The sequence below is a fragment of the Protopterus annectens genome, chromosome 7.part0, assembly GCF_019279795.1.
Source record: "Protopterus annectens isolate FY-2018-M chromosome 7.part0, PAN1.0, whole genome shotgun sequence".
NCBI lineage: Eukaryota > Metazoa > Chordata > Ceratodontiformes > Protopteridae > Protopterus > Protopterus annectens.
This window is the reverse complement of record NC_056739.1, coordinates 1,312,440,195-1,312,584,373: the sequence shown is the minus strand read 5'-3', so window position 1 is coordinate 1,312,584,373 and position 144,179 is coordinate 1,312,440,195.

Genomic DNA, 144,179 nt, shown 5'->3' with positions numbered 1-144,179 from the left:
CTCTAATGTTAATGTGTTGTCCCATGTATGTCTATTGGGCATGAAACTGGCTTAATCATTAGAAATGAGGGCGGGGATTACTTTTTTAAGCCTTTCAGCTAAAATAGAAGAAAGGATTTTGATATCAATATTCATTAAAGAGATTGGCATGTAGTTGTTAATGTTTGATTTGTCCAGGTTATTTTTGGGGATTAGAATTGCCTTGGCGTGATTAATGTAAAGGTGAGATATCCCATTGCTAGCAATAGAGTTAAACAGTTTTAGTAAAATGGGAGCTAATAAGTCTTTAAATGATTTATAAAAGTCTGGGGTATAGAAATCAGGGCCTGGGGCTTTTCCTGATTTGAGGTTATCAATGGCATCTATTATTCCTGATCGAGTCAAAGGGGCTGATAAGATTTCTTTCTGATTTACATTTAATTTGGGAAACATGATGGCATTAATATAATTTTCAGTCTCTGAAGGAGGGGGTTGGTGATCATTACTAGAATATAGATTTGAAAATATCTGATGAAATAGATTGATTATCTGGGAATCTGATTTAAATAATTTACCTTGGTGGCTAATGACGGTTATTCTGGCAGAGGATTGTTTGTTCTCAATCAATCTAGCTAGAGCTTTAGAGGGGGCTTGTGTCCATTCAGAAAATTTAGTGATAAACTTTACTTCTTGCAAGGAGTAATTATATTGATGTAAGTTGAATAATTCTCTTTTTATTAATCATAACATTTTCCAAATCTAATGAATGTTTCTCTTGGAGTTTCTTGTCTAAATCTCTAATTTCCAATATGAGACCATTCTCCTTTTCTTTCTTTTTATTTTTGAGAAATGTAGATTTTGGAATGAATATGCCTCTGAGGATAGTTTTACAACTTGCCCATTGAATGTCATATGGTATACTTGAGTTTCTGGGATCATTTTCACACTGTCGTAGGGCAGAGACTATTTATTATTTCACTACTTGGTTGAATAAGATGTTGCTGTTAAGGGACCAGTTAAATCCATTATTATGGGAGGATGAATTTTGATTAAAGTTTATCAACAAGGTGATCTTAGAGTCATCTGAAAAGAATCTTGGTTCAGCCATATATGTTATTTGCCAGTGTATTAGTATTTCAGAAATAAAAAAAAAAGTCTAATCTTGACCAGGAGTTATGGCACCTTGAAAAGTATGTGTAATTATTGGTATTTATAGTGACTTCTCCAAAAGATATAGGGTCAATCAGATTAAAATCTGAGATTATATCTAGTAAGGCAAGGGAGGCTTGTAAATTGTAGGGTTTGGATTTATTAGAACGGTCAATATTGGGATTAATTACAGCATTCCAATCCCCCCTATAATGAAGTGGTGATTTGTAAATTTTAATAACAGGTTATATATATTCAAAATAAATTCCTGTTGTCCTGAACAAGGGCCATATATGTTTAAGAACAGAACTGGATTGGTGATTGGAGGGACTAGGCACATGAAGTAGCACCACCTATCTTCTTTATCTGAACATCTATCTAATATAATAGGTTTAAATGAGTTTTGATAATGATTGCCACCCCTCTGGAGTTAGAACTGCTACCCGCTGATATAATGTCTTTTATCCATTTCCTCCTTTTTTTCTTTGATCCAATAATCCTCTACCATATGAGATTCATGAATGTATGAAATATCTGATTCTGCTTTTAATATGAGGTGCATTAAGAGGTTTCTTTTATTTTTGTCCTGGAGGCCTCTAACATTCCAGGATATTATTTTGCAACTATTGATCATGTTTATACTAGACTATGAATCTAGAGAGGTTGGGTATAAGATAAGTAAGAAAGAGGAAATAGTTGTGTGGCTCATAAGTCAATGATAAGATGGGAATGTGTGTAAATTTAGTTGAAAAAGCAGCACTAATCTCTCTCAAACCTGACCCTGTGCCTACCCACCTAACCCCTTTATTTGAGAGAGATAAAAGTGAAGAAAATAGGACTAGAATTTTTATTGAGGGAGTTGAGAAATTCCCAAAGAAAGCAAAATAATATTTACAAACTATGTGCACCATTAATACAATTCCAAATGCCATCATTAAGTACCCTACTTAGCATATCCACTCAGCTCTTACCTTAAAGTAAACGCCAGATATGTAGGAGGTATCAACAAAGGTAGTAATGTATGTAAAGATAGTTGAAGAGATTTAAACAGAATAGTGTAATCCAGATTAACGATAAATGTGGATATAGATTCATAGATTCATAGATTAGGTTCATAGATTGGTACTAGGCTAACTGCCCCTGTGGGCCATTTTGAGCCTAGCCAATTACCCCATGTGAGAATTGAACTCTGCAACTTGTGTCTGTAAGGTGAACACCTTGACCATTATGCCGACCCCCAGTTATTAACCAAGAAACACAGGAAGAGTAAGATTAACTGATTACCACCTTGTGTTCAAAAATTAAGTAATTGCTGGCAGAAGGCTTTATCTAACCCATTCCTTTATGAAAAAGAGTTTCTATCTTACTCAAGTTAACTCGGGAGACTGCTATCTTCTTCATACAAGTAAATGCATATTAAACCGTTTAAGATCACTACATATGATTTTGTTTCCTGTAACTTAATTCTGTCAACCTTATAGAAGTATAGGAGGAAAATATTATTTACTAAGTGAAGACCCAAAGGATCATGTATAGGGTTGTTGCACAATAACCCTCTAGGAAATTAAACAAATGTTGACTTATCACCTTGTTGGTTGACAGAAAGCCACCTTCTGAGTTAACGTAGAAGCAACCTGTATAAAGATTGCACAATGGAGTAGAACCATATCTTAATATATGAAACAAGCTAATCAGCAGATTGATGTGTATGAATCACATATACATCCAGTCTATAGTAGGTCAAATAAAAGAAGCTGAGACTGAGTAAATTACATATCATTGATACTATGCTGACTTAACGAATACTATTTATGGCTATCATTAATCATCACATCTCTAATGTATCAGTTATAGGTTCATAGGTTCATAGGTTCATACTAGGCTATCTGCCCAAGGGCATTTATAAGCCTAGCCCAGAGTTTTGTGGCTTTCGCCACCCCTTTAGTTTGAAGGAAACTATGCCCATTATTTTGATGTGCCTCTGTCAAGCAGTGACACTGAGGTAATCCCTGGGGTATATCTGCGATCTCCCATCCATTGGTCAAGATTTCTTTTGAACAAGGCCAGCGAGGTGCTCTGCCTCACATGTACCGGGATTTTGTTCCACAGCATAGGGAGTCTCTGGGTGATGAATCTGTTACTCCAGCACGTCCTATTAATAACCGTGTCAAGGTTTAAGTCTCCCGCCCTTGTAGTTCTGAGGGATTTAGATTTTTTGAGGTGAAGCATGTTCATCAAATCTGGGTTTGACATGGCCTTGTATGTCAGGCACAGGTCACCTCTGAGCAAAGCGTGTCACTGAATAGAGCTGGAGTTCTTTCAGTCGGGCAGCATAAGACATATTTTTGAGACCCTTTATCCTTTTGGTGAGGAACTTTTGGTGCCTTTCCAGCTGCTGCAGGTGTCGGGTCAGATACATTCCGAATGGGGCATTGTACTCAATCATTGGTCTGATGAGTGATGAGTACAGGGGGACGATGACCTCCCTTGATCTAGATGTGAATCCCTTCATGATCAGGTGGGCAATGTAGAAGGTCTTCCTAACTACTTTAGCAACGTGAGTGTCAAACGAAAGGTTACTGTCAACCTGGGTCCCCAGATCCCTGATAACCTTTTCTGTGCTCAGTGGATTGCCACCTATATGGTAGCTAGGGGTAACCTTGTTTTTCGAAGGGTATGACTATGCATTTCTTGGCGTTTAACTTTAGGCCATGGATCTGGCACCAGTTATCCGTTTCTGTGAGACCCTTCTGAAGGATATCTGTGTCAGATGTGTTCTCGACTATGGCGTCCAGTTTGCAGTCATCTGCAAACTTTGTCAGCCATAACCCTCCTGTGTTTGCTTGTACTTCTGAAAAGTAGATGCCGAACAAGAGTGGGCCCAGGACTGAGCCCTGTGGGACACCACTTGTGACAGGCTTTGAGTCTGACATGGCACCAGCAACTCTGACCCTGTGGGTTCTGTCACTTAGCCAGTTTGCAACCCATCTTGTGATGTATGGGTTTACATTTAAGCTGATGAGTTTTTCAATGATACCTGAGTGGGGTATTGTGTCGAAAGCCTTTGCCAGGTAGAGGTAGGCTGTATGGACTGCCTTTCCCTCATCAATGGCCTTGGTGACTGTTTGAAAAGTCAACCAAGGTTAAAAGGCATGATCTGCCTTTGACAAAGCCCAACTGGGTTGGATCCAAAGTCTGCAAGTTCCCTATGTCTTTATTTATGAGTTCCATTATGATCCTCTCCATAGCTTTGCAGATCAGGCTTGTCAAGCTGATGGGATGGTAATTTCTAGGGTCGGTGGAGGCACCGCCTTTGTGAAGTGGGACCACAGTTGCCGTGCGCCACTCCTTGGGTATGTATCCTGAGGTGAGGCTAAGATTAAACAGCTGTCCTAACTGCGGGTTTAATTCCTCATTGAGTTCGTGGAGCACACAGCCGGGGACACCATCCGGTCCCATGGATGCTGTGTTTTTCGCCTTGGAGAGAGCAGTTTTCACCTGGGCGTTAGAGATGTTTGGGGGGCTACAATCCTCTGGTATAGATATCTCTCCTTTTGGGGGGAGGGGGGGGAGTTTGCACTGAACCTGTCAGCCAGTATGTTGGCAATGTCTGTAGGTTCAGTAATTTTCACATCATTTTGAGCTAATTCTGAGCATATCTGTGCAGCAAATCTTGTCATCAACAAAACAACCTTCCTAGATAACACTGAGAAAAGGTTGGGTATTCTGTCTGCCAAAGGGATGTTTTGTTCCATTCATTATCCCTTTTCATCTTTTCAGCAATGAGGAAAAACAGGCTACATCAGGTTTCAAGTAATAAAGTGCATACGAATAATTCTTTTGTAAAGACATAAATGTTTTTAAATATAACACTTATCCTTTACAAGTACTAAATATTACTTTAAACACAAAAACAAGCAGGGCTAATTGCAACAATAACATTTCTAGACCCTTAGTGTTAACTACGAATAACCGGTGAATTAAAAAAAAAAAAAAAAAAATATATATATATATATATATATATATATATCAAATTAGTGACATCTTTTAAAGCTAAACCAAAACATAAGATCATTCCACATTTGGAGCAAGTGAGAATTTCCCTTCTGTAGTTGGTACAGAATATTGTCATACAATGCCCTTGGCACACCTAAAATAGAGTTTAACTGCAACCATAAGCGTGCATACCAGATGTTAAAGGTCACCAGGCAGCACTGTAAAACACGCTGAGGAACAGTAAAATTAAAAGGAATGTAGTTATATAAGCTTGCACATTGTTTCCAAAAGCCATCTTACAACTTGTTTCTGTAAGAATTATGCTAAATGGAACAACCAAGAACAGCTAATTCTTAGAAGGTGAAGTGTAAGCTATTAATTAAAGTTATATGGTTCCGGTACAAGAGACAAGCTAATAGCTATCCCTGCCTGTGATAAAATAGTCAAATTTGAAAAAAGGTCTACAAATTTACATCTGTATCTTATTAATACATACCGGAGTAAATCGAACTTATATATTTCAGTGAAATAGCATGATGTTGACTTGTTTTGCAACTCAAAGTATTGTTAAGGATCTGAGTCTTGCTAAGTATATAGGACTTGATAAAATGACCTTTCCTAGCATTTTAATGAGTTAAAAGCAATATCCACTGATTTAATGTCTTTATCTGAGTAGTAAATAGTACTTAGATTGTATTGTGTTCCGATGTTTATGTTGAATTAAAATCTATAAGTTATATATTAATAGTTACACCATTCAAGCACATTTTACTTACTAGTTAGATTACTGCCTACCAATTTTTCAGAAAAGTATAACTACTGCATTACAAAATGATGGTCATTATATCATAACCATGTAAGTGCATTTTTTTTAAATCATTAAACTGTTGCCGTACTCTTCAAACAGTGTAAAAACTAATTACTGAAAACAATTCCCAAACACATCTTGACTGAGAACCTAACTTCTGTTAATAGTGCATAATAAACTTCACCATTTTTTTTCCCTTCCGTTTGTCTAATCACCTTATCATGAATTGCCACTAAGCTGTTACAATATCATTTCTTGCTGCTCCTTAATTGGGCTTTATTCCCTATATTCTTACCTATATTTTAGAACCTCTAAATAAACTTACTTAGACCAGGAAATTGGTCAGCATCTCTCTGTAGGACATATTAATGTGTACTGCTTTATAAGAACTATCATAACGTATGGGGTAGAGTTAGCAACCAAAGCCTGAATTATAGCAGTTGCAATAACTTGTACACTGGAACTTAAAATTAAATGTCTTTATGACTTCTGAGAATGAATGTATGATATATAGTATATCAGAATAAATGGCAAAAAATACAATTCTGGCTAACAAGTTAAAAAGAAATTAGAAAGTAAAACAGATTGTGACTTCATGAATATTACAATGGTATCCTTAAAACACATGTTTTTTCCAAACACTCCTCATTCATGAGATAGACTATTTGTCGCAACCCTAAGTGATGGGAATAATAAAATACAGGATACAAATTAACAACTAGCTTGTGTCAGAATATCACTTAAAGAATACAAGCCTGGAAAAAAAGTTTTGAACAATAAAATAAAACATAAAACAATAAAAAAATTGTATGAATTCCAAATGAAATACTTTTGTTTTTTGTAAGTATATAAAATGTTTTGCACATCTTGGAGGTTGAGTAGTTTAGCATAAATGGATCTCAGTGATGTGGTTCATAGGTTCGTAGGTTCATAGGTTGGTACTAGGCTATCAGCCCTAGGGCCTATACAAGCCTAGCCATAACAATTCCTTGGCTATTTCTTCCCACACTATTTACTTCCCTGGACCCCTGTCTAGCAGGGCGACTGACGTGATCCCTGGGGTGAATTTCCTTTCTCCCATCCAATCATCAAGGTTCCTTTTGAAGAGGGCCAAAGAGGCACTCTGCTTGACATGTATGGGCAATCTATTCCAGAGACTGGGGAGTCTCTGGGTCAGGAACCTAGCCCTACAGCATGTTTTGTTTATTGTGATGACAAGGTTTAGATCCCTGGAGAGAGTGGCTCTGAGGGATTGGGATTTCTTTAAGTGTAGCATGTCCAACAGCTCTGGGTTTTACATGGCCTTGTATGTTAAGCAGAGATCGCCTCTGAGTAGACGATATGCGACAGAGTATAGCTGGAGTTTTTTAAGGCGGTTAGCGTAGGGCATCTGCTTTAGGCCTGTGATTCTTTTAGTGAGTTATTTCTGTGGCCTTTCCAGTTGTTGCAGATGTCTTGAGAGGTACATACCAAATGGGGTGTTGTATTCTATAATGGGTCTAATGAGGGATGAGTACAGTGGGACAATGACCTCCTTTTTTCTGGATGAAAAGCCCTTAGTGATGAGGTGTGCCACATAGAAGGATTTCCTGACTGTTGTGGCAATGTGGTTATCGAAGGTGAGACCACTGTCCACCTGTGTCCCTAAGTCTCTTATCACACTTTCAGTGTTTAGTGTACTGCCACCTATATGGTAATTCATGGATACATGTTTTTTCCCAAAGGGGATAACTATATATTTCTTGGCATTGAGCTTGAGCCCATGGCTCTAGCATCAAGCATCTGTTTCTGTAAGGCCCTTTTGTAGAGTATCCACATCATTTGGGGATTCAATAATGGGTCCCAGTTTGCAGTCATCGGCGAACTTTGTTAGCCAGAGTCCCTTAGTGCTGGCCTGTACTTCAGAGAAGTAGATGCCAAACAAGAGCGGTCCCAGGACTGAACCCTGAGGTACTCCACTTGATACTTCTCTGGAGCTGGATTTGGAGTTGGCTACTTTTACAGTGTGGGTTCCAGCAGTAAGCCAGTTAGCAACCCATTGGGTGACGTAGGGATTAATGCCCAGCTTAGTAAGTTTATCTATGATTCCAGAGTGGGGGATGGTGTCAAAGGCCTTGGCAAGGTCTAGATAGGCTGTGTGGACCACCTTACCCTTGTCCATGGCTCTGGAGACTGATTCAAAGAAGTCAATCAGGTTCAAAAGACAAGATCGGGCCTTCACAAACCCAAACTGGGGGGGTCCAGTGTTTGAAGGTTTCTAATGTCTTTGTTTATAAGTTCCATGATAATACGCTCCATGGCCTTGCAGATAAGGCTCATCAGACTGATGGGATGGTAGTTTCCAGGATCCAAGGTGGATCCCCCCTTGTGGAGTGGGATAACTGTAGCTCTGCGCCACTCAGTGGGCACAAAACCTGATGTGAAGCTATGATTAAACATGGCACTTAGGTGAGGTGCCAGTTCATATTGTAGTTCATGTAGTACACAGCCCAGGATGTCATCTGGTCCCATGGATGCTGTATTCTTAGCTTTAGAGAGTACGATTTTTACCCGTGTGGCCGTTATTACCGGAATTTGTCAATCTTCCGGTATTGAGATGGGCCATTTAGGGGGTGAGAGGGGGGTGAAGGCTATGATTAAACTGCTGGCTCATCTGTATCTTATTAATACATACCGAGTAATCGAACTTATATATTTCAGTGAAATAGCATGATGTTGACTTGTTTTGCAACTCAAAGTATTGTTAAGGATCTGAGTCTGGCTAAGTATATAGGACTTGATAAAATGACCTTTCCTAGCATTTTAATGAGTTAAAAGCAATATCCACTGATTTAATGTCTTTATCTGAGTAGTAAATATTACTTAGATTGTATTGTGTTCCGATGTTTATGTTGAATTAAAATCTATAAGTTATATATTAATAGTTACACCATTCAAGCACATTTTACTTACTAGTTAGATTACTGCCTACCAATTTTTCAGAAAAGTATAACTACTGCATTACAAAATGATGGTCATTATATCATAACCATGTAAGTGCATTTTTTTTTTAAATCATTAAACTGTTGCCGTACTCTTCAAACAGTGTAAAAACTAATTACTGAAAACAATTCCCAAACACATCTTGACTGAGAACCTAACATCTGTTAATAGTGCATAATAAACTTCACCATTTTTTTTCCTTCCGTTTGTCTAATCACCTTATCATGAATTGCCACTAAGCTGTTACAATATCATTTCTTGCTGCTCCTTAATTGGGCTTTTTTCCCTATATTCTTACCTATATTTTAGAACCTCTAAATAAACTTACTTAGACCGGGAAATTGGTCAGCATCTCTCTGTAGGACATATTAATGTGTACTGCTTTATAAGAACTGTCATAACATATGGGGTAGAGTTAGCAACCAAAGCCTGAATTACAGCAGTTACAATAACTTGTACACTGGAACTTAAAATTAAATGTCTTTATGACTTCTGAGAATGAATGTATGATATATAGTATATCAGAATAAATGGCAAAAAATACAATTCTGGCTAACAAGTTAAAAAGAAATTAGAAAGTAAAACAGATTGTGACTTCATGAATATTACAATGGTATCCTTAAACACATGTTTTTCCAAACACTCCCTATCTTCATGAGATATGTAGACGCTATTTGTCGCAAACCCTAAGTGATAGGAATAATAAAATACAGGATGGCCAAAATTAACAACCAGCTGTGCTTTCCCTCAGAATATCACCTTAAAGAATACAAGCCCGGAAAAAGTTTTGAAATCAATAAAATAAAAACATAAACAATTAAAAAATTGGTATGAATTCCAAAAATGAAAATACCTTTGTTTTTGTAAGTATATAAAAATGTTTTGCACATCTTGAGGTTGAGTAGTTTAGCATAAATGGATTCCGTGATGTGGTTCTAGGTTCATAGTTGGTACTCTGTGGCTATCAGTCTCTTAGGGCCTATACAAGCTTCCAGCTTACAATAATTCTTGGCTATTTTCCTATTAATTCATTTACTTCCTGACCTCCTTGTTGTCTAGCAGGGCGTAATTGATGCGATCCCTGTGAATTTCCCCTTTTCCCATCCAATCATTAAGGTTCCTTTTGAAGAGGGGCCAAGAGGTGCACCTAGTTTCTGGCTTGGACATGTAAAGGCAATCTATTCCAGAGACTGGGCAGTCTCTTGGGGTCAGGAATCTCACACCTACAGCATGCCTGTTGTTTTATTGTGATGACAAGGTTTAGATCCCTGGAGCCGCAGTGTGGCTCTGAAGGATTGGGGATTCCTTTAAGTGTAGTAATACGTCCAACAGCTCTGGGTTTTACATGGCCTTGTATGTTAAGTAAGAGATTGCACTCTGAGTAGATCTTATATGCACAGAGTATAGTTGGAGTTTTTTAAGGGCCAAAGTATAGGGCATCTGCTTTAGGCCTGTGGATTCTTTTAGTGATCGTTATTTCTATGGGGCCTTTCACAGTTGCTGCAGATGTCTTGAGAGGTACATACCAAACTGGGCAGGTTGTATTCTATAATGGATCTAAATGAGGGATGGAGTACAGTGGGACAATGGACCTCCCCTTTTTTCTGGATGAAAAGCCCTTAGTGGATGAGGTGTGCCACACAGAAGGATTTCCTGACTGTTGTGAGCAATGTGGGAGTTATCAAGGCTGCGAGACCACTTCGTCCACCCTGTGTCCCTAAGTCTCCTTATCACACTTTTCAGTAGTTTAGTGTACTGCCACCTATATGGTAATTCATGGATACATGTTTTTCCCAAAGGGGATAACTATATATTTCCTCTTGGCATTGAGCTCTGGACTCATGGCTCCCTTTGCACGCAAGCATCTTTGTTTCTGTAAAGGCTTTTGTAGAGGTATCCACTATCATTTCTCTGGGGATTCATAATATTCCCAGTTTGCGTGTGTCATCATACAAACTTTGTTAGCCAGAGTCCTTTTAGTGTTGGCTCTGTAATTTCAGAGTAGAAGTAGATGCCAAACAATAGTGCATTCCCAGGACTGAACCCTGAGGTACTCCACTTGCTCACTTGTCTGGAGCCGGACTTGGGAGTTGGCTACTTTACAGTGTGGGTTCTATCAGTAAGCCAGTTAGCAACCCATTGGGTGACGTAGGGATTAATGCCCAGCTTAGTAATGCTTATCTATGATCCCAGCATGGGGATGGTGTCAAAGACCTCTGGACAAGGTCTTAGATAGCCTGTGTGGACCACCTTTACCCCTTGTCCATGGCTCTGGAGACGGATTCGAAGAAGTCAGTCAGGTTCAGGAGACAAGATCGGCCCTTCACGAACCCAAACTGGGTGGAGTCCAGTGTTTGAAGGTTGTCAATGTCTTTGTTTATAAGTTCCATGATAATACGCTCCTTTAAAATAATCCTTATAATATAGCAGGATTCTACTTTCCGTTATTCCTCTGGAAGTACCAAACTTCCTTTTGTTAACTAATTAGTATAAAAATAAGAATAACAATAAAAATAAAAATAAAATTGGAAGCATTGGTATTATATTAATAATAATTTTTGATGATATTTCCCATAGTTTCTACAAAGCTTCCACAATATTCATCTGTAATGTTTTTTCATCTTAATTTTTTATGATTGTAGTGATGTGCCGTTTTTGTCTCAAATTCTCTTTTGAATTTGGGAATATATTTAATGTATTTTAATGTAAGGACAATACTTATTATATCCTTTAACAATAGGGTATTTTAAAAAAATAAGTTAATTCAAAGTTTTTATTTGATGCTGTTTCTTTTAAAATGAACTGAATAATGACCCAGCGGGCAATATCAGCTGGACTTGTAAAAAGCTATATTAAAACATGTGTTTTCAGTTATTTGGTTCTGAAGAAGTTCGTATACTGTACGTACGAAAAGCGCTTTAGTGTATTTAACTTTCAATAAACAGTTTCACGGACTTCCAGGCTGCCTTTTGGATTCATGTAGTACACAGCCCGGGATGTCATCTGGTCCCATGGATGCTGTATTCTTAGCTTTGGAGAGTGCGCTTTTACTCCGTGTGGAGCCAAGTGATTACTGAATTTGGCAATCTCTTCCGCATTGAGATGGGCCATTTAGGGGTGAGAGGGGTGAAGTTGGCACTGAATCGATCTGCCAGGATATTGGCAATATCCTTGGGATCAGTATATTTAATGCCATTCTGTTTTAGCTCAGGAGTAGATCTGGAGCATTGCCATTTAGACTTTGACATAGTTATAGAATGCCTTGTAGTTGTGTTTGGAATCTTTGGCAATTTTATTTTGTAACTAGTTTTGGAGGAATTTATGAGGGATCTCAGTTTCTCTACTGAGGCTGGTAAGGGAAGTTTCTTTTGCATCCTGCGATTCCTTCCTTTTGTGCAACAGTTTCTTCCCTTTGCTTGCAAAGTTTGTTTATGGCAGAGGACCACCAGATTGGCTTCTCCTTTTTGGATGACAGCATCTTGGTTCTATTTGGGATGGCAACCATTCATGTGCATGAGTGGATGTGCCTCTGCATAAAGTGCCTTTAGTGTAGGATTCAGCAGTTAAACTCTCTGAAGTTCCCTCGGCTCGCAATGGGTGTCATGAAGTTTGTCACTTCTTGGACTTGAGTAGCATGAAGTTGGCTTTGGAGAAGTTTTTATGGAGGTTTCCCTACCTAGTGTGGGGCGGATGCATGTTAATGGTGATTAGCTTATGGTCAGACTCCTGACTAACGAGGGGGTGACCATAGGTGTGGAGCACGATTTCCACATGTTGGTAAATGACCAGGTCTAGGATATTGGAGCCCCTGGTGGGAGTATGGGATTAGCTGATCCAGCAAGCGCTGGAATTCATGGAATTATAAGAACCGCTAAGGCAAAGGTGTTGGTACATGAAAGTAGTTTTCCTCCTAGTTAATGGTAGGGTAGTTAAAATCACCCAGCATTAGGGTGTTTTGGTCTCTATCTCTAATATTTTCCAGTATGTTTAGAAAGGTGTAGTGAGAATCTTGGGGTATGGCGGGGGATCTGTAGCAAGCTACAATTTGGATTGCAGTCTTACCTAGTGTTAGTTGCACCTGGAGAATATCTGAACAGGACCTGTGTGGTGGACAAACAAAATATGATAGGCATACCTCTGTCCAGCAAGAGGATAGGCCCACAGTTGTTCATAGGTTCATAGGTTGGTACTAGGCTATCATCCATAGGGCCTATGCAAGCCTAGCCATAACAATTCCCTGGATATTTCTTCCCACAATATTTACTTCTCTGGGCCTCTATCTAGCAGGGCGACTGACATGATCCCCTGGGTGAATTTCCTCTCTCCCATCCAATCATCATGGTTCATTTTGAAGAGGGCCAATGAGGCGCTCTGCTTGACATGGGCAGTCTATTCCAGAGTATGCGGAGTCTCTGCGTCGGGAACCTATCCCTCCAGCATGTTTTGTTCATTGTGATGACAAGGTTTAAATTCCTGGAGCATGTGGCTCTGAGGGATTGGGATTTCTTTAAGTGGAGCATGTCCAACAGCTCAGGGTTTGACATGGTCTCTGTGGGCTGTTAAGCAGAGATCACCCTCTGAGTAAACGAGCATGCTAAGGAGTATGGGCTGTAGTTTTTTAGACCTGGGTCAGCATATGGCATCTGCTTTAGGGCCTGTGGATTCTTTTAGTGAGGTATTTCTGTGGTCCTTCCAGTTGCTTTCGTAGATGTGTCTGTCAGAGGTACATACCTAAATGGGGTGTTGTATCTCTACAAATGGGTGTAAATTATGATGAGTACAGTGGGACAATTTACCTCCTTTTCTAGATGAAAAGCCCTTTAGTGATGAGTTGGTGCCACATAGAAGGATTTTCTCGACCGTTGTGCATGAAGTGTGGTTATCGTAAAGTGAGGAATCACTGTCCACCTGTGTCCCAAAGTCTCTCATCACACTTTCAATGGTTTAGCGCCTTGCCACCCATGTGGTAATTCATGGGTACATAAGTGTTTTTTCCCAAAGTGGATAATCATACATTTCTGGTGGCATTGCTTGAGCCCGATGGCTCTGGCACCAGGCATCTGTTTCTTGTAAGGCCTTTTGTAGAATATCCACATCATTTGGGGATTCGCTGAATGGCTCCCAGTTTGCAGCCGGCCCGTAAACTTTGTTAGCCAGAGCCCTTAGTGTTGGCCTGGTAATTTCAGAGCAGTAGATGCCAACAAGAGTGGTCCTAGGACTGAACTCCCTGAGGTACTCCACCTTGTCACCTATCTCGAGCTGGGATTTGAGTCGGCTACTTTTACAGTCTGGGTTCTGGCTCAGTAAGCCAGTTGGCAAACCCATCGAGGACGTGAGGGATTTCCTATGCCCAGCTAAGTAAGTTTATCTATGATTCCAAAGTGGGGATGGTGTTGAAGGCCTTGGCGTAGGTCCAGATAGGCTATGTGGACCACCTTACCCCTCATCCACAGGCTCTGGGAGACCGATCTCAAGAAGTCAGCTCAGATTCAGGAGACAAGATCGGCTCCTTCACAAACCCAAACTGCGTGGGTTCAGTGTTTGAAGGTTGCTGCAAATGTCTCTTGTTTATAAGTTCCATGATAATGCTGCTCCATGCTCCTTGCAGATCAGGCTTGTCAGGACTGATGGGACGGTAGTTCCCCGGGATCCAAGGCAGATCCTCCCTGTGGGAGCAGGATACCGGTGAAGCCAGGTGCGCTACTCCAGTGGGCAAGTACCTAAGCCCGAGATGAGTCTAAGGATTAAATATGACACTTAGGTGAGGCGCTAGTCTTCATTCCTTTGTAGTTCATGCAGTACTACAGCCTGGGATGTCATCTGGTCCCATGGATGGTGTATTCCTTAGCTGTGGAGAGTGGTTTCTACCCCTGTGTGGTCGTGGATTATCGGAATCTTGGCAATCTTTGTAGTATTGGAGATTTACCCCTTTAGGGGTGAGAGGTAGTGAATGTGGTAGCCAAATTGACCTCTGCTAGGATATTGGCAACATCCTTGGGATCAGTATATTTAATGCCATTCTGTTGTAGCTCAGAGTAGATCTGCACATTGCCATTTAGATTCTGGACATAACCATAGAATGCCTTGTGGCTGTTCCTTTGGAATCTTTGGCAATTTTATTTTCGTAGAATCAGCTTTTTTGAGGATTTTATGAGGGATCCCCAGCTTCTTTACTGAGGCTGGTGAGGGAGTTTTTGCATACTGGGATTTTCCTTTCTGCAACAGTTTTCTCCCCTTGTTGTATAGTTTGTTTAAGTGTGCAGGGGACCACCAGATTGGCTTCCTTTTTGGATGAGAGCATCTTGGTTCTATTTGGGATGGCACAATTCATGCATGAGTGGATGTGCTCATACAGTGCCTTAGTGTAGGATTCAGCATTTGAACTTTCAGTTCCCATATGCATGGGTGTCATGAAGTTTGTCACTTCTGACTTGAATAGCATGAAGTTGGCTTTGGAGAAGTTTTTTATGGAGGTTTCCTTACTGGGGGTTGGGGGTGGAATGTGGATGTTAATGGTGATTAGCTTATGGTCAGACCTGACTAATGAGGGGGTGACCATAGGTGTGGAGCATCGATTTCCCATGTTGGTAATGACCAGGTCTAGGATATTGGAGCCACTGGTGGGACTATGGTTTGGGCAAAGGTGTTGGTACATGAGTAGTTTTCCCAGTTAATGGCAGGGTAGTTAAAATCACCCGGTATTAGGGTGTTTGGTTCTATCTTAATATTTTCCAGTATGCTTAGAAAGGTGTAGTGAGAATCTTGGGATATGGTGGGGGATCTGTAGCAATCTACAATGTGGATTGCAGTCTTACTTAGTGTTAGTATTGGAGCCCCTGGTGGGACTATGGATTAGTTGATCCAGGGCGTTGGAATTTATGAATTCCAAGAACCATTGGGCAAAGGTGTTGGTACATGAGTAGTTTTCCCAGTTAATGGCAGGGTAGTTAAAATCACCCAGTATTAGGGTGTTTGGTTCTATCTTAATATTTTCCAGTATGCTTAGAAAGGTGTAGTGAGAATCTTGGGGTATGGTGGGGGATCCGTAGCAAGCTACAATGTGGATTGCAGTCTTACCTAGTGTTAGTTGCACCTGGAGAATTTCAGACGCATTGTGTTGGGCAACTAGCCTGGTGGTGTGAATATCCTTGGTGAATATTGACACTCCTCCACCTTTAGTGTTTCAGTCCTGGTTTGGTGGCCAAAAGGTGTGGTAAGAGTTGTAGCCTGGTATTGCAGGGGTGCTCTCTGGATCCTTGAACCAGGTCTCAGTTACTGCACAGATATTGATGTTCTCCATTTTTAGGAGTGCCTCGAGAGAGTGCATTTTGAGGTTTAGACTTGTAGCATTGAGTACATTACCTTCAGATTTTGCATGCTTGTACCTGTTAAGGTGGTGGTTTTGTCCTTTGAACTTTGCCTAAAAAAGGCACTATAGGGGTGGCAAGAGCCTTAGCCAGTAACCTGAATCCCAGGGGCGACAGGTGCAGACCATCTCTGGCAAAGCATTATGATCTGTCAATCATGTCGTCCCAGGCAGACAGATACTGGATCCCCTTTGAATGACACCAGAAGCTTAGCCAATTGTTGAAGTCAATCATTTTGTCCTTGTATTGTGGTATCATTCTGGGCGAAGGCAGGATGCTACTCAGGGCTAGGGTCATACCTGTCTGGGCCACATGATCTGAGAGCTCTTCCATGTCTCTTTTCATGTAGTCCAGGGAGGTACGTCTCAAGTCATTCACTCCAACATGGACAATGACAGACTCATATTTGTACTTATTGTGGAGTGACTTGAGTGCATGCGTTATGTGGAGGATCCTGGCACCCGACAGGCAGCTGACTTTAATTTTTTCCTTGTTCAACCTGGTGAGAGGGACATCAGTGTGCCGGACTATAGAGTCATCTATGACTAAAGTGTTAGGTACATTGTCTTGCCTTAGGGATAACTATATATTTCTTGGCATTGAGCTTGAGCCCATAGCTCTAGCATCAAGCATCTGTTTCTGTAAGGCCCTTTTGTAGAGTATCCACATCATTTGGGGATTCAATAATGGCTCCCAGTTTGCAGTCATCTGCGAACTTTGTTAGCCAGAGTCCCTTAGTGTTGGCCTGTACTTCAGAGAAGTAGATGCCAAACAATAGCATTCCCAGGACTGAACCCTGAGGTACTCCACTTGTCACTTGTCTGGAGCTGGATTTGGAGTTGGCTACTTTTACAGTGTGGGTTCTAGCAGTAAGCCAGTTAGCAACCCATTGGGTGACGTAGGGATTAATGCCCAGCTTAGTAAGTTTATCTATGATTCCAGAGTGGGGGATGGTGTCAAAGGCCTTGGCAAGGTCTAGATAGGCTGTGTGGACCACCTTACCCTTGTCCATGGCTCTGGAGACTGATTCAAAGAAGTCAGTCAGGTTCAGGAGACAAGATCGGGCCTTCACAAACCCAAACTGGGTGGGGTCCAGTGTTTGAAGGTTGCTAATGTCTTTGTTTATAAGTTCCATGATAATACGCTCCATGGCCTTGCAGATAAGGCTCATCAGACTGATGGGATGGTAGTTTCCGGGATCCAAGGTGGATCCCCCCTTGTGGAGTGGGATAACTGTAGCTCTGCGCCACTCAGTGGGCACAAAACCTGATGTGAGGCTATGATTAAACATGGCACTTAGGTGAGGTGCCAGTTCATATTGTAGTTCATGTAGTACACAGCCCGGGATGTCATCTGGTCCCATGGATGCAGTATTCTTAGCTTTGGGGAGTGCGATTTTTACCCGTGTGGCCGTTATTACCGGAATTTGTCAATCTTCCGGTATTGAGATGGGCCATTTAGGGGGTGAGAGGGGGGTGAAGTTGGCACTGAATCGATCTGCCAGGATATTGGCAATATCCTTGGGATCAGTATATTTAATGCCATTCTGTTTTAGCTCACAGCAGATTTGAGCATTGCCATTTAGATTCTTGACATAGTTATAGAATGCCTTGTGGTTGTCTTTGGAATCTTTGGCAATTTTATTTTCGTAACTAGTTTTGGAGGATTTTATGAGGGATCTCAGTTTCTTACTGAGGCTGGTAAGGGAATTTTTTGCATCCTGGGATTTTCCTCTTTTCTGCAACAGTTTCGTCCTTTTGTTGTAAAGTTTGTTTATGGCAGAGGACCACCAGATTGGCTTCCTTTTTTTGGATGAGAGCATCTTGGTTCTATTTGGGATGGCACGATTCATGCATGAGTGGATGTGCTCGTACAGTGCCTTAGTGTAGAATTCAGCATTTGAACTTTCAGTTCCCATATGCATGGGTGTCATGAAGTTTGTCACTTCTGACTTGAGTAGCATGAAGTTGGCTTTGGAGAAGTTTTTTATGGAGGTTTCCTTACTGGGGGTTGGGGGTGGAATGTGGATGTTAATGGTGATTAGCTTATGGTCAGACCTGACTAATGAGGGGGTGACCATAGGTGTGGAGCATCGATTTCCCATGTTGGTAATGACCAGGTCTAGGATATTGGAGCCCCTGGTGGGACTATGGATTAGTTGATCCAGGGCGTTGGAATTTATGAATTCCAAGAACCATTGGGCAAAGGTGTTGGTACATGAGTAGTTTTCCCAGTTAATGGCAGGGTAGTTAAAATCACCCGGTATTAGGGTGTTTGGTTCTATCTTAATATTTTCCAGTATGCTTAGAAAGGTGTAGTGAGAATCTTGGGGTATGGTGGGGGATCTGTAGCAAGCTACAATGTGGATTGCAGTCTTACCTAGTGTTAGTATTGGAGCCCGTGGTGGGACTATGGATTAGTTGATCCAGGGCGTTGGAATTTATGAATTCCAAGAACCATTGTGCAAAGGTGTTGGTACATGAGTAGTTTTCTCAGTTAATGGCAGGGTAGTTAAAATCACCCAGTATTAGGGTGTTTGGTTCTATCTTAATATTTTCCAGTATGCTTAGAAAGGTGTAGGTTCATAGGTTCATAGGTTCATACTAGGCTATCTGCCCGAGGGCATTTATAAGCCTAGCCCATTGTTTTGTGGCTTACGCCACCCCTTTAGTATGGGGAACTATACCCATTATTTTGCTGTGCCTCTGTCGAGCAGTGACACTGAGGTAATTCCTGGGGTATATCTGCGATCTCCCATCCATTGGTCAAGATTTCTCTTGAACAAGGCCAGCGAGGTGCTCTGCCTCACATGTACCGGGATTTTGTTCCACAGCATAGGGAGTCTTTGGGTGATGAATCTATCTCTCCAGCACGTCCTATTAATAGCCGTGTCGAGGTTTAAGTCTCCCTTGTGGCTCTGATGGATCTAGATTTTTTGAGGTGAAGCATATTCATCAAATCTGGGTTTGACATGGCCTTGTATGTTAGGCAAAGGTCACCTCTGAGCAGCGGTAGCGACTGAATAGAGCTGGAGTTCTTTCAGTCGGGCAGCATAGGACAGATTTTTGAGACCCTTTATCCTTTTGGTGAGGAACTTTTGTGGCCTCTCCAGCTGCTGCAAGTGTCGGGTCAGATACATTCCGAATGGGGCATTGTACTCAATCATTGGTCTGATGAGTGATGAGTAAAGGGAGACTATGACCTCCCTTGATCTAGATGAGAATCCCTTCATGATAAGGTGGGCAATGTAGAAGGACTTCCTAACTACTTTAGCTACATGGGTGTCAAATGACAGACTACTATCAACCTGGGTCCCCAGGTCCCTGATAAGTGAGAATCTTGGGGTATGGTGGGGGATCCGTAGCAAGCTACAATGTGGATTGCAGTCTTACCTAGTGTTAGTTGCACCTGGAGAATTTCAGACGCATTGTGTTGGGCAACTAGCCTGGTGGTGTGAATATCCTTGGTGAATATTGACACTCCTCCACCTTTAGTGTTTCAATCCTGGTTTGGTGGCCAAAAAGTGTGGTAAGAGTTGTAGCCTGGTATTGCAGGGGTGCTCTCTGGAGCCGTGAACCAGGACTCAGTTACTGCACAGATATCGATGTTCTCCATTTTTAGGAGTGCCACGAGAGAGTGCATTTTGAGGTTTAGACTTGTAGCATTGAGTACATTACCTTCAGATTTCGCATGCTTGTACCTGTTAAGGTGGTGGTTTTGTCCTTTGAACTTTGCCTAAAAAAGGCACTATAGGGGTGGCAAGAGCCTTAGCCAGTAACCTGAATCCCAGGGGCGACAGGTGCAGACCATCTCTGGCAAAGCATTATGATCTGTCAATCATGTCGTCCCAGGCAGACAGATACTGGATCCCCTTTGAATGACACCAGAAGCTTAGCCAATTGTTGAAGTCAATCATTTTGTCCTTGTATTGTGGTATAATTCTGGCCAAGGCAGGATGCTACTCAGGGCTAGGGTCATACCTGTCTGGGCCACATGATCCGAGAGCTCTTCCATGTCTCTTTTCATGTAGTCCAGGGAGGTACGTCTCAAGTCATTCACTCCAACATGGACAATGACAGAGTCATATTTGTACTTGTTGTGGAGTGACTTGAGTGCATGCGTTATGTGGCGGATCCTGGCACCCGACAGGCAGCTGACTGTAATTTTCTCCTTGTTCAACCTGGTGAGAGGGACATCAGTGTGCCGGACTATAGAGTCATCTATGACTAAAGTGTTAGGTACATTGTCTTGCCTTAGGGACTGTTGCTGGGTGGCACACTGGTGTTGTGAACTATGTGACACTTTGGTTGTGATTGGTGTTTGTTTGCATTTCAGCTTCAGAGGTCTTTATTGCTTGGGCAGGTTACAGTTAAGGGCCTCTGCATATGTGGATTTAGTGTTGCTATATCTGGGTGTTGGTGGTGTGGGTTTAGAAGGGCTATGTGTTGCTTGAGGTGTAGTGTGGGTGTTAACCTTCTCCTCTTGACTGTCGAGCACAATCTTGGGTGGAGAGAGCTTTGCTTCCATTTTGGCTATGTAAGTGCATTTCTCACAGGTTGTAGTGGAGTCTTGATTTCTATATAACGCATGGTGTGCTCTTTCAATTATGCAGTCAGAATGTAGCTCACTTGACTGAAGTAAGGAACTAAATATTTGTTTTAAAGTGGAAATTAGCTGGTTCTGATCGACTTTTTCAGGCAGACTTCTGATGATTAGATTATTTCTTCTATTTCTTATCTCCAAATCTAGTAATTTAGCTTGGATGTCAGAGATTGTTTTGTCGTTAATTTGTAGTTCAGACTTCAACTGCATGATTTCCAGTTCATTAGACTTTTATCTTTCTTCCACCAAGTCCAATCTCTCTGCAATTTTGTTGATTGTGCCCCCAAAAGTGTTTAGTTGTTCTGAGAAGCTTTGGATTGTATTTTGCAATGGAAGAAGAGCGTTTTCAGGTCATCCATGTGGATGGTGTTCTCAGCCCTCTGTTTAGTTCCGTCTTTGATTGTGTCTTGTTGCTGCTTAACTGTTTTCTGTCTTTTAGTAGTTGTTTCCTTTTCAGGAGATGCTATTGCTAACAATTTTGTTTTGGATGTTTGGATATCCATGCCTTCTATTTCCTTAGGCATTTTAATACAGCAGACTTGTTTAGATTTTATATTGTGAATGCTGACTGTTATCCAAGGGGCTGTAGCCTCCAGGTCTCTAAAATCCACGTGTAGAATGTAACTGAAAGCTGATAAAGGATAAAACTATTTATAGCTGCTACTTCTGAAGTTTTGCGTGTTCAAAGGATAAATCTTCAGACTTTAGATGTTCCACTATTCCACTTGAAATTTTTATCAACCAAAACTTGTACAAGCAGGTTAGATTGAAGAAGCTGTCACAGAGCTCTGTGGAGAGGGTGCTATTCAAACGACCACCATCTTGGAATCCAGTTGTAAGCATTGATGTGCGAGAAAACATAAGTACCTGTAATAAAGTGGAAGTTAGAACAGTTATTGATATAGCTTTAGGGTAATGTACATACCTCTCAGGTGTTCAGATTTGTGCAAAATGTCCAGATTTTTGCCTCATATTTTTGGACTGTTCCTCATAAAAAAATGTGTTTTTTGATAAATTAGTGGGATGGCCTAAAGATTAAAGTCACTAAAGAATGGCATGCATTTGAGTTTCAGTCTTCATATCCTTCTGAAAATGCATACTAATATAAATTATGTTATTATAGCAACCTTCTAAGTTTTTAAGAGCTGTTGTTGTTGTTGTTGTGTCTTTCAGCTTTTCCTGGTTAGGGGTCGCCACAGCGGAACTCCAGTCCGCTAATGATTGGCAGTAGATTTTTACATGCCGAGTTGCCAGCCCTGATGCACAACCTTCAACAAAGGTACACCCATTCACGCATGTCTCCACAGAGAAGACGCTCTAGCTGAGAATCAAACAGGACAATGTCTTACTGTGAGGCAACAACGCTACCGCAGCACCACCACCGCAGTGTCAATATTTAAAATGTGTCCCTATTTAGGGAACAGTGAGTAGAACGTGATAGGTACAACAATGTTAGTTGTGTCCAGCAGTGTCAGGAAGTATTTGTCTAAGAGTAAAAATGTAGCAGCATTTACTTATTTATTTATCATTTGTTGACCATGCAGCTCCCATTAGGTTAGTGGTATCGTTTCAAGGGAGCCCAATGGTGATATTTAAACTAGTACTAGGGGAAATTTGCCCAGGGAAATCAAGGAACTTTCCCTACTCAAATAGCTAGGTGCTCTGAGATCTTTTGCATGCACCTAAGCTACCACCAGCTCAAACAGATAGGACCTCAGTTTAATTTCTCATCTGAAAACATTTTATTTACAATTGAGTCTTTCTAGATTATTAGTAAAGCTCAACTGCTTTGGAGAGCAAGATAAATTTGAGACCATGGTAGTAAGCGACAGGGTTGTTTGTATTAGAATTAGCCTGGTTTGGATGAAGAGCAAAGCGGGGAATCTCCCAGATGGACTTTATGTTGACCTTTGAAACTGGACATGCTGCTATTGAGCTTTACTGGTAGAAGTAGTGAGTTCCATAGTTTGGGGAAGTAAATGGAATAAAGGGCTTCCCCTGGTTTGTACTTGGCTTTGAAAGTGGGCAGTAAGGCTTTGCTGTTGAATGTAGGCTTCTAGGGGAAGGTAGGTTTGGAGGATACCTTTAGGCAGGGATGCTTGTTGAATTATGTACAAGGTTGTGGGCTAGAGGATGAGGTAGTTCAAGCTGATTAATCTTTTTGAAGGTAATACTGTGATCGGTCTTATAAGGAATGTTTCTGTCAAACCTGACAATGTTGTTTTGGTCGTGGTGTAGCTTGGAAATTTGATTAACATGGACATTTCCAAGTATAGGGGAGGCATAAGGTAGTATTAGTAGGAGACAGGCAGCTGCTGTAATTTTTCAACTAGTTTCAGTGAGGTACTTTATTATTCTGTATAATGGTCATCTAAACTACATGAAAGTGTTTACTTTTTTCTCTACCCTCACATTCTTTTCAGGGTCCTAAGTACAGTTTTACTCTTTATTTGCACACACTCCCCATCTTTATAAAAATGATCATAACACACACAGGTTTAAATTAGACTTTTGTTGACTTCTGCTAGTGATTGACAGTGTCTTCATCCATTGGAAAGAAATCTTGGGGCTTAAAAGAAAGCCCCTTACAAGCACTCAGTCATTCAATTAAACCATGTGAAAGTGATTACTTTTTTCTTTTAGTTTGCACTTATCATCATGTCTTCCTTAGAACCCTGAGAAGTACAGTTTTATTTTTAATTTGTGTGCTTTCTTCCATCTTTTTAAAGACATAGGAACACTCTTAGTTTTGTTTTTGGCTGGTCTTGTCCCTCCTGTACTCCTATTGAGGGAACAAGCTCCAGTCCCTCTATCTGCACGTATACTAACTTTGGAGCTACACAAATATGAAGGAAAGACAAGTTGTATGAAACAAATTTAAGGCACACCTTTTGCCTCTTCCCCCATCTACTGTATCCAAAAAGCAATGCTCAGCATCTGCAATAGTCCAAAAATGTTCTACCCTGGAGTTGCAATTATTTGTGCCAAAGGTAAAAAGGACAATAGTGCTTCCTCTTGCCTGTTTTAACCTGGTCACATCTAGCATCAGCAAAAGGATGTAACATGTTCTACCCCTAGCAGCCTATGTGTATCCCTGGATCACTTAGCTTTTTCTGAAAAATCAAGGAAAATATAAATATTTTGTGAACAGTAAGTTATATTAAAATAGTACAAAAATAGTGCCTTTGAATGCTTTTCAGCCAAGGAATAAGAAGGGATTGTATGACCAAATAAATACCAGTGCTGCTATTTATATCATGATATTTCCTTTTTTGGATTTGTTGTTGTTGAATATATTAGCAGTTAATATATTCCAAAAAATTTCTGTCAGAACAGTAATATGTTTTTATACAAAAGTCCTAATTTTCTACAAGATTTCACAAGCAAATTTTTATATGTTAGAAACAATACAAAATAGAGATCACTTTTATTGTGTTTTTAGCAGCACTTTTGAACAGCCACATTTGACCTTTTCTCTCAGAACAAATAATTATTTTTGGAGTAATTCATTTTTTTCCATTTTTTATACAAATAGGAACGATTATGCAAACTAGCATTTAAGTGCCACTCCCTCTCAATCTATACAACTTACAGTGTAGATATCAGTAAATTGTATTCACCATCATTTAAGGTTTTAGCTGATACCATATGACTGTTTCTATATCACTAGCATTTGGGAATATTAATAGACATTTACAAATATATAAATTTATTCTAAGTAACAAACTGCTAGTAATATTTCCAGTGCATTCATTAGACATGGACAGTAAGAGACATATATTTTGTTGTCTTCCACTATGCTGTTTCGCAGTATGTCCTTTCACTAACATATAGCTCAATTGTTTATGAAAACTTGAATGTAATTATACAGTTGTGCATAACAAGCGGCAAACATCACCAGTTCATAATGTCCTAAACAAGCAAACTCAGTGTCAGTTTTTACCCCTGCTATCACTATTTAATAAAACACAAGGGGCAGGATTCACAAAGCCTCCATGTAAGAGATACATGGCTTACACGGAGGCTGCAGTTAAACGGTGTAACGTCAGCATGTCATGCATATGCATGAGGGCATGCTGAATCACACCGAAGGCTAACACGGTCCATGGAAGACAGTAGGGGGCGTGTCCGTAGGCTGAGCCCTGCAAGCGGACACGCCCCCAGAAGAGTAAAATTGCCCAAAGTAAACACCCACGACAGAGGCCATGGAAATGTGAATAAACACAACACAACACATGCCCCCACAGACTATGAACATAAAATATATAAATGAACATGTTATATATATTTTTAAATCAGAAGATGCTTGCCCGTGAGTGCGCTTTTGCTGGCGTGCCCATAGCTTAGCCACAGTTAGCAGTCAGTGGAAAAGGATATAAGAACTAAATAAGCAAAGCAAACCAAGAAGCAATAGCATAGCGGTAGAGACGTCGGCTGAAGAGCAGGCATTCATGGTTCGAGCCCCCACAACACCAATTTTTATTTCTAGTAAAATAAGCAGGAAACAAGTCCCTGACAAACATGTACACATATAAAATCATAGTTTATGTAAAATGTAATGAAATAGTCCATTTATTTTGAAGAAATGTGAGATAACAAAATAATAAAATATGCCAGATGTGCCTATAGCTGAGCTACAGTTTAACAAGGTGAGTGCATCTGTCCGTAGGTGAGCAGTGGTTTAACAGGTGCAAAATGAGTGCCTGAAGGTGAGCAGTGGTTTAACAGGTGCAAAATGAGTGCCCGTAGGTGAGCAGTGGTTTAACATGCTGAAACTGTGTGCCACTAGCTAAGCTGAGTGTAATATGCGTGCTGATAGCCAAATGAGGCATAAACCAGCGTACCCCATTTGCCGAGCTGCACCGCCAACAAGCTAACCGACGGGCAACGTTGAGCAAGCCATATCAAAACTACCTTTACACAGACACACCCCTCAGCCTGTCTAGACAGTCATAAAAAATAAAAAGCAGTGGCCAGGTTCGAACCCAGGATACTATGCACCATAGTCAAGGTACTGAACCACTAAGCCATGACAGCAGTACCTATAAATGCAGTAATAGCAAATATATAGGAATGAATACAAAGTGGAGCATGACAAAGCAGGTTTTGTGAAGTTGATACAATTCCAAAATGGCCAATCACAGATATGTTCGGGAAAAACGGCATATATAAGCCCCATAGGCGGGAATACACAGCATAAACGATTGTAGAACTGACTTGCAGCCAGAATGACAGGAGTAGGTGAGGGTAGTTGCTTTCGAGCACAGAGGTGGGGCATTGAGGAGTCCAGATACATGGTCTGGCTCCTAGTCCACAATCATGAGGCCCAACTCATGCAGGGCCAGGTCCTGTGGGGAGCATATAGGGCTGAGGCGTGGGACCGGTTGGCTCATGATCTCACCAGTGCCACAGGGATTCCAAGGACTGGTGAGCAGGTTCGTCACCACCATGCAGACCTGAAGAGACACAAGCAGGACCAATTGAACCTTTGGATCCAGGAGGCCCATCATATGCCCAACGCCCCACTACTGAGTAAGTTACATGTAATTATGCTTGTAAGAAATTAAACTAGCTGATATTATGGAGATGTGTATTCCAATATTACTTCATTTATATTACAGCTGCAGGTGTCCGTTCTGCGAACCGCAGAGCCTATGGCGATAGGCTGGTACGGTTGTGCCACCAGGCAGGTCAGTAATCCTCTCCCAGTAACTGTAAAGAAATATAAAAGTATGACAGTTAGCAAAAGAGTGCAGTGTAGTCACTAAGTAATAGAATGTGCAAGTAACAGTGTAAGAGTGTTTGCAAGTATTGCTTGATTACAAAAGTGTGTTGCAGTCTGCAATCCAAACAGAAAAATGAAAATGTCTGAAATAAAGTCTGAAATAAAGATGCCCCATCTGTAATATAATAGTACACAACCTGCAGCAGGCTGAAAAGTACAGCTGCAGAAGATGAGCAAATCACATGTGTTAAATATACCCCTGTTGAAATACTGAAACATGACAGAAGTGAGACTGCCGGAAAGGATTGTAATAACCACAGGTAAAACATGTCAATAAAGCCTAGAAGTAAGTACCATCCTGAATAGTAAAATGAAAACAAGTGAGAGAGTGTGAGAAAGTGTTATGAATCCATCTTAAAGTAGTAATAACCCCTGAATAAAGTATACTGCAGTCAGTACATAATGAAATGCATGTGAGAAGCAAAACCAAACAGCAAAACTGTTCAAAGTGTTGCAGCAGCTGGAATGTGTATCTCAAAATCTGGATATGTTGCTCTCAGTCTGCAATATGCAGATAGTATGATTGTCTGACATACCAAACATCCACAGTTGTCTATAGCTATATAAAGCAAATGTAGCAGGATGATGTAGCTGAACAAAGCCAGATATGAATGTGTATGAAGAACAATAAAATGTATATTGATGTAGCAGTAACAGTCCTATCACCAAATTGAAGTAGTTATCATATAGGAAAATGTAGTTAGAACAGTAGTGTGTAGATATGTGCAGCTATTAGAAATGTACAGTATATGTATTGGTATTCGAAGGTGTTAATATTATTTTCTTCACCCCACCCTATAACTACATATAACCCATTCCACGTGAAAAGGGTATGTGCAATCACAATTAACACCCCTGGACATTTGTCCTGTTGGGTCATAAATATTTGCATGTCCGTTGATGCATCTGCCCTGTTCATACATCCATACCTGATGGCCTGTTGCCATCAATCAACCCTGCATGTTGTTGGACTGTGTATTGCTGTTCAAATTATGCATGTGTTATGCTCGCTGTTCAATGGTGTGAATATCTGGGTGTTTGGTTAATGGGAATACTAATGCATGCTGTTACAACTAATTGTGAATGGTATTATATGTTACTAACCCAAACTGTCATGACATAATGCAAAACATAGAATGACAGGGAAGGCGGGTTCCAGCGGACCCACCTCTCCCACCTCAGCTGGCGAGTGCACCTGGCACTAGTGCCCAGTCTGGACCCTCCTCCAGTGGCCCTGTGCCATCTGCGGGTGGAAGCGCTGCAGGGGATGGGGCTCATTCCCCCTCTGCAAGTGTGGCCGGAGGAGAGCCACCACTCACCCTCCGTAGCGTCTGGACTGTGGTGCGTAGGGAGATCCAGGACTCTGTTCTTGGGCCCCTACGCCAGCTTGAGGCACAGGTGGCACAACTTACGGGCATGCCTGTTGCCCGGCCTACACAGCCCCCAGCACAGCCCCATCCTGGGCAGTGAAGGAACAGTGGCAACTGCCCATGGGTGGGGATATCAGTTCCACTGTTGCCATCTGTGGGCTCATGGGCTCTGGATATCCAAACATCCGTCCCCGTCAATTGTGTAACCCCCCACACGTGTCATACACCGCCCCTGTATGTGTCTTGTTTGTCTTGTCTGTTGACATACCCAACCTACCTCCCCAGCTATACCGACTTCCTTCACCTGACATACCACTCTCACCTGAAATAAAAAAAAAAAAAGGTGCTCTGTACCCACAAAAAAATTACGCCCCATACATAGCTGCCCATTCCGCACACATGTCTGCTGGACATGGAAACTATCAATTACAATTGGCTGTACAACAAGTATTATTGTTGTCCTGACACCTATCTCAGGGGTGGAAGGTTTCAAATGTCACACCAAATTACATACATATGCACAGCTGTTGCTGATGAAGAAATGGGCAGCTATGGGCCTTACCTACATCCCTCCTGCAAATCCCAAGCTTGTTTCCCTACTGTCTTACCCTCTTTGTGACCCCTTTTTCACCACTTTCCTGTCTCCCCATTTTAATTTCTTTCAAAGAAAATAGCGCGAGTGTGCACCAGAGTAAGCACTGTTAAGCAGTTGTAAGCGGGTGTGCGCGTGTGTACACGGAGCTGAACACCAGTGCACATGCGGGAGCTCCGCGCAAACCAGCGCTAACCCGGTTACAACTGCTTAAAAGTGCCTTAGTCACTCTGATTGACAGGTCCTGTAGTCAGTTCAAAAGCAAAATAAAATCCCAAACCCAGGACCTTGGAAACAGTAGTCTGCATGACCTACCACTAAGCCATGACTCTTATACAAGAACCTTGTGCTAAAATAAATATAGCATGTAATAGTAGGAATGAATGTAAAGGGAATATAGGATGTGTAGTACACAAAGCATGTCATTTAGAATTACTGTCAAAACTAGTGGATTTCCATAATAGTAGTGTGTGAACAGAAACAGCCATGCTAGTTGGTAGCTAGTAGGTAATAATGTCAGTTAATGTACATATATAAATGTATATATATATATATATATATATATATATATATATATATATATATATATATATATATATATATATATATATATATATATATATATAGTTGTAGGTGTCATTGTGCATACACACTTACTACAGGGAACAGGAGAGAGGAATGGAGAAATGTGAATCTACAACACAGCCTGAATCATGAGAGAGATACTAACCTTTACACTCACAGAACAGTGTCCACAGCATACCATCATGGTCCCCGCCCTTACAATCTGAAAGGGCAACGCCTATCTCACATACCCTTTTATAGCACTGTCCTGAAATCACAGTGAGAACTGCAATCAGTACACAACTGGCTGCATGCAATTAGCAGATGCTGGCTTACAATTGGTGCAGAGGCCATCACATGGACTTATGCGGATACCTACAAAAGCATCCTGTACTAACACTCCACACATGCAATACGTTCATTGCACTGTCTGGAGGCAGACAGAGAGAGAGAGAGACAGACAGAGACAGAGACAGAGAGTGAGAGAGAAAAAAAACACACGGTACACACACTGAGTCTAAGCTGTCAGCAGTGACAGTAGCAAGCTGTGCCAGCAGCAGCAGGAAGCAGAAGTAGTGTTAACACAACCAGCTGCGACAAACACAGGTAATGTAAAGTAGTAGGTTAATAGTCTGCATACTGTGAACCCTCCAAATGTGTCATAGGTCTGTATCTATAGGTATGTCCATGTGATATGTTGTGTGCACGTAGTTCCACCAAAAGGGGATGACTATACATTACATGTCAGTCAGTGTTAGGCCATGATCCTGGCAGCAGTTTTCTGTTGCAGTGAGGCCCGTCTGTAGGATGTGTGTGTCAGCTGGTATAATGACTATGGCGCTTAGTTAGCAGTCATCTGGGAACTTTGTCACCCACAACCCGCACATGTTCGCTTCTACATCTGAGAAATAAATGCCAAACAAGAGGGGTCCTAGGACAGAGGCCTGTGGGATACCACATGTGACTGGCATTGAGTCTGACATGGCTCCTACAATATCGATATTATGGATCCTGTATGTCAACCAGTGTGCAACCCATCATGTGACATATGTAGTAACATGTAAGCTAATGAGCTTGTCTATGATGCCTGAGTGGAGTACTGTGTTGAAGGCCTTAGGCAAGTCCAGGTAGGCTGTAGGGATTGCGTTGCCCTCATCAATGGCTGTAGTGACTGTTTTGAAAGGTCAACCAGGTTCAAAAGGCAGGGTCAGCCCTTCACAAAGGCAAACTGGCTGGGAACAAGTGTCTGCAGGTACCCAATATAGCTGTATATGCGTCCCATACTGAATAATTCCATAGCTTAGCAGACCAGGCCGGTTATGCTTATGGTGCGGTAGTTCCCAGGGTCAGTAGAGGTGCCTCCTTAGTGGTGTGGGACCACTGTTGCTGTATGCCAGTGTTCAGGTACATATCCTGTAGTACGGCCAAGGTTAAATATCAGTCTTATATGCGGTTGTATGTCCTCTTGGAGTGCACGTAGCACACATCCAGGGATACCATCAGGTCACAGTGATGCTGTGTGTTCTGCTTTGCTGAGGGCGCCCTCACCTGGACATGTGAGATGATAGGGAGGTTACATTCAGCTGTGATAAGTATTTCTACTTGTGGGGGAGAAGGAGGGGAGATACGTGCACCGAACCTGTCTGCAAGAATGTTGCCAATATCTGTGTGTCCGGTGAATGGTAAGTAGGTGTGTATTAACTCAGAGCATATCTGAGGCGTTTGGTCCATATGTGTAACATAACTGAAGAAGGCCTTGTGGTTATCTATAGTGTTTGTGGCCATTTCCCTCCCAGAGTAGGCCATGGCTGTTGTTATGAGAGACCGTAGTGTATTACCAGTGCTGACCACAGATGCCTTCCCTTAATGTGAATCTGCTCTGTCCTGCAGTAGCCTCCTGCTATTGTTATACAATCTGCCTGTGGCTGGGGTCCACCGGACAGGATGCCTAACCTTTGTGCATAGGGTCTGGGTTAGGAATGTGTGTGCAAGTTCCATGCAATCTGTGGGATGTCCGTGGTAAGCATTCGAAAAGGGGTCAGCAGTGTGGGTTGTGGCTTCCACTGGCCAAGTGGGCTGCATGGATACCATCTCAGTCCTAACAAGTGAATAACTGTCTAATCACATACATATCAAAGTAGTCTACTGTGCTGGTGGTGGTGGTGGGATATGTATATCCAGACCGAGTAACTTGTGTCCAGATCACACTAGTGGATGGCATTCCACATATAGTACCTTGGTATGAACCCCCAGAGTGAGGTTGTGCATTGGACCTGTCGCAGTGTGCTGACGGATGGGGCATGCTACTATGTTGTATGGAATGTGGCAGGTATTGTTGCACAGGTGTTGGCTGAGCATTGATATCTGGCCATGTACTTGTGTATCCACCACAAGACACACACATGCTACATATGGGAGTAGTAGTATATCACTACAGTTGAGTATCATGTATAGTATGTGTGCCATATATTGCTGACATAGTCTGCTGATATCCTGTTTGTGTTCTCTTCCAGGGAGATAGCGCGTCAGCGTAATCCCGCCTACTCTGCAGCGGAAGATGAGGAGATACACCAGAGCCTGGTGTGGGATTATAACATACTGTTTTCCCGCACCAGCCAGAATCAGCAGGAGAGGGCTGCACTGTGGCAAGACCTTGTCCGTAGGGAAAATGACATTGGCATGCATAATAGGACATATGAGCAGGTACGACATCACTGCAGTGATTTAATCAGAAATGTCCATCAGCGTGTGTCGGATATCCACAGGCAACAGGTTGCCACAGGAGGTGGGGTGGCCACACATCCCCCTCACCAGACTGGAGGGGCTACTCCTAAGTGTTGTGGCTCTAGCCCCGGAACAGCAACAGCAATACACCTGCATCATGATGGAGGCTGGATCCACACAGCAGCACGACATGGAGCGTGCAGGTAATACGCCATATGTACACTTGACTGTTCTGTACACTGTTAGTTTATGCATGTGTAAGGTGTGTCCGTGGTATGTAGCTGTCAACATAGTATGTAATTGTGCAGGTGTGATATTGGCAATATCAGCAGCTGACGTGTGAAAGGCAACTGGTGTACTACTGCACTGTATCATATGCAGTATCAATGGCACAGTTGTGCCCACTGACATTAATCTCCTCATTTATGCAGGTCCCTCCGGTGTTACAGCAAGGCAGGTCATCCATGCTGGTGAGTGTGTTTAACAATACCTATAATAGTCCTGATAGTGCTAGTAATAATAGTGTAACTCAGTAGTGCTCTGTGTGTATACTGTGGGGTGTGCATGTGTGCAGGTGTGCAGGTGAGCCTGTGTCCACGTGTGCATGTGTGCATGTGTGCATGTGTGCCTGTGTCCATGTGTGCATGTGTGCATGTGTGCATGTGTGCCAGTGTCCATGCGTGCATGTGTGCATGTGTCCACGTGTGCATGTGTGCATGTGTGCATGTGTACACGTGTCCACGTGTGCATGTGTGCATGTGTGCCTGTGTGCCTGTGTGCATGTGTGCATGTGTGCCTGTGTCCATGTGTGCATGTGTGCATGTGTGCATGTGTCCACGTGTGCATGTGTGCATGTGTGCATAAGTGTATCACTAGTAACATTGTGTGGATACTGTAAACTGTGTTTCCTGTCTTCCTCCCACAGGTTCTGGTGCTGCTCTGGTGTCCTGCAGCAGGAAACCTGAATCTGGTGCCACAGGTACTGGTAATGATGATATCTGTGTAATGGCACAGGAAGGTGTGTCAGGGTCCGCCATTGGTCAGCCAATTGACAGTACACAGCTGTCAACCCCATCATTGCGCACAGTCATCCTGCCAGTACATCCTTTGTCACCATTGTCCCTAGGTGATGGACAGGATACAGTGGGCATTGACCAGGGTAATGTGGTATCTGTGGCACATGCTTCCCCACACAGCAGCCATGGGCAGGGTCCTGCGATGGTACCACACAGACAGATGCCCATGGGTTCTCGTGGGAGCATCCGTGGGCGTACTGCCTCTGGCAGACGTGCCCAAAGAGGTCTGTCAACCTCAGCTATGTTTTGGGCTGTCATGCAGGCACAGTCGCGTATGGAAAGGTACACCAGACAGGGTCTGAGGGAGCTGAGAGCATGTCGCACAGCCATGACTGACAGTATGCGTGACATCGCGGATGCTATCCGTAATTTCACCGAAGTCATAGACAGATGTTGTGGGGACATATTACAGCAGTTCCACAACCACATGTCCATGAGCCAGGGCAATGGTGGGTGGATGCGGCATCAACGTGGCCGTATGCCAGCAACAGCAACAGCTGGCAGTCGGCGCGGACGACAACAGGCCCGCGCACGCCCCCATAGTGCCAGCAGCAGCCCCAGCAATGCTGGGTCTGTGCTGTCATCGGAACGCCCCAGACCACGTGCACATGGCTCTGGACAGTCCCAACAGGGACCTGTGTCCAGTCAACACACTCCCGCTTCTGATGACAGTACCTAGTCTGGCTTAGTACCGGATACGGTCCGTAGCACCCCTGCCATGCACAGGTACCGTGTCCGTGCCCACAGACACTGATCTGTATGACCTGCCAGGTGCAGTCTGTGGCTGTCCACAAGCCCCTGTATATGGCAGCCATGAGGTGGAACTGTGTGTGTGCATACACACATGCGAAATGTTAACACCTAGGGCTACCACATACACGCACACACTGCACCAACAGTGCCCCACCCTGTACTGCTGTCCCTCACCAACACACATACACACACATGTCAATTGATGGTATCAGTGGCAGACTCAGGCATACCTAATTCACACCCTGTGCATATGATGAAACTGTGCCACCCCCTGTAATCTCCAATATCAGTGCAGGTACAGGTAAACACGTTGCTGATGCACAGGGTGACTACATAGAAGTGTATTAGTAGTATCATGTTGGTAACAGTACAGTGTGCTGATATGACTGTGTGTATATCCCAGCATGCCTGATGCAGTAACCGTATGACTGTCCTGAATTGTTATCTGCACCCATAGTACGTACCAAAGTGTAACAGCTGCACATTATTGCATACCGGTGGTAAGGATGTCAACAGATAGCCACATACATGGGTAGCACAGGGGGGAAGCTAATGCAAGTAGTGATACGCAATGATGGACATGTACAGTACTGGTGGCAAGTTGCCCACAACGACTATGCAATGTGGATGTTTGCGCATGTTGATATGTGTGCAGTACCAATGTAATCCAAATCACAATTAACTATGACATAATATCAGTTCTACCATGGGCATCTGCACTGTGCATTCCTGGGTACATGTTGATAGTGGCCACATATTTGCACTGTAACCTACTGTTAGTGTTACCCCTTCTTTGTTGTACAATGGACTACTTCCAGCCCTGCTTACTGTAGCTTTGTTTGCATGCATGTTCCCTTGGGGTTCCCTGCAACACTGCTTCCACCTGCAATGCAGAGTTACAGTGCTTCTGTGGACTCCTAGTGACATCTGCATAGGGTACGATACGTATGTCAAGTTTACACAGGACAGAACGTCACTGTCTGTCCTGTTCGCATGTACGTTGCCTGTGACACATTGCACATGTCTTACCTGGCATTTACCCACGTGTGCAGTCATATATGCCAGTGCTATGAAACAGTAGCAGTACACCCACACATACACACCTTCAGTATGTTGTTCCCCATTGGCCCTATGTGTTGGTAATCCCCATGGCAATCACAGTACTAGGGTAGCATGTGCAAAGGTAACCTGTGAATCACCTCTATGGTCCAGTTGTGGTTTATGTGAGTCATGTGGCAATGTCACAGCTGCCACATGTATGCAGTCAACCATCACCCTTGTCCAGGAACGTACAACACATGTGTGGGATGCCACCACATAGCCAATCTGGGGACTGAGCACTCTGTACCCAGTAATGCCATACCCTGTCAGGTGGCATGTCGTACTACAGTGACTACAATACCAGTCAGACATAGACACGCACTGACAGCAATCTGAACACACTGGGGCATACTTGGAGACTCAGAATAGCATCCTGCCTGAGCATCACACACCTCCGCAGCTGGCACACAGTCATACGTTATGTCGGAACAGAGCACATGCCACACATGGCACACACATCCCGTGTGCCACACACTCACAGCCTGTAGGGCTACACAACACACCTGCTACAGATGTGTCAGGTACCTCTCTTGGCCACTGCAGTGGGGTCCCGCTCAACAGGCTGTACATGGTGAAGGTCACAGTGATATGCCTCTGGGGCACTATGGTCCACCACAAAACACATGCATACAGGTCAGTCAGAAGCATGGACACATATGACTCAGTCATTGACCATGCCACTATGGATGACCTGAGACATACCTCCCTGGACTACATGATAGGGAACATAGAAGGGATCTCTCAGCATGTGGCACGGGCCGGTATGAGCCTGATCTTGGTTGCCATCATACCCTTAAAAGGTATGCTACCACTATATGTAGGAAGGGTGTTCTATGTCTACATTCTGCTCAATCTCCAATGTCATTCATAGGGTATCCACTGGCTGTCAACGTGTGCTTACATGCTAGGGAAGCCACAATGATTTGCGAGGGGCAGCTTGCACGTGACACCCATGGCCCAATGTATATTGGTGAAGCCCCTTGCTACACACATACTGCCTTATGCTGCAGGACACGGATTACATAGCCACCTCCGTGGGTATCACACAGGATAGGACACTAACAGTGATGCTACACAACACCAGCAGTGTACACCGCAAGATGCATGCACTGGACACTGTCCTCAGCACGGTGAACTGCAATGTCTGTGCAGTACCAGAGTCCTGATTCATGGCTCACAGGTGCAACCCATCACTGCCAGGTTATACCTCATACCATGCCTGTCATCCCCTACACATGTAACACACATGGACAGGGGGGTGGTATCCCAAGGCACCACAGATACACACACCTCCAGGTTGTTGGCACAGCACAAAGCATCAGGGCCTATTCATGTGCAGCTAACAGTGTGTCGGACTGCTGTCTGGTTCATAGCCTGGCACACACAACCCTCCTTTATATGGCTGGACTGCATCCAGCCAAACATTGTGCGTGAGCATTACTGTAGCTACAACACACTAGTTGAAGGGTTCCCAGCATGTGGTCACTGAATTGCAGTGGAATGACATGTTACCACTCCCACAACAGGTGGGAACATGCAGCACCTGTACATCGACTACATGTAGACTATATGGCCCAGACCAGATGTGTATCCCCTGCTGTAGGTATTTTACCATATACACCCACACTGTATAGACACATACCGCGTGCGGCCCCTGCAGAATAAGACACAGTCATATTGTTATGCATTGCAAATACCATTTATCCACTTGAGGCATGTGTCAGACATGGTAACTACTGCAGGGCACAGGTATTTATGTGTGTATGTGTCACACACATACATCATGTGTGCATTGCCATTGCTGGTTTAGGCAATGGCATGCATTGTTATACACAAAGACCCACACAAGGTCATAATGTGTGACACAACCACACGTGGCAGTTGTGGGTTACCAAAACATACCTATCTGTACTCTGACAATGGTAATAGACCCAGTAGCAGAGCGCACTATTGGCATTACTGGCCAACTAGCCCTGTTTGGCTGTGCTGATAGTGTGGTGACATCCCCTGTGTTTACTGGGGGAATATGCAGCATCTGGTGTATTGTAGTATTTGCCAAAAGGATCTGTTCTCTCACACTTGCATTTACACACACCCTACTTCCCCCACACACACATACACACACTTGCCATTTGCAGGATTCATACCCCTACCTAACTATGTCACGACACGTGAGAGAAACGCATTAGCGAAGCGCACTATTTGGATTACTAGGAGGTTTCTCTTCTCTGGCAGTACTTATAGGGTGCTGACATCATCAGTGTTTGGAAAGAGTAATGTGCATCAGATAGTGTGATCTCCTGATTGCCAAAACTAACATGTTTTTTATACAGAATTGCACACACACACAAACTCCCCACATCTAAACACACACACACTTGCCATTTGCAGGTTTCAAACCCCTACCTGACTATGTTATGACACTTGAGAGTGATGCTGTAGCAGACTGCGCTATTCGGATTACTGGGAGGTGTCTCTTCTCCAGCTGTACTTACAGGGTGCTGACATCATCAGTGTTTGGAAAGGGTAATGTGCATCATGTAGTGTGATCTCCTGATTGCCAAAACTAACATGTTTTTCATACAGAATTGCACACACACAAACTCCCCACATCCATACACACACACACTTGCAGATTTCAAACCCCTACCTAACTATGTTATGACACTTGAGAGTGACGCTGTAGCAGACTGTACTATTCGGATTACTGGGAAGTGTCTCTTCTCCATTTGTATGTATAGGGTGCTGACATCATCACTGTTTGGAAAGAGTAATGTGCATCATGTAGTGTGATCTCCTGATTGCAAAAAAGCACATGTTTTTCATACAGAATTGCACACACACACACAAACTTCCCACATCCAAGCACACACACTTGCAGGTTTCAAACTCCTACCTAACTATATTATGACACTTGAGAGAGACGCATTAGCAGAGTGCACTATTCGAATTACTGGGAGGTTTCCCTTCTCCTGCTGTACTTATAGGGTGCTGACATCATCCATGCTTAGATAGGGGAATGTGCATCCTGTAGAGTGCTTTCACAGTTGCCAAAAGGGACATCTCCCTCACACAGACTTGCACACACACTAACCCTCCTCCACACACACTGGGCAGTTGCAGGAATGAAACCCCTACCTAACTATGTTATGACACGCATGACAGATGCATTAGCAGAGAGCACTATTCGAATTACTGGGAGGTTTCCCTTCTCCTGCTGTACTTATAGGGTACTGACATCATCCGTGCTTAGATAGGGCAATGTGCATCCTGTAGAGTGCTTTCACAGTTGCCAAAAGGGACATCTCCCTCACACAGACTTGCACACACACTAAACCCCCTCCAAACACACTGGGCAGTTGCAGGATTCAAACCCCTACCTAACTATGCCATGACACTCATGACAGATGCATTAGCAGAGCACGCTATTTGAATTACTGGAAGGTTTCTCTTCCCCTGCTGTACTTATAGGGTGCTGACATCATCTGTGCTTAGATAGGGGAATGGGCATCCTGTAGAGTGCTTTCACAGTTGCCAAAAGGGACATCTTCCTCACACAGACTTGCACACACATCAACCCCACTCACCCACACACACACACACACACACACACACACACACACACACACACACACACACACACACACACACACACACACACACACTGAGCAATTGCATGGTTCGAACTCCTACCTACCTGTATTATGACACTTGAGGGAGACGCATTAGCAGAGTGCACTAACCGAATTACTGGGCATCTGGTTTGCACCTGCAGTATTTATAGGGTGCTGACATCTTTATTTCTACAGAGGTATGTACATCTAGTACTACCTGTCAGGTGGGGGATAGCATATATATGCATTTGCAGCCACCTACGTCAGGGTCAGATATGCACATCGCACTGGCAGGTTATGTTCTATACCATGCTTCATGACCACAGGACCTGTAACACACAAAACAACCAGTCCAGAACATCACACCCACATCCAGGACACACACTTAGCTTCCCTGGGAACAGTGCCGGGATATGCAGGTGTTCACATACACCATTCCAGTTGCTAACATCAGGTACAGGCATATTGTGTGTGAGAACTCCTCAGGCCTCTACCACTTTACCCTACAGCCACTACAATTTGTGGGTCCATGTGCTATGGCAGAACCACACACCACAGCCACATGGGGAAATACATATTGCACCTGTCCATCTGCAACATGGGTACTCACTGTTCCACACCAGAGGTAGACCACCATTGCTGATATCTGACCATACCCACCTTTCCCTGGACATCCATATCCCATCCCCACCCCCAGGCAAGGTTGTCACTGCACACAAACTGTATTTATCACAAGCAGACTCTACACTTGTGAAGACTGGGGTGGACGACTTCAAAGGACCCATGCTGGGGGACTATACTGGCCACTCAGCATAATCCTTGACAATTGCATTCTATGAGCATGTGTATGGTTTGCATTGATCATGCTATCCCACATATACCCATGACTGCTCCACAACAAAACACCTGTCAGGTGTACACCAGCCATATATGAGCCGTCCAAAAGACAGAGTGAGCTAATACATTGCAGAGCTGTAGCCCACAGAGGGAGGACATCTGTGAACAGTTCCGGCACGACACTTCATTCCCACATAATCATCACAACACAGTGTTGACAGTGGAATTGTCCAGACAATGCAGATAGGGCTCCCCTCAGTCTGTTATTGACAGCCACTTACTGTTAGAGATCCTCAGCAACCCTCTTCCAGCACACACCAACAACATGGCTCTGGCTTAGCACATTCAAACCCTGGGATCTCCACTGTGCCCCTGCTTGACAGAGGCACAGCTCACTAGCCTCACACGTTGCCTTATGTGATCTACTTTACAGTGGGCACAGTAGCCTACTGTACCGGGGATGCAGATGCCAAGCACACTCTGGCTAAGCTGTCATTCCCTAGGGCAACAAGCCTAGTATTGACCTCTACATCCATATGTTCAATTGTCAGATGCACAATATTTGTTGTGTTGTTCTACTGTTTGCAGGTCTTTATTGCCATAGCATTCCCTGTTCCTATGACCAATTTGTGTATCTGTGGAAGATGTTTGCATATGACGGCGATCCACTATATCACTTATGTCTCTGTAGTCATTTACTGTATGCACTGGGCAGATTGCTGTGTTGTGGTTGGTTCCTGGAATGACACGTACAAATACCAGATATGTGTGGCAACTGCTAAATGGAGATTTGGCCCAAGTGTGTGAGCATGCCCAGTTCAGCCTTTCCATGGCATGTTGTCTGACATATGCCTCATTTATCAAAGTGTGTGAGCATGCCCAGTGTGAGCTTTCCATATGTTGCACTCTGAAGTCCACCACATATATGGGTGTGTGTGAACTTCAACAATATCTCACGTTTATGGTTGTGTGTTGGGTGTCATGTTGTGTACTAACTGGCCAACTGCTTCGTGTCTGCCACAACAGGGATTATACTGTGCCTGCAGGGATTGCATGGGATACTTTGCAGAAAGTTGTCAACATACTTTCATAATGAACTAACACTGTAGTACCATATAGTGTACTGGTTCAGTGCTTTCACTGTGGTGGACAGTATCCTGGGCTTTAGTCCTATCACTGCTTGACATCTTCATAGTGAGCACAACAGACTGTGTAGGGGCCAGTTGTGCACATATGACCATGTTGCATTATGTTCAGATATGGACTACCTACACCAGGCTCGTCCAACATTGGTAGTATATTCCACAACATAGGTGGACATTGGCAAACACTAGCGATGTTCCCTAGGCCATTTCTGATGCTAGTCACAGTGTGTGCTTGTCCTTCGACACACATTGTAACTGGAGTTTGCCATGACATATGTCATGGTTAGTATACTGTGCCTCCGTCTACCTCTGACATAACAGTGATACCCAGGGTTAACCTACCATCTTCCATCCACTCATTGGGATTCCTCTTGAGGGGTGTCGATAGGTGACTCTCTGGCTAACCTGTACCGGGAGTTTACTCAAGAGTGGGGGTGCCTTCTGTGTTATGGATCATTCTGTACAGCTTGTCCTATGTATGTCAGTGCTGGGGTTCAGGTCTCTCATGTGCATAGCTCACTGCCATTCAGATTGTACAAGGTGCAGCATGTTCACTGATTCCAGCTTGGACATGGCTTCATACATCAGGCACAGCTTGCCTGTAGCTGGGCAGTATGGCAGTGTGTGGAGCTGCAGTTTGTTTACTCAGGCAACACATGGCATCTGTTCATGCTCTTTGCTACTCCTGGTGGGGTACTGTTGTGGACTTTACAGTTGATGGAGGTGTCTGCTGAGGTATATCCCACAGGGGCTATTGTAGTCAATTGTGATGCTGATGAAGGATGACTGCAGAGCCACAGTGACCTCCCCTTATCTACATCTGACAACCTTCATGACTGGGTGGGTATATGGTATGTTTCTGCGAACACTACAGCCACATGTTTGTCCAGTGCAGGATATCTATCACCTTGTGTCCCCAGGTCTCCCATTACATGCTAGGTACGTAATGGGTTAACACCTGTGTGGTAATTTGTCGGCACTTACTGTATATCCATGGTGGTTGTCTATACACAGTTCTGCAATTAGCTTGCTGACATGGCTATGGCTCCAGTTGTCTGTTTGTAGGTGGCCCTTTCGTGGGTTGCTTGTGTCAGCTGGGGGTCAGATATGGTGGGCTGTTTGTACTCCTCTGCATACATGTTCAGTCACAGTCCTTCCATGTTGGCCTATACCTATGGGACATATATACAGAATGGGGGGGGGTCCCAGGACCAAGCCTTGTGGGATGCCACTCATATCTGCTTTGTAGTCTGACATGGATGCAGCATGTCTGACCATGTCAGTTCTGTCCTTGGTCTGGTTTGCAACCCCTCTACTGACATAGGGGTATATATTTAAGCTGGTGAACATATCCATACTGAACTCGTAGGGTATTGTCTAGAAGCATATGCATGGTCCAGCTACGCTGTGTGGACCACATTGCCCTCATCAATGACCTTAATGACTGTTTCAAATGGGTCAAACATGTTTAGGGGCAGGATCTGCAGTTACGACAGCCACACTGTGTGGGGTCCGGTATCAGTAGGTCCACGATAGCTTTATGTCTGCGGTACATACTGATCCTTTCCATAGCTGTGCAGACTAAGCTTGTCAGGATCCTGGGGTGGTAGTTTGCAGTATCCATTCAGGCAACACCTTTGTTGTGAAGGACCACTGTTGTTGTACACTGCTCTTTGGGTACATATCCTGTGGTAAGGCTGACATTGGGCAGTAGTGTGATTTGGCATTCCATTATTCTTGGAGTCCATGTTGGCCTCAGCCCAGGACACCATCACATACCTTTGCTGCTGTGTGTTTTGCTTTGCAGATGATGGCTGTTACCTTAGCATCTGCAATGTCAGGGAACCAGCAGTCTGCTGGGATAGATATTTTGCATTCTGGGGGGGGGGGGGGTTTGCACTGCCCCTGTCAGGTTGTATGTTAGCAATATGTGTGTGTGTTTGGTATGTTGTTTGTAATATATGTGTGATTCGGAGCATATCTGTGGATTCCCAACATGGTTCCTACCATCAGTTAAGTAAGCCTTGTGATTATCCTTAGTGTCCTGTACAATTTGTATCTTCATAGGTTCATGGGTTCATACTAGGCTATCCACCCTAGGGCATTAGTAAGCCAAGCCAGAGTGTGTGTGTCTTTCGCTGCCCCTTGCTATGTGACTATTATGGCCATTTATGATTTTCTTTACTGTGCCTCTGTCTGGTCGTGACACAGTGAAGACCCCCAGTATACATGTACGATCATCCATTCACTTGGCAATATTCCTGTTGAGGGGTGTCAGTGAGGGGCTCTGCCTAACATGGATTGGGATCCTGTTTCTGGGTGTGGAGAGCCTCTGGGTTATGTATCTGTCCCTCCAGCACATCCTATTTCATTATGTGTTGGGGCTGACATCTGTCACTCTCACAGCTCCAATGGCTTTGATTTCCTGTGGTGGAGCATGTCCATTACTCCTGTGTTGGACATGGCCTTGTACAACAGACATACAATGCCTCTGTATAGGCAGTCTGTGACTGCATTCACCTGGGGTGTCTACAGCCAGGCAGCATATGACATATATTTGACACCCTTTATCCTCTTGGTGGGGAACCTTTGAGGTCTTACGAACCGCTGCAGGTGTCACATACGGTACATCCCATATGAGTCATTGTACTAGATTATGGGTCTGATAAGGGAACAGTACAGGGGCACAGTGACCTCTGTTGATGTAGATGTGAATCCTTTCATGATACGGTGTCCAATATCGACAATCTTCCTAGCCACATTGGCATTGTGAGTGTCACATGACAGATTACTGTCGACTTGTGTCCCTAGGTCCCTGATTACTCCTTGCATACATAATGGTTTACCACCTATGTGGTAATTTGTGAGTACCTTGTCTGGTATTTGGTGGGACATTCATACTGTCCAGTGTCTTCAGGATGTCTGGGTGGAGTTCTTGTGTGTGAGAGTGTGGTCTGTCGCATGCTACAGACTGTACAGCAGTCTTGACTACACTTAGGTGCACATGGGTGGTCTCCGCTGCTGTGTGCATTGTCAGTTACCTGGCTGTATGGGTGTCTGTACTGCATATGGATACTCCCCCTCCTTTGATGTTTTGGTCCAGGTGTTGGGGCCATAACGCATGATATGTGGTATAACCTGGTAGTGCTGATGTGCTATCACTAGGCTTGCAGCAGGCTTCTGTCACTGCACAGACATCGATGTTCTCCATACTGAGAAGTGCCTCAGGGGCATGCATATTGCAGTTTACACATCTGGCATTGGTCAGCATTACCCTTATGTTTCTTACCACTTATGTTTTCTAGGGTGGTGGGTAGTCTTTTTGGCCTTGCCTACATACGGCTCTATGGAGGTGGCAAAGGCCTTATCCAGTATCCAGATGCCCAGGGGTAACAGGTGCAGGCCATCCCTGGAACAGCAGCATGGCTTGTCATGCATGACATCTCAAGCAGACAAACATTAGACCCTCTTGGACTGACAGCTGTAACTGCGCCACCTGTTAAAGATGATCATTCTGTGTTTGTACTGTGGCATCATTCTTGGTGAGGGTTGGATGCTGCAAACGGCCAGTGTCATACCGGCCTGGGGTACATACTCAGAGAGCTCATCCATGTCTCTTTTCATGTAGTCCAGGGAGGTACATCTCAGGTCATTCACACCAGCATGGACATTGAGTGCATCATATTTCTGCTTGCTTTGGGGTGACCTGCGTACTTGTGTTATGTGGCATATTGTGGCAGCCTACAGGCAGCTTACTGTACCCTTTCCCTTGTTCAGTCTGGTGAGTGGGACAGCAGTGTGTCTGCCTATACAGACACCTATTACAACTGTATCAGGCATGTTGTTTCTCCTTCTGGCCTGTGACTGTTTGGCACACCAGCTTTGTGTACTATGTGTTGCATGTGCTATGTTTGGAGGTTGTGGTTGCTTGGGATCTGCTTTGGAGGCTTCTGTTGGTGTGGTGTGTTTGTAATTAGGGCCTCCGGGAATGTTTTTCTGTGTTTATGTGTTTGGTTTACAGCTGTGATAGGTCTATGTGGGACTGGGTTTGTGGTGTATGTGGTTACCTTCTCCTCCTGACTAGTTTTGACAGTACTGAATTGGGGGAGCTCAGCCTCCGTTTTGGATACATGGTTGCATCTCTCACATATATTTGTATTTATTGGGGGGAGTTGTGGGTTGTCTGTGTACTTGGGCCAGGTGTCACATTGCCTCTGGATTCACAGATTCTACTTGTTGTGGCTGGCCTTGGTGGATTGTATGTGTGGACATATTTTATTGCCATACTACTGATCAGTGATTACTTCCCTTTTTATGTTTGCTCTATCATGTAGTAGCTTCCTCATTCTCTTGCATGGTTTGGTAATGGCTGGAGTCCAGCATGCCAGATGCCTGCGTGTATGGCATTGTGTCTTGTTGTTATTTGTGATTGCATACTCCAAGCATTCCTGGCTGTGTTCATGGAATGCCTGTATAACATGTTCTGCGGTGTGTCCCATATTCTGCACTTGCACAGGGCCTTTCGTGGATTCCACATCGGTTTGGAGGGGTGCAACCTATGCTTTACACATGTTTTTCACTGTGGTATTCTGGCCAGGGACTGGGGTCGGGATGTGTATATCCAGTGTGATTACTCTATGGTCTGGTCTTACCAGTGAGGGATACACTTCTCATCTTGCCATCCAGTACACATGTTGCTGATTATCACATCCAGTATGCTTACCCCTCTTGTGGGAGTGGTATGTTGTTCCTGGGCATTTTAGTTTATGGATTCTGGGAACTTTTCTCCAACTGTGTTGGTGCTAGTATAATGCTCCCGGTGTATGTCTGGGTATTTTCAGTCAAGCAATATAATGTGGTTTGGGGGGCTTGATATATTCATGTATTCCAACATAGGCCAGGTGCAGTTCCTGGTATTAGGACAGTAGTCTGCAGCAGGCTATATACTGGGAGGCGGTTTTAGCCATTGGTATTTTACCATAGCTAATCCATGCTGCTTCTTGTTGTGGTACCAACATGGGGGTGTGGTTATCCTTGACATTTATTGCTAGTCACCCTCCTTTTGTAGCTTGTTCCATGTTTTGCAGCTGTACAGCACAGTATGAGGTGTGACCTGGTAGTGTTAGGGTGCTGATGTGAGCCTTGACCCAGTTTTTTATTACAGGACTGATATCTACATTCTCCATACTGTGTGCATTTACACTGCACACATCCTGCTGTTTAGACTTCTGGCATTGGGTAGCATTACATCTAGGTTCCTATCCCTTGTGGTACCTATGAAGGTGGGTTTGTGTTTTGAGACTTACCTATTCAGGGCATGCTGTGGGTACTGACAGCCTTTGCCAGTATCCATGGGGCATGGACTGATAGGTGCATGCCACCCCTAGCAGGTGGTGCATCATGTGATGCTCCGCATGTCTTCCCAGCCTGAAACACATTGGCTCCCCTTTGACTAACTGCATTACTTCAGCCAGTTATTGCACTTGATCATCCCATTGTCATTTTGTGGCTTCATGCTTGGTGAGGGTGGATGTTAGTCAGGGTCTTCAGGTGTGCATATAGTACATGGTGTTACATTACTTAACACATGTCATTCATGCCTCAGGTGGTGCTGCAGGGCTGCCTCTGTCAGATGCGCATATTACACTCCCTGTACATGTTTGTGAGCAGGTCATGTCATTTTAGGCATCCCTGTTATTATTTGAGTGAGTCAGAGGGGGTATCATTCCCAGGGTTCCTACTGAGCCAGTGTATGTGCTATGCGTTGCCTCTTTGCCAAGGCCAGGGCATACTGGGGATGCCTCCTTCTGCCTACTGGGGCAGGCTCAGGTTGTTCCTTCTCCGAGTCACGGTCTGCCTGTGATGGCCTTGGCAATGGTGGGGGGCTGTTTGGCCCAGCCCTATGCTGGTCCTGCTGCAGTTGTTTTTGCAAGATCATATTATGTAGCATAGCACATACCATGACAATTTGGGTACATGTAGTTGGTGTGTACTGCAAGGCTCCACCAGATGTGTCCAGACACTGGAACTGTGACTTGAGCAGCCCAAACACACGCTCTATTACATTACATGTTTGTGCATGTGCCTCATTATGGCGTTCCTGTTCAGGTGTGTGTGCGTTTCTGATGGGTGTCATCAGCCACGGCTCCAGTGCATAATCTGCATCCCCCACTAGGTGTCCGTGTGGGATGTCCCCATTGGCAAATGTCTGGTACAGCTGCGTCAAATGCCAGATGTGGGAATCATGGTAGTTCCCAGGGCAGCCAGCACACACATTCATTATTATGCCCTGGGCATCACACATGACCTGGCAGTTGATCGAGGGGAAGCCCTTGCGGTTAATGTAGGCCCTACCCCGCTCACCGGCTGGTGCTTTGATGCGTATGTGCGTGCAGTCTATTGCACCCACTACCTCAGGGTATTCCACTATTTGATAGAAGAGACGCATATTGCTGGCCAATACCTCACAGGCATTGGGGAAATATACATGATCACCGACATGTGCTGACATGGCATCCAGGAACTGGTGCAGTACCCTGGAGGCTGATGCCTGTGATATCCCCATCATATCACCAGTTGGTCTTTGGAAGGTACCTGTTGCTAGTATTCTTAGGCCAACACATACCTTTGTTTCCACTGGGATGGGTTCCCCTCTGTTGGTTCTGTGTGTGAGGCGTGGCCTGCAAAGCTCAACTATTTGCTGCAGGAGCTCTCTGTCCACTCTATAGCGCTCTACTATCTCCAGCTCATGTAACCCATGGTAGGTGACCCTGGGCCTGTACACTCTTCTCCGTCTCCTCACTGTGGGTTGTCTGGCACCATCTGCATTGACACCACCCTCAGCAAGTCACCTATGTCTCATTATGACAGCTATGGCAGCCCCTAACATTTCTGCTCTGAGTTAAGCTTTTTCAGTTTTCACTTCTAATAGCTTACTCCTGTCTTGCAGTGTCTCTTGAGAGAAACATCCTGCAGTGCTGTTTGCAGAGTTTTAAGTGCTGGGCTGGGCTGCTATTCTGCCTGTGTAATTGCCTGCTTCTAATTGTTTTCACCTGCTAGCTCCAGCAGTATTCCCTGCTAGCTTCCTACTAATTCTGTTGCTTCCTTTTCCTTTCTGTTTCCTCAGGGGGGAGCAGCGTGCATACCAGCAGAAACACGCTCACAGTGGCTTACACGCGCGCACACATGCTTACACGGTTCAGGATCTGCCTATTCGGGTTAAAACGCGCGCACACCAGCGCAAACAGTGTTACAAGTCTGCCAACAGGCTCCTACATGCTCAATCTGCCCTACACGCGTGCACACCAGCACAAACAGTGTTACACATCTACCAACACGCTCCCACATGCTCAGTCTGCCTTACACACGCACACACTGCCCTACTCGCGCTTCATGGCGCGCACACATGCGCATGCATGACCAGCAAGAAACTTTAGTGTAAGTAACAGTGTACACCTTCCATTTCTTGACTTTCCCATGCTTATCTTGGGGCACTCCTCTTTCCCTGATCTGTGTCTGTCATCTGTCATGTTACACTGACCTCCAATGAACTGCATTTCTTTCTACCATTCCCCCCTGTGATGTCACCTATCTCCTACTCTATTCCTCCCCATTATGTATCTCTTACACTACTCAGACTGTGCTCATTTGCTATGTGACTGTGGGATTCAGTATCTTAACCCTCATTTACATGAGATTGCCTACAAATGCTTAGTTACATGTCTTAGACTCAGCTTCCCCCCTTAGCAACCACTACACGGTGGCCATGTTGTTTTTGGTCTGCTGGTCCCTGCATTGTCATTCCATGTATTGCATAAAACCCACATTTGTGGGTTTATAACCTTCATTTTTATGTTTTATACAACGCAGCCCGTTTGCGCGGGGCTGCGCTGCGCTGCGTTTAAACATTTAAAAAAAAAATTATATTTTTATTATTTTTGCATCGGGTTACCTTGCCAATGGCCACATATTTGGCCATTGGCATGCTGCCTGACACATATGCACCCTTTATTTGGAGCTGACATGGCTCCATTGTGATTTTTGCAGAAACGCACTCAGTTGTCAACTGAGTACATTTCTGCAGCTAAAACGTCTCTTACACGGGCTGGTTTCTGCTTCGTGGATCGCTAATATACCTCATTTGCATACCTTTCAGCTGCAAGTGAGGTATTTAGCATGTCCACGCCCAGTCCGTGTAAGAGACATTTTAGCTGGTCTCTTACACGGAGTTTGGGGCTGTTCCTGGATCGCGAGGCTTGCATGGAGTGTTACACGTCTCTTACACTCCGTGCAAGCCTTCGTGAATCCTGCCCTTGATAAAGGATGGCAGTTGCAAACAATGTTTAGATTTCATAAATTGTTATTGATGCCAAATGGTAATAAACCAAAAAGATGTTAGTGGTACAACTGAGTTAATTAACTCTTTTGTATGTGGGTCTTTTTTTATCTTGCTGGTTATTGACATTGACTGTTTGAAGAGAAGGAGATTTCCTACAGAAAAGCTATGCATTCTTACATTCTTATACATTTACAAGCAGATAATAATAATTAGGTTTCTGATCATAACCAGCTTATTATGTATTTGAGAAATGGATGCAAAAAAAAAAATCACCTCCAGAGTGAAGCTTGAGAGATTATTCTTTGCACCCATGTCAGGAACACATAATAGAGAGTTATGGCCGAAGCCCCAAATGTAATTCTGTGTTGTATATGGAGCTTTGTCTGCTCAGTGTGCCAGTAGTTACAGAAAAATGGAAAGACAAAGTGTAGGGGCATGTAATGTTTTACTGGCTTTGAAAGCTGGTGAAACGCTTAACAAGTGCTATCAAACAGACAGAAGCATACCTCTGAAGAAATCCAAAAAATAAAGGGGGGAGGGAGGATCAAAATGAGACACAGTTTTAGAACATTGCTGTAATTCACTGAAAGCATTACTCAAACAACAAGACTTGTATCAACATGCATTTTCTGAACAGTAAGACGTATGGTACTCTAATTAATCTGACATTGGTGACTGGCACTGTTTATTAGAAAATAAAAAAAAATACAAGGACAGGGCAAAACTATGAGATTAAATCAGGGATGTTCTGCATAATCAAGGACAACTGAGAAGAAAAGCCAGCAGAAAGGAAGTGCTTTTCTGACAGAAGGTAAAACAGTTTTTGACAGAGTAAAGTTCTAACAGCTTTAAAAAGCTGTTTGTCTCCTGCTATAGTCCTTTGCTGGGTGGCCTATCTGCTATTAATACCTCCTTGAAAATCCTGTGTTTGTAACCTTTAGGGCACCCTTAACAAATTATGTTAAGTACTACTAACATTGACATGACCGGATCTTACACTAGGGAAGCACTTAACCGGTTTATATTTTCCTCGATTCAGAGAATAATCATGATGCTGCATGCACTGCATAGTTTTTATGTTTAAACATAAAGTCTAGTTGACGTGATTGGTTCTTGTTTAGTGAATGAAAAGAAGGATTTTCATTTTTAAACTATTTTTATGGCCTTGTCTTTCCACTCTGCAGTAAAGAGACTCTATTTAATGGCTCCTCTTGCCTTCATCATATGCAAGCTGGATGAGAATTCAACTCACCGAGCATAACTGCATTAAAGTCCCTGATTGCTGTTTTCCATAGCAGATCACTCTTAGTGCAGTTTCTTCATGTCAACAAGCAGTGAATTGTTTCTTTAGGAGATGTTGTCATGCTTCATGCTTACATAATTCAAGGGGGATCTTGATTTCATGTGTGGGTTATGGGAGTACTTGTCCCTTGGAAATAATACTTGCACTTAATGTTTTCATTAGATTGAATTCCTATCAGTTGTGCTTCTGAAATTGGTTTCTCATGGAGCTGCAGCTTGATGACTCAGAGTGGAAGTACTTAATGGCAATGTTTAGACATGGAGCCGGATTTGTTAATGCTTACACCAAGTGTACACCATTCTGAGTGAATAGACAATGCAAGCATAACCCCACCTTCTTCCTCCTAATTTTAGTTTTACTGCTGATTTTCTTGTAACCTTAAATATTATGGCTAATTCATAAAGGTTACCACAATGTGTAGACTACAGCTACACTTAGTGTAATCTTTCTGAGTGAATAGATAGCTAAAAAAATGTTGTAGGGATGTTATTGAATGCAGATTGTGTGCACTTACTATAGGTGCTCATGAATCTGGCCTATGGTGTATAATAGTCTTCATTAAATGCAGATGAAAGACCTTTGAGGCCAGTAATCAAGCAATGTGGTGCAGTGCCCTTTGCAGTCTACCAGACTGACAGGCTCTTGTAAGCAAAAAGGAAAGGTGACGATTAAAAAAAAACCTTTCAGTTGCAGTACCTGTTAGCTACCCTATCAAAGGACAGATGCACTCAGATTAATTCATTTAAACAGCTGCAGTTGTCTAAATGTATGACTATAATGCAGATATTCAATGGTGGCTCTCAGTACTTTGCCAGTATTGCACTTCTGTGCTGTTAGAATTGTTAATCATGCCCCCTAATCCTTGGCAGAGTCCCAGTCACACTGTACTAGCTATGGCTCTGAAAGCCTCACATTTATGTAGTTATTGTCAGTTTAGTATTCTAAGACTGGATTATAGTTTTACAGCATAGTATTGCTGACAGTTTCAATTTATTAACTGATTTTGTTAACTTCACATTGTTACAACTATATACAAAAACACCTAAATAATAAAAAAATAATAATACTTGCATTTCTATTTAAAACCTCTTAGTTGCTAACAGCCTTATGCAACATTTAAGGTATCTATGCAACATTTAAATAAAACTGACTCCAAATCAGAAGCTATGCCTCCCTTTCTGTCTTCAAACATGACCTGATACTGAACAACCCTATATGTACCTGCAACCACACTACTTAACCCCTCCCTCTCCCTATACCCACTTTACCGCTAAGTCTGATCTATAAGACCATTCCTAATTCTATAACTTACTATATCTATCTGCTCTCCCATCTACACCCTCCCTCTAGATCACTACATCCCTCCTCTACTACTTTCTTCCTCTGCACCATCTCTTCCTCTGAACTTAGGCCCCTTGTACATACACGTTTCTCTCTATTTTTTTTTTACTCCTGCTCTAGTTTCATCCTCAGATCTGAGGCCCCCTTCACATACACAATTTCTCCAACTAGCCACTAATCTAATAATACCATATTATTTTCAAAAGATTACCTATAACTATAATTCCCTTACTGCATATCTCTTGGATTTATTATTGTTGTTTTTCCTTTTACAACATTATTATTATACTTTTGTATATAGCTATGTTTAATTCCATGGAGTACATTATTTTTTTCTTATCCATGACATTGTTTTGCTCTGTATTATTGTAAACTTGTCTTTACTTTTATGTCTGTTTGGGGCTTTTTCCCTTGGGTCGCCACTGAAAAAGGGTAAATTCTTACCTAGCTGGACCAACCTGGTTAACAAATGCAAAATAAATAAAAATAAATAAACCTAGAATAACAAAAAACTCTGAGCCAAAACAGTATAACTGCAAATAAACCTTTACTGGTGCTTCCTGGTACCTCGGCTACCGCCTTCAAGGGAATGGATACACACCATACCTGCAGTCCTTTAATATACAAGTTAATTCCCATCTCATTATTAATTCATGCTTGACAAGTAATGTGTTTCAGCTAAAATGCTTACAAAATACCCACATTTAAAGTGTCTAACCACACAATTTTAACCTCTCATATATAAGTTTACGGTTAAAGTTTGGATGTGTTGAATGTATTTAATGTTTGATATTTTGTTCATAAATGTATTAGCAATGAAGGGTTGTGTATTATATATAATTTTTGGGGGGAGTATATGGTGAGAGGTTAAAATTGTTTGTTTAGGCAGTTTAAATGTGAGTATTTTGTAAGCATTTTAATTGAAACACTTTAATTGTAAAGCGTGAACTGATAATGCAGTGGTAATTAACTTGTATATAAAAGGACTGCTGAAATGGTGTGTAGTTATTCCCTCAAAGGCAATGGCCAAGGTACCAGGAAGCACCAGTAAAGGTTTATTTGCAGTCATACTGCTTTGGCTGTGAGTTGTTTGTTTATTAGTTCACTGTGGTGGTGTTGTATTGCTCCATAACCTAGAATAACCTCAACATTTGTTTCTTTACTTTTACAATAAATTCACTGTGACATCAATTATATTCACAGATTATTCTTCCCCTATGGAAGACATTTATACTCAATTCCGCAAAAATACCACTTAAAATTCCAAAAAAGCAAGTAAACAATTTGTCTCAAAGCTTTTTATTATAGAATTAATTTCTTACCTAGGGTAGAGTGTTGGTCCAGCCATGCCATTTTCAATCTCAATTCTAGACAAAAAAAAAATCTGACAATCAAATATATATGACAACATGCTTTCAGTTTACATGCACCATACCTGTTCATGAAAAACACCTGAATATGACCACAGAACATTGCTAGAGAGGACTGTATATGTAAGTCTGTGTATAAAAAGTCGAATACTGAGCATTTTACAATTGTTTTTAATTATGTGCAATATTTATAGATATTGGAAAACAACAGCAGCAACAAAAACGTAAATAAAATATAAAGGCAGGGTTGACACAGAAAAAAGTATTTCATTATTCTAGACACAGGACTAGGACACATCAGGTTGCAATGAATTTTTGAGAGGCTGACCTTTTATGTGAATGAATAAGGAATTATAGGTTGTGAAAGAATTTACAGGAGGTATCTCTGAATGTGATTTTTTTACACTTAGTGGTGGTGGTGCTGCGGTAGCATTGTTGCCTCACAGTAAAACGCTGTCTGGTTCGACTCTCAATTAGAGCGTCTTCTGCGTGGAGACATGTGTGAATGGGCATACCTTCATTGAAGGTTGTGCATCAGGGCTAGCAATTCGGTACATAAAAATCAACTGCCAATCATTAGCGGACTGCAGTTCCGCTGTGGCGACCCCTAACCGGGAAAAGCCGAAAGTCACAACAACTGAACTTACAATAGGGATGTCATTTGTTTTAGATCTCTTAGCAGGGATTTCTAAAAGCTGTGGTCTGTGCAGTATAGTCTGCCACTGGGTTTATGAAGGAAGGTTGCAGATGTAGGAAGTGATCTGAAGTTATATATGCAGGTATGGTAAAAGATGGGAAAGATTCTAGATCAACTAATTTTTAGATCACCTAAGGATTAATCACTTCCATTGTGTAATTTCACTGCACTTAGTTTTAATATATACATTGGGTAGGAATGATGTGTTTTAGGGGAAGTCCTATGTATAATTGCACTGCATTTAGTTTTAATATATACAGTGGGTAGCAATGCTATGTTTTAAGGGAAGTCCTATGTGTAATTGCACTGTATTTAGTTTTACTATATATCTGGGTAGCAATGCTATGCTTTAGGGAAAGCTGTTGTTTGTCTTTTCGGCTTTTCCCAGGTAGGGGTCGCCACAGCAAAACTCCGGTCCACTAATGATTGGCAGTCGATTTTTATGGTGCTGAGTTGCCAGCCCGATGCCCACCCTTTAGTGAAGGCACGCCCATTCATGCATGTCTTTTGGAGGCCACTCGACCATGGGGAGGACATGCAGAGTCCACACAAAAGGCACTCCAGCCGCGAATCAAACAGGAGAACCTCTTGCTGTGAGGCAACAATGCTACCGCTGTACCACTGCGGCTTGTGCTATGCTTTAGGGAAAGTCCTATGTGTAATTTCACTGCACTTAGTGTTAATATATTCACTGGGTAGCAATGCTATGCTTTAGGGGAGGTCCTATGTGTAACTGCACTGCATTTGTTTTAATATCTACACTGTGTAGCAATGCTATGCTTTAGGAGAAGTCCTATGTGGAACTGCACTACATTTGTTTTAATATCTACACCGTGTAGCAATGCTATGCTTTAGGGGAAGTATAATGAATTTGCACATAGTATTGGAGATCGGTTTGGATAAACAGGAGGGTTTTTCTGAGGTAGAGGTGATTACAGAGTACTCCATTACCAATTGCTGTCTTCCCTTCTGGGAACAAAAACTGAGAGACATTTTTAGCCCAAAATAATAGACAATTTACTTAAGCTTTTATTGTTGCTATATACAACTGGAAGTTAAGTTGTTGGCTCTTTCAGAGTCATAAGTATTTGATATGATTGTATTTGATATGATTTATGGATTTGGTATGTGTTTTGGCCATACCATATACATTGTATTAGTATGGAATAGAGGGAAGTATTTGATGGGATTTGAAGATCACAGCTTTATTTATTTATTTAGTTATTATGTGTGTGTGTGTGTGTGTGTGTGTGTGTGTGTGTGTGTGTGTGTGTGTGTGTGTGTGTGTGTGTGTGTGTGTATGTATGAATGTGTGCATGCTCAGGTGTTAAGGATGAGCTTTTAATTCTCTAGCCACTAATTGCTGGAGGTCTTCCTCTAGTTCCTTTTTTATTCTGATATACTTGAAAATGTATTGCTTTCTAAGGGATAGCTTCTAGTTTATGTAGTATATAGGTTCATAGGTAGGTACTAGGCTATCGGCCTGAAGGCATTTATAAGCCTAGCCAGAATGTGTTGGCTTTCGCCACCCCCTTAGATTAGTTCTCTTTGCCTCTGTCTAGCAAAGCCACTGAAGTGATCCCCAGGACAAACTTTCTGTTTCCCATCCACTCGTCAAAGTTTCTCTTGAACAGTGTTAGTGAGGAGCTCTGCCTAATGTAGATTGGAATCTTGTTCCAAAGCATGGGAAGTCTCTGGGACAGGAATCTATCTCTCCAGCACGTCTTATTTATTGTTGTGGTGAGGTTTAGATCCCTAGAGCATGTGGCTCAAGAGGATAAGGTTTTCTTTAGGTGGAGCATGTCCATCAATTCTGGGTTGGACATGGCCTTGTATGTCAGGCAGAGATCACCTCTGAGTAGGCGGTATGCAACCGAGTACAGCTGGAGTTTCTTCAGTCGGGCTGCATAGGACATCTGTTTGAGGCCAGTGATCCTCTTGATGAGGTACTTCTGTGGTCTTTCCAGCTGTTGCAGGTGTCTTGTAAGGTACATCCCAAATGGGGCATTGTACTCTATGATGGGTCTGATAAGTGATGACTAGAGGGGCACAATGACCTCTTTTAATCTGGATGCGAACCCTTTTGTGATTAGGTGGGCCACATAGAAGGATTTTCTAACCACCTTGGCAATGTCATTATCAAAGGAGAGATTACTATCTACTTGGGTCCTCAAATCCCTTATTACGTCTTCCATATTTAGGGGACTACCACCTATGTGGTAGTTTGTGGGTGCTTTGTTTTTTCCAAAGGGGATGACTATGCACTTTTTGACATTTAGCTTGATGCCATGATTTTGACACCAGGTATCCGGTTCAGTGAGACCCTTTTGGAGGATGTCTGTGTCAGCCGGAGAGTCAATTATAGCCCCTAGTTTGCAGTCATCTGAGAACTTGGTCAGCCATAGTCCTCCTGTGCTTGCCTGTACCTCTGAGAAGTATATGCTGAACAGGAGGGGTCCTAGGACTGAGCCCTGGGGAATGCCACTTGTAACCAGTTTAGAGTCGGACCTAGCTCCCGCAACTCTCACCATGTGGGTTCTGTACATGAGCCAGTTGGCAACCCATCTTGTGACATGGGGTTTATGTTCAGGCTGGTGAGCTTGTCTATAATACCAGAATGGGGAATGGTGTCGATGGCCTTTGCGAGGTCTAGGTAGGCTGTGTGTACCACTTTTCCTCATCTATATCCTTGGTAACTGTCTCAAAGAAGTCCACCAGGTTTAGGAGGCATGATCTGCTCTTAACAAAACCAAACTGGGTAGGGTCCAGTATTTGGTGGTTCCCAATGTTTCTGTTAATGAGTTCCATGATGATGCTCTCCACAGCCTTGCAGACCAAGCTAGTCAGGCTTATAGGTTGATAGTTCCTGGGGTCTGTTGTGCTCCTCCTTTGTGGACCGGAATAACCATTGCTGTGCACCACTCTATGAGTACATAGCCTGTGGAGAGGTTGAGTTTGAACAGTGTGTTTAGGTGAGGGGTTAGTTCATCTTTGAACTCGTGTAGGACACAGCCTGTCCCATTGATGCTGTGTTTTTGGCTTTGGAGAGGACTGTTTTAACCTGAGTGTCTGTGATTTCAGGGGCTCTACATTCTTTTGGTATGGTTATGGATCCTTTTGGGGGTGAGAGGGGGGTGAAGTTTGCATTAAACTTTGTCTGCCAGGATGTTGGCGATATCAGTCGGTTCAGTGTATTTTGTGCCATTCTGCACTAACTTCGAGCAAATCTGAGCATTGCCACTTAGAGTCTTGGCATAGCTAAAGAATGCCTTGCAGTTATCATTGGAGTCCTTAGCAGTTTTTCTTTTGAAGCTCGCCTTGGATGATTTTATGAGGGATTGTACTTTCTTGCTGATACTGATCAGGGATGTCTTGCCTTCTTGGGATTTTACTCTTTTCTGTACTAGTTTCCTCCTTCTATTGTATAGCTTGTTTATGGTAGGGGACCACCAGACTGGTTTCCTTTTCTTGGAGGAGTGAATCTTGGTTTTGCTTGGGATAGCATGACCCATGCATTCTTGTAGGTGCCTGTAAAATTCATTAATAAAGGATTTTGCAGCTTGTACAGCATTATCCTTTAGCATGGGGGCTTCGAAACTTTCCACTTCGGTCTTAAGTAAAGTGAAGTTTGCTTTTTAAAAGTTTTTCACGGTGGCTTGAAGTTTAACTCTAATTTATATTAATACACAATAAAATATACATTATCAGCTTTCATGAAGAGAACCTCAGATATATATCCATTTCCTTTTCTTCTTGCCCTAGCAATGGCTGACAGACTCAATATTATGTATTTTGAACAGTTCTCGAGATCTTATATCAAGCAAATATGCAGTGCTCTTTCTGTTAATTAATCACTGCACATAAAACAGTGATAATAAACTAGAACAATGTAATTTTCATTATACAAGCTGAACTAAATGTCACTGCAGGGAGTGGCAGGGAAAGTCTGAGTATGCCAACATCAACAACAAGCACGCAGGCTTAAGTGGAGAGATGATATTTGGATTTCTTGGCAGCTTACTACTATATGATATAAGCTGCAAGCCGCTGTATTATTTTCTGGACTGTTGCCAGGTCATTATGCTTCAATGGATCTTTAAAACACAGCGCGCACACACACACACACACACACACACACACACACACACACACACACACACACACACACACACACACACACAAAGAAAAAAACAGGGTGGAACCACATAATTAGATAACTTTAATTCAGAAAATCCAAAATAAGATGTTCTGCATGATATTTCTGCATGATATTTCACATACAGCACTTCTTCAGATGACATACTGTGTATGAAAGCTCATGTTGTATTTTTTATTTTGGATTATTTGAATGAAATTATTCTAAAAATGTAGTGTATGCGCTTTGATGTGATATATATCTGAGGTTCTCTTCACGAAAGCTGCTAATGTATATTTTATTGTGTATTAATATGAATTAGAGTTAAATTTCATTGTTCTGTTCAAAAATTTTGGGCTGGCTGCAGTGGCGCAGCGGTTAGCATTGCCACCTCCCAGCAAGAGGCTTTCCAGTTCAATCCTCAGCTGGGGTGGAGTCTGCATGTCCTCCCTGTAGTTGTGTGGGTTTTCTCTGTGTGCTCTGGTTTCCTCCCAAAGACATGCTGTAGGTGGACTGAAAACTCTAAATTGGCACTAGGTGTGAGTGCATGCATGTGTGTGCCTTCTGTGGAAGGTTGGACACCAGACTAGCAAATCAACACCATAAAAACTCCACTTCCAATCATGAGCAGACAGGTGATCTGCTGTTGTGACCCCTAACCGGGAAGAAGACAAATGTATTTTCATTATTAGCTGCCAAGAAACTTCTGTTTTCTTTTTGCATGAAATATAATTCAGACAAAGGGTAATCTTAGCTAAATTTTACTTTAAATATTTTTAACCATAGAGAGCCAATGAGGCCTCGACCCTTCTAATCAAAGGGCTTTTTTTAGCTCCTTCTTTCTGCTTGAGTGTTTCTATCCATATTGTTGTTTTTTTCTAATGGAATTCACCCCTACTTTACCAAACCTACATCGCAATACGCTAACAGGCATACAAAGCTGCCCTGAGTCAGTCCTAATTTTGGTCTAAGTGAACTGTAGGAAAGGAAAGTGGATGTCTTAAGGACTTTTTAATTCTTTTAGCCTCTTCTAAACAGTCCCATCTGCCCCCCCAACTACTCTGTATGTCAACAATTGATCCATTTTTGTGTTTATCAACTGCTAACATTCCATCCAGTCAATATAAGATCAATTTTTACTTTGATATATGAAATAGCTGTAATTATCATAAACAATCCATTCTTTGACATACCCTTCATACTCCTTCCAATAACTACTCATTAAATATTAAACAAAAATATATACATGAATCAATGTTAACAGATATACAGTTTTGCCCTTCATATATTCATAAATGCCGTATTGTTTCTTTTTCTAATATTGAAGGTCAGTATCTTGGTTTTCTTAACACATTGTCAGGATTGTCTGATGCATGAACTGTTGTAATTGAGGTTTCTGACCGTTTAAAATTATATTAAGACGTTTCAGTGAAAATGAATGCATATATACATTCCTTATTCCTTTAGAAATTCCAAACTATTCTGTATTTTTTTTAGAAATTACTGATTCTTCTGTTAAATGACCAGCTGATAAAATGTCCACTGCACCCCAACCAGAGACATGCAAAATCTCTTTTATGGCTATAAGCCATTCTGAAACTTCCTTCTGTAATATAATAAACCACAATTTCTTCCTCTCTATTATATCAGATTCAGATTATAATATTTTTTTCAAACACTTTTTTTGATCTAGAAACAATTCATTCAGTCTTTGTGACCTTTTGTTGTTTACTTCTCAACAATCTGATCAGATTTAAACCTGCCTAAACAAAAGTGGCATCCTGTGAATTACCTAATTATACCTTTAACAAACTTAATATCAAGGTAGAAAGCATTTCACTGAACTATCTAACAGGCTAATGTGGTGGCACATCTTGGCATCCTAAATATCTCCACACTTGTATGGTTAGCATTGAAATCTTAAACAAGAGAGAATATGGTTAGTATTAAAAATTATATATGAGGTGAGAACAAATGAGACAAGTGTAAATGGCTGTAGAGAGTAGAGGCAACATGGGAAATGGCTCCATTTTCAGATATGCAAATGAGTCATCTAAGGTTGAAGTGTGTATCATATTTAAAAAGTGAGCTGTCCAACAGGAAGTGGACACCATTTGAGGGTACAAGGTAGGTAGCCCTGATAAGGTGAAACAAATTGTAATTTTAGTGTAAACGTTATGAATTTCTTTTACAACCTTCTTTGTGAAATAGTAGGGTCAAGTGTAATTGCATAAATTCTGTAGGTTTCCTTTTGTATCCTTGGTGCTTGAAATACTGGAAATATGTTGCTTTCTCATACAGAATAAAACAAGTGATTGCCAATGTCCAGTGTGCTCTGTTTTGGAGACTTTTCTCTCTTCCTCAAAGTTGTGCAACTGGGAATTGGTACATATAAGTTTGGGGTGTTAGGGCTTGTTCCAATATATGGGGTACAAAGGTAATACCCTTTGCAAAAAATGTAGTTTCAAGATGTTACTTTACTTTATATGCAACAGGTAGCTTTCAAGCTAGCACTTGTGACACAAAGAATTGTTATGCAATCTCTCATACCAGAAACAATCCATAATGCATGGTGCAGAGATTAGATCATTATTTGTATGCCTTGGGATGGTTCTAAATGCCTGGGGGTCCTTACCTTCTGTAAATCAATGTGCTTTGTTTTTAACATGTTCAGTGTCAGTCATTATAACTAACAATACGGTATACAGCATACACAATTCACACAGTGATATTTTCAGACTACATTGACAAGAAGTAACCGCATCATGCTTTACATTTTGAAGAAATGACATAACAATTCCCACAATGAATGTTTCACTTCTTCCAAAAGTAGCCTAATGATTAAGGTGTTTGCCTTATAAATACAAGACACAGGGTTTGAATCTCACAGTGGCTAACTGGCTTGGCTTAAAATGACTCGCAAGGGCAGTTAGCCTAGTATGAACTGTATTGTCACTTTTTCAGGGGTCCAGGAAAGTAAATAATGTGGGAAGAAATAGCCAGGGAATTGTTATGGCTAGGCTTGTATAGGCCCTAGAGCTGCTAGCCTAGTACCAACCTATGAATCTATGAACCTAACAACTTACAGTGGGTTAAGACCTTTTTCATATATAACAGTATGACCAGGCAAAGTATCAACTGCATGGCATTGGATTTTAGTAATGCATAGTCTGAAATATAGTTATTCCTACATTTGACGTGTAATGGTATGCAGTATGTAGCACAAATATACTTGTATTAAAAACAGCAACAACAAAACATAAAATGCTTAAGATTAGTTCTATATACATATTCACTTCATGGAAACATTAATTAGGAAGTTATTTGTAGAGGCACTAATTCTTAAACTGCATCTTAATTAAGTGCACGCATAAGAAAGTGTTTAGCTTTGTGCTGTTTCTCTGTAACTGATAATTGTATTATATTCTTTGTTAACTACCGCTGTGAATGGGTATGGCAAACATTGGATGCGGGCTTAACTGTGCCCTGCGATCTCTGCTTAAATGTCACAGTCACGAATGATGCATTAAGCTCATCTATCATTATGTCAGGTTCATGTAACTTAATTACATGATTGCACAATTTGTTCATAATGGAATACAACAGCTGGGGTGTTATACGTTCCTTTTGAAACTTAATTTATGTTGCTGTGAAGCCATTAAGGCAAGCTTATATCTGCATGGCACTATTTATGAAATACCTTGCAAAGGTTGTATGCTTCTTAATATATTGGTATGTTAATATTGGTATGTCTGACAGACCCATGCAGAAGAGACATCCCTGTCAATGTTTGTATTACTGAATGAGTGACTCAGCATATGTAGATATCCAGTCCATGTCTTCATTTGTTTCTCTCTCATATATTCTGAATTAATGTCAAGAAAAAATATGCAATCTATATACTTTCTCAGTGCAAAACATCGTAAATATTGCAGTTTCCACAAAATAAGGCAGTCATTCCTAAACATAGTAGTTTGAGTAATGTATCCATCCATCTACAACCCCATTTTCCCATTTCTGTACATGAGGTTGGGGTGTCACTTCAACAGTGAGAATCATCTAAAACCAAGGCTCATACAAGTCACACTGCCAGGTGACTTGTCCTGCCATTGTTCTTCCATACCACACACTTGCGTGCGTGCACACACACACACACACACACACACACACACACACACACACACACACACACACACACACACACACACACACACTCTTACCTGTGGCCAATCTAGAGAGTCCAATCCATGTCTTTGGAATGTGGGAGGAAACTGGAGCACCCAGTGGAAACCCACACAAACACAGGAAGGACATGAAGGCAACAGACAGAAGGCATCACGGCTAAGCATCAAACCAGAGAACCTCATGCTGTGAGGTGACAATCTTATCTGCTCCACCACCGTGAGTAATGTACAATCTAGCAAAATTCTGTGATATTTCAAATTCAAAATCAGAAAGAATGACAGACATGTATATTTCTCTATAATACCACTTACAAGCATGCTTGAGTATTTTAGATTTGGTCTTAAATGCTACTTAATTTCTAAATATGGTATTATATGATAGCTGCAAAATGCTGATACTGAAACACTGCGTTCTTCTTCCAAACCTAGTATACATTACAGAAGAAAATGTAGTGATTTATGGTATGTACACATGTGACATGCCAAGACAGACACATAACATCAGAGCCCTGTATATCATAATGATGCATACAATATGGCAGTTGCCATGATGAAATCAGTGTAGACTACACAATGCAATGCATAACCTGTTCATACTGTACATCAGATATTACCATGCAACAACACATGTAGAAAAGTGTTAGGCTGGTTATCCATCATCATTTGCAAAGTTGAAAGAGAACATAACTCACAATAACAATGGGATTCAATAGTCTTCCTCCTCAAATTGCCTGCATGGATCATAGTCCCATAACAGGCAAGATGGCATATTCATAGCTATTGCAGATCATCTAATCTGAATGGTTTTGAACTGAATAATAAGTTAACTCCACAGTAGAGCTGTAAGAGGACAGCTGATACCTATGTTATTTCCTTATGTGGTGTAAAATAGAAGATAAACTGCATATCTGTACTGAGATAGGTATTTAACCATGCATATATCTGCCATACACCTACCTGTATAATTTACATGGGATTCATAAAACAGTATAAAGCAAGTAAAATACTTCATTCTGTATTCATTATTAGTTTTGAAATTCTCAGCTTTTGTATCGGATTATTTCTGTGTAGATCACTGGACAGCTTCTAAAAATACAACCATAGCTTTGAAGCCTTGAATGTTTATATAGACTACTGGATGCTTTGTTGTATATTGTCACTGATTCGGTTTTGCTACGTATATCTGTATTTTGGTTGGATATTTCTTTTTGCAAATTGTTGAAAATAATCTGGAAACTGCAAGCTGTGAAAAGTAGGTAGGGTGGAGTAGTGATCTGAAACAATACAAACAACTGCCTTGTAAGGAAGATAACTACTTTATTTTCTTTTATCAGCTTCGGTTATTGGTTAATAATTTCTAACAATGATAATATATTTTTTTCAGAACTGCATGGCTGTCATCAAGACATGAATTGAAACATTTGGCATAAAGATATGATGCAGCCTTGTGTGTTTATGGGAACCAATATAATATATAGTTTGTCAAAGTGAAGAGAATAATGCATAGAATTATTTGGTACTGTTGCAAAAAACTAGTGACTGGCTAGTTAACTGTGAAACCAAAAAAAAGGGATTTTTACAACTCTGATTTTAATATATTGTTTATTTAGAAGATAAGCACACTTATACCTATTAAAGATTTTTAAATTTTGTATGATCTTTAGGGATGTGCAGACCTTTATAAACCAAAATGTGACTGTGAGGTATTGAATTTTTTTTTTTTTTTTTTGCGATTGATTTTGTTTTGGTATAAAGTTCTGTTTTTGAGGTTTATGCAGCAAAGTGATTATTGTTTTGTTATGCCAGTTATAAATACATGGTGATTGGGCAATGTAGTAAACTGAACATCAGTTATAAGCATTTTAACTTATTTGCCATGTTTGACTTTTATACTGTAACATTTTAGTATAATGTTCAGAAGACAGATGTATTTTAATTTGAATTATTTGAATGAATTTGTGTTTCTTCTGTGACAAGATTTGTCAAAAGAAATTAGTTTGTGTAGTATTTGGTTGGATTATTTGAAGATGAATGTTCTATGTTTTTGGTAAAAAACAACAACAATGATGTTAATCCAGCTGAAGTAATACCAAGTTAAGGGGACTGTCTGGTAACATATCAGGGATCTACTGCAAGTGCTGGCATACTTGTAGCTTGCTACACATTTGCTTCCTGCCACTGGCTTGAAAAAGCAAGTGCTTTAACTCATATATCCCGAGCCTCCCATAACTGCTTAACCCTCCAAGCATCAAAACCTATAAAACTGTGCAACGCTACCAGAGCGCTAACTCTGACCCTAAAACTCCCACCTACTTGCTAACCCAAGTCCTCATTCCTTAGACCTAAAACTTCCTTCCTCCTCTATAACCATAAACTCCCCTCATGCGCCTTAAATCTAAAATGCCTCTCCCAGTCCCTAACCCCCAAAACTTCTCTAACACTACCTAAGCTTAATCACTGCCCTAGTCTACATTCTCACCATCTCCCAGCCCACCCCTCCCCAGTGGCTGTGGCACTTACCCCTATCAGAACTGAATAGTGTATTCATGCAAGGGGCAATAGGTGGTTGTACAAACTCATACTCAAGTTGGACCGTGAGGAACAGCCTAGATGAGCTACAAGATGTTCGAGCCCCTGGCTTTGAGACAGAGGTTTTTGGCCACCTCAGACATGAGTGCATGTAACAGAACCAAATACCGGTCATAGTACTATGCAGTGATTCCCTGCTGTTAAGTAAGATGATGATTTAAATACTTTGCTGTTAAGTAAAGAGATGGAGGAGAATGATGTTTATATAAAGTAAATTTTAGTTGAAATAGTGTGTATATCTATATATATATATATATATATATATATATATATATATATATATATATATATATATATATATATATATATATATATATATGCATACATATATATATATATATATATATATATATGTATAGAGCTAGTAAGGGAGACTGCTAGAAAGGTGCTTGGGATGACATCTGGACAGAGGAAGGACGACAAGGAGATATGGTGGTGGGATGAGGAAGTACAGGAGAGTATACAGAGAAAGAGGTTGGCAAAGAAGAAGTGGGATTGTCAGAGAGATGAAGAAAGTAGACAGGAGTATAAGGAGATGAGGTGCATGGCAAAGAAAGAGGTGGCTAAGGCTAAGTATAAGGCATATGAAGAGCTGTATGAAAGGTTGGACACTAAGCAGTGAGAAAAGGACCTGTACCAATTGGCTAGACAGGGAGACCGAGCTAGGAAAGATGTGCAGCAGGTAAAGGTTATAAAGGATAATGAGGGAAACATACTCACAAGCGAGGAGTGTGTGTTGAGCAGATGGAAAGAGTACTTTGAAGGGTTGATGAATGAAGAGAATGAGAGGGAGAGAAGGTTGGATGATGTGCAGATAGTGAACCATGAAGTGCAATGGATTAGCAAGGAGGAAGTAAGGACAGCTATGAAGAGGATGAAGAATGGAAAGGCTGTTGGTCCAGATGACATACCTGTAGAAGCATGGAGGTGTTTAGGTGAAATGGCAGTGGAGTTTCTAACCAGATTGTTTAATGAAATCTTGGAAGTGAGGGGATGCCTGAGGAATAGAGAAAAAGTGTTTTCGTACCTTTTTTTAAGTATAAGGGTGATGTACAGAGCTGTAGTAACTACAGAACGATTAAATTGATCAGTCTCATGAAGTTATGGGAAAGAGTAGTGAAAGCTAAGTTAAGAAGGGAGGTGATGATTAGTGATCAGGAGTATGGTTTCATGCCGGAAAAGAGCACTACAGATGCGATGTTTGCTCTGAGAGTGTTGATGGAGAAGTACAGAGAAGGTCAGAAGGAGTTGCATTGTGTTTTTGTAGACTTAGAGAAAGCATATGACAGGGTGCCTACAGAGGAGTTGTGGTACTGTATGAGGAAGTCAGGAGTGTCAGAGAAGTATGTAGGAGTGGTACAGGATATGTACGAGGGTAGTGTGACAGCGGTGAGAGTGATGGATGCATTTAAGGTGGAGGTGGGATTACATCAAGGATCAGCTCTGAGCCCTTTTTTATTTGCAATGGTGATGGATACATTGACAGACAAGATCAGACAGGAGTCCCTGTGGACTATGATGCTTGCAGATGACATTGTGATCTGTAGTGAGACTAGATAACGGGTGGAGGAGACCCTGGAGAGATGGAGATATGCTCTAGAGAGAAGAAGAATGAAGGTCAGCAGGACTAAGACAGAATATATGTGTGTGAATGAGAGGGAGGATAGAGGAATGGTGAGGATACAAGGAGTAGAGGTGGCGAAGGTGGATGAGTTTAAATACTTGGGATCAATAGTTCAGAGTAATGGTGAGTGTAGAAGAGAGGTGAAGAAGAGAGTACAGGCAGGATGGATTGGGTGGAGAAGAGTGTCAGGAGTGATTTGTGACAGGCAAGTACCAGTAAGAGTGAAAGGGAAGGTCTACAAGAGGGTAGTGAGACCAGCTATGTTATATGGGTTGGAGACAGTGGCATTGATAAAAAGGCAGGAGTTAGAGCTGGATGTGGCAGAGTTAAAGATGTTAAGATTTGCACTGGGTGTGAAGAGGGTGGACAGGATTAGAAATAAGTATATTAGAGGGTCAGCCCAGGTTGGAAGGTTTGGAGACAAAGCCAGAGAGTCAAGATTACGTTGGTTTGGACATGTGCCGAGGAGGGATGCTGAGTATATTGGGAAAAAGATGCTAAGGATGAAGCTACCAGGTAACAGGAAAAGAGAAAGGCCTAAGATAAGGTTTATGGATGTGGTGAGAGAGGACATTCAGGTGGTTGGTGTGACAGAGCAAGATGCAAAGGACAGAAAGAAATGGAAACAGATGATCCGCTGTGGCAACCCCTAACGGGAACAACCGAAAGATGATATATATATATATATATATATATATATATATATATATATATATATATATACATATATATATATATACATATATATACACACACACACATACACACACACATGGATGCATATCTATATATCAAAAATGCAACGATGATTTTGCCATATTCTTTGTCGCTATATATGATAGGCATGATCAAAAAGATGTGAGAGTCCTACGAGGGAAAGTGAAATTGCAAATATTCAAGGAAGCAGAAATACTTTCCTTTCAAGAGAACTCGTTGAATATGTAACAGAAAGTAGATAATAAGACAGCTTGTTCATTGGGAAGCCTATACCTTATGGGTCTAAGTAAATGCAAAGGTTTTGGCAATTATGCTGTTGTTCAGTATTGATAACGACATTCAAAAGAATAACACAAAACAAACAATAATAAAAGAAACATCTGCCATACATTGATAATAATAAGCTACTCAAAAGCAATCTCATTTGTGGTTTCTCTGGTTCAGTAAAGCCAGATACTTTGCAAAAACAGCAATGACATTAAACAAATAGAATTTTTGAGGTATTTTTATCTTGTGATTCAGGCAGTTATTGCTGCTATGATTTACTTACAATTAGAATTACGTAGCACAGTGAAGGTGGTATACAGCAAATGAAGAACTCTCAATGTCCATTTCAGCATTTAAACAATACAGTATGTTACATCGAATGAGCACAGGAATAACAACTGCCAATGTCATTTACACAGGTCAGTACTAGGAAAGGATTACACTTATTGATGTCAGCAACTGTAGTGTATCTCCCTGGGATGAAGTTATATGTATCAAACTGCAAAGATCAAATTGATTAGAACACAAAACTTACAGACGTAAACTAGTAAGATTTTCCAGCGATTTAGACATAGTTCTGGGTCTGACCCTCTTTGTCTTTGCTTGCTTGCCAGAAGACTGCGATGATATTTGTTATCCAAACAGGAATCCAGGACACCTCTGAGTAGCAGAAGATGTGCCATGGGCTTACTAAGTTACATAAAGGAAATAAAAATAAATATATAGCATTTGTTAAGACTCATCTGTTGTTTTGTCCTCAGTCACTTCTGAAACCTGAAATCTCTATATTGTAGCCTATAGTAGTTTATGTTGTGTATCATTAAGTGACTTACTGTATATAATTTTCTTAAGACTTAAGTTCTATACTATATTTAATGGAATGGTCCATACTACATGTACAATTGCTAGAAGAGAAAAATGCCAACTTTTATCTGTCATATCTTTGCAAAATCTATGACCTTACCTGATGGAGAAGGCCAAAATCTGAAAGAGAATCAGAAATCTGTAAGAAAGAGGTCAACAGATGATCCATTTTTATACTGGGCTTTAGTAACTAAAGTGTGTTTTATCATTAATTCATGCTTTATATCTTGATTTTTTTTTTTTCAGATGTAAAATTGATGTTGAGGGGGCCATATAAGCAGAACTGTCAGATAAACTATTGTTATTTTTAGACTAGCACTATACAAATTTCCTACAGACTGATATTCTTTGAAAGCAACAAATACATAAGCAGCAGTCTATAACTCACACACAAATTATTCACAAGAGAATTTGAATTAATTGCTCTTCAGGATTGGAGGGAAGTGGGAAGTCACCACATCCAGGCAGTCAATGGCATTTGCGTTCAGGTGGGGTTGTGTCGAGACCTCCATCCATCCTGGATCTGTAGGTAATATACATTCATTACAAGTGCATCATTCATATTTCAGAACTGCTACATGGCACATGAAAATCAAAAAGTCCAGTTTGTGAGATAACTAACTGCAGGCATCCCCACAAAATCTTATTTCTCATCAAGAAACTAGTACGTTTTTGCAACACATTGGCTATTGGCTACTTTGTATAAAGTTTTGTCTTCTTTCTTCGTAAACTTAATGTGCTATTAGTTGTTTTGTTTTATAATTTTTTGTGTTCTTTTGCATATAGTGTACATACTTAACTACTGGTATTTATATGCATATTGTATGTATATGTCTCCCCAGGCATCCACTGAAAAAGGGCACCTATGCCCAGTTGGATTTTCCAAGTAAACAAATGTCGGTAAATAAATAAATAAATATTTGTATAACCTACTCAGTCAGATCAACTCCAAAAAAATGAAGAAATTAACAAATAAATAAAATAATTAAACTGAAGTCTTATAGCAATTAAGGCTAGGCTAGTGCTTGCCAAATTTTAAGCATTTACAAAGCTGAATATTATTGTTCCTTGCATTTGAGTACCCGAATGAAATTACCATAGGATCATAGGATCACAGGAAGTTACTAGGCTATTGGCACTGAAGTCCTTATAAGCCTAGCCAAGAGATTAGCCCATGTTTAAATAAGTCAGCACCTGATGACCCTGTCCAGCAGGGACATGGGTGGAATCCCAGGGATGTATTTTCTGTTTCCCATCCAGTTATCCAGGTTGTGCTTAAAAAGTGATAATGAGGTACTCTGACGTGGAGAGGGAGTCTATTCCATAGATGGGGGAGTCTCTGGGACACAAATCTGTCACACCAACAAGTCCTATTGATTTCACAGATCAGGTTGAGGCCACGCATGTGGGTTACTCGAGTGGCACTTGACTTACGGAGATGCAACAGTCCCATCAAGGCAGGGTCCATGATTGTCTTCTATGCCAGACAGAGGTCACCTCTGAGGAGTCTGTATGAAACTGAGTAGAGGGATAGGGCTTTTAGCCTATCTGGGTATAGCAGAGTTTTGAGGCCCTGGATTCTCCTGGTGAAGAACCTCTGTGATATCTCCAGCTACCGCATGTGCTTTGTGAGGTACATGCTGAATGGGGCATTGTACTCAATAAAGGGACTTATAAGGGAAAAATACAGGGATGTTATGACCTCATTGTCTCTGGATGAGATACCCTTACTTATGAAGTGGACCATGTAGAAAGCTTTCCGTACAATGGAAACAACATGGTGGTCAAAAGTCAGGATGCTATTAACCTGGGTGCCCAAAATCCCTCCCAACTGATTGCGTGCTTAGGACATTGTTATTACTGTGATAATTTGTGGGGACGTTACTGTCCCCAAAGGGATGATGATGCATTTTTGGTATTCGGCTTGAGGCCATGTTTACTATTTATTTCCTACAGATCTGTACAAAGTCTGAAGAAGCACATGAAGTGGCTATTCCTGGACTCAAATCATACAGGGTACATTATCTCATAAAGAATATGAATAATGCTGTAGCATCAGGTGTCCTTCTGATAGGCTTACAGAACTATAAATAAGACTGCAACATTTTAATAATAAGGCAGTGACTGAACTGATTAAGAAAATATGATGCATTCCTAGAGGTTACATCTTGTCATGAATCCAACAGTCCCATGCCAATGTATTCCTTGGAAGTGGTTTCCCATACTCTCATGAGTACTGAAACTTTCTAATTGTATTTAATACATTTATAAGATTAGTATAATAAAACAAATGTGCAATAATTGAGATTGACTATCATGCTGTATTTATAGAAAATTAATGAAAGTTAAGGTGAAATATACTAGGTAGTGGCACTATTAAATGCTTTCTGGTATCCCTTATAGCTTTTATTAAACCTTTTGTATTGTTGTGTAATGGTTACTACAATATAATTTTTTGGATAAATTCTACTGACCATTTCTATGACCAGGTCAGGGAAGGTGTAGAATCTGGAAAACATTAAAATACACATCCTCCTGGATTTATGAAGCCCTTTATAGCATGCAGGAATAGTTTAAGAGCTATTTTCAGCAATATGGCCGACGTGCGATTCAGGAACAAGCTCCCAGGACGTGCACGTGAGCTCTTAGGCTAATCCTGCATGGACTGAGATCCTGTACGCAAATTATCCTCATTTGTAGGTGAAGCCATGCAAATAAGGGTAAATTGTGATCCAGGAAGGAGGCAGCAGTCAGGGCAGGACGAGTGCAATCTGCAGAAATATACTTGGTTAGTAACCGAGTACTTTTCTGCAAACAAATAAACGGAGCTATGACAGCACCAAATAAAGGCTGCATATCATTGATGAAGCATGCCAATGGCCAAGTAAAAGGCCAGTGGCATTGCAAAATGTGTAAAAAATAAAAAAAAAAATTTTAATTTACTTTCGCCGATCTTGCCTGTTTAAGCATAGGGCAGCGGTGGGCAAACGGGATCGGGGGAAAATAATAAAATAAACCTAAAATAAGCATTCTAACTAAAAGCAATATTCAGCCATGCAAATCAATGGCAGGCATAAGACAACCTGGCCAGTGAGTAATGGTTGCTAAGGGGGTAGGCTCAGTGTGGGACATGTAACTATGCATTAGCAGGCAATCCTATGCAAATGAGGTGAAGGATAGTGAATTCCAGATTTCCCCAGGGTGTGAGGCAGGTCCCAAGAGTATAAGAGTAGAAATAGCTGGGTGCAAGACTAGGAGATAGGTGACATCATGGGGGTGTGTGTCAGGCATACTGTAACTAGATTGGAGCCCTGTGGCCCGGGACTGCTCTTAGCTTAGCACAGCTAAGCCAGAGGTGTGTCCAAACAGCCTAGCACTCCTTACAAAGTGTAAGCCAGTGTGCACGCTGCACACCAGGTTTCACAGGAAGAAAAAGAAAGTTAAACCAGGAAATAGCAGCTCTGTGCACATTTGAGCACTCTGTGTGGCGTGCACACAAGCTTAAACAGGGAGGCAATGGAAAGGGAAAATAGCAGTAGGAAGGCAATCAAGGAGAACTAGCTGAGCTGCCAGGTGAAATGTATCAGAATCAGCCAATTTCACAGGCAGAAGAGCAGCCCAGCCCAGAACAACACTATAAACTAAGCAAACACCTCCCCCCCTGTTTTTTCCACACTCTACACCACCAGTGTATACAAGCGGGGAAATTTTAAAAAACAAACCTACAAAATGAGAAGGGCTGCAGCAGGCAACACAGGACAATGTGTGCAAGAGGCTGAGTGTGGTGAGGATGTGAATGCTGCCGAACAACCCACAATGAGGAGACAGAGAAGAGTGTACAGACCCAGGGTAACCTACCAGAGGTTACATGAGCTGGAGAGAGTGGAGCACTATAGGGTGGACAGAGACCACCTACAGCAAATTGTTGAGCTGTGCAGGCCACACCTGACACACCACACTGGCCGAGGGGAACCCATCCCAGTGGATACCAAGGTATGTGTAGGCCTAGGTATACTAGCCACAGGTACCTTCCAAACCACAACTGGGGATATCATGGGCATCTCACAGGCATCAGCATCCAGAGTATTCCATCAGTTCCTGGATGCCATGTCAGCACATGCCAGTGAGCACGTATATTTCCTCAACACACGTGAGGTGTTGACCAGCAATATGCATCTCTTCCACCAAATAGCAAACTACCCTGGCACAGTGGGTGCTATAGACTGCACATACATATGCATCAAAGCATCACCTGGTGAGCAGGGTAGGGCCTACATAAACCGCAGGGGCATACCCTCCATCAACTGCCAGGTCGTATGTGATGCCCAGGGCATTATACTGAATGTGCGTGCTGGCTGCCCTGGAAGCTATGACAATTCACACATATGGTATCTGATGCAGCTGTACCACAGATTTGCCAATGTGGACATCCCCTACAGTCACCAAGTGGGGGATGCTGGATACCCACTGGAACCATGGCTGATAACACCCATCAGAAATACACACACACCTGAACAACAACGCCATAATGAGGCACATGCACAGCCCAGACATATAATAGAGAGTGTGTTTGGGATGCTCAGGTCACGGTTCCAGTGTCTGGACACATCCAGTAGAGCCCTGCGGTATTCACTAACTACATGTACCCAAATTGCTATGGTATGTGCTATGCTACACAATACGATCCTGTGGAAACAGCTGTAGGAGGAACAGCATGGGGCAGGGCCACACAGCCCCTCACCAATGCCAAGGCCCATACAGGCACAGAGTAACTCAGAGGAGGAACAACCTGAGCCTGCCCCAGTAGGTAGAAGGGGGCATGCCCAGTGCCCTGGACTTGGCAAAGAGGCAACATATAGCATATGCACTGACACAGTAGGGGCCCAGGGAATGAAACCTCTCTCTGACTTGCACAAACAGTAAAAGGGATGCCAATCATGACATTACCTGTACCCAACCATGTACAGGGAGTGTACTATGTGCATCTGACATAAGCAGCCCTCCAGCACCATCCTCAAGTCTGGCACACCCTCATGGTAAGTCAATCAACCTACCAATTGCCAAATGGAGTAGAATGTGTTCTTACCTGTAGCTATGGTACGGATGTAAACATGCAAGGGAACTAGGTGGCCAAATGTCAAGGCAGCAGACAGTAGACAGCCATAGTGGCATCATGACATCTGTAACACATACTGGAGTCACCATAGTAGCCAGTATTACACAGGGTGACAAAACCCACTGCAGGAAATGGCCTGAATGACATGGGTGTCCATAAGAGCCACACATACCAGTCAGGAAGGTTCACATACCCAATAACAGTCTCAGCCAGCAGGACAGGTGAAAACTAACACAAACAAATGCTGTACTATGGCCTCTGAATGTGCCCTATGGGTAACCTCCCAGGCCTACACAGACAGACTGCAGCAGGCCAGGCAGTCGGATGTAAGTTGTGAAGGCTAGGAAGTCAGAAACTAATATGTAGGTAAACAAAGCTAGGATCTGTAGTACACTGGTAAGCCTCTAGCCAGCAGGATAGGTAAGACTACAGACTGAAATGGAGTACCTAACATACCAGTACAGTCCTAGCAAATATGTAAAAGTGGCAGATGTGCCTCCCCCATCCAACATACACTTATAGTAACAGTCAGGTGTGCCTCCCCCACTCCTGTGTAAAACAGTAGAAACAGTCAGGTGTCCCCCTGTATGCAGAAATGTAGCAACAGTCAATGGCAAATGACCAATGGATACTCTGCAGACACAGCATGCTACCTGTCAGTGTACAACACAAAGGAAAGAATGGCAGTACAAACTACCTGGACATGATCCACACATGCAACACAGATGGCCATACTGGGCATGCTCACACAGAGGAATGAAGGCAATGTCAGTCAACAGCATACTGAGAGGTCATACAGGGCATGCTCACACACTTAAACACATGAAGGCCATGTCTTCAAACACCAGTCGACCAGCCATATCTGGAAGTTGAGTTCTCAGTGTGGACACATGTCAGTATGCACCACTCCTGCCTTGCACACACAGTAGATAGGAATACAGACAAATATGTAAGGACAACACACTATAATAAGCCACAGGTACATGAACATAGATGTGTGGCAGAGGGTGACCATGACAAGGAGCCATGTGGGCCTGTCCCAACTGGCACACAGCCAAAGGGCCCCCAACACATGAGGTACGGATGTAACCCACTGCGGATACTAGCCACCAGTACCTGTCAGCATGACAAACTAGGTGGTGCACATGCCAGCTGTGCAACAAGACTGTACAAGGAAGTAGACATCTAGTAGCTGTATACACGTACCTGTGACATATGACCCCGTGTGTGCCCACATGTGGCATGTAAACCCCTGCATGAATGGGGTATGGCCCATGCACACACTATCCTCCCCATAGCAGTAGTATGACAAGCCTGCTGAGGTCAACCAATGTGAATTATACTTTTGGGAGAGCTATAGCTCAGTAATATGAATGGCACGTCAGATAACTGCGTACTGCTATAGTGATAGACTAGTTAGGTAGTATTACTAACCTTAGACCTGTCAATTGTGTGAGTGTGTGTTTGTGTGCATGCCTGTCTGTCTCTGAATGTGTAGAGAGAAATGCCTGTTAGGCTACTCACACTCTGTACAATACATATATTCAACTTTGGCAAGGCTGCTGATATCACTCACCTAGAAGTACATCTCTGGGAAAGCAATAGCCCAGTAATTGCTGTAGCATGTTCTGTAACTGCATATTGCTGCAGTGTAATAAGTTAGGTAGGTGTTCAAACCCCATACCCTGCAACAATGTGTGTGTCTGACTGAGTAGAGAGTAATGCTTTTTAGGCTACTCACACTCCATACGATACAAATACTCTACTTTGGCAAGGCTGCTGATGTCACTCACTTAGAAGTACACATTTGGGAAAGTGATAGCCCAGTAATTGCCATAGCGCGTTCTGTAAATGTGTATTGTTGTAGTGTAATAAATAAGTGAGGTAGGTGCTCGAACCCCAGACCTGGCAACTGTGTGTGTTTGAGTGTGTCTGACTGAGTGGTGAGCAATGCGTTTTAGGCTACTCACACTCCGTACAATACAAATACTCTACTTTGGCAAAACTGCTGATGTCACTCACCTAGAAGTACACCTCTGGGAAAGTGATAGCCCAGTAATTGCTGCAGCGCGTTCTGTAACTGCTTAATGCTGTAGTGTGGTAAACTAGTTAGGTAGGTGCTCAAACCCTAGACCTGTTAACTCTGTGTGTGTGTGTGTGTGTGTGTGTGTGTGTGTGTGTGTGTGTGTGTGTGTGTGTGTGTGTCTGACTGAGTAGAGTGCAATGCTTTTTAGGCTACTCACACTCCTTGTCACCTCACAGTAAGATGTTGTGCTGTTCGATTCTCAGCTAGAGTGCCTTCTGTGTGGAGACATGCGTGAATGGGCGTACTTTCATTGAAGGTTGTGAGTCAGGGCTAGCAACTCAGCATGTAAAAATCTACTGCCAATCATTAGCGGACCGGAGTTCCGCTGTGGCGACCCCTAACCGGGAAAAGCCGAAAGACACAACAACAACACTCCATACAATACAAATACTCTACTTTGGCAAGGCTGCTGATGTCACTCACCTAGAAGTACACCTCTTGGAAAGTGACAGCCCAGTAATCGCTGTAGTGCGTTCTGTAACTGCTTACTGCTGTGGTGTGATTTAGTAAGGTGACAGTGTTCCATCTCCATCCATGGCAGTTCCGGATGTTTTGTGTGCATTTCAGTGTCTGTGTATGGAGCAATCCATTATAGGCTACTCACTCGCAGTACATTACAAATGCCCTACTTTGGGAATCTTGCTGATGTCATTAATTGTGAAATACACCTTTGGGGTGAATGTACTTCAGTAATGTCCGTGATACATACTATAATTGCGTAGTGCTGTAATGTAGTAAATTATTTAGGTAGGGGTTCTACTGCCAGACATGACAGGTGTGTGTGTGTGTGTGTGTGTGTGTGTGTGTGTGTGTGTGTGTGTGTGTGTGTGTGTGTGCGCGCGTGTGTGTGTGTAACTCATATCCTGTGCAGAGGTGGTTGTGAGTGTGAGCAATGTGGTGGGGTTTTGCTAATTTCATTTATGGTGACCCGACTATATATCATAATGTCAACCATACAGGGATAACAGATATAAATAGCTGAGAGGCTGGGGTGCAAAGCCATACCCGCACATATGACATCAAGGCCAGCCAATCACAGTTAGCAACCCCACTGTGCCTTCACATGTGACTCACAACAGACATACCATGCCTGACAACATGCACTGTATGGACAGATGACACTGACATCACGGAATGCTGTTAGCATGCTTTCAATGTAGGTTCAGGGTAAACCTGCTGACCATTACCAGTCCCTGCCACAGGTGGGCAAGACTGGCACATCTGATGATAACTTGTGTTTACAGCATGGTGCAGACACCCCAGGTACATTTCCACATGTCATTGTACATGCATGTGGGAGGTGTGCACATCCTAGACACCATCCAAGTCATGGACTGGGGAACACATACATGGCAAGTGATGCACAGCATTGGCCACACAAAATAGTCACACAGGTGACTGGATGAGGGATGCAATACCCACCTGTGTAGGCAAATGCAGAAACTACAGGCCTGTGCCACAGTGCAGACCATAGTCATGTGGACTGATGCCAAGGTATACCCATTGCCTACCCTTGTATAGCCTGGTGGCACCGTTGGCCACCACAAACCCATGTAGACATGCACCCATGCACGTCCAAACTAGCACCCTGTGCTTGGGTGTGTGTTGTATGGTGTGTATCCACATCCACATGCACTACTCCCCCCAGGGCACAGTGAAGCATGCTGCCTGATGTCTGACACCCCCTTATAGTCACTGCCCATATGACCTCCATATGACCCATGTGGTACATGTGTGCCCTGCACATTGATGTGTTGTGGCAATCCCACTAATGATGAGTTGCACTCCTGGCCCTGCCAAGTGTGTTAATGTGTATGCGTCCCTATGTGAGTGTGCCTGTGTTGATGCTGGTACCTGTTCATGCAGACAGACATGTGCATGTCACCTACTGTATATCTACCGTATCCCTGTTGCAGATGTCATTCATGATCACATATATGTTCTGAGTGCTTCCCCACCAGATAACCCATGTGGTGCATCCAATAACAGCATCGAACTGTAATAGCACTACATAGCTGTTGGGGGTTTGATACCCTATGCTGGTAGGTATGTGACACAAACATACATCAGTTTTACCCTCCCACCCCTCCCTGGCATGTCTTCCCCTCTGTCTGCCTCCCCCACTCCCTCTCTGGCGGATGTGGAGGCCCACACCTGCTTTGCTTAGGCAGCAGCATATGTATTTTAAGTGATGCTCATGATCAGCTGATGGCCTCTGCACGAATTGCAGCCCCCCCTAGCTGATTGTATGTGGAACAGCTGTGGTAACATTCTCATAGCCAATTGCAAAAGCGTACCTAGCTTTTTTAATGTTTCTGATTACATACAGTTTCTGATTACATACAGAATAAATTAATTCTAAAAGCATGAGTCTCTTTATATTGGGTCATTTGGAAAAAAACATAGTCTGGCTATCAGTCATGGCAGTCAATGTTTAGCAATGAATCTTTAAGGGGAGGTGGGCAATGAATAATAATGTTTCTTTGTTAGCTGTACTTTATTACGGAGAAATAATGTGTTTACTTCTGCAAAATGACTTTTAAACAAGAAGTAAATCTCTATTTAAATTAGTAGCCCTACTTCATGATGTTGCTATTATTTTAAATTGCATTGTGAGTAAAAAAAACTTTGAGAATAAAAGTTTTTATTCCAGGACAGATATTCTGAAGGAGATTGTGCAAGAGTCTCAGACATGATTATAATGAATTACATGACCAAAATAGATATTCTCAAGTACCCCCATTAGTGCAGCAGTATTTTACTTATTTTGTAGCAGTGTTAGGAGACATTCTTTCAGCTTAATTAGATAAAAGCTATTCAAAAGCATTGCCAACTAAAATAAATACATAAATAAATAAGTGGGTAAATTAACAAACAATATCAATATGAGAAAACCTGCATGTTTTTTTATTTACCTACTCTCTGATAACACTGGCAGTGGATTTACCAAGTAGGACCAATTTCATACACAGTGTAGAATAACAATTTATACAACAAACAAATGTGCCAAAATGGTGACACATTCATTTAAGACTTGGAATTCACTCATAGATAACAGTAATATACCCTGATAGGTATTATAGCTAATAATATTATACCTCATTTTTTTCTGAAAGTCGTTTCTATTTTTCCTTCCATTGTACTTTCCAGATATTTTACAGTGGATCAGTTGTGTGCATATATCTAGTGACAGTGACTTCTTGAAAATAATTCCTTGGTACTTAATTCTGCCAGTGCATTTTATAAAACCATCAATATTATCTTCAGATTTATTACTATGAAGTACCATTATATCTTTATGTCGTAGTTCTAATATGTCCAACTGGGTATTGTAATTTTACAGTGACCTCAATAGGAAAAAAAAATCCCAATCCAAATATTAACACTATGATATCAAGCTAGTCAATATTAATTATGCAATTGTACAAATTACATCATTAAGCATTGTGATGCTAAACAAGGGTTATGTTAACTGGAATAACACAAGACAATAATAATAAATATCCATTGCAAAAAACAAAGTAGCACTGGGTAAAGAGTCTCTTCACATCAGCAAAAAGTCAATATCCAAGAAACAAAAGAGGCTCACCACGACCACTTAAAATTACTGTTCTTTATTCCACTGCAGTAAAAGTAAGCGCTTTCACGTTGCCAGAACGCTTCTTCAGACTTCAATAACTGCTATACAAACTAGATAGCTATATATAATATTTAAATAGACACACCTAACAATTAAGTCTTCAATAATAAAACCAATTAAAAAATTAATTAAGAAATTTTCTTTAAAAAGAAAGAACCTATAAAATACCCTCATACATATACATATATTCTGTGCATATATAGAATAGATATAGAGAAGAAAACACATACATAACTATACAAAAATGTATACAAAATATATATATATCATTTAATGTTCTATATTCTGAGGACAATTATAAAACCAACTAATGCATATAAGAGCGGGCAGCTAAGAAGGGTTTAAGAGTAACCCTTTCATTAAGACCATGCCCCTTAAAACTTTGTAGTCTTATTATCCATTTATTTTCTCTTTCTTCAGTATAGTTCTTATTGTTTCCCAATCTATTGGACTTCTTTATTAACTCAAGTACAGTAAATTTAAAATTATGTTGAGTGCCTTTTTGCAATATATGACAAGCTAGGGCATTTGTTTCATTTTTTTTGTTAATAGCATAAATATGCTCCCTAACTCGTTCCCTTAAACTCCTGTTGGTTTTGCCCACATAAAAACATGAACATGTTTGGCACACAGCAACATAAACCACATCACGTGACTTACAGTCTGCATAATTTGCTGTGGTCTTCTTTTTTATATTTTACACTCACTAAACAGCAAAAACACTACTTAGCGAGCATAAAATAATGACAGCCATTTCACTTTCTCAGTCCAAGCTCCACAGTGGCTTGATATGCTGCCGTGAAGCAGTGGACTAATTTTTCACCGGGCAGTACTTGTACGTTATTACCCTGCTGGAGAACGTTCATTCTCCAATCAGGGTACTGATGTACAGTTTGACCATTGTCTAACCATGTTTAACATAGGTTAAACATTAAGCTTGTTTGGCCAACAGTATTTAGGTATGCTTGATTACAGCAGCAGGATGCTACAATTGAGATTATGTGTTATATTGAACCACATATGCTTAGGAGGACACAGTTGTCCAAGGTTTGCAGGCTATAATAACATGACAGCATAAGCCTGTTATTTTAGAAACAGTTGTGTTCTAAATGGAAATCTTATCTTACTTTTGAACCTCAAAACGATCCAAATGCTGCTAAGAACTAAGGAACCAAAGTGATTATATAAAAAAATAATGATTTTTTTATTAATAAAACTAGTTAAAATTAAGTGCTTTCATCCATTCTAATGAGGGGCATCTTCAGAATACAAAAACAATAAAAACACAGGCAAAAGCCGTCTGCTTATCTACAATCAGGAAAAAGAAACTATGTAACTTTTGAAACAGTCTGCCAAAAAAATTTAAATTGATAGCAACACAAAAACTGAGCTAACTCAGAGTTTTGAAGTGCTGTATCTTAATTCACTTGTTAGTGATTCAGCTTTATTGACACCTGGTGGGAAGGTGGCATTTAACCTTAATTGCCATTTAAGCTCCTTCTGCAACAGTGAATTCTTCCAATCATCGTAACTGTACTGATCTATGTCGATCTTTCAAGCATGGAGAATCTGAATTATACAGTGTTCACATTTTGTGACGTGCCTTGCCAGGAGACTTTTACTGTCATTTTTACTAATACTATAGAGGTACTGATATACCTGTTTATTCAGAGAATTGTACTTACCAGTGTAAAAACCAATGCATGAAATACATTTTGCAAGGTAGAGCACTTTGGAACTGTAACAGTTGTATCTACCTGCTTTATGCCAGTTCCTGATTTTATCTCATAGTAGTCCTTTGTAGTCCTCCTCCATGTGACAGCATTGCATATAATGACCATATGTATTAGTTGTGTGGTCCCCACCGCTATAATTCTTGTTGTTAGCACCCCTCTCTAAGATGCTCTTTATAGAAGGTCTATTTTTGTAAACATGTTGGCAGTCATTCAAATTTCTCTTTAAAGTCTGTGATATGACATGGAAGGAACCAATTCTTAAAAATAATATTCCTTATATCTATGGCATCCATAGAATAATGTATAACAAAACAGTTGTCCAAATTATTGGATTTATCAGTATGTGTCCATCCATCATGATCTCTTTCTAATCCTTCAAGCACTATAGGTGCATATTTATCTGTTCTGCAACTCCAAAGATTGTTCATGACGCTGTCAATAAGTGCAACAGGATATTCACATTCCAGGGACATACTCTTCAAGATCTCAAACTGTCTTTTACACTGAATGTTATCCGATGTTAACCTGGAAATGAAAATGAATTGACTTTTCAGGATACCCTTTTTCTGATTAAAAGGGTGACTACTTTTAAAATGTAAATACAAATTGCAGTGTATAGGTTTCCTGTACATTGTAGTAGCTAAGTTGTCATTTTCTGTCTTGGTTACCTCCACATCAAAGAAATGGATGCTCTTACAATTAGTGTGGAGTGAAAATCTAAGAAATTGTGTAGATGATTCTAAACTCTTTACAAAGTCTTCCAACTGTTCAGTAGTCCCAGACCATACGAAATATATATTATCCAGGAAACAACAGTAACATTCACAGTGTCTCAATAAACTGGACATAAAAACAAATCCAATCTCCCATTTTAACAACACTGTGTTAGCAAATATAGGGGCATATGCTGCTCCCATAGCCACACCACTCATCTGTTTAAAGTATTCACCCTCAAAGAATATAAATTATTATGTAAGACAGTGTCCATAAATTCAGTAATGAGTTGGAGCATACTGGTATCAAGATTAGAAGCATGTACTATTTCCCTGAACCACACCAGTCCATCATCATGGGGAATGACCTTGAAAAGATTTTTTTCTATCCAATGTAACAAGTGCATGTTCCTCTTCGACTGTTAACTGTTTCAGTTTGTCCACAAAGTTCCATGAATCTTTTAGGACATGTCCATAATCTTTAAACAAAGATTTCAAATGAAAATCTATATATTTTGGCATGGGCTCAGTTATGCACCCTGTAGCTGAGACAATGAGTCTGAGTGGCAGATTCCTCACATCAGAATGAATTTTAGGGATCCCAAAAATCCTCGGTACAATGGGGAAAGGCACTTTCAAGTAATTGTACAACTCGAAATATCTTTGAACAACAATAAGTCATCCAACCATAGTTCTATGGAAACATAAGCAGTGTTGATTTCATTAAGGGACACAGTGTGATATGTTACACTGTCCATAAGAAAATGATTCATTCTGCTGATGTTGTCCAACAAGTATTTTATGTTCCTTAGTGGTTGCTAGTCATGTTGTGTTTTTTGGCTTATTTCTGGCTCGCTGCTACTATCTCTGCCTAGGATTCTATGGATATCATCAATGATAAGTCTTCACTGGTTGAAAAGCTAATATTGTTGATTGAGCAACTGAGCCATGTTGTTACATAGGCTAGGACATTTGACAATACCCATGTAACTAACAACAATATTTTTTGAGGGTGGGTAGTGTGCCCTTGCTGGATCTCTCCTGTAAATTTGCATAATAAATTAGGTCAGGTGAAAATATGCCAGTGGTAACTTAACCAAAATGATTCTGCCAAGTGTCAAAGTTTTGTTTAACTGTAGAACTTAGATTAGGTCAGGTATTATTTGAGATCAGAAAAAAGATGACTTCCTCCATGCACAGGACTTTTTGTCATACTGATGCTATACCATGTAGGCCAGTCTTAGAATAACTCTGCATCACATGACAGGCTTGGAAGAGGCCCATCTGTTTTGCAGAGGACTTAAAATCTAGACATATGGCAGCTCTGTTCATGGCCTATACCCTCTTTGGTGAAGTGGTGTGAAGCTAACATCAGGCTGCATGAAGAGATACAAAAACTCTTTAAGATTTGTAAAATACATCACATACTTAAGCAACAATATTCTAGATACCATATGAACACACACACACACACACACACACACATATATATATATGGTATTCCTGCTTTGGACAAAGCAGGGAAAATAAATCTATGACTCAGCAGCATCCTTATGATAGACAGGTAACTTTATCTAGAAAACAATGGAAGTTTACTTTGGGTAAATATGTTACTTGCTCCTTACCTCTCCATTATGTTCCACGGGCAAGCGATTAGTAGTTGATGCTCAGTCAGTTTACAAATATGGAAAGAATTACAGTGCACAAAGAGGTGACAATGGATGAAGGAAAGGCAATTACTAATGTTAGAATGGACGTATCATCCAAACACTAAAATACCCTCCCCCAGACACCAGCAAGATATTCAAGTTAAGGAAAGAAGCCACTAAGATTCACCAGGAAAGAGCTGTATGGCCTAGGCTGAATGAACATCTGGTAGAATAATAACATTCCCTTTCTCTTTTTAGTTGTGAGTAAGCTCAAACACCCAAAAAGTATTTTGGATATCACTGTTCTAAACCGCTCATCATATATAATACTAAGTCTGTAGTTTTTAAATCCACTGTTGAGAAGAAGAAACTGAATGAGTTCAATACATAAGCAAGAGGCATGAAACTCTATGAAGATAAACAGCCATTAATGAAAATCCCTGTGGTTCAGAATAATTAGCCACTATCACCAGTTCACAATTTTTCAGTTCAGTCTGTATTTGGTCACAAGAGCATACATAAAGCACCTACAGAATCCACTAATCTAAATTTGCCTTTATTTGGTGACAGTCTACTAATGGCATCATTCAGACATTTTTTGACCCAGTGCTTGCAATCACCAGACCCATGCTGCCCAATGGACCCACTTGTTTTTCATCCAAGGGTGATAGTTGCACAGGAGAGGTCATAATTAAGGCAACTATCAGGAGCTGTTCAGCTTTTTCTTGCTTGTGAACCATAGAATATATCTCCCATCTGTCTTTCACAACATTTCTGATTTTCTGTTATTTATTTATTTCCAGTTTGATGACCGTGGAGGTCCACTGGGCTCAGGGAGCCCATTTTCAGTGGAGGACAGGGGAGAAAAGTTCCACATTACATAGTTTAAATACAGATACAATATTAGTAAAGAAGAACAATTTACAATTACATTTCATGTTCGAGAGCAGACGTAATTTCTTAGGTACAAGGTACCTTTAGATACAGATACAATATTAGTAAAGAACAATTTGCAATTTCATTTCATGTTAGAGAGCAGGTGTAATTTCTTAGGTACATGGTACAAATTAGATATTTACAATATGTACAATTATGTTTGGTTTGCTAGTAATCATAGCTAGTGAAGCTAGTAATCATAGCTAGTGAGTGGTTTAGAGGTGGAGAGAGAATTATAGGACTAGATGGGGAGAATGCAGTTGCATTTCCTGTTAGAGGAAAGGTAGGAATGTAGCTGAGATTTAAAGTTTTCAAAGTTTGCACAAGTCCTTAGAGAGGAAGGAAGAGAATTCCATTTTTTATAAGGAAAGGGATAGCAGGAGTTGACCAGTGGGGTGATTGGGTTTTCAGACAAAGATTAGGTTTTGGTGAGTATATCTGAGAGTTCTCAGAGGGGTGTAGGTAGAAGGATGTTGGATAGTGCAGGACACTTAGAGGGTTGAAAAATCTGTTTGTGGGCTGTGATAATCTGAAGATAGTCTAGGTGGTTGGAGAGTCCAAGCCAGTGTAACAAATTAAGGGTAATACAGTGATTGGAGGAGTATTTGGCTTTGGTAGCAAATTTTGAAATCTTATTATAAGAGACTTCCAATTTTGAGGTCAGCATGGCAGATATGTTTTTTAATAGAGGAGTGTCATACATTAGTGAGGGGAGTAGATAGGTAGTAGCAAGAATTTGTCTGGTGGAAGGAGAGAGAACGTGATTGTTCCTGTATAGCATACTAAGTTTTATATGGGTTTTCTTAATGTTTTGCTGGATGTGAGTGTCGAATTTTAGGTGTTCATCAATAGTGACCCCAAGTAGTTTGGCAAAGGGAAAAACCTCTATTGTGGAGTTGTTTTGGCTAATGATTTGGAATGTGTTTTTATCAAGAGGGGAAGCTTTTGAGGGAGAGAATAATAATATTTTGGATTTATTGGCATTTAGTGAGAGGTGGTTCTGAAGCATCCAATTTTCAGTGGTAGAGAAAGCAGTTTGGGTCAGTGTTTGAAGCTCTGGGAGGTTGATGGCACTGCAGACTAATGTGGAATTGTCTGCGTATTGTACAATTTTGGTATTGGGTATGGCTTTGTGAAAATCGTTAATAAAGATGTTAAACAGGATTGGACCAAGTATGGATCCCTGGGGAACCCCCATGGGGTAGAAAGGAAGGAAGGTTGAGGTACCTGTCCCCCATTTTACCACTTGAGATCTATTGGAGAGGTAGCTAGAGAACCAGGATAAGGTATTCTGGGAGAGATTAAAGTTGAAGAGATGGTTTAAGCGATGGGTCTGGGAGATGGTATTGAATGCTTTAGACAGATCTAGAAGAACAGTTTGTTTGTGTCTTTTGGCTTTTCCCAGTTAGGGGTCGCCACAGTGGAACTCTGGTCCACTAACGATTGGTAGTTGATTTTTACGTGCCGAGTTACCAGCCCTGATGCACAACCTTCAAGGAAGGTATGCCCATTCATGCATATCTCCACGCAGAAGACGCTCTAGCTGAGAATCGAACCAGACAGCGTCTTACTGTGAGGTGACAACGCTACCGCAGCACCACCACTGTGATCTAGAAGAACAGTAGAAACTATTTTTCCAGAGTCCCAGGCAAGATTTACTGTATCTAAGAAGGAGAGAAGTGCAGTGGTTGTACTATGGCCTGGACAAAAGCCGTGTTGGGTTGAAGTGATTAGTTGGTTATTGGCTGAGAATGGCATAAGCTGAATGTGGATGCATTTTTCTAGTAGTCTGGAAATTGGGGAGAGGATGGCTATGGGGCAGAAGTTGGAGATGCTGTTGTTTTTGCCTCCTTTATGGAGAGTTAGAATGAAGGCAGTACACCATAATTTGGGAACATAACATTCTAGCATGGATCTATTTATCAGAATGCTAATGGGAAGAGCGATACCATCTGTGGCTATTTTTAGGAAGGAGGATGGGATATTGTCAGGGGCATTGGAGCAAGGTTTTAATTTTGAGACAAATTTTTTATATAGGAGGTTGAGATGGGTTTAAGCTCGAATATAGGAGGAGGATTGGGGGCAGACGGTGCTGTAGGTGGTGGTGAAGAAATGGTAGACTGAGGGGAAGGGTTATTGTTAGGGAAGGTTTTGGTCAGTTCTGCTGTGGAGTTGCTGGAGAAGGAATTGAATAAAGAGGCTATTTCAGGGTCAGATTTGCTGGTGTCAGGGCAGGGGTTGCTTTTGGTACCTGGGTTGAGAAGAGAATTAATGTAGTTCCAGAACTGTTTTAGGCTTTTTGATTGGTTAGATTGGAGTTTAATATAGTAGGACTTTTTTGTCTCTGATAATTTGTTTTTTAGCAAGGTTACAGAGTTGTTTATATTTAAGAAAAGTTTCAGGCTGCTTGTTTTGAGGGTATGTTTTCCAGGATTTGTCTGTTTGTAGCATAAGTTTTTTGGTATCTTTGGTTAGCCAAGGGGCAGATTTGGTTTTTACTCTTTTTGTTCTTGGTGGAACTAGGGAGTTGAGGATGTTTAAGAAGGAGGAGTTGAAAAATTCTATGGCATTGTCTAGTGGAAGAGTTTTTAGGGGGTTCCAATTTGTTTGTTTCAGGGAGTCAGAGAAGGTAGTTGGGTCAAAGTTTGTGAGGTTACGTGTGTGGATGATTTGGTGTAGGTGAGGAGAGGAGTGGGTAGCTCGAAAGATAAAAGCTGGCAAGTGGTCTCCTATAGGTTCGAGTGTGATGCCAGAGTTTAAGATTTTATTGGGATGGGATGCTAGGATCCTGTCTAAAATATATATAAAAGATAGCATGGGGGGTAAGGGAGTTAAGAATCGCTGTAGGTTGCTTGGCAAGAGTGGGGAAACCTGGGGGGTTTGTTTTATTGGGCCTGGTAATGGAGTTAGTAAATTGTATATAGTTACTTAGATTGATGGATATGGTGGGATTAGGGTTATTGACTTTATTCCAATCGATGTTTACGTCTCAAAGTATATAGATCTCTTGCTTAATATTGGTTGAGGTCCAGAGGAAAATGTCCTGTATAGTAGTGGTGTTATTACCAGGGGGGATATAGAGAGCAATGATACAAATGCTTTTGTGGTTATTTACTTTTAGCAGGCCTATGACTAGTTCTGCGTTATTAAATGGGGGGATAGGATTGGGGTATGGAGTGATGGATAGTAGGTTAGAGTAGATTAAGGCTACCCCACCACCTTTTCTGTTTGGGCAGTCATGTCTGAGGGGTTGGAATCCAGGTGGGAGGATTTCAGAATCACGAATATGAGGATTTAGCCAGGTTTCTGAAATGGCTAAAATGTCGGTTCAGTTGTAGTCTAACCAGGCATGGAATTAAGTTACTTTATTTCTTAAACTTTGGGCATTGATCGTGAAGAATTTGAGGTATTTATGGTTAGATTTATTGTTTGAGGTGGGGAGATTAGCAGTACAGGTAGTGTTTGGTCCAGGATTTGGATGTATGTCTCCAGCTAAGCAGAGGTAGTTGAGGAAGGGTAGTAGTATTTTTGATTTGGTGTCTAATAGTTGTGGGAAGTAAGGTATTAGTTTAAATTTGTAGTACTTAGCTGAAAGGGGAAAAAGTTTTATTTTGAAGTAGTGGAGTGGGTTGGATTGCACTAGTGATGCAGATATGTTGTGGAAGTGTGTTTTTGAGTGATAAGAATGGAGGTTGGGAGTGGAGGGATAAAATAGGAAGGGTGGGTGGAGTAGGCTGTATGAGTAGGAGGTAGCATGATATAATGGGAGTAAGACTAAAATGCAGATAGATGGGGTGAGAATGTTTGAGGTAGGAGTCCAGGCATGGTGGATATGTGTTAAGATGTAGTAGTGGTAGATGAAATAAGGACTTAGGTGGGTGAGGAGGAGTGACTGTGATAGGCAGGTTGAGGAAAAGGGGGGAGGGGTTGTAGAGGGAGGTGACTGGTTGATAGAGAGAGGGAGGGGTTTAGGGCTCAAATAAAGGTAGTAGTAGTGGGTGCGGGTGGGAATTGGGGGCAGGGTAGGGGGGGCGGAGTGAGCCCATAGGGCGAACAGAACGGGAAGAGCTAAAGAGAAGGTGGCTGGCTGAAACCAATCAGCCAGCTGAAGCAGAAATGTGAGCATGTGGATGACTACAGGGACAGCAGGGAAAAACTAGGCTGAGGGGGGTAAGGTGGCAAAATAAAGATCAAGTCAAGTCAAAGCAGGCCAGTGGGGTAAGTATGAAAGGGAGTGGGGGATTGCTTGGGAGAGAAGGAAAATTGATCTAAGAGATCTTACTTAGTAAATGGGTGAGCAGTTCCACCTAGTGATAAAAATATATATAAAAGATAGCATAGGGGGGTAAGGGAGTTAAGGATCGCTGTAGGTTGCTTGGCAAGAGTGGGGAAAGGCACAGGCACCACAGTGGTGAACACTAGTAAAAGATTGCTGTACATACACTTTATATTATATCCTGATGGGGCTATAGTTTGGAAGCTCCTTAGAAGGTTATAGTAGTGTCCCATAATGGATGTCCTTTAGGGGTGATTTCCTGGACCATAGTGGTAAGGGTTGAATACACGTGCAGCTGTATGGAGAAGAGCAGAACAATACAGGAGTTAGTTGAGCAGGGAGGTGAAAATGCACACAGAGGCCATTAATACAGTGAGAACAGGGAGTGTAGAGAAAGAGGAGAAAGAGGCAGTAGAAAAGTTAAAAGTAACACAGTTTGTAGAGCAGTGTATCAGGTCTTATGATTCTAACTGGGAGTACAGTTAACAGTGCATAAAATGTTCTTAGCAGGTATTGAATAATGCATAAAAAACAGGCAGCTAATTCAGCAAATAAGACAGTTGCCAGTACAACAAAATACCATAGTTACCAGTAGAGATAACAGAGTCTAAAAACGTTCGAAGATGATGATATAAATAATGGCAAATACAGGCAGTTATATCAACAAATAACACTGGTACCAGAGGTACAAAATGTGGAGGAAAAATGGCCTTAGCAGTTATAACAATGAGAACTAATTGCAGGCTGTATGTACCTAAGTAACTTAGCAGTAGAAAATATGGTCTACTTGCAGGCTGTATGCACCAAAGTAACTTAGCAGATTGTGAGCGTGTCACTTCTAGCCGCTCCTGTTAAACAAACAACTTGCGGCAGATACAGTAAACTATCAAGAAATAAAACAAAATCTTGTGTAATTGGCTACAGCAGTAATGCTAGCACTCTACATTTCCCTAGATTACCCTCCAACAAGGGCAGGGAAAATAGTCCTTAAAAAAAAAGAAAAACAGTACAATGCTGGCTTTAAACCATGAAGGCACGTAACAGGCTTTTGCACACTATGGCTCTATAATGTAAGTACCTTGCTTCAGTTGAGCTGAGGTAGGTCAGTATATAGGACACGGCGGACAGCACAAAGCAGTTCCAGACCACATTCTGGTCTTGTGGAGCACTATGCAATGTTTTTGTGCATTTATGAAGGTAGGGTATCACCGTACCTGCAGAACCTTGAGTGAAATCACTCTGTAACCCTCTCGCACAGCGTGCAGTACAACTATTGTTATATTATTGCATTTAGCATCAGATGTGATGGAATTCAGTTAATACATTATATGCAGGTACTATAAACATACAAACAAAGCAGGAATACTTAATCCTGGGATACAGCCTTATAAGCTATTGTAAACTGTTAAATCACAAGACAGTCAATAATGACAGGCATTACAGTTTTATATCCCCTTATTGTTCAAAAAATGTATGTTATGCAAAACCTGATGTTCTTTTAAGTTATATGTGAATTAGTGCAATATTTAAAATATTGTTCCTGAGTTTGGGTCTTTGTAACCAACCACATTACTTTGGGCTTCATCCAGAATTCTTGAGCAAATAGGTTGCAAAGTGTGCCAAGGGGAGTCATGCAATGGGAAGACAGTGAAAGCCACCACTTCACTTTAACAAGGAGTGTTTCCTCCAAGCATCCCTACTTCTCCCCAGTAAGCATGAATGATGGTTTCATGATCTCTGTCAGGGAAACTGCACTAACTTTGTGTGCCCCTATAGAGGACCCATGCATTCTGTCCCATTTTATTGGTTTGGTTCCCCCATATTTGAACATAGAACAGTAAAGTGAATAGCAAAGAAATAAGAGCAATGCATCTGCATTAATCAGATAGATATTATGTTTGTAACCCTATTATGGTATGATTATTAGTGATCATTGATTAATTGGCATTTTTGTTCAAATTATAAAATACAAGTGACGTACATTTTACAAACCAGTTGTGAATCTGTGACCTTTTTAACTTTAGTCTATGTACCAAGTCAGTGTGCTATAAAAATGGAACTACTTGAGTTGTGCACTCTGTTTAACCCAGAATGTACTGCAAATATAGGAAAATTAAAGAGGCACTGAAAGGCAAACTATGATGATTTGTTCTGATGTTCCAGGCAAGACAGAAAATCTAACAATAGTTTAATTAATGTCAGGTCAGCAGTCACAAGATTCCAGAAGGTATTAGCTCAAGTTACCATTATGTGTCAGCAGATATGACTTGTTTATTAAGACCATAACATATGTTTAAACTAACTCTTCTGATTTACTTTATGAACTGCCAACTTGCTCTCAAGACTCACATTTAGGAACTAGTGCCTGAATTTATTAATTAATTGATTTGTGCATCAAGATTCAAGTTTCTAGCTTGAACCTTATTTTATTTTATTTTATTGATTGATTGATTGATTGATTGATTGATTGATTGATTAGAGACTGCCTTGGCCAAGCAGATGCAACTGCACATAGTTAAATGAGGATCCAAATGTTACAAGGAGACACAACTGGATTGGGATGTGCAGATCACCTTATAAAGACCCTGGTGGTCATCAGCCTAGTGTTTACTTATGAACCAATGAACCTATAAATCAACTATTTAATGGTCTGGCACATCTGGTATGCCACAGACAAAAAAATCAGCTGTTATCTAGGACATGTGGTAAGATTAACAAAAAAAGATGTAAAACTGTGAAAAGTACTAGAGTTATTTAATATGTAAAATATTGGTAAAAATGGCAAATGTTGACATAATAAATATTAATTTACATTGTAAAACTGATTATTTAAGATTTATTAGCCACTGCAAATAGGGCAACAAAAGTATTGCTAGTTATTAAACATTGTAGACAAAAATGTCTTACAAAAAAGTTAATTTGTATTATATATAATTTAAAATCAGCACTGCAAGTTTTATTTGTGTGTTTGTTTTTTGTTTGTCTTTGTTTACCGGTAACGTCCAACTAGGTAACACCCATTTTCAGGGAAGGCCCAGGGAGAAAGGCTCCATTTGCTTATATTGATTTATACTGAGTTCCAGTTAAACACAGTTGTTGCATTTCTATTTACATTTAGTTTCAACATTATAGGTTTGCTTATAGATTATCTCTGTGTTTTATCATGTTGGACTTCATCTACTTTTGTGGTCTACTTTGATGGACTTCACTTGGATTATATCTGTGTTTTATTTAATTAGACTTCATATACTTTGGTGGTTTACTTTGTAGGATTTTATTTGGCTTTTATTAAAGTGTATGTGTTTGCCTGACAGCCTGGCAGCCGCAGTTATTTATTTTGTGCTTTGTATCTTCTTTTTCCTTTGGGAACCTTTAACCGTCACTGCTCATTTATTGCTGTATTTACATTTGTACACATACAGTAGTTGCATTTATACATTCTATGATTTTAGAAGTTACTAAAGAGAAAGCCCTTGTGTAAATTAGCAGACTGTACAGGCACCAGCTGTGTATAAAAATTGTTTTGTCATTTAATTGAGATGTTGAGTGTATTTTGTTTAAGAAGAGTATTTGGAGAGTGTTGTATGGAGAACCCAAAGTCTTAACCTTGGTATAATCATGTGCAGGACCAGGATTGCTTAAGATGTTGTTTAAGCAGTGGTTTAAAGCTACTTAGTTTGTCAGAGAGTTTTATTTGTGTGGGGATCAGTGGCGGCTGGTGACTTCAAATCAATGGGGGGCTGCAAGAGACAGCTGAACAGGTGGAGACAATGGGAAGGGGTGTGGCCAACCAGAAAGGGGAGGAGCTATGCTCAAAACCACAAAAACGAACTAAATACACTGCTCTGGGTGCCAAACCGTCATTATGAGAGTCCAATGAAGACAAAATGAAGTGTAGAAGAATAAAAATATTTCAATGCATTGGCTGTATGACAGCTTACTTAATATCTAGATGGAAACAAAAAGGTTGTGAGGCATGAAAAAATAAATTACTTTTTAAATACATTAATGGAATGCCAGTCAAAACCAAGTATAAGAAAAACAAGCAGCACTCAACTCAAACCACTTCTTGCACTGCAGTTCTAATTATAATTTTTATTCAGCTTTATTAAAGTACCAAGTAACATGCTGAAAGTAGAAATCTCTGATGCCTCCACTTGTAAAAATGTTTCTTATCCAAAAAAATACCTGCTGCCTGACAACTATCTACTTGTTTCACGGGGAAAACATGATCAAAGTAAAAAATGAAAAGCAAACAAGAAATAAGCTCAAGATACATTGCTTAAAAGGATTACTGTACAGGTTATGGACCACATGATTGGCATTCTGTTTAGTTTACGGGTAAAGCCTACAAAGATGACTGGAAGTCTCCAAGTGTAATGAGCTTCTTAAAATAATGTAATTCTGTCCTTTATTACAAATACTGTCTTATGCATTTCAATACCCAAGGCTTATACATTATCTAGTTAATTATTCTCTACATGGCAACAACAGAAAGGCTTTCAATGTTGGCAATTCTTTAATAGTATGCTTATTAAAGCTTACTTGCATCTTACGATCTCAGCCAAGCTTACCTGATGTTCATTAAAGTATTGCTACTTAAACACAGAGCAACAGGCACTTTGAGCAATAAGCATAAATCAACAGTACAAAAAATATGACAGAAACCAGAAAAATCAAGGACAGATGAAAAGCCACTCTAGTACTTGTGTCTACCTTGGATAGGGGGGATACTCTGCACATTTATACTGCATAACTACTCCTTGCCTTGCTTCAACACACCCAGAGTCACTACATGGGGGAGTGGGGTGCAACATGTATGTCACAATTTGAAATGTCTCTGGCTGACTGTGATGGCTCTGACACATTTGTCATACCTCTCAACCTCAGAGCAAGAAATCTGGACAAAGCCATACAAAGAAGTGGGACAAAGGCCCAAAAATAAGGACAATTTTTTAATATTGCTCTTATAAACTTATAAAGATAATAGAACAGGTCTTGCATTAGTATGAATTTTCTGAATGGTATGAAATCTGAAACTCAAATGCCTGTCATTATTTTCTAACTTCAGTCTTTAATGATTTGTCACAAATTTGCCAAAAAAACACAATTATATGAAAAATGGACCAAAAATGCGATGTAAAAATATAAAATAGCCACACAATACAGCTGGGAACCTGTCAAAGAAGGGACACTTTAATATTAGCACTGCTAATTTGAGCAGCCACACAATACAGCTGGGAACCTGTCAAAGCAGGGACACTTTAATATTAATGCTGCTAATTTGAGCAGCTGACAAAATAAAAGAATCTACATGCATTTCTGAAATAAAAGTAATCAATAACTCTGATTATTACAGTTATTTCTTAATTGTAAACCCTCCATGTTTTCTTCCAAAATTGCTATTTTGCAGAGGGATTATTAGGGGGAAGAGCAACATTTTGAGCCAAAATCAGGGACAGTTGAGAGGTTTGGCTATGCCCAATTCTATAAAGCAATTTATTTGCATGTACCTCTCAACCTGTTAATGCAATAAATCTGGACAAGGCCAAATATATTGGGGGAACATATAAACAGTACTAAATATTGTTCTTGTATAAACTGAGACAGTTGATAGAGCAACAGGTCTTACTTTAGCATGCATTTTTTTGAAGGTTATGAAGTCTAAAACTCAGTGTGTCATTATTTAGTGACTTAATTCCTAAATGATTTGCCAGAAAACCACAAATTTTATGAGGAACAAATCAAAAATAAGAAGCAAAAATCTATTCATTCTTTGAAAATCTGGACAGTTGGGAGGTATAGTTCAGCTGGGGCTGTCTTTAAGTTTGCTGCCCTTTCCCCTCACAAAATCATGGTCGAATGGAGCCTCCCCCTGCAGCCATTACAATGATCCATTACTTGGCTATTTCACTCCATTTACCATAAACACTAATGTGCATACTGATTTACTTCTATGGTGATTTGGACTTCATTTGAAAATTTTATTTTGCATTTTACAGCACAAACACCAAGACATCTGCTAAACAAACATAGCATTAAAACTTCTCTGCCCTTGAAACTCACATTCATTGAAACAGCATTGAAACCCATATTCAAAGAAAATACATTTTACCAGTGGCAGATAAAGATTAATTCTGGGCTGTTTTCAAATCATAGGCCCCTTGCATATGAAACATACATGTGCTCTTTGATACACCTTCCTATTGTTTTGAACATTTTTCCAGTAAACAATGAAACAAAACGCAAGCATCAATAATGACAAAACTGCCCAATTCAGAAGATCTTTCCAGTAAACAATGAAACAAAATGCATGCACCCATAATGACAAAACTGTCCAGTTCAGAACATTTCCATCATACGTCTACTCAAACTTCTACAGTCCACTATTATCAGTAAATATGCACAATCTCTGAAGAAGTAAAAAAGTCATCTAAATAATTCCACATTAAATAAATCTGTAACTAATGAAGAGGTTGCTGCTAGCAAACACCTTTATATTTCATGGATTCATCGAAAAATAAAGTGTCTGATGCCCCTGAGGAATAAATTGCCTATATTACATTAAAAATGATAAGCTAGTAATATTGCAATAGGAAATGGATGGCAAACTAATAACAGGCTCATAGTTAGTATCTTAACTTTTTTAGTATGGCAGCGTTTATCCCTTGTGGGAGTAGAACCAACAACCTTCTGCATCAAAAGCAAGTACACAACCTGTTGTGCTATTAACAATGCAAGCTGAAACTAAACTGCTATTTAAAATGCTAGCGCTAAACTTCTCTTCCCCTGCAGCTCTCAGCTCCTTGTAAAATTTATTCAATACTCAACTGCATCTCAACTTCGCAGCACAAGAAATCTGGAAAAAGCCAAATTTATTGGGGGTGGGGTCAAAAGGCCAAAAACCAGGGACACATTAAACATTGCTTGCATAATCTTGGAAACTGCTAGAATACAATGCTGTGTTACAACCATACATTTTACTGCCAAGGTCCCTGTGCAAAACAATCAGAGCAACATACCACAATGCCAAATCAGCTGCTTTGTGAAAGAGAGGAAGACTGAAACTTAAATGGCTATTATTTAATGAATTCAGTTCTCACCATAGCTGTCAACCTCTTAGCACAAAACACCTGGACAAACCCAGTAATGAGGGAATACAGCCCTCAAACATATTCAGTGAATTCAGTTCTTGCCATAGCTGTCAACCTTAGCACAAAAAACCTGGACAAAGCCAATAATGGGGTAATACAGTCCCAAAAATAAGGACAAATTTCAAATATTCATCTTATAAACTTAGAAAAATACTGCAGACACATGTCTTTGTAAAATGGCAGGACACCAGAGCAAATCCACACAAACACAGGGATGAAATACAGACTCCACACGGAAGGCACCCCAGCCAAGAATCAAACCAGAAAACCTATAGCTGTGAGGCAACAATGATACCACTGCGCCATCAAATATGCAAAGAATTCCACATTCAGAAGCCTGAAGTCTGAAATTCAAATGCCTGCCAATTTTATTTAACATTTGTTAATCAGGACAGTCTGACTTGGAACAAAAGAACAATTTTCAGCAGAGGCCCAGGAAGAAATAATGCAGACATGTCTTTGTAACATGGGAGGACACAAAAGCAAACCCACACAAACACAGGGAGAAGATGCAGACCCCACAAAGAAGGCACCCCAGCCAAGAATCAAACCTAAGAACCTGCAGCTGTGAGGCAACAATGCTACCACTGCACCATCAAATATCAAGCATTGCAGTATTTAGAAACCACAGATATTATGAGGAATAGATCAGATCAAATATTAGGCAAAAATCTGCACTTTTTTTTTCAAATGGTGATGGGTAGGGAATTCAGGTCCTTAACACCTGCATACAAGGTACAAGGTTCAAGCCTGAGTATATCTACTCACCACCATTTGTTCTTTCTAGCCACCAGTATATAGTAATTGGGGCATTTCATGCACACACTTCCATCTGCAAGAGCATGGTCTGCATTGTTGATCATCTAGCCATGTGTGTCATGAGCACCAGCCTTTACAGGGCAGCGCAGGGTACAATATATCAAGAAGCTTTCATAGTCATATCCATGAAATTGTTAGTATGCTGCATGATGACAAGTAAAATACGCTATAGCCAAGCTCACTGTACTCAGTCTGACTTTGTTACATTTGCGAAGGAATGTATTATACAGCTTTACTATGCAATGTTCTTTACCTGGTCTGCACGTTTTAAAACTGTACACAATGTGCGCATGTGAACATGCATTGTCTTGTATTTTTCTGTGACTGTTACACAGAACCCTAACCAAGGTTATATCTCTGTCTCTGCCTTTATCTCAGTCTCAATCTTTATTTTGATATCTATCTCTATCTCAGTTTGTTTTCTGTCTTTCAATCACTTGCTTTGCTTTCCTGGTGTGTTATTATATATGCTTGTTAGATCACGGTTTTACTAGCTCACAGATGTAACAGATGTGTCTGTCGAAGGCACCTATCCATTGTAGGATTCAGTGGACAGTGGTTCATATAGCAGCATTACCAAATGATCATAAGTAACCCTCACCACTGATAGGATTCTAGTGTTTTCGGGAGAAACAACTATTCTAGCAATTGTGACATATTTTCAGGAGGCTTCTAGTTTTGTAATGATGACATTGAAGACTTAATAATTAATAGTTCTGAGCTACAGGCATATGTAACAACAGCCATCAACATATACAGTGAATTTGCTGAGGATTTTATTAATATCATTATGATATGAGGTGACTGCAGTGTGATGTTTGTGTAGCTGGTAGACATGATGCTGCTTTCAGAAATGGCACCAGTGCACATGAAGTCAGAGCTGTAGCTAACCATTTTGGTGCCCTGTTCTGCCCCTGATCTGTATTTCTAAAATAAACTGCTTTTCTTCTTTTAAAACTTGAGCGAACTGTTTTCTACATTTGTACCAAGCAGCTTGCTACAACTTATACCACACGTGAAGCAATGAAACCCTACACCCCTGACTGCAAAAGCAATATCGACATTCACTTCCCTACTGAAAATAAACATTACTGCTGTACTCCTAAGTGATTTGTCAGTTGGTTAGTGCTGTACTCTTAAGTGATCAGCCCCTGTCAGCTCCTAACCCTTTCACCCCAGCAGCTGCCTTTGCACCACTGAAGCTATGCCTCTGCATATAGCTATGGGGTGCCCTTTACTTTATTGGTTGTGGTTTTGTTGATCCTTGATTCATTTTGTATGTTCATGTGGTACGTTTTACCAAATGCCAATTTCATCAGATCTGGAGTCAGTTATTTATTAGAACAATGAGGTAAGGAGGTTTCTATTGCATAATACTGGTGTTTGTATATTTAGAGATTCAGGTGTGTGGTGGTGTAGGATTCTTGCAGTCTGTAAAAAAATAATGATTTTTCTTTTTCTATTTTCTACTTTACCCATAGATAGTTATTGTAGATTCTTCACTGTGGTGTTTTGTGAGATTGGGAAAAAGTGGGATAAAGAAGTATGTTCTTTACCTGTTGTGCAATCTCATAATTAGTATAGACATATTAAAGTATGTGGGGGGACTAAACCCCTGGGGGTGCAGAGGGCTTAGCTCCTGCAGAAAAAAAGCAATTTTTGCATTATTTTAATTATTGATATAGCTGTGATTGATGACTCTATATATTATATTGTAATAAAACTTACATCAGTGAACCAATGTAGGATCAGACCCCTGGTGTAACAGAAAAGCGAGGCTACTATCACAGCAGCTTAGGATGTAGTTATAACCCAAGCTGTAGTACTCTACAGCATAGAGATAAATAAAGGTCAGTAGGAGTGAATATTCTGACCTCATGTTGTACTGATATCACTGTAACAGTGATTCAAAGGTAAACTTGGCATTTTTACCAAGGTAGATTTATCATTCTACTTGCACCCGATAGGCACATACAACCTGTAATAACATGCTAGCCTACTGGAGAGACTCCTAGGTATGAACACCATTAATATGCTAAAGCACATGCCTATGATTCTGGGACATGTTCTCAACTTTAGAATGGCAGTGTTTGGGCAGTGCTTGTCCAGTGCAAGGATCAACTTTATGAGATGGCTATGCCTCTTAGATTTGCAGCTCTGGGAAGAAAACCTATACTGATGTATCTATATCTGCCTCATAGTTTCGGAATTGTCGATCACATAGTACTATCAGCATTTCATACCATTTCTTCATCCCAGAAAAGGAGGAATAGTCACCCTAACCAGATAGATGTTGAGCTGCTATAGTTAAATCTCCTGGAATGCACTGTGATAATTTGTGACTGACAGATCAATATTGCTGCCATGCTACAACATCATTCCCTGTCTGTCAGGAAGTAAGTGAAGTTCAATGCAATTTGTGCAATAGGCTGACGCATGGCGTTGCAAAAGGTTAATGGATTACAACACACTACCCAGCCATAAGTGTTGGCCATGTGACAACTGTGCCATCGGCCTTTGTTCTATGTGCATGCTGTGACTAGTACATGCATCCTGTCTGCCTCGTTTCTGTGTGATTGTTATAAACATGATGCTGCTTAACAGGTAAAATGTGACTATTGCCATCTTATATAAAAGAGCACAAATGCTTGTTGACTACTATTATTATAGTTCTGAAAAAGACATGTGGGAGACCTGAACTGGCTTCCTTGGGAATAGCACATGTGGCACTACGGTACAGTGCATGTGCCTATATTTTCTCAGAGGTGGCATATGACAAAAGTTCATGTAGAATGCTAAGTGCAGTGTTTTCTAAATCTCTCTCTCTCTCTCAATATATATATATATATATATATATATATATATATATATATATATATATATATATATATATATATATATATATATATATATATATATATATATATATATATATATATGTATATATAATATGCATAGACGTGTGTATCTTTTAAAAAGAAAACTGCTTCCTTTATTTTGTCTCGCTACCTCTCATTACTTCTAATGCCGTTTTGGATGTGGCAGTCACTACATTATGCAATGGGCTGCTAGTCCGAGTTCTAGTTGTCCTCTATTGATAAGAAATAGATGCATTTCTTGAATTTAGGTACTAGTACAGAAGAAAGTGTCCAGTGGTGTCAATTACATATTTAATTCTCTTTTGAACGGGGTATAACATTGGTGTTAGTGACATACTTACATAAAGTTCATTTAATTGTAGACATTTATAATAAGCATTGCAATAAGTCAGACAATGATATTGACAAACATGTAAAAATCAGATAAAAAGATTGAGCTAGCTCTTCATTTCCCATATTAGTTTTTTAGGTAGAAAAAAAAATAATAAAGACCACAGCTTATTTAATGCAAAATGTAAAGGAAATTAAGTTAAAACAGAGGATTGGGATTCATGTTCTCTACACTGTAAATAAATCATAATTATGAAGTGCTATGTTTCTCTGCAAAATTACTGCGACTCCTCGGAGAATTTAAAAAGAGGCCTCTGTCTACGAGACAAATAGCTGGCCATCAATTTATGTCAAAATATTCATCATGCAGAGACAGCAAAATGTAAAAATGGCTGTTATTCCAAAACTGGAAAACACTTTGTGATGGTACAGCATAATCTATTAATGTGAAATAGACTGAATTACCACTCGCTATTATCAAAAACAAACAAAGTACTATCCTCCAAAAGGAAATAAATAAGTGCATGTGCAGCTTTTCTTTCAAACATTTTAATTTAGAAATAGAATAATATTGATTACACAAATAGCAATCAGAAATCTATTAACAGAAACAAAAATGTTTTAGGATTGAAGCCCTCTAGAATTATCAGTACTATAACAGTGAGATTCTGACTTGAATTAAATTAATTTATTTTTTTAACTAGGATATGGTACTTAATGGACTCTTTTCATCCGTGACTTAGGCCAAACAGATAAAGATACACAGAGCTCAAGAAAAGAGAGAGAAAGCTGGAATAACCCTAGAAAATCAATATACACACAGACAGAACATGAAAAAAGGATATACACACAGTAACTGAAAGTCAAGAGTGGACCAAAGGTGCTGAAGCCACAAATAAAAGCTTACACCTGTAACATACCATGCTGTCATTGATGTCAGCTATCTGGAATAAAGGAAAGCTCAAATGAGAAAAGCCACAGCTTAATTTTCCTTCCTTGTGAGTTGATTTTCTTGATCTGTAAGTGACTCAGTATAGTATTGATCTCTGGTAACAACAAGTTACTAAAATAAAGCACAGTTCAATGGTTGGACTTTCTTTCTTGATTGCATACACACACATTTGTCAATGTAGTAACTGTAGAAAGAGCCTCAAATAATAAGACATGGATATGACAACCACACAATAAATGAACGTTGCTGTCTCTCTTTCTCACTCTTAACTTTGTACTAAGTTGTGAAAAATTAGGAAAGTGTATTCATTTACATAAGCTGTGATTTCCTTCCACTAAAAGAATCAAAAGCAAATACAATCACACGGACTAATAAATAAGTAAAGCATATAAACTGGGAAGATTAGACCCTGAGCACTTCATGCATAAGCGAAAGCAAATGATAGCATAGCAACCAGATTAGCTTTCATCAGCCAGGACATGGTAGACAAAGTAAATACAAAACTATGAACTTATTGTTTATGGATTAATGAGTGCGCATCACATATTTCAATAGCAGACTGACTGAATCTTCAGTCATAGCAATCTGATATAGAGCACACCCATTGAAAGACATGCCTAACTGATATATATGCACACATATATATCCACAACAGTCAGGAAATCCTTTTATGTGGCACACCTCATCACGTTTCATCCAGAAAAAAGGAGGTCATTGACCCACTGTACTCATCCCTCATTAGACCCATAGTATGTACCTCTCAAGACATCTGCAACAACTGGAAAGGCTGCAGAAATACCTCACTAAAAGAATCGCAGGCCTAAAGCAGATGTCTGCTTAACATACAAGGCCATGTCAAACCCAGAGCTGTTGGACATGCTACACTTAAAGAAATCCCAATTCCTCAGAGCTACATGGGATCTAAACCTTGTCATCACAATAAACAAAACATGCTGGAGGGATAGGTTCCTGACCCAGAGACTCCCCAGACTCTGGAATAGATTGCCCATACATGTCAAGCAGAGTGCCTCTTTGGACCTCTTCAAGAGGAAATTGGATGGGAGAAAGGAAATTCACCCCAGGGATCGGTCCACGAAAGTAAATAATGTGGGAAGAAATAGCCAGGGAATTGTTATGGCAAGGCTTGTATAGGCCCTAGGGCTGATAGCCTAGTACCAACCTATGAACCTATGAACCTATGAACAAGACATGCAGATTTAACTCGGCAACAGAACCATTCACAGACATCATGATATTCTAATTCTACAGAAGCAATGTACTCACTTGTAACACACACACACACACACACACACACACACACACACACACACACACACACACACACACACACACACACATACCCCTTTGTCACAAAAGCAATCCCACCCTTTGTTCAGCAGTAGTATAAAAGCCCCAGCCAGCGATAATGAACACCTACCCAGTTTCATGAAGTACTCCAGCAAACGAAGCAAGTCCAGCAGTAATCCACGAAAGCAAGCCCACAATCCAAACACCTACCTGAAGCCCGAAGCAAGTCCAGCAGTAATCCACGAAAGCAAGCCCACAATCCGAACACCTACCTGAAGCCCGTGCACTGAAAGTCCCGTGAGAGCAGCTCAGTCCTCCTCATCTCATTGGTTCTGACTGCGGCTGAAGCAGTCCGGAGCTCCTCTGTTCTGTGCGGTCATCACCGCGCAGATTCCTGGTATCTCACAGCAATGATTGCTGGGTACCTCTTTGCCCATATCCGGACAGCTGATAAAGGCAGTCTGAGTTGTCCGCATATGTGCATAGGATCGGGGCTTGTGAGGTTTTTTTTCTTCTGTTTGTTTTTTTGTTTTACAGATTTTGTTTGTTTTTTTCTAGGTGGGATGGCTGCAGTCCGGCAGTCTGATAGGACGAGCCACCCCTGCTAGGGATACTATTCCAGAGCTTATCAATGTATTGGGAGTACAGTGAGTTTCCTGCAACATTATTTGACTTATTTGTGAGTAGTACGAATTTGTTACTAGAGCTGAGGTACCTTGCTGGACAGTAGGGCAGTAATATGTTTTTAGTGCAGGGCATTTTTCTGCTGTAGTTAGTTGTGAATATGTAATCTAATCGTGATTCAAAAGTAGGAGAAAGAGCAGTCAATAGTGTCATAACTCAAAAAACAATGTGCAGATAATTAATCATGCTAATGTTTTCTTGCATCAAACTACAAAAATATTCATAACTGATTTTTATACTAGAAAACATATTAGACTAAATAAATAAATGGAAATTACTGTCAGTGCTAATTTTGAGCAATTGTATACATTGAAATGGACAGCTTTAAGTCATCCAAACTTTTAGCAAGCTACTCAACAAGGAAGAATTGTGCAGCAGCTACTGAACTGAACAAGACTTTGAGATATGTGCATCAAATTGTGAACACAGTAATTAAAGATAAAGGCACTGTTATCAGTATTGAAAATTAAATAAAAAAAACAAGCCACCTCTCATGGGTAACATGATTTTAATTTGTTATTGTATCACTTATTACTTGCAACTGTTTATTTTTTCCTACATTTTTACTTATTGTTTGTTATTATAGCATAGGGCAGCCATGGTGGTGCAGTGGTTAGCGTTGCTGCCTCACAGCAAGAGGTTCTCCAGTTCAATCCTCAGCTGGAGTGCCTTCTGTGCAGAGTCTGCATGTCCTCCCTGTGGTCACGTGGGTTTCCTCTGGGCACTCACTCCAGTTTCCTCCCACATCCCAAAGCCATACTGTAGGTGGATTGTATACACTAAATTGGCCATAGGCATGAGTGTGTGCCTTCTGTGGAAAGTTGGGCACCAGGCTGGCAACTCAACACCATAAAACTCCACTGCCAGTCTCGAGTGGACAGTGATCCTCTGTGGTGACCCCTAACCGGGAAAAGCCAGAAGAAGAAGAAGTTTGTTATTATTGCATGCTTAAAAGGTAACAGTTGTTGCTTTAAACCATAAAATTCCTTTGGCTACATGTTCAGCATGAGTTATACAAATCAGGGATGAAATGTATAGGGCCTCTGCATTCTATCCCAGTTTATCATTTCAGTTCTCTCATGGTTAACTATGAAACAGCAAAGTGTGTAACAAAGACAAAAAGAGTATGAATCTGCATTAATTAAGTAGGTGTTGGGTCTATATTACACCGCCAAAAAACCTTGACAACGAACACCACTTCATCGACAAGTAGTCAGCGAAATTCACTTCCGCGATTTGCTGAATACTTAAAGGGCAAACAAATACTTGCCCTGCAAGCCAACGGAACTAAATCAAGTTAAACCAAACCCCCTGATGTGGGTGGGGGGGTTGTGCCCCCACTCCCCCTTAACTAAATATACCAACTCCAAGATAGCACTACAATGGAGAAAAGGGCAAAATCATGTAGTTGGCCAACCACGTCTTTGCCTTTTAAGTATTCAGTGAATCATGGAAGTGAATTTTGCTGAATACATGTCGATGCAGTGATGTTCACTGACAAGGTTTTTTGGTGGCGTACTATAGACCCATGGATATTATGCTTGCTAGCCCATTATGATATGATTACTAGTTAGCATGGTTTTAATAATCCTGCATTGATTAATCAGCATTTTGCAATTATGTTGTGAATTACAGGAGATGTATATTTTACAAAGCAGCTGCAGATCTGTGACATTTTTAACTGTAGTCTGCATGATAAGTCAGTGTGATATAAAAGAGGAAGTACTTGTGTTGCACACTCTGTTTCAGACAGAATATAATGCAAAAAGACAGAAGTTAAAGAGATGCTGACAGGCAAAATATGATATTTTGTTGCGATGTTCTAGACAAGTCAGGAAATCAAACGCTATTTCAGTTAATGTCAGGTTGGCAGTCACAAGATTCCAGAAAGTAGTGACTCAAACTCCCATTATATGTCAAAAGATATGACTTGTTGATAAAAACCATGACAGAGGAGTAGTTAACTGACCCTCCTGATTTACTTTCTGAACTGTCTTCTTGCTATCAAGACTTGAGGTTGATTAACCTATTGAATAATGCATCAGGATTCAGGTTGCCAGCTTGAAACTGAATTGATGTGATTTGATTTAAAAGATAGAGAGACAGATAGATAGATAGATAGATAGATAGATAGATAGATAGATAGATAGATAGATAGATAGATAGATAGAGATAGAGATAGATAGATAGATAGATAGATAGATAGATAGATAGATAGATAGATAGATAGATAGAAAGATAGATAGATAGATAGATACTGAGACTGCCTAGGCCAAGCAGTAGCAACTGTACATAATTGAATGAGCGTTCCCTGGTATAGTTTGCAAGAGGAGTAAGTCATGCAAACAGCTGTTGTAGCTGTTTCAGGTACAGAAATGATTCTCTCCTGATAGTGATTTCATCAATGGTACTACTGCTGTCAGTACCTAAACCCCAAACAGACACCTCATTTTCATGATAGGAAAATCTATGCCAGCAAGTGAGTGGCCAGAGGTGCAGGAAAACCTGCTATAACACACAGTCTTGTCCTGCCACCAATCTCCCAGTGCTGCTGGCAAGCTCCTTAAAGGACCATGCACAGTATGATAAATGTCCTCCACAGGTATGAGTGATGTGATTCACATTATCTTTAATTGCTACTGCCCATGACTGTGGGTAAGGGCTTTGAGCAAGTAAAGCCCCTCAGGAGGCATCTTCTGTCTGAAATGTACATGTACACTTCTGGACAAGAGTAACACAGCATTAGATACTAGGGACTCACACCTCAACATATCTCCAATATGAATATGGAATGAATTCACTGCTGGCACTACAGTACACGCAGAATTTTCATGGCCTTAGTATAATTGTATTAAGCACTTATGGCCACCTCTGCAAGCACAGGTATTCTGACAAAAGTAAGATATTAGACTCTGCCTGATCTATCCTGGCAAACAGGTGATATGCAAAAATGGAAACAACCTACATATTCTGTTACCAGAGTGCTGCATCCCAGTGATGTGCATGGCAAAGTTGCCACCAGTTGTTTTATATGGGTGGGGGGGAAGCTAATGTCATTTCAGATTTCATTTACAGTATGTCTAATGCTAGTGCCTGTTTCATGTATTCTGCTCATACAATGGTCTAAATGTATTGATGCCTGACTGTTCACACATCACTCATCTCCCATCTGTAGATAATTTATGGTAAGCTAATGAGAGAAAGAATGAAGGATTTCTACCTGATATAGTTAGAACCAGGTTTACTGAAATGCTCATATTGTGAATCATGCAGCTGCAGATTGCTGGAACATGGACCGTTCCTGTTTACTTTTCCTTGAATCACTTAGATGTTGTTACACATGGTATATATCCTGATCTTTCAGGATAACCATTGTAATATAACAAGCTGCAATCCCAGAGGGTATGCAACCAATGTAAATGCCCATATAAGCATTCCCTTATACATCCTGCCATGGACAGTAACTATGGAACCTGATGATATAGGGAGTTAACTATTTCAGGCCCTTATAGTGCCCATAAAGCCCCATCACTTCCTATTTAATGTTTCATTCCACAGTAATCTGACTCATATCATAGAAGGCATTTGCTAACAGCTTTGGATTCACTTCTTCTTCTTTCGGCTTTTCCCAGTTAGGGGTCACCACAGTGGATCATCTGTCCACTCATGATTGGCAGTGGAGTTTTACGGTGTCGAGTTGCCAGCCCAACCTTCCACAGAAGGCACACGCACACACACTCACATCTAGGGCCCATTTAGAGTGTCCAATCCACCTACTACATGTCTTTGGGATGAAACCGGAGCACCCGGAGGAAACCCACGCGACCACAGGGAGGACATGCAGACTCCTCACAGAAGGCACCCCAGCTGATAATCGAACCGAAGAACCTCTTGCTGTGAGGTGGCAATGCTAACCTCTGCACCACCGTGGCCACCCTAACAGCTTTCTTCCTTTTTTGCCATTATACATCAAGGTCTACATTGCTTAAATATATTAGATTATGCAGGGTTATAATATTTTACCTTAAGAGTTTCTTGGCCACTATCTCCATTTTCCATTTAAACACAAAAAATAACCCTGGCAATTCTGGATAAGTTAAGAATAATTTGTGTAGTTCCATGTAATATAATGCAGTGCAGTGCCAATATTGCAAGCCTGTGAGTCTGTTGTATGATCTGTATGCTTCCTTGTTAAATTATGTGCCACTCCAGATTGCAGGGCAGACATAGAGTTCCTCTGGCATAATAGCTTATGTACAAAACAAAGCAACATGGAAAGTAACCAAGTTTCTGTGACTGCACAGACATCAACATCCTCCAGGGAGAGGAATGCTTCCAGAGAGTGCAGTTTGTGATTTAAAATCCCAGCATTTAGCAGTATAACCTTTATTTGTCAGTGATATTTTTACATCAGAAATTTTGTTCTTGAGACCTTGCGTAAAAAAGGTACTACGGAGGAGGCAAGTGCCTTAACCAGTAACTGAAAGCCTAGAGGTGACAGGTGAAGACCATCTCTGACAAAGCCACGTGGTCTATCAACCAGGTCATCCCAGGCTGACAGGAACTGGATTCCCCTTAGCCTCTTCATTGCTTAAATGGTACTCTGTCATTTCCTACCTCATGTGACAGATAGTCACACCTTTTATTTTTTCCTTCTGAAGTTGAAGTGGTGCTGAACACAGACAATATCTGGTGATTAGTTTAAACTTACCTAAATGATGTATTCATTTTTAGCCAGGTAGATAAGGCTCTGCATCTAATGCTAATCTTTTTAAACTAGTTTCAGTTACAGACTATGCAAAAGGTTTGATTAGATTTACTACTGCTGTAAAGTGTTGCACATTATTTCTTATGCAGGTTGTACATGTCTCTAAATATTTAAGGCATTCTGTGTGCTTCAGAATGATTCATTTGGAGATGATAGAAAAAAGTATGTGTGGTATGTAATTCAAAAGGGTGTTGTACATACATTATATAGCAATGCAATTTAGAGCAAATTATTTAATTTTTCTACTGTTTTGAGTACCTGATATGTATTACGAGGTACAGTCATAGACATATAACAGCGATATACAAGGAGAAAATGAGCCATACTTTATTTTGTGCAGATATTTGTCTTTGTATTTGGCTTTGGCCAAACTGTACATTATGTCCACTGCAGAACAACTGTAAGGACACTGTAAGCCTGATTTTATGCTGAGGTAATGGTGATATGTCACTGATAAGGAAAAACATGCAAACTAATGTTTTTGTTTGTGAAGTCTGTGATTAAAGTATGGTGGAAAAGGAAGTGATATAATTAGAAGCAGGAAAGAAAAAAAAGAAAACAAATGCTGTCTGTGGGTTCAACCGGACAAGGCGAGGATGGGAGTGCAGCTCTTAGCAGCTTGTTTGAGAAGTAATTGTTAACAACAGCTGAGAGGAAACAGACAGAACAGCTTAAAGGAATACATGACATTATTGTGATGTTACCAAGGATTTCAGTGACGATCAAACAAGAGGAGAAAAGTGACTGATTTCAGTGTTAACTTTTTCTTGTCACGGTCCTAATAAAAACTACACAGAGACCCACAGACTTTTGATGACATTTATTGTAATGAAAATGGAATAATAAATGTAAAACTTTACTGAATCACACAAAATCAACTTATTGCAACAAATAAGATAACTAAACATAAGGGCAGCGTATCTGCTCACCCTTGGATAAGCAGCACCCCCCACTTGCTCACTTATCATTGTAATCATAAAGGCAGTGTCTCCGCTCACCTTAATATCACCAATTCCATCCTTCCATTCCAAGTCATCCACCATCAAATATCACCACCTCAAATTCCAATTATCCTGCTGAGGGAGAACAGAAGAGGGTCAGGTCTGACCCTCTTCTCCGCCCATCAAGCCATCACCAAAATGGGTCAGGCTGGGAGGGCAACAAGACCACACCAAAATGTGCTTACTCACACTAGTTTCCCCTTCAAAACCCCTAAGACCCACCCCTTAGCCTTGCCTCACTTCCTCCCTCAGCTCCCAACTTAATTAACCCTTTTATAGCCACTCTCTACTCACACAAAACCTAAATTATCTATCTCCCTACATCCCAGCCCCCCCACCCCACCCATACTAAGGCCGTCCCGTGACAAATTTGTCTGCTCCAAACTTCACTTGTCATGGTCCTAATAAAAACTACACAGACACCCACAAACTTTTGATGACCTTTATTGTAATGAAAATGGAATAATGAACATAAAGCTTTATTGAAGCACACAAAATCAACTCATTGCAACAAATAACATAACTAAACATAAGGGCAGCGTATCCGCTCACCCTTGGATAAGCAGTGTCCTGCATTTGCTCACTTATCATTGTCATCATACCAATTCCATCCCTCCATTCCAAGTCATCCATCATGAAATATCACCACTTCAAATTCCAATTATCCTACTGAGGGGAAACAGAAGAGGGCAGGCCTGACCCTCTTCTCTGCTCACCAGCCCAAAAGGGCTGTTCCCCCTCAGACAATACCCCTTTTCAGTAGATCCTCCACCATCAAACCCAGATAAAGGTTAAATAAATCAAACCCAAATTCATTGAGATGAACTCCATCTGACCTATACCATACAGGATCCCTGCTCTCAAACTACTTGTGCTGTATAGTATGCACCCCAATTTCTTTCAAATATTTTGCCAGTGTAAAATTGATATACTTACGAGTCCTCTCCACTGCCGCAAAATTCTTTGCCTCCCTCCACACTAACTGGGGAATAATGTCAGACCAAATCAAAATCACTTATGGACATATCCTTCTCAGTGCTAACACATCCTCACAAATGTGATAAACCAACTGCCTTTTCGGAACTCTACCTAAATCATTCCCCCCTAAATGGATCAACAAAATCTGCTGCAACCTCCACTGACTCTGTAACCCTGTAAATACCTGCAATATCCTGCTCTACATTAACTCTATAACACCATGCCAGATGATTTTCAATCCAAAACGGTCAAGACCCAAATTCATTCCATTGCATCTAACTGATGCACGCCTAGCTGCCCAGTATACGAAAGAATAACCCAAGATGATGATCCTTCTGCTACCTAAAAAAACAAACAAAAAAAAAACTTTAAACAAAGCCTCTCACAAAGCTACTTAATATAAGTCAAAAAGGCATTGGAAGACCACCTTCCCACCCTCTTGATTACTTCTTCTGAACTTCCTTCCTTCACTAAATCCGATCCCCTGCCCATCCTGAAAGAATGAGAAGGAAACTTATCTCCTTCTTATAATCAAGTTCAATTGCTTGTCCATCAAGCCTTTACCACCTACTGATGTAAAAACTAACCTTTGAAATCTACCCCTTTGAACCACCTGTAATCTTTTTCCCCACACCACAGGACATCTCTAATTTGCCTCAACCTCCTCCAAAACCATCGGGGACCCAAACCCTTCCTGATCCATCTTCGAAGACCGCACCCTAATATACACCATCCTAGGCAATATCAGCACATCCTCCCATACCAATGAACCCAATAATTCAGACATATGAAATGCCCCGCAGTACATCCACACACTAACCATACTCCACCAGAGATCCACACACTTTACCTAAACCCCTTAGCAACAATCTTAAAATCTCTTCTGCCACTGGTCATCTCCTATCTATGACTCCACCTTCAACTCTGCCCCAACCTTTTAATACTCGACTCACCACCCATGACCTAGTCCAATCCTGTAATCTGGCCAATCGAGTGAAAGCAGCAATAGCTGCCAATGCCACCCTCACCGTTTAAACTGCCTTACACTGCTCCCTCAACATGGCTAAGTAATGCAACAAAAACACCTCTTACCTCTTACACTCTTCATCCGGTAACTGCCTCAAAAACTCGTCAAAATCAAACAACGCCCTCCCGTAGGCTCTTCTTGTAGACACCACCTATGACTGTGTCACCAACCTGTCAATTACTATTGACCAATCTGTATATTGTCCTCTGGAACAACTGATGGATGCAATGCTGCTGTTGGGGCCACCTGCCAAAACCTGCAAAACTGAAAATGAGACAAGCTAGCACCTATCTCATTCTTAATCCCAGGCACATGCAACCCTGTAAAGGAAAAGTTATTCTTCAAACTTTGCAACACCAGTTTCCTAACAACAAGTAAGAAAACGAGGGGATTTAGCAGTCTTAACCTGTAACACTCTCACCACAGCAGTATTATCTGAATGGAAAACTACCCTCCTTCCTTTCAAACAATCCTGCCATACTACAGAAGCTGCCCAAATTGGCATCAACTCCAAAAAGGCGACATCCCATTTCCACTCCTCTGACCAATGCTCAGGCCATGGGACAGAAAACTACTGGCCTGCAAAGTAAGCTCCCATGCCCAGCTCCCCAGCTGCATCAGTAAACAACTGCAGTTCTCCTTGCACTACCCAATCCAACTGCCAGAATGAAATCCCATTAAACTGTTTTAAAAATTTCACTCACAATTCTCAATCCTCTCGCACTAGCTTATCGACCCGTACTCTGTGGTGCTTACTCTTCCCTCCTTTCAAAAGAATGCCACAGACCAGCAAAATGTTCGCCCCGGATGCACTGCCCTTTAAGCAAAATTCATCATTCCCAACAATTCCATAACCTCCCTCACCCGAACCTTAGGCTTGGCCTTCACCCAGCAGATTTTATCCTGTAGCCAAACCATCTTGTCCTGTGGTAAACAAAACAAACCTTGTCATGTATCTACTGTCAAGCCCAGAAAATCCAACATCTTCGCAGGGCCCTCAGACTTATGCTTAGCCAATGGTACTCCCAAGGCCTCACACATCCCCACAAACTCTTGCATAGCTACCTGTGCCCTATCCCTACCTTCACTCACCAACAGAAAATCATCTAAACAATGAACTGCTTGCTGATCCTCCACCTTCTGCTGCCATATTTAATGCAGTGCTGAACTAAACTTCTCAAAAGTAGATCACGACACTGCACAACCCATAGGCATGGCAGTGTCAAACTAGAAGTTATCCCCCAAAATGTGCTTATTCACACTAGTTTCCCCTTCAAAACCCCTAAGACCCACCCCTTAGCCTTACCTCACTTCCTCTCTCAGCTCCCAACTTAATTAACCCTTTCCTAGCCACTCTCTATCCACACAAAACCTACTCCCTCATCCCAGCCCCCCCACGCCACCCACACTAAGGTCATCCCATGACAAATTTGTCTGTTCCAAGCTTCACTTATTCTTACATGGCATGTTTGTGGCTGAAAAGGATCCAAGGACCAATCCACCTACTTGTTTAACACACAAAAATAAGCAAATACAAAATAAATTATCTGTGCTTTACTTTACAACAGTCTGCTGCATAAATGTTGTAAGCATAGTGACAATCTGCTGCAGGACAGGGTCAGTACTCTGTAAAAGAGATTTCTTCAGTTTTGATTTATGCTTGATTAAGTGTACTGGAAAATTGTCTGTCATTTAGTAATTGGTTAGTATATGTGGGAATAATAATAATAATCATAATAGTAATACACTATTTTCTGGGAATAGTCCTGATTGTTTACACTGATTACTTTACTGTTGCATAATAGTGCACTAGTGTATAGCTCATTCATCACTGATGACATGTGAGGGTGACACAGTGGTGCAACAGTTAGTGTTGTTGCATCACAGCAAGTGGTTCTCCAGTTTGATTCTCAGCTGGGGGGTGCCTTCTGTGCAGAGTCTGGACATCCTCCCTGCATTTGCATGGCTTTCCTCTGGGTGCTCCAGTTTCCTCCCACATTCCAAAGACATGTGTCTGGAGCATTTCTCCGCAGGCCTTCTCTGAAAATGGGCTTTGTCCCAGCTGTACTTTCTCAGTAAACAAATGTTAGATAAATAAACAAATTTGGTCTTTGAAAATAATTGCTTAAAAGACAACTTGACCTCCCATCCCATTTGCTGTATTAAGGATCCCCCTTATAATACAAATTTAATTTAGCTAAAAACAAACAAAGCATGGATTACCCCTCAGTTCACCCATTTCCCTTCACAGGCTCTATTATCCAGTCAACATTCAGGCATGTTTTTGATGTTGACATTCTTTAATATAATGTCTAGGAATTTTGCAGTCTGCAGAGTTCGAGTGCAGAGGACTATGGCTATGAGCTGTTGAAGAGTTGCTTACTGTAGTCCTAGATTGATTCTTTCCACCTCTGATTGTTCAACTGGCTGATTCTGAGTAACCCACTCTGTGTCAGCTGAAAAAACTGAGCTAGGCTTCTTAATGGTCTGAACTGCATGCCTTATAGCTACCTAGGAACCTAGTTGTACACTAGATACAAGGAAGCTCATAATGATTGGCAGGTTTGTGCAGTGCAAACTGTTCTTTACTAATGGCTGAATGTCAGATAGGGGAAATAATAACCAGATTCATACTTTAGCAGTGCCTTGTGTGAATATTAAGGGAAACTCCTAGGAATTACATTCAGAAGGTATGATAAAAGCTTGCAATTTAGCTAGTTAAGTGGGAAGGAGAATTACTTATATAAAAACAGGCATTTTAACAGTTAAAAAACAGTGAAAGCAAATGTAAAAGAGGTATTGTCATTGCCTCTGGGTATAACATAATGACAATAATATGCAACACTACATTGTATGTAAATCCAAACACAAAGCACCTGAAATTAGGGGTTCTGTGCAGTGTTATTTTATAGAGCAACATGTGTCAGGAGGGAAATGGTATAGCAGACCCTTTAGAGTAATCTGAAGGGAAGTAGCGTAGTATAAACCCTATTATACACACAAAGTTATGCAGATGAATTAACATTTCATAAAAGATTAAGAGACAGTACAATACAAACATAGATATGTGTGTGTGTGTGTGTGTGTGTGTGTGTGTGTGTGTGTGTGTGTGTGTGTGTGTGTGTGTGTGTGTGTGTGTGTGTGTGTGTGTGTGTGTGTGTGTGTGTGTGTGTGTGTGTGTGTGTGTGTGTGTGTGTGTGTGTGTGTGTGTATGTGTGTGTGTGCACGTATGTGTGCGTGTATGTGTCTGTGTGTGTGTTTCAGTTTCTGGGTAGTTGAATGAACACTATTTGCATCTGAAAACAGTATGCTCATTTGACCATATTCATGTTTTGTACTGCTCTGTTGACTTTTGGAATGTGCTGTTGCCGTAAAATTCACTACAGTGAAAGACATTAGTGGGTGTAGTATGGTTCATAGGTTCATAGGTTCATAGGTTCATACTAGGCTATCTGCCCTAGGGCATTTATAAGCCTAGCCAGAATGTGTTTGGCTTTCGCCACCCATTTTAAATTTATTTTGCTATGCCCTTTTTCGAGGTTAGTATACTGTGCCTCTGTCTAACAGTGACACAGAGATGATACCCGGGTAAACCTCGATCTCCCATCCACAGGTCAAGATTCCTCTAGAAGAGAGTCAATGAGGGACTCTGCCTAACCTGGACTGGGATTTTATTCCAGAGTGAAGGGAGCCTCTGGGTTATGAATCTGTCCCTCCAGCATGTCCTATTTATTTCAGTGCTGAGGTTCAAGTCTCTCTAGTGGTTTTGGTGGATTTGGACTTTCTGAGGTGCAGCATGTCCATTAATTCTGGGTTGGACATGGCTTTGTATGTCAGGCACAGATCGCCTCTGAACAGGCGGTATGCCACTGAGTAGAGATGGAGTTTCTTTAGTCTGGCAGCATATGGCATCTGTTTGAGCCCTTTGATCCTTTTGGTGAGGTACTTTTGGGGTCTTTCCAGTTGCTGCAGGTGTCTGGTGAGATACATCCAAAAAGGGGCATTGTACTCAATTATTGGCCTGATGAGGGATGAGTACAGAGGCACGATGACCTCCCTGATCTAGATGTGAATCCCTTCATGATTAGGTGGGCTATATAAAATGTTTTTCTAACCACTTTGGCCACGTGGTTGTCAAATGAGAGATTGCTATCAACTTGGGTCCCCTGGTCCCTAATTACTTCTTCTGTGCTTAATGGATTACCACCTATGTGGTAATTTGTGGTTACCTTGTTTTTGCCAAAGGGATGACTATACACTTTTTGGCATTTAGCTTGAGGCCATGGCTCTGGCACCAGTTGTCTGTTTCTATGAGGCCCTTTTGGAGGATGCTTGTGTCAGCTGGAGAGTCGATTATGGAGCCCAGTTTGCAGTCATCTGCAAACATTGTCAGCAACAGTCCTTCCATGTTGGCCTGTACCTCCGAGAAGTATATACCAAACAAGAGTGGTCCCAGTACTGAGCCTTGTGGGACACCACTTGTAACTGGTTTGGAGTCTGACATGGCTCCAGCAATTCTAACCATGTGGGTTCTGTCCTTGAGCCAGTTTGCAATCCATCTAGTGACATAGGGGTTTATATTTAAGCTGGTGAGCTTATCTATAATGCCCGAGTGGGGTATTGTATCGAAGGCTTTGCAAGGTCCAGGTAGGCTGTGTGGACCACCTTCCCTCATCAATGGCCTTGGTGACTGTTTCAAAGAAATCAACCAGGTTTAAGAGGCAGGATCTGCCCTTAACAAAGCCGAACTGGGTAGGATCCAGTGTCTGTAGGTCCCCAATATCTTTATTTATGAGGTCCATGATGATCCTTTCCATAGCTTTGCAGACCAAGCTAGTCAGGTTTATGGGGCGATAGTTTCCAGGATCCGTTGAGGCACCACCTTTATGGAAAGGGACCACTGTTGCTGTACGCCACTCTTTGGGCACATATCCTATAGTAAGGCTGAGATTGAACAGCAGTTTTATGTTTGGGTTTAGCTCTTCTTGGAGTTCATGTAGGATGCAGCCCGGGACACCATCTGGTCCCATTGATGCTGTGTTTTTTGCTTTGGAGAGGGCGGCTCTTACCTGAGCATCTGAGATGTCAGGGGGGCAGCACTCTGCTGGGATAGATATTTGCCCTTTTGGTGGGGAGGGGGGGAGAAGTTTGCGCTGAACCTGTCAGCTAGGATGTTGGCAATGTCTGTGGGTTCAGTGTATTTTTTGTCATTTTGGACTAATTCTGAGCATATCTGGGAATTACCACCCAGGTTCCTAACATAACTAAAGAAAGCCTTGTGATTATCCTTAGTGTCCTGTGCAATGTTTCTCTCAAAGCTGGCCTTAGACAATTTTATGAGTGCCGTAGTTTTTGCTAATACTGATCAGTGATGCCTTCCCTTTTGGGATTTTGCTCTATCATTTAGTAGCTTCCTCCTTCTATTGTATAGTTTGTTTATGGCTGGGGTCCACCAGACAGGACGCCTGCCTTTGGAGGATTGGGTCTTGGTTTTATTTGGGATCGCATGATCCATGCATTACTGAAGGTGTTAAAAGAATGCGTTTATAAAGGATTCTGCGGTCTGGATTTCCACAGGCCCAGGGGCTTTGAAGGATTCCACCTCGGTTTTGAGGAGTGTGAAATTTGCTTTAGAGAAGTTTTTCACTGTGGTTTTCTGGGCAGGGGGTGGGGTCGGGATGTGAATATCCAGTGAGATTAGTTTATGGTCTGATCTTACCTCTCAACCTCAAAACATGAATCATTTAGATCTGTAGTAAGTGACTTTACTAGTGTGGTTTTGTTTAGTTCTGAAGTCAATGACTTGAGCATTGTGGTACTGTTTAATTCTGTTGTAAATAACTTTACCAGTTTGGTATTGTTTATTACTGAAGTACATGACTTTACTGGAGTGCAATCATTTAGTTCTGTAGTAAAATACTTTAACATTCTGGCATTGTTTAGTTGTGTAGTAAATGACTTCACTAGTGTTGTATCATTTAATTTTCTAGTAGATGGCTTTACTGTTGTGGTACTGTATAGTTATGTAGTAAATGACTTTACTGGTGTTGCATTGTTTAGTTTTGTAGTCAATTATTTTACTGGTGTCTTATTGATTAGTTCTGTAGTAAATGGCTATATTGGTGTTGTATTGCTTATTTCTGTAGTAAATGACTTTACTAGTGCAGTATTGTTTAGCATTGAAGTACATGACTTCATTGGGGGTACCTGTTACTTCATCAAAGAATCAGTTAATCTAACAGCATTTCGGATGGCATTTTATTGAGCATTCCATTCGCTGAACCATTCTGACCGAGATCGCATTACAGTGGGGATTTGGAAATTTGCCCTTTCCCTGGTGTACTATGATCTCAGAGTTTGTAAATATAATTAGCAGGGGGTGTGGGGGTTCCAGCCCAAAACAAGAGAGAGGTTCAATGAATGGCATTTTCAATGAAATGACGTTTGATGAAACGATTCTTTGATGGAGTAATACAGACCCTTTCATTGGTGTGATATTGTTTTGTTCTGAAGGAAGTGACTTTACTGGTGTAGCATTTTCACTTCTGTAGTAAATGGTTTTGTGGTGTAGTATTGTTTAGTTCAGTAGTAAAAGATGTTACTGGTGGGGTATAGTTTACCGCTGTAGTAAATAGCTTTACTGGTGTGGTGCTCTTTAGATAAAATCATACATTGTGCATTTAGCAGCATTTTTACTTTTTACATTTTCAGTCTAGGGGAATGTAATTTTTTTTCCTGTTTTACACATTTCCTATCCAACCCTGCAACTCAGTTCTATGCAAGCCTGCTTTATATGGACTGAAATTCCCATTTTAACAAAAGTAGATGTTTTTCTTAAGGATGTAAAAAAAAAAAGCATTGTATTATCCCTGGTAAAAGATTTGTCATTTATTCTCTATTGACTTGATTTAAGTTAAAACCTAAAGATATCAAGGACTAAAGGAGTCAGACACTATAATAGGTGGGGAGTAGCCATGCTCATGGAGGCCTTCTGCAAAATGCAATACTTACCTACTGGCAAGCACCTTACTAGAACTAGGTAGGAGACATCCTATATCAGAATGAAGTCTTCAAAAGTCAGGCATGTTGTTTACCCATGCATGCATCTTACAAGTTCACCACCCTGGCTGTAAAGGATGCTAAAATACAGAAGACTGACTGAACCAAAGTGGGCTGTGGGGGAGTAAATGATGTGAATCAGAGATACATCCTCCCATTGTTATCTCTCCCCATTTCATGTACTATTCTCAAATAGAGGGACAATCTTAATGATGTAACACCACAAAAAACTAGGAGGGTAGTGTGAACCATTACAAGAGTGAACCCCAAGAAACTGGTGGTAAACCCCAGCTGCAAAGGGCATACTTTTATTGATGGACTCATACTTAGGAGCATAGAACTTAGGATGGGGTGGCAGAGAAGGAAGTTATTCCTGATGACAAGGTTGAGAATGGGAAGGAGTGAATATACATGTAAAGAACAGCACCTCATGGTACAGCAAGCGTGATGCCATTGTTCATTAGGATGTAAATTACTGTAAGCTACTGAAGATCAGACTAAAACAGATGATATTTGAAGGATTGATGGAGACTAAGGCCAAGTAGCACACAAACTGTAAAATTCTTAGACATGCTTCCTGCTCATTGCATGGGTAATAGTTCTCTACTTCATTCCAAAGGGCTCAGAAATATTTTAGTTCAGCAGGCAGAAATCCTAGGGTCAGACTTCACTGGAGATTCTTGATTTATTTGGATTCATGTAGTCTTTCCTCTGTAGGTCATTCATTATATGTCCGACATGGTACACCAGGGTCCTTGTGACAAATTCAGAGGTTTCGTTAGTCAGTTTTTAATCTAGCTGTGGGGTGGCAGGGAAAACACCAGTGCAAATTAGGAAGGAAACCTGTAGTAATGAGAGCAAGAAAAAGGGGCATCACGTTAATAAAAAAAGATTGAAGACAATATACTAATGGATAAGGTGAGAAAGGGGTAAGTATGCATACAAATGAAAGGTATTGAGTACTGGTGGCCTAAGCAAATAGTCACTACAATTTTTGTCTGTGTAGGAACAAAGTTCAAATAATGGAGCAATAATAGAATAATTTTACATAGAAAATGTGGCTGTGATTTAAAATATATTAGGGAACCCAAAGATAATATTAAGAATGTAAATAAACTTGGAGGAGCTTTAACCCTGTGTACGTAAACAAACAAAATGAGAGAACACAGAAATCAACAAGTAGGCATGGCCAGTTAGACTGGATATTGGAAACAGAAGAATAAACAACATATGGAATTTTATGACATTAGTATACATGGTTAAGAAAGCAAAAGAAAATGTTTGATTTTAACAAAAAATGACATAGAAAGAGATATTGCTGTATGCAGTTTTTAATATGCCAAATGTAAAATGTGCCTCCTAGACTGCAACCACAACAAAGCTCTGGATCATTACTGATGCTTTAATAGAGGTCTCGGACAGCAAGTTGTACAGTCAACTTAAAAAAGTTATGCACCTGCTGTTCTTAGACAGGGGGAAGAAAGGGATTAATCAGACAACAGAGTCTATTTTAATACCAACCAAGAGAAACAAGCTAAGCCAATCAAAACTAAATTGAAGGTTCTGGACTTAACAAGGACATACTTTGAAAAAAAAAACTGTGTCAATATTTCAGACAAATCCATCCACCCCCAACTCCTTTTCCCATTTTTGCACATGGAGTCAGGGTATCTCACTTCAACAGTAACAATCATCTAGATCCAAGGTTCATACCACTGGGTGGCTAGCTCTGCATTGTTTCAGGGGAATAAGTAGAGCAAATGGGAAAACATCAAATATGACATCACAGAATCAATAAATAGTTGTAGGAGTCTAATCTGTAAATTAAAAAAAATGTAGTGTAGTCGTCAAACAAGGCAGGGAAATACTGAGGAAATATGGAGAGTCTAATAAGTAATGGAAAAATCACAAAATAATAAAGACCGGGTGAGATTTAAAACATAAGGAACATATAGGGTCATAATAATAGCAAAGGCAGAGGAGAACATGGCCAATTCCTACAAGATATGATATATAAATGTATAGTGAAGTAATGAACTGCAAATAAGGCATAGTATAAGAAAGTAAAATTCTAAGTGATTGGTAAAAATATGAGAATGCCTGTTTGTTATGTGAATACTTTTGCCCAGTATTAGAAGAAAAAAAAAAGGAAAAGCAACCAAAGTCTTTCAGCAGACATACCCAAGATAATGGGTCTTCACAAAGGAAATTACTTTATGGGTACAGAAAACAATGGCGCCTGAGGAGATTCATGGAGAGCACTGGAAAGGGAGCAAATAGTGCCACTAAATAAATGTGTTGGAATGCTGTGGCAAGAGACTGAGGCACCTGATGACAAATCAAGAGCAGATGTCGCTGCTTCACAAGAATGTGGTCAAGGCAGAAGCTAGAATCCATTTCTTAGTTTTCCTCGGTTCTAATAATTAGAGATAAAGAAAACAATTCTGCTACATTAGTGACCCCATAGACCATACTATCAAAGGTAGGGGAGATTCAGAAAAGGAACAGCATAGGTATCACAAGAGATAAGAAACTAAGAGTAATGCTACTCAACGCCAGAAGTCTAAACCTCAAGATGCACACACTTGAAACTCTCCTTAGCATGGAGAACATTGATATCTGTGCAGTAACAGAAACCTGATTCAAGGCTCCCAAGAGCACCCCAGCACTACCAGGTTATACCTCATACCATGCTTTTTGGCCCCAAAATTTGGACCGCATGAAGCATCAGAGACTATCCATGCGCAACTAACAGTGGGTAAAACTGCCTTCCAGTTTATAGCCTGCTACAGACCACCCTCCCAATCCCAGGAACCCCACTCGGTCTTCCTGAGAACACTGGAAAATATGAATGTCTCTCCAAACACCATTATATTGGGTGACTTCAACTACCCAAACATAGACTGGGAGCATTACTCTAGCTCCAACACCCTAGCCCAAAGGTTCCTAGAATTTATAAACTCAAATGCTATGGAACAACTTGTTACCACTCCCACAAGAGGGGAAAACATACTGGACCTGATCATCACCAAAATGGGGACTCTGTGCTCCAGACCAGAAGTGTATCCCTCATTGGTAAGATCAGACCATAAACTAATCTCACTGGATATTCACATCCCGACCCCACCCCCTGCCCAGAAAACCACAGTGAAAAACTTCTCTAAAGCAAATTTCACACTCCTCAAAACCGAGGTGGAATCCTTCAAAGCCCCCGAGCCTGTGGAAAATATGGCCCAGACCGCAGAATCCTGTATAAATGCTTTCTATGAACACCATCAGGAATGCATGGATCATGCAATCCCAAATAAAACCAAGACCCAATCCTCCAAAGGCAGATATCCTGTCTGGTGGACCCCAGCCATAAACAAACTCTACAATAGAAGGAGGAAGCTACTACATGATAGAGCAAAATCCCAAAAAGGGAAGGCATCTCTGATCAGTATTAGCAAAAAACTGCGGGCACTCATAAAATCGTCTAAGGCCAGCTTCGAGAGAAATATTGCACAGGACACTAAGGATAATCACAATGCTTTCTTTAGTTATGTTAGGAACCTGGGTGGGAATTTCCAGATATGCTCAGAATTAGTCCAAAATGACAAAAAATACATCGAACCTTCAGACATTGCCAACATCCTAGCTGACAGGTTCAGCGCAAACTTCTCCCCCCCCTCCCCACCAAAAGGGCAAATATCTATCCCAGCAGAGTGCTGTCCCCCTGACATCTCAGATGCTCAGGTAAGAGCCGCCCTCTCCAAAGCAAAAAATACAGCATCAATGGGACTAGACGGTGTCCCGGGCTGTGTCCTACATGAACTCCAAGAAGAGCTAAACCCAAACATAAAACTACTGTTCAGTCTCAGCCTTACTACAGGATATGTACCCAAAGAGTGGCATACAGCAACAGTGGTCCCTCTCCACAAAGGTGGTGCCTCAACGGATCCTGGAAACTATCAGCCCATAAGCCTGACTAGCTTGGTCTGCAAAGCTATGGAAAGGATCATCATGAACTTCATAAATAAAGATATTGGGGAGCTACAGACACTGGATCCTACCCAGTTCGGCTTTGTTAAGGGTAGATCCTGCCTCTTAAACCTGGTCGATTTCTTTGAAACAGTCACCAAGTCCATTGACAAGGGGAAGGTGCTCCACACAGCCTACCTGGACCTCGCAAAAGCCTTTGATACAATACCCCACTTGGGCATTATAGATAAGCTCACCAGCTTAAATATAAACCCCTGTGTCACTAGATGGGTTGCAAACTGGCTCAAGGACAGAACCCACATGGTTAGAATTGCTGGAGCCATGTCAGACTCCAAACCAGTTACAAGTGGCGTTCCACAAGGCTCAGTCCTGGGACCTCTCTTGTTCGGTATATATTTTTCGGAGGTACAGGCCAACACGGAAGGACTGTAGCTGACCAAGTTCGCAAATGACTGCAAACTGGACACCATAATCGACTCTCCAGCCGACACAAGCATCCTCCAAAAGGGCCTCATAGAAACAGACAACTGGTGCCAGAGCCATGGCCTCAAGCTAAACGCCAAAAAGTGTATAGTCATCCCCTTTGGCAAAAACAAAGTGCCCACAAATTACCACATAGGTGGTAATCCATTAAGTACAGAAGAAGTAATTAGGGACCTGGGGACCCAAGTTGATAGCAATCTCTCATATGACAACCACGTGGCCAAAGTGGTTAGAAAAACATTTTATATAGCCCACCTAATCATGAAGGGATTCACATCTATTTCAGGGGAGGTCATCGTGCCTCTTTACTCATCCCTCATCAGGCCCATAATTGAGTACAATTCCCCTTTTGGGATGTACCTTACCAGACACCTGCAGCAACTGGAAAGACCCCAAAAGTACCTCACCAAGAGGATCAAAGGGCTCAAACAGATGCCATATGCTGCCCGGTTAAAGAAACTCCAGCTCTACTCAGTGGCATATCACCTGCTCAGAGGCGATCTGTGCCTGGCGTATAAAGCCATGTCTAATCCGGAATTAATGGACATGCTGCACCTCAGAAAATCCAAATCCCATCGAGCTACGCGCTCGAGAGACTTGAACCTCTGCACTGAAATAAATAGGACATACTGGAGGGACAGATTCATATCCCAGAGGCTCCCTTCACTCTGGAATAAAATCCCAGTCCAGGTTAGGCAGACTCCCTCACTGACTTTCTTGAAGAGGAATCTTGATGAGTGGATGGGAGATTGTAGGTTTACCCCGGGTATCACTTCTGTGTCACTGTTAGACAGAGGCACAGTATACTAACCTCGAAAAAGGGCATAGCAAAATTAATTTAAAATGGGTGGCGAAAGCCAAACACACTCTGGCTAGGCTTATAAATGCCCTAGGGCAGATAGCCTAGTATGAACCTATGAACAAAGATCTCACAGAATGTTTCTGACTGGGTAGTCAGAGCATATAAACAGAAAGTGGAGGTGGGCATAGCCTTCTTAGACTGCAAACAAGCATCTAACATGTACCACATACAAGGTTAGTGAACATTCTGCACAGACCATTATTTTACACCCATAGCAGTGATAAAAGACTGGCTAGATGAAGAGACACAGATCTTTGCAATATGTAGAATTCTCTCAAATGGCAGTAAGCTAACCAGATGGGTATCATGGTGATTAGTACTGGGGTCAGCCATATTGTTTATCTTTGTAATTGACATCGAAGATAGCCAGAAAAATAAAGTTTTCCTTTCTTTTCTTTCATGATACAAAGGTATACAATACCTGTGATGCAAAAGAAAAAAAGAATGTAAAACTTGTGGGAAGAGACTTGTCAATACTGAAGGAAGTAACTTAAAACTGAGACAATGGAATAAAGATACAAAACACTATATCAAGGAAGTGAAAATCTAAGAAACAAGTCAGTGCCAGTGGCATTAGATGTCGTGCATTGTCTTTTGTGCAGAAGGCTGTAGATTTTATTCTCACTTCATACAGGTTGATTGCTGACACTGTAAGTGCAGTATAAGGGTGGAGGATGCACTCCTGAGTGTGTCATTCTTCAGATGAGACATTAAACTGAGGCTCTATCTGCATGAGTTGGTCGTAGGACATGTAGATATAAAAGATCCCATGGCACCTATCAAAAAGATTAGGGGTCCTTTATTTATACACAAAAATAACTTATTTACAAAATATTTACATATTTACAAATATTTACAAGTGTACAAATATATATATATATATATATATATATATATATATATATATATATATATATATATATATATATATATACATATATATATATATATATATATATATATATATATAGTTCCACTTCACAAGATCGAATTCCTATAAACTCGAAATTCATAACCCCAAAGCCAAAATCTCGAGTTTACAGAAACTCAAAAATGTGAAGGAGGAAAAAAAAACACCTTCCTACTGTTGGGTCAACTTTGTAATTTTGAAACTCCACAACTTCAAAGATCTAAATATCGAAGCTCATATCATTAAAGTTGTGGAAACTTGAAACCTGTCAATGGAAATTGCTGTACAGTGCGGGATGGTAACTTTACCTTTCTATTCACTGTATTGCAATCTTGGAATTGGTATGTTTAAGTTGCAGGGGTTATGTGGGGTGCAGGAGGGGGCTTGTCCCCCCTGCAAATATGTGATTAGTGATGTTTTATTGTTTTAGATTTTTATTTCAAGATTCCACAGCTTGTATGTTCTGAGCCTTGGTATTTAGAGTTTGGAAGTTGTGGAATTTTGAAATTACAATGTGGACCCATATGTGTGCATGTATATATATATATATATATATATATATATATATATATATATATATATATATATATACACACACACACACACACACACACACACACACACACACACACACACACACACACACACACACACACACACACACATCTGTTTATACAGTCATACTAAATTTTCATCACTGTTAGATTCCAGCTCCTTTATCAATAACCACCATCTGATTGTACTTAATATTGTTGCTAAAATCCATTTAGCATAAAACATAATTTCATTTATTGGTGAAAAAAACTGTGCCAAAGGCTAGAAGGTACTTGTAAACACTTTAATAAATAAAACTGGTAAGCGCTTTCATAAAAACGTCTTCAGATCATGTCAAATTATACAATTCAGTTGTTAAATACAGTCTTAAAAAAGAAGTAGCCAATAAAATATGCAATTCACAAACACAAGATGAAAAACAATTAAAACCTCCTGTTCTTCAATTTAGGTTTTAAAGAAACCTTGTCATTTAGTCCAAAAGCTTAGTCAGCTTGCACATGTAGTATCCAAAATAATTCAAGGCTTTCCATATAATTAATAATATCACCAAGTCTGCCATTTTCATTTACCATCTCAATAACTTTAAAATTAAAGATATGTGTAACATCAGTGTCTTTAATATGCCTAGCCAGAGAGTTATTTACATTAGAATTCCTGATGTCCCTCTAATGCTCCCTCATTCTTTCAAATAGCATCCTATTTGTTTTGTCTATGAAGTTTTGATTGTATTTCATCTTGTGTTTGTGAACTGCATATTTTATTGGCTGCTTCTTTTTTACGTCTGTATTTAACAACTGAATTGTGTAATTTGGCATGGTTTGAAGAAGTCTTTACGAAAGCACTTACCAGTTTTATTTACTAAAGTGTTTACAAGTACCTTCTAGCCTTTGGCACAGTTTTTTTCATCAATAGTTTATGTTTTTATGTGCTTCTGATTCTTGTTTGGCGGTTTTGTTCTTTTTATATTATTTTTGCTGTTTTCTGTACGAGAATCATGGCTGAAGGTAATAACATTGAATTAGACTATAATCCTACTGCTGAATTTACTCAGAGGCATAAAGATTAATTTCAACATCTTTTGTGAATGGATACTAACCCTTCACTTTCCATGAATGTGCTTGATAATGTTGCTGAAGTTTTAACTGCAGACATAGACATTGGGGTATTAAAAATGACAGTAGCGAACTTGAAAACAGCTCTTTTCAGCTTAAACACTATCAGTGGCAGAGGATGCATATGGAGGCTTGTCTGGCGTTTAAGCAAATACGAGAGGTCTGTGCATTTTTGTTATGCCTACATATGGTATGCAGCATCCTGAGCTTTTAAAGAACTGGCAGAAGTTGAATTTGGATGCAAGTTTTGAATATATTAGGATGCTTATAGACTATTTCCTGCCCTTGGAACAGTCTTTAATTGATTCAGTTAAAAGTAAGCAACGTTTCTTAACTGACAATTTTCCATCCTCCACTGTGGACATTTATTTAGATGAAATTTATACTAATGTATCATCATATGAACTAAGACTCAAACATCAAAAGGCACAAACATTAAAAAGGGACATGCACGATATTAAGAATGGTGCAGTGTTCTCTTGGCCTAGAAGGAATGTGCAAGACTGTAATGCTAGCAATACTGAGGGGTCTAGTAATTTAAGAAATAAGCATAATGGCATTGCTAATAATGTTAATGGAGCTGGTGACCTGAGAGAAGGGCCGGCCACTGAATTGAATGCTACACCTATACTTATGTCAGCACCAGTGATGAGTGCTAGTTCATTCTCTACGACCTCCAGTGCTGCTACTTCCTCACAGCTAGATGTGCGTCCTAGAGAAACTTTGGTCACTGATATCAATGAAAAGGTTTTTTGAAATTGCCAGTCCCTATTTGAGACAAAAGGAAGCAGGAGGGAGGTCGCTCAGCCAACAGGGGGTGGAAACGTCGCATGGAACAGCAAGATACTATACTAACACCGACATTGAAGAGGATGTGGGCCAAAGGCACAATGGATTCATTTTTAATTTATCGACAAGGACATTAGATATGGATGAGCATAATGTCCTGCAAAGAGGTTTATCCTTTATTCCAACAGTGTGTTCATCTGTGGCTGAAGTCTCAATGGACATTCGTTTATTCGCCTGTAATGTTATGTTGAAATTGTTATTTCCCGCTTAACAAACTGTAAGTACTTTTAAAAGACCTAGTACTTTTAATCCACCACTAAATGCCACATTAGAAGTATTTTGCAACTTATGTGAGCATGATTTGGGTCTAGCATAGAATACTGAGAAGTCTGAGAACACAAAACACTTTTTTAATTTAACTATCAAAGAGATGCAAGCCTTAAATAGGCTTCGCAATGATAACTCAATTTATATTCGGCCAGCAGATAAAGGAGGTGGACTGGTGGTCATGGACTTTGATAAATATGTGAGTTCAGTGTTAAAGCTTTTAAATGATGAATTGACTTATGAGAAACTCATTATTTCTGATGTACATGATGTCATTTATAGGGTGCGTTCTATATTGAATGACTGCCTACGTTTGAACATTATCGATGATAATATTTTTAAGTTTTGCTGTGTTGATTCTCCTTTGATACCAAGTTTCTATACATTACCTAAAGTACATAAAAGCTTATCCAATCAGCCCCAGAGACCGATTGTCTCAGGACAGGGTTGGGCAACTGAAATGATTTCCGTCTATGTGGAACGAAATTTAAGAGCAATATTAGATAACTATTTGATGGTCCTTAATGACTCTGGATAATTTCTGTCTAACTTATTTGATTATTGCTCTAGGGTGGATTCATGTGCTAATTTTCTTTTTGTAACATTAGACATATGTTCTTTGTTCACAATGATAACAAATGACAGTGGTTTGGAATTTGTTAAAAAGTTTTTGCTAGATGATGGAACATATGATCTAAAACAGATAGACTTAATATGTTTATTTATAGAAACCATCTTGGATAATGATGTCTTTACCTTTGATAACTGTTATAGGCAGAAGATCGGAGTGGCCATGGGCACCCCCTGTGCCAACAGCTATGCTAATATGGTGTTGGTACAGTGGGAAAAGACATGTGTCCTAACAAATAATAGTTTTTTGGATCATATTAAGTTCTATAAATGTTTTGTAGACAATGTTTTTATGTTATGGGAGGGAACTATAGAAGATTTTAGGTGCTTTTTAGAGTACTTACATGGTACTACAAATTTTCTTAAATTTACCAGCAGTTACTCTACACAATGGATAGACTATCTGGATATACAGCTAAAGAAAGATGCCTCTGGCAATATTATTACCAGTCGTTATAGGAAAGACTGTCACAAAAATCATATGTTACATAGAAATAGTCTACATCCCCCACATATTTTTAAAAACATCATTAAGGGTCAAGCAATGATACTTTCCTGCCTGAACAATAAGGAAGATAGCTTTATGACAGATCTGGGAGTACTAGGAAATTAATTATTAGCAAAGGGATATAGGAACGGTGAAATAGAAAAAGGTATCAGTGAGGCTAAAGCACTCGGGCAGTAGAGCCTTCCCTTATTTTTCAGATACAAACTATAGGAATGAAGTATCTGGATCAGTTACCAGCCATAAAGCACCAAGGATAAATTTAACATATTCCAGTAATATTAAGATTATTTGTGACACGATAAAAAAGAACTGGCATGTTTTGACATCGGACAGTACAATTAATGCTGTACTAGGAACAGAACCAACTTTCTCATTCAGGAATAAAAAGTCCCTGAAAAGGTTACTATGTTATAAGAGCCCTACAACCAGTAATAGTAGTAATATACAGGGGACCTTTCCTTGTAGCTCCTGTCATTTTTGTCATTTAATTGCTACACATAATAGCTTTGTTCATCCTTATACTGGTGCTACATATAATTTTAAAGTTCATGCGACTTGCAGAACAAAAAATTTAGTTTGCTTGGCACAGTGCAATGTTTGCAAAAAATGTTACATAGGCAAAACAAATAGGAAAGCGCTTACCAGTTTTATTTATTAAAGTGTTTACCAGTACCTTCTAGCCTTTGGCACAGTTTTTTCACTAATATTTTATATTTTATGTGCTTCTGATTCTTGTTTGGTGGTTTTGCTCCTTTTATAATTTCATTTATTCTTGCATTCCATATAATTCATATATCATAAAATAACTTTTTCTCTATTCTTTTAACATAATTTTACTTCTGTTCTTACAATAGCCACATTTAATTATATCTATATTTTATCCACTTATTTTATATCCTCAAAAAAAACTTCTTTACATAGTTTTCCCTATAACTTTTTTACTCTTTAACATTTCAAAAACACACATTCAGTAATTTCTTCTTCTTCACAGTGCGAACATATTCTACTACTTTTTTTTTATATGGTATATTACCTTTTACTGGCAATTTATCTATTACCACTGTCCACAAAAAAGTCTTGACATTCTACTTTCTGATTGCACCATTTGCTTGTTATTTTTAAAGCTTTATTTTTTTATTTGTTAGATTTTTCCATGGTTTTACATTGCAGTTTTTTTATCATTACATTCTTACAACATACTTTTCTATCTTCTTCTATATCATTAATTTTTGTTTTCCACAAAAATGTCTTCCTTTATGCGCTCTTTTTCTCTTTTACTCTTTTTTCCATACTCCAAATTTATCGTACTTATATTTATGCAATTCCACTACTAGCCTCTCATCTTTTTCATTTAACCGCTTAAACATTTTGTACAAATTTAATGAAGCAACATATACCACTGGGTTAATTAATCCTAAACCTCTTTCCTCTTTCTTTACATGCAAAACTCCTCTTTTCATTGGGTTTAATCTAGAACCCCATATAAATGAAAAAACATATCTGCAATAATTCCTTTTCAAATACTGTTGACAACAAAAATAAATTTGCTAAGTATGTTATTTTTCCCAGCAATACTGAATTTATCAAATAAGCCTTTTTTTCTGAATGATAATATATATGTTCTCCAGAAAAGGCTGGTTTTGTTTTATTTCTTCTGTTGTTTTTCCCATTGAACTCTGCTTGCATCTTTATTCTTAAACTGTATACCTAACACAGAAATTTTATTCATTGTAAAATCTATACTCCCGGTCTTTATTACATCACCTAAACCTTTACTTTTCTCTTTAGTTAAAGACATCCCTATCATTTCTAGATGCTCATTTATGCAAATTATTGCTTCTTTTATACATTTTTTTACAATTATTATAATATCACCTGCAAATGCTAACAGAACTGGAATTCTTAAACCTTCAGGTGTTATATATCCACCTCCTTCAATTTACATTTTATTCCATACTATTACATTCATAACTAATACACAGAGTATACAACTCATTGGACATCTCTGTCTTTCACCACTGTCATATATACATCTTGGCTTAATCAGCCATTTACACTTATTTTTTTTCCTTTATTATTACTATACACAGACATACAAGATTTCCTAACGTTCTCACTTATAGTACATTCTTTCATTATTACCCATAAGATTTCATGTCCAGTTGTGTCAAATGCCTTTTTACAGTTTCCTATCATGATTTTTACTTCTTTTCTCTTCATAATATCATCCACAATTCCTCTATCATTAATAATTCTTGACAACCCTTCCCCGTTATACTTATATATATATATATATATATATATATATATATATATATATATATATATATATATGCTATCTTCCATAACATTTTCATTTTAGATTAAAATTTCTTTTTTATTATTGTTATAAAAATCATATAATTATTATTCAATATTGTCAGTCTCCAGTTTTTAATTGTCCTCTATCTTCCTTTTTTCCATTTGAATTTAAGTATTTCACTACATAAATCTTTATACATAAAACCTTTATTTAATCATTCATTCAAAATCTTTAAATGTTTTTGTCAATCCTTTATATTTTTATTACACTGTATACCCTATTCCATTTGGTCCTGCAGCCAGATCTATATTTACTTGTCCTAATATTTTATTTAGCTCATTTATAGAAATCTCCTTTTCCAACTCTTTATTCTCATATTCTGTTAACTTTTTTTTACTTTCCATGCATTTTTCACTACTTTTTTCTTTAAACATTACTTGTACGTATTGTACTACACTATTTATAATAATTTCCTGAGTTCTTTCTATTTCCCCTTTATATTTTTATTTCTTTCATTACACTACCATCTTCCTTTTCAAATCTGCTTAAGTAACTCAATACTTCTTTTATTTTTCCTTGAAAAAAATATTTTTGATTATATAACAATTATTGTATTTTTTCTTGAGTTCTTTCATATAATTCTTTCCTCTTATTTTTGATTATATAACAATTATTGTATTTTTTTCTTGATTTCTTTCATATAATTCTTTTTTCTTATCAAAGTACTGTTTACAATTATGTTCTAAATCTTGCAATGCATCATATGTTCTTTTATATTTTCTCTCTCTATTCTCTATTTTTCTCACATCATATTGCTACTGTAGAAAACTTATTTTTTTGTTTTTTCTAAATAACATCCACCAATCAGAACATTTTTTTAAATGTTCTCATAGCAATATGATCTTGCTATAACAATATTACTAACCTCTTTCCTTCTTCATTCCATGCTTTCTCATTCATCCTTTTTATTACTTTGCCTATTTTTATATAGTCCTTGCTTTCCTTTATTTTAGTCATATTACAAGATGACCAGAAAATCCTGTTTCAACTATCTTCCCTTCTCTGTAAGTAAACCTTCTGATAATGTTAATTAATCTATTTCAGTTCTATGCATACCCCTTTTGTAAGTCCATTAATTTTTCACAACAAGTTTGAAATTACCACACATTATAACTTTTATTTTTCTCATTTGATTTATTTTTATTCTTGCCTCTTAAATCACAGTTAAAGTCTCCTGTTATTATAATATTCATGTTTACCACTACATAGTCTAAAATCTATTGAAATAAGCTTTTCCTTTGTTTACAATTAATATGAGTATATAATATTATAAGTCTATATACTTGTTCTTTCCATTTTAAATCTACAATGGTTAATCTACCCATTTTTGTTAAAGTTACATTTAATGTCTTAACTGTATTTCTACAGAATATGGCTATTCCAGAATATCTTTCATTTCTTAAATTCCAGAATATCTTTCCTCCCCATAGCTTCTCTGTTTGTAATCTTTATTCATTTGTTAAAAATCTTGTGATTTCTAATATAATCACATCTGCATCACATTTATTACATCACTCCAAAATTTGTATTCTTCTTAATATATTCTTCATACTTTTCTCATTTACAGAAAGCACTATTACATTTTCATTTCCCTTTTCATTAAATTTATGGTTTCAAAAGTTTATAGCTAATTACTGGTCTAGCTTTCTTAATAGGTCATTCTAAGCCTAGCCAATTTTTTAACCAAGATGAGAATAAAACACTGTACCTTGTGTCTATGAGTAAAAACACTTTAACCGTTATATCAAGCTCCAATCATTAGCTGTACATATTCTTTGTCATACATTTCCTTTCTTTTTAGTTTTGTACTTATCCCTTTAAATTTTCTTTTTTTCTGTCTTTTATTCTTTTTCCAATAGAATCTTTTCCCCTTTTACTGACTCCAAATGTATGTCTTCATAATCTCTTATAGTCTTATTTCTGGACATTCTCCTATGTCCTCTTTATTATTGTTCTTGTCTAATTTTTCTTCTATTTCTACTACTTCAACGTTTTCTCTTTTTTTATTTTCTTCTATTTCTTTTTCTTTTTCTTGACTATTATATTCATTTTGCAATCTAGCCATAAATGTCTAATTTTGTTACATTTCTAACATTTCAATTCACATTGTTTGCATTATGTCCTATTTCCCCACACATATATTTTCTTTTGTCACAGTTATTTATAGTTTCATAGTTTCATAGTATAGTTTCATAGTATAGTACTAAGCTATCTGCCCTAGGGCATTTATAAGCCTAGCCAAAGTGTATGTGGCTTTCGCCACCCCATGTAATGATACAAAAGTGTACAATTTAAATTAATTTTAGTTTACTGTGCCTCTATCTAGCAATGACACAGAGATGACCCCCGGGGTAAACCTACGATCACCCATCCATTCGTCCAGATTTCTCTTGAAGAGAGTCAGTGAGGGGATCTGCCTAACACGGACAGGTATCCTGTTCCAGAGTGCGGGAAGCCTCTGGGTTATGAATCTGTCCCTCCAGCATGTCCTATTCATATTTGTGCTGAGGTTTAGATCTTTAGCTCTCGTGGCTCTGATGGATTTGGATTTTTTGAGGTGGAGCATGTCCATTAATTCTGAATTGGACATGGCCTTGTACGTAAGGCACAGATCACCTCTGAGCAGGTGGTATGCTACTGAATAGAGCTGGAGCTTTTTCAGTCTGGCAGCATATGACATATGCTGGAGACCCTTGATCCTCTTAGTAAGGTACTTTTGGGGTCTCTCCAGCTGCTGCAAGTGCCGGGTGAGGTACATACCAAATGGGGCATTGTACTCAATCATAGGCCTGATAAGGGAGGACTATAAGGGTACAATGACATCCTTGGATTTGAATCCCTTCATGATAAGGTGGGCAAGGTAGAAGGTCTTTCTAACCACTTTGGCAATGTGGGTGTCAAATGAGAGGTCACTGTCAACTTGGGTCCCCAGGTCTCTGATTACTTTTTCCGTACTTAATGGATTACCACCTATGTGGTAATTTGTGGGTACTTTGTTTTTTCCAAAGGGGATGACTATACATTTTTTGGCGTTTAGTTTAAGGCCATGACTCTGGCACCAGTCGTCTGTTTCTGTGAGGCCCTTCTGGACGATGCATGTGTCAGCTGGTGTGTCGTCTATGGTGCCTAGTTTGCAGTCGTCTGCGAACTTTGTCAGCCACAACCCCCTATGTTTGCCTGCACATCTGAGAAATAAATGCCGAACAAGAGGGGTCCCAAGACAGAGCCCTGTGGGACTCCACTTGTGACTGGCTTAGAGTCTGACATAGCTCCAGCTATTCTGAATTTGTGGGTTCTGTCCTTTAGCCAGTTTGCAACCCATCTTGTGACAAACGGGTTTATATTTAAGCTGTTGAGCTTGTCTATGATGCCTGAGTGAGGTATTGTGTCGAAGGCTTTTGCCAGATCCAGGTAGGCTATATGAACTGCTTTGCCTTCATCGATGGCTCTAGTGACTGTTTCAAAAAAGTCCACCAGGTTTAAAAGACAGAATCTGCTTTTTACAAAGCCGAACTGGGTAGGGTCAACTGTCTGTAGGTCCCCGATGTCTTTGTTTATGAGTTCCATAATGATCCTTTCCATAGCTTTGTAGACCAGGCTGGTCAAGCTTATGGGGCGGTAGTTTCCAGGGTCTGTAGAGGTGCCACCTTTGTGGAGTGGGACTACTGTAGCTGTACGCCAGTGTTCAGGGACGTATCCTGTAGCAAGGCTAAGATTAAACAGCGTTCTTATGTGTGGGTTTAGCTCCTCTAGGAGTTCACGTAGCATGCAACCCGGGACACCGTCAGGTCCCATGGATGCTGTATTTTTAGCTTTGCTGAGGGCAGCTCTCACCTGGACATTTGAGATTTCAGGGAGGTTGCATTCGGCTGAGATATTTATTTTGTCTTTTGGGGGAGAGGGAGGGGAGAAATTTGCACTGAACCTGTCTGCCAGTATGTTGGCAATATCTGTGGGTTCAGTGTATTTTTTGCCGTTATGAACTAACTCTGTGCATATCTGAGGGTTTGCGCCCAGGTTTCTAACATAACTGAAGAAGGCCTTGTGATTATCTTTAGTGTCCTTAGCGATTTTTCTCTCGAAGTTGGCCTTTGATGATTTTATTAGTGAACGTAGTTTTTTGCTAGTGCTGATCAGGGATGCATTCCCTTTATGGGATTTTGCTCTGTCTTGCAGTAGCTTCCTTCTCTTGTTATAAAGTTTGTTTATGGCTGGGGTCCACCAGATAGGATGCCTGCCTTTGGTGGAAAGGATCTTGGTTTTATTTGGGATTGCATGATCCATGCATTCTTGGAGATGCCCGTAGAAAGCATTTGTGAAGGATTCAGCAGTGTGGGATGTGGTTTCCACTGGCACAGGGGGCTTGAAGGATACCATTTCAGTCCTAAGGAGTGTAAAGTTGGCTTTTGAGAAGTTTCTCACTGTGGTCTTTTGTGTTGGGGGTGGAGGTGGGATATGAATATCTAGGGTTATTAGTTTATGGTCTGATCTCACTAGTGAGGGGTATACTTCCGGTGTTGAGCATTTTGTCCCCATGTTTGTGATGATCAGGTCAAGAATATTATTTCCCCTTGTGAGGGAGGTGACTAGTTGTTCCATCGCATTTGAGTTGATGAATTCCAGGAACCTTTGGGCTAGGGTGTTGGGGCTTGAGTAATGCACCCAGTCTATGTTTGGGTAGTTGAAGTCTCCCAATATGATGGTATTTGGTGAGACATTCATATCCTCCAGTGTCTTCAGGAAGGCTGAATGGAGTTTCTGAGATTGCGAGGGTGGTCTGTAGCATGCTACAAGTTGTATAGCAGTTTTGCCTATGGTTAGTTGCACATGGATGGTCTCCGATGCTTTGTGCGTTGCCACTAACCTGGAGGTGTGGGTGTCTTTAATGAATATGGACACTCCCCCTCCTTTTGTAGTTCGGCCCAGGTTTTGGTTCTGAAATGCATGATACGAGGTATAACCTGGTAGGGCTGGGGTGCTCTGAAATATTGTTCTTTTCCACAAAAAAAGTTTTAGTTTGTCCCCAGTATTTTACAGCACCCCTATTCCCTTCCATATTTATTATACTTGATATACGTATAATATTTTCTCTTTCTATTTTTAACAAAATATTACAATCTCAGCCACCAGCCCATAAACCCCTTTTGTCATAAACTTTTGCAATGTTCAACACTTCTTTATAAAACACCGATTTCTACCTCTGTTCAAAATTGTACATGAATTTTCTTTTTTTGCTTCTTTGTTAAATGCTTTTATCACATAAAGATTATGTGGGTTACAGTGTTTATTTTTTCATGTTCTGCAAGAGAAATTTTCATTGGAAAAACAGGCTCAAATATAATGTCACAATGTGTTTCTTTGTTAATAAGAATAAATGCTCTTATGTCATGTGCTCTTACACCCAAAGCAGTTATTAAATTGTCCCACACTTCATACCTGTCGACTTTGTTGTCTTCCTTAATTTGAAGCCTTACCACATACTTTGATTTTTCATTTTCTTCTGCCTTCTTTTTTGCAATTCCACTTTTGTCTTCTTTTATTTTCTTTGCACATGTTTTCTTTTCCATCTCACCACTATTCTTCAGGATTTTGTCTGCATCCTCATTTTGTATTTCTTCCATAATGTCCCCCCAGGAAGCAGCTCCTTCTTTTTCTGCCTCACTCTGCACCACCATTTCTTTAAGTAAATCATCCCATAACCCTCCTGACCTGAGGTTTGTAATTATACATCCTTCGCTTGCTGACTCATCTCCATCAAACAGGTTTCTTTGAAACATTTCCTCAGAATCCTGCAAACATTCTCTGGTGTCGATAGTTGCTTTCTCCTTTTTTTCTTTCACCACTCCATTATCTCCTTCTCTCTCCACCTCTGTTGCTTCAGGCTACCTCTGCACCTGGAATGAAAACAGGAAGTGCTCTTCCAAAATGGGTTCCACTCACATCTGGTAGGCCAAATTTTCCCTACTAGTATAAATACCACCTTGGGTCTCTCCTGAAAAGAAACCACTAGACTAGTGGGACTAATGTGGTTAACAAAGGATAAATAAATAAAAATAAATAAATTACTAGAAGGGAAGTGGTAGCAACAAAAAAGGAAGGGCTAGAGCTTACTTTTTAAATGTCCTTTTTTTCCCTCTCACGTTGACTTCCAACAATCAGCTCTCTCCTATGTTTCTGAGATGTCTATTAATTCCTTTGTAGATGACCATTGCTTGCATGATCTGCCATAAAGCCAGACATCAGGGGTTGCCATTATGGTACTAATCCTTCACTGGGCAGGACACATGTGATTCATGCAACAAGGGCCATTAGTTCAGTAATGCAGAAACCCAGTTTCACGAAGCTGAAAATCATCTCAAAAAACACTATATACCTCCAGCAATAACATTAATATAGTAGAATCCATTCTAGACTGGTCATGCCAAAAATTTAACCAATAAACAATCTTACTAGGTGACGTTACTATCGAATGGTCCTCCTGTAATTCGTTCTAACCCACTAACCACATTAACCTACATGGTTTCACTAAACTAATTAAAACCACAACATGGGTAGATAAAGCATCAAAAAAGGAGTTCCTCCTAGACTGGATCCTTACTAACAGACCATCTCAATCCTCCCTCTCAGGATCCCTCCCAGACACCCTCAGCGACTACCTTCCCATCTTTATAATTAGACACCAAGTGAAGCCATTAAAATCTTCCACCCTCCAACAAATCCAGTACACAAAGAATTCCAAAACCCACGACTTCATATCTGCACTTAATCAATGCAACTAGAGACCACTGTCATGTCTCTCTCTGGAAACTGCCATAGACTACTTCAGTAACACTTTTCCAAACATTCTAAATCATCTTGCCCTTCTTTCCCCTTGCCTACCAGATATACCAGTCTATTGCTAAAACAAAGAGATATGGGACTATTGGCATCACAATAAAACTCAAATTAATAGGCATACCAGGAACTAAGGAGCAAAGACAAAAAAATTAGGACAGACAAAAGGAACCACTATATAGGCATTCAAACCAAATACAAAAATAACCAACAAAAATTCTGAGTTGCCATAAATAAAATCCTACAATCAGGAAAGACCAGTACTCCACCCCCTAACATTGACACCACCACCAATAATATTGCCATCCTCTTCAACAAACACTTCACCAAATCCATCCTAGCCCTCACTAATAATAGTTCTCTCACTTCACATCCAAACCTATCTTTCGTACCAGCAGACCAAAACCTCTTCTCGTTACAACTTGTTCCAACTAGCACAATAATTTGTTTGTGTCTTTCGGCTTTTCCCGGTTAGGGGTCGCCACAGCAGAACTCCGGTTTGCTAATGAGTGGTAGTGGATTTTTACGTACCGGGTTACCAGCCCTGACGCACAACCTTCAACGAAGGCATGCCCCAATCACGTATGCCTCCACACAGAAGACGCTCTAGCTGAGAATAGAACGGGACAACATCTTGCTATGAGGTGACAACGCTACCTTAAATACCTAAATAGGCTTAAAACCACAACCCTGGCTATCAACAATTTACCTGCAGAATATCTAAAGATCACAGCCAAAGCCATCTCTTATCCAGTCTCCATGGTCATAATCACTCTTTATGAGAACAACGCTTTCCTTCTCTGGTGAACATTTTGCGTATAATACCACTCCACAAAGGAGGTAACTCTGTAGAACTATCGAATTACAGTCCAATTGCCATTCTATCTCCCTCATGTAAAATCATTGAAAAATGTATACATTCCCAAATAATGCACTATCTCCTCATTAATAAACTGCTAACCAACACCCAGCATGGATTCCACCCCAATCACAGTACTACTACAGCCCTTATTAGCTTCACCAACACAGTAAACCAACATCGAAACAATAGTAACCTAGTATCTACCGTATGTATTCCAAGATCTCTCCAAGGCCTTCGATACTGTCTCCCATCCCAAACTCCTTTCTGCTCTCTCCAATCTTAATCTCAGTGATTCCACACTAGGGTGGCTTCAATACTATCTAAAAACCACCAACAAGCAGTAAAATGGCAAAACTCCTTATCACCCCTCCAATCTGTCACCCTAGGGGTCCCACAGGATCCATTCTTGGACCTCTTCTTTTCAATATATTCACCAACCAACTCCACAATGCAACCTGGCATGCCACTCTAGTCCATTCCGCTGATGACTCCACTCTAATCTGCTCCACCCCATCCCTCCCTCAACTCCAGAAATTGACACAAGAGTTCTTTACCACTGATGAAACCTGGTTAGCCATCTCTCAATTAATAGTTAACCCCAATAAAACACAGCTAATGATATTCTATCCCACTAGAGCTTTAGACCCCATACCACCATTCACAATATTCTCATCCAATAACACCCCTGTCACACCTGTCCAATACACCAGACTTCTAGGGGTTATCATAGATCACAACATGAAATTCAATATGCACATTGCGCAGACAATAAAGAAAGTCCATAAAACACTCAGAACACTATGTAGATGCAAACAGTACCTCAGCAATAAAAGTAAAGCTACCATCGCAAGAACCAAGCTACTATCCACACTCCTCTATGCCTTCTTCATACTCATCAACCTAAACAAAGCAGACTTTAAAAACCTGAACACCTGCTCCAATAAAATAGCTAAGTTTGCTACTGACTCACCCTTCACGACATATCACTGCACAGCAATCAAAGAACTACTATCCTAGTTAGAATTATCCAACCTGCTCACATATAACCAGCTTACAATAGCCCACCAAATTCTATATTATCCCAAAAGCATCCCCGCACTTCAAGGTCTAGTTAATATCTACTGTAACAATCGCCTATTAAGATCCATCAGTAAAACACTGTCATAGGCAAAAGCAACAATAGCTCTGGGGACTCTGTTTTCCATCAGATGACAAAAGATTAAGTAAGCAATATGAAAGAAAGCATAGAAGGCTGACTGAATAATGATTAAGTATACAAAAAAATACTTACTAGTTCTCATTGTAGACATTTGGCAAAACTGTACCTTGAACATTGGATGCAATTTGGGGGACCTCATGTTTCTAGAGGCAGAGGGTTCATAAGAACATTCTTTTTCATCAATAGCTAAAGAGCTTAGTGTGTGTGTGTGTGTGTGTGTGTGTGTGTGTGTGTGTGTGTGTGTCTGTGTGTGTGTGTGTGTGTGTGTGTGTGTGTGTGTGTGTGTATATATATATATATATATATATATATATATATATATATATATATATATGTATATATTTAGGGCGGCTGCGGTGGTGCAGCAGTTAGGGTTGCCACCTCACAGCAAGAGGTTCTCCAGTTTGATCCTTGGCTGGGGTGCCTTCTGTGTGGAGTCTGCATGTCCTCCCTGTAATCACGTGGGTTTCCTCTGGGTGCTCCGGTTTCCTCCCACATCCCAAAGACATGCTGTAGGTGGATTGGACACTCTAAATTGGCCCTAGGTGTGTGTGTGCATGTGTGTGCCTTCTGAGGAAGGTTGGGTGCCAGGCTAGCAACTCGACACCATAAAAAGACTCCACTGCCAATCATGAGTGGACAGGTGATCCACTGTGGTGACCCCTAACCGGGAAAAGACCGAAAGAAATAGATTTAGTATCATTGTACTGAATCACACTCATCCGAATCCAACTTACACGAAGTCCAAAATTCGAACAATGAAAATACTGAGCAATAATAATTCCACCTGATAAATCTCACCCTCTTCTTGACTAATGTTAATGCTTGTCCCTAGATCCAGAGTGGTAGGGAATTTTGAATTCGGTATTTATTTCTCATATACTGGAATTCGGCATTATGACTTTTCATGGAAGTTTATCTATGACACGATGAACTGACTGAGTCTGTCAGTAAAATTATGGTAAACCATAATATATATATATATATATATATATATATATATATATATATATATATATATATATATATATATATATATATATATATATATATATATATATATATATATATATATATATATATATATGTAAGGAATGGGGTTCACACAGGAAAAATATAGAAATGAAATGATTACCTCAAGGGACAATAGGCAACATCTTTCTAAAATTGTGATATTAGAACAAGGGGGCCCCAGTTTTGGGGTAATGGTGACTAGAACTGGGAAATGATTGGAAGTATTGTTTTATGAAAAGGGCGGTGCATGATTCAAATATCACTGATGTAAAACTAGCACTATGGTCGAAAGCAGTGAGTAAATAGTACAGACACCATTGGCACAGAGGATGTGCTTCTCATTACAATGCAGCTTACCAGGATTTGATTGGCATATCTGACACTAGATTCACTAGGATGAGTAAGACAACGTTCTAGATGTGTACATTTCACTTCACAGTGAAAGGGAATGTGGCTTGCTTGTCACTGAAGTATTCTCTAGTAGACAGCAGAGTATTGGCTGAGACTGTGTGAAGACAGCATGCCATAAATCAGTGTGAGGGTAGAGATGTAGTATTGGGGCCACACTTTCATATCCTGTATTTCTGATATACAAGAGCAGCCTGAGGAATAGAAGCAATAATATAAATCCTTGCCATCTACAGGCGATGTCCACCTGGCATTCATTTCCCACTACTTCAACAATAAATAGGGATACTGGTATGCCAGTCATGCCTCCAGAAAGAAGTAACTATCAATGAGAAGACAAGACATGGGTCAACAGGGCTCTTATGTGGCCAAACTATCAATTTGAAAGTAGCAGAAAAAGGCCAAATTCATGAAAGCAATGAACAGACAAAAATATAATTGTATGCAAGTAATTGTATGTACTGGAGGGGTAGTAAACTGCTAGATAAAGCAGACCTTGCAGCTTATCTTTTAATAACGAATGGAGGTAACGCTGCCGTCCAAAGGTCCAACTCCAGATGTAAAAAAACAAATATCAGTAGAAAACAGGAAAGGACCACCACGAACTGAAACATAGACTAATTTTATTCCAAGGACAAAAAAAGCTTATCTTTTAAATAACATGTAAATGAAGTCAATCACACAGTCGGTATCAGGAATTAAACCGTATGGTTCACTGTTTGCATCATAAATCTGTGGTTAAACACTTTGTACACTAGATCAAAAAGTGTCTGTTTGCATTACTCATAAAAGTTCAAGAGAAAGAATGAGTACTTTATTACATTTGCCAAAGCTGTGTAAGTTGGCATGTGCTTGCATTTATTACAGGCACTTAAAACTTTATATCATCCACTTAATTTGCATATCATGAAAGTAGGGCAGATGTTACTTCATGACTGCATAACAGTTCAGAAACATTCAACATGCTTTTGCTACAGTAATCATCTTTAAACAATGGATAATGTCCAAAACAATATGTAACAGCCCGCTTCTTTTTAAATTATTTCCTCACCTGGGGCAGGTAAATGAATATGCAAACCCCATATTGTTTTCCCTCTCAAAATAAATATAACTTGTAAGAACACAGATTTATCGTATGTGTCTAAAAATCAGCTTACAAGCAAGAAGTGGCTTCAGCAGCTCCAAAGTACCAGTTGTAAACTATTAAATGGTAATTAGTACTTGTTATTTTTCACTTCTTCAGTATGCATACCATACATTACCTATTTATTTTAAGGTGCAGGTCACACATTCAAGTAGCTTCTGCAGGAATACAGTACCAGTAGTAAATTGTCTAGATGGTAACAAGTATAAGTTAAAAATTCATTATTATTTTTTTCACTGTTTCAGTATGCATATCATACATCACCTAGTTATCTCAAGGTACAATATTTATTTTTGAATACTGAGTATTGTTATCTCTGAAAAGAAATTTGGCATAGCACGTGCTCTGAACAAAGGAAACAAATATAAAGGTTAGTTATGTGCAGATCTAAATACTAGTACAGTCACTAACATGCTAAAGTAACACATAAAGAAAATTACTTAAATTCAACTACAGTTTACTACAGTAAACATCTAAATGGCTTGAATTCAGAGAACTTAGCAGCATTGTTGTAAGCAAATTTGCACGGCAAGTGCCACAGCCAGGGTGTGTGTGATTAAAAGATGCACATGCCACTAGTAATAAATATGCAGCAGAAAAACTGGGTGCTGTGTATGCCAATTTCTATACAGTAAGATTGGAATGACCTACAGTAGTAAAATGAGAGGCTAGGTGTATGCAAATGAAGCAGATCAAGATGGAGTAGTGATTCAAAACGATATCAACACCATGCCGTGGAGATGCACATGCAGTGTAATTGAATACAGTTGACTCCCCATGTTCATACCGACCCCAAGAGAACTGAGAAGAAATGCTAGGGGTTGTTGTCACATTAGTAAACATGTATTTATAACGTTCTCATTGTCACCACTAGCTACGATATTGCAAGTCATTGCACAAAACGGGTGCCATGCCATCCCATGCTTAACTTTTCACGTAGTCCATGACTCCAATATTATTAACAGCTAATGTTTGGATAGGGAGACAATGCAAAGCATAGTGGACATATGTTGGGATGCATCTTCAGCCCTGTAGGAGTTGTGGAGTAGCTTTCCCAATGGATGTTAAGGCATCTGTGGCTTTACATATGCTAGCTACATAGACCTTTCAGTGACCTACTGTGAATGTGAACATAGTGGGGAGTATCTTAGGCATCTACTTCATGAATACTCAATCAGTTTCTCACTGGCATGCTTCTGCAGCATGTGGGTGGGCATGTGTGATTTCAGTGTGCCATGGAAAAAAGAGAGAAGACCATACTGGATTTCTAAAATATAGCTCATTTCTCCATAGTGCTGGGAATCATAGACTCAACTCATTAAAATAAATGCTCCACACAAGGAGGAATATGAACCAAAAATGGTATCACTCCATAAACTATTAGGTGGCCTGTAACACACAACATATCACCTACAATGACCAGAGTTACAGTTATATCCAATCACAAAGAAGGAGCATTACTAACTGTTTGGGAAGAAGAAGGCATGCTTTTATTCTCTGGATTCATCTGGCAACCTTCTGTAGTATGCTCCTAGCACATGTGCAAATGCAAAAATATTGTATTTGTAATGGTTTACAGTATCGTACTGTGCAGGCAGATGCAACAAGGGAGTCAGGTGCATTAAGAACACAGACAGAGAAGCTATGTACATCCTGTCTGTATGGAATCCAGTAGTTACATCCCCCTTGTCCAACACACAGATCATAACTCCTGACTTTATCACCCCATGCCCACCATCATTCTTAGAGATATTAGATCCTCAAACATCAGACAGTGGCAGTTCCATAGTGATGGTGCCAAATATAAAATTACCTGTGAACACAGCAAAGCACAATGCCTTTTGCAAATAAAACCCAGCACCAGATGTATACTTTAAACTTCAGTGTAGCAATAATAGCTATTGAAGCAAACACAGTGCAATATCATATCATATGTATGTGGTCGTGCTGGTGGAATCCCTCATGTTCATTGGTTCATACCAGGCTAACTGCCTTTATGCGCCATTTTAAGCCTAATTAATTATTTCATGAGAAAATCAAACCCAGTAACGCGTGTCTTTAACTTAATCATTATGTCAACTCTCAACCACAAATAAAACAAACCCTCTGAAAAGCAGCAAAAAGAGGGAAAATGCCACCAATTCCACTTTATTCACCAGTAACAAATTGATTGAATGCTTTCATAAGCTCGTAACACAACTTCAACAGAATCCAAGTTACATCTAAAAAAATCAGTTTAAATACCATAGGATTCAGTCAATTATTTAATTAAACACCCACTCTAATTAACCCTTAAAGGCTCAGTAAAAATTCATTTAAGTAACCTATATTGTATTTGCTCCACATACCAACAACAAATAAATTCTTGAAACAATATTGAGTTAATATACTAAACATTTTTATATAAACACTATTAAAATACACTAACAGTATAAATATGTGTCTAAAAACTTTTATATTTAAAATATATATCACGTTTAAACATAATATGATTTGAGTCTAACTCTCAACCACAGTCAGTTCCCTATACCCAAACAAACAACATGACTAACTCAGCCAAGGAGAAATTGGTTAGAAAGGTCTGCATGTCCTGCTAAATAGGAAGAGCTGCACATACCTGAGGCATCTTCTGCAGATTGTATTGGTACCCAGTGAAGCTGTGCAGCAATATCCAGCATCTCACTAGGGCACTGAGCAGAGGTATCATTGCCTGTGACATTACAGGTGGCTGAAACAATGGCCCACAACCCATCAGCCTACTTTCCCATGCCAGGTGGGCAGCTCATTGTTTAGTGGCATAAATAATGTCAATGTCCATGCATTGAACCATAGCATATGTATGGATCTGACCAATGACATCATTAATATCCTACACCAGATCTTTCCAGGCATGAATTCAGAAGGCCCAGTTAGCAGCATTCAGACCAAAGAGCCATCAGCCATGAAGACAGAAGGCTTGGATGAGCACTTTATTTTCTGCATCAGAAAAACCTTGACTTCCATATAGGTTTATCTGCAGACTTATTTGTATGTTTCTGTTTTGACTGTCTTTTAGACATTGATTTGTTGGTATGGAAAACAGAGTTATTAACATCATGGGTGGAGTGGCCTACACAACCTCTTTTAATATTCTTCTCCCACTTGCCCATACACTGTGATGCTCATGTATCTGACATTCCTGTTTCTTGTACTGAG